At 55.6% G+C, this 137,240-nt stretch overlaps 5 protein-coding genes across 28 annotated transcripts; 2 read left to right on the forward strand and 3 right to left on the reverse strand.

The window, feature by feature from the left end:
- The first annotated feature begins 13,720 nt into the window (after window positions 1–13,720).
- Window positions 13,721–19,237, forward strand: SPHK1 (sphingosine kinase 1). Of its 9 annotated transcripts, none has more exons than XM_045888411.3 (6): window positions 13,721–13,903; window positions 16,745–16,948; window positions 17,185–17,460; window positions 17,543–17,637; window positions 17,721–17,836; window positions 18,142–19,237. In XM_045888411.3, exons 2-6 carry the CDS (start codon window positions 16,939–16,941, stop codon window positions 18,929–18,931), a joined length of 1,287 nt encoding a protein of 428 aa, XP_045744367.1. In that variant the 5' UTR covers window positions 13,721–13,903; window positions 16,745–16,938; the 3' UTR covers window positions 18,932–19,237. The 9 variants fall into 9 exon arrangements, with proteins under 9 accessions (XP_045744367.1, XP_045744365.1, XP_064438928.1 ...); XM_045888409.3 differs by lacking the exon at window positions 13,721–13,903 and adding an exon at window positions 15,057–15,192; XM_064582858.1 differs by lacking the exon at window positions 13,721–13,903 and adding an exon at window positions 15,204–15,419.
- A 965-nt stretch (window positions 19,238–20,202) lies between these two features.
- On the reverse strand, window positions 20,203–73,923 carry UBE2O (ubiquitin conjugating enzyme E2 O). Of its 4 annotated transcripts, none has more exons than XM_045888406.3 (18): window positions 73,450–73,923; window positions 34,010–34,069; window positions 33,797–33,907; window positions 31,689–31,786; window positions 31,211–31,274; window positions 30,365–30,508; window positions 29,824–29,933; window positions 29,529–29,679; window positions 28,817–29,289; window positions 28,259–28,413; window positions 27,886–27,998; window positions 27,674–27,802; window positions 26,929–27,018; window positions 25,241–25,937; window positions 24,846–24,982; window positions 22,673–22,876; window positions 22,521–22,578; window positions 20,203–22,362 (listed from the first exon to the last, which is right to left on the reverse strand). In XM_045888406.3, the coding sequence occupies exons 1-18, from the start codon at window positions 73,846–73,848 to the stop codon at window positions 21,692–21,694; spliced, it is 3,864 nt and encodes a 1,287-aa protein (XP_045744362.1). In that variant the 5' UTR covers window positions 73,849–73,923; the 3' UTR covers window positions 20,203–21,691. The 4 variants fall into 4 exon arrangements, with proteins under 4 accessions (XP_045744362.1, XP_064438926.1, XP_045744361.1 ...); XM_064582856.1 differs by lacking the exon at window positions 73,450–73,923 and adding an exon at window positions 56,853–57,668; XM_045888405.3 differs by having other exon boundaries at window positions 29,604–29,679; window positions 33,797–34,069.
- A 7,487-nt stretch (window positions 73,924–81,410) lies between these two features.
- AANAT (aralkylamine N-acetyltransferase) lies at window positions 81,411–88,470 on the forward strand. 5 transcript variants are annotated; one of them, XM_045888401.3, is made up of 9 exons: window positions 81,411–81,720; window positions 82,443–82,649; window positions 84,929–85,005; window positions 85,228–85,398; window positions 85,749–85,963; window positions 86,291–86,370; window positions 86,736–86,980; window positions 87,262–87,416; window positions 87,775–88,470. In XM_045888401.3, the coding sequence occupies exons 7-9, from the start codon at window positions 86,812–86,814 to the stop codon at window positions 88,078–88,080; spliced, it is 630 nt and encodes a 209-aa protein (XP_045744357.1). In that variant the 5' UTR covers window positions 81,411–81,720; window positions 82,443–82,649; window positions 84,929–85,005; window positions 85,228–85,398; window positions 85,749–85,963; window positions 86,291–86,370; window positions 86,736–86,811; the 3' UTR covers window positions 88,081–88,470. The 5 variants fall into 5 exon arrangements, with proteins under 5 accessions (XP_045744357.1, XP_045744354.1, XP_045744356.1 ...); XM_045888398.3 differs by lacking the exon at window positions 82,443–82,649; XM_045888400.3 differs by lacking the exon at window positions 82,443–82,649 and having other exon boundaries at window positions 85,859–85,963.
- A 336-nt stretch (window positions 88,471–88,806) lies between these two features.
- On the reverse strand, window positions 88,807–112,785 carry RHBDF2 (rhomboid 5 homolog 2). 8 transcript variants are annotated; one of them, XM_064583535.1, is made up of 20 exons: window positions 112,660–112,781; window positions 107,785–107,864; window positions 100,980–101,169; window positions 97,869–98,033; window positions 97,034–97,249; window positions 96,328–96,523; window positions 96,040–96,243; window positions 94,943–95,071; window positions 94,467–94,585; window positions 94,133–94,327; window positions 93,094–93,205; window positions 92,802–92,876; window positions 92,468–92,629; window positions 92,025–92,134; window positions 91,812–91,875; window positions 91,612–91,706; window positions 91,357–91,432; window positions 91,083–91,183; window positions 90,780–90,933; window positions 89,552–90,112 (listed from the first exon to the last, which is right to left on the reverse strand). In XM_064583535.1, the coding sequence occupies exons 4-20, from the start codon at window positions 97,991–97,993 to the stop codon at window positions 89,693–89,695; spliced, it is 2,553 nt and encodes an 850-aa protein (XP_064439605.1). In that variant the 5' UTR covers window positions 97,994–98,033; window positions 100,980–101,169; window positions 107,785–107,864; window positions 112,660–112,781; the 3' UTR covers window positions 89,552–89,692. The 8 variants fall into 8 exon arrangements, with proteins under 8 accessions (XP_064439606.1, XP_054366651.1, XP_064439603.1 ...); XM_045888395.3 differs by having other exon boundaries at window positions 97,034–97,161; window positions 112,660–112,773; XM_054510676.2 differs by lacking the exon at window positions 91,083–91,183 and having other exon boundaries at window positions 88,808–90,112; window positions 97,034–97,161.
- Window positions 112,786–123,173: 10,388 nt separating this feature from the next.
- CYGB (cytoglobin) lies at window positions 123,174–132,875 on the reverse strand. Of its 2 annotated transcripts, none has more exons than XM_045888394.3 (4): window positions 132,538–132,875; window positions 127,509–127,668; window positions 126,976–127,139; window positions 123,174–124,508 (listed from the first exon to the last, which is right to left on the reverse strand). In XM_045888394.3, the coding sequence occupies exons 1-4, from the start codon at window positions 132,678–132,680 to the stop codon at window positions 124,475–124,477; spliced, it is 501 nt and encodes a 166-aa protein (XP_045744350.1). In that variant the 5' UTR covers window positions 132,681–132,875; the 3' UTR covers window positions 123,174–124,474. The 2 variants fall into 2 exon arrangements, with proteins under 2 accessions (XP_045744350.1, XP_045744349.1); XM_045888393.3 differs by having other exon boundaries at window positions 127,437–127,668; window positions 132,538–132,866.
- Window positions 132,876–137,240: the final 4,365 nt, after the last annotated feature.

Genomic DNA, 137,240 nt, shown 5'->3' on the forward strand with positions numbered 1-137,240 from the left:
AGCTGTCCTGGGCCATAACCTGCTCAGTCACACAGGGCCCCCCCGCACACCACCACACACACACTCTTCCCTATTGCTGCTCCCTAGTTTCACTTCCCACATAAACTATTCACACATTCTTGTCACGGTGCCTGCTGCTGGGCGACCACAAGCTGAGACAAGGCTGTACCTACTAAGCTTCTGCTCATTTCATCTCCCACCAGACTTAACTCCAAAAGGCTTTTCCTTGTGTAAATTCCTAGGGGTCTACAGTGGTTCATTTGATGATCAATTTGGCTGGACCATGGTGCCCAGGTATTTGGTCAAATATCATTCTAGATAGTTCTGTGAAGGTTTTTTTTTTTTTTTAAGATTTTATTTTTAAGTAATCTTTACACCCAGCTTGGGGCTCAAACTCACAACCCTGAGATCAAGAGTCACACATCCCACCAACTGAGCCAACCAGGTGCCCCAGATGAAGGTATTTTTTGGATCAGATTAACATTTAAATTCGTGGATTTTGAGTAGATTACCTTTCATAGTGTGGGTGGGCCGCATCTATCAGTGGAAGGCCTGACTAGAACAGAGATTGACCTCCTGGAGCAAGAGGGAATTTTGCCAGCTGACTGTCTTTGGACTCAGACTGCATCTCTTCCCTGAGTCTCCAGTCTGCCAGCCTTACTCCATCAGATTTTGGATGTCCATCTACACACAATGTTGTAGGTATAATGTTTATATTACATATAATGTCAGTTCTGTTTCTCTGGAGAACTCTGATACAGGGTCTGAAATTAGGAGAAAGGGGTCCTTTTTTTTTTTTTAAGAGAGAGAGTGAGCGGGGGGGTGGGTAGGGAAGAGGGAGAATCTTTTTTTTTTCTTTTTTTTCTGAGAGAGAGAAAATCTTAAGCAGGCTCCACACCAGCATGGAGCCTGATGTGGGGCTCGATCTCACAACCCTGAGATCATGACCTGAGCCAAAATCGAGAGTCCGATGCTTAACCGACTGAGCCACCCAGGCGCCCCCCTCTGCTCACTTATATTATAGGAGAAAAATGGAGGCAAAGGAAGACATAATTATTTGCTCAAGGTCATGCAGCTGTTAAGAGTTGGCTCCCAGAGTCTGGCTCCCAAGACCACGCCCATTCTGGGCAACCTGCAGCCTCTCTCAGAGTCCCTGGGGCAGTAAGAGACTCCACCCCCCGATAATGTCCCAGTTTATTAATGGACCACAGCTATTGTTGGATATTTGTACTGTTTGGAGGTTTTCGCTGTTAAAGAGCCTAGACCCTCTCGAACCTGAAATGTGGCACACTTGAGCCAGGCACCTTGTGACTTTCTCAATTATTTGGTCCATGACTTGTTATAACCTGTGTCCTTAATGTTCATTTCCTACCTTCTCAGGCTCTTCTGCCTCTGGCCTTTTTCCTGCTTCCATGTCTTTCTCTTTGATCTCCTCTTGCCAGTGCTGCTTGGAATCTGGTGATATGGGCAAGGAATCAGCTCTTGTTTGGCAGGAGCTTCTGCAGAAGTTCTAGAAGGCACTAGAAAGCACCAGAAGGTTTCTACTTGGACCAAAGTCTTCAATGAGGTATGGATATTTGTGAGACCCTGTAATACCTCCAGAGGCCTCCAGCAAGAGTTACTAAAAACCCCGCGATAGGTGGGTTCTGTCCTACTGAGGACTCTTCACTGTCATTCCATCTCAGGTTTTCCAGTGGTCATCTCAGCAGCTGTTCCCTATCACTGTCCTTGCTGAAGTTGGGAAAGGTCACTCCCTGCGTGCTTGGCTCTGTCTGCTCGGTATTTTGCTCTTGCCCCCAGTGTGGTTTCTGGTGTCCTATAGAGAGAATCAGCTCTGAGATCCAAGTTGGTATTATTTTTAGAAATAAAGATCATTCCATCTCAGCTTGCTGAGGCCTGTTCAGAGAAAGAAAACAGAGAAAGGCTTCATATTTTTCCAAAGTTCAAGTGGGAGTGGAGCATCATGGATGCAAAACTCCTGAATCATTGCCTGAACTGTTCTCTTTTGTTCCGAAGATGACCTTGCCTTCCAAATCATTCATCCATCAGGGGCCAAGGCTGAGCAATCCTAAACACACCTCTCTTTGTCTTATTCAGACCCTTCTTGGACAATTCTTCCCGCCCAACCTGAACCTGTCCCCCCACCCCGTCTTCACGTTTTTAGAACAGAGGAGATCATGTTTCTACTGATCGTGCTGAACCGGCATTTCATTTATCAGCAGTATCATTGTTTTCTTAGACTTGAAGACCAAAATTAGGTTGAATATGGACATGTCACCTTGTGCTGAGCAGAGCGGTTTTGTTCTTGCAGGAAATGTTTAGCGGGTCTGGACCCTCAAGGATCAGACGGGTCTTACAGAGAAAGAAAAAAATTGAAACTGGTCAAGTGAAGTCTCACTTCAAACTTCCAAGAGGACATTCTTTACAAAATGAGCAGAGGGGGGCGCCTGGGTGGCTCAGTCGGTTAAGCATTGGACTCTCGACTATTATATATAATATAATATAACATAATATAATATTATATAATAATTCCTACCTAGAAGGGTTTTGTGATGGGTAAGCTTGTTAAAACATGTCAGGCAGTTAGAACAGGGTCTGGCATATATGAACTATGAAGTGAAGGGAGGTGGGAAATATTTATACATATTTATTCATCAGGAGGCAATCGGGAAAAGGAACCACATTCGTTACGTTATTTTTATTTGTTTATTTTTAAAGATTTTATTTTTTTGAGAGAGATTGAGAGAGCACAAGAAGGGGGAGCAGCAGAGGGAGAGTGAGAAGCAGACTCCCCAGTGAGCAGGGAGCCCGATGCAGGGCTGGATCCCAGGACCCTGGAATCATGACCTGAGCCGAAGGCAGATGGTTAACCAACTGAGCCACGCAAGCACCCCTAAATAAATAATCTTAAAAAAAAAAAAAGAAAGGGGACACCTGGGTGGCTCAGTCGGTTATGCGTCTGCCTTCTGCTCAGGTCATGATCTTAGGGTTCTGGGATCGAGTCCTACATCGGGCTTCTTGCTCAGCAGGGAGTCTGCTTCTCCTTCGTCCTCTGCTGCTCCCCCTGCTTATGCTCTCCCTCTCTCTCTCTCTCTTTCTCTGTCAAATAAAACCTTAAAAAAAAAAAAAAAGATAGGCCAAGGGGCATCTGGCTGGCTCAGTTGGTGGAGCATGCGCCTCTTGATCTCGGGGTTATGAGTTCGAGTCCCACGTTGGGTATAGAGATTATTTAAAAGAAATAAAATCTTTAAAAATAAAATAAAAAATGAAGGTAGACCTGAATGAAAGTGTGGCCATAGGAGGGAGAAAACAGCACAGATGGGCATAATGGACTTCAGCATGTGAGAAGCGGTGTGGTCTACCCGCAGCCCTGAGAGTGGGGGCTGAGGTCAGCTGAGGATGCAGAATGTTCTAGGCCAGAGAGAGATTGTGGCAGGGGTCCAGTTCTCAGATCCCAAGGTCCTCCACGTTCTCAGAAGGAGTGGGAGCCGAGAAGATTGTGGTTGGAGACCAGAGATGTCCCAGATGAGAAGAGGGGGAGCCCCTCCCGCCCACAGCACAGCATGAGAGCAGGGAGGGCTTTGCAGGAGGAAGACAGGTGTTTGTGGAGGCTGTGTGGGGAGCTGGTGGGATGAGGACGCTGTGCCTGTCAGGGCAGGAGTCAGGGCTCCCTGGCCCGTGAGGGGACAGCTCTGGGGTCCGATGCCCCTGCACTCAGTCCTGGTTCTGCTGGATCGCCTGGGGCACTCCCTCATCCCACACCTGTGTTTCTTCATCTATAAAACAGTGACCATGGTAACACCTGCCCAGGGTTATGAGTTGGTGCATGTATGACAAGGTGGACGGAGGTGCCCAATGGGATCTTTCCTGTTTTCCAAAAATTACCTACCAGACCCCACTACCAAGAATAAAATGCATCCCACATTTTAAGTTCAGAAGACTAGCAGCTGGTGGGCTGGCTGGGAGACCTCTCAGCGCTGACACTACAAACACTGTGTAATCAAGAACTTGGCTGGCCTTTGTCCCCGGGTCCTCAGAGGTCACCTCTAGATCCTTGGAATTTCCCGAGTGATAGGAATGTCTGCTATTCATGTTTGGGCCCCCCAAGCCCCCAGATCATTGATGATAAACCATGTTATATGAGCTCAACCTGCAGGGAACAAAGGGGGCTGGAGATTGCATTCAATTGAAGGCCAGTAATTTAATCAAGGTGCCTACACAACGAAACCCCAATAAAACTCTTAGATCCCAAAGCTCGGGTGAGCCTTGCTGGTTGGCGATGCTCTGCCTATTGTCACACAATGATGTGTAAGAATGTGTAACTCAGGGGAGCCCTTTGGGAGAGAGTGTCTTGTGGGCAGGCCTGTGGGGCCCCTGCTTGTCCACATCACGTCTACAGGGCACTGGTTCTCGACCAGGTCATTTGGCCCCCGAGGGACATTTGGCAACGCCTATACACATTTTTGGTTGCAAAGCTGGGGAGAAGCTACCAGCATCTAGTGAGCAGAGGCCAGGGATATTGCTAAATTATGTCCAGGCCAAGCCCCCACGACAAGGAATGATCCAACCCCCAAAATGTCAATAGCGCTGAGGACGGGCAACCCAGCTCTAGAGAATGAACTAGACCAGCAGTGAAGACCCAGAGCCCAGGACAACCACATCGCGGCCACTGGCCAGTCACTATAGGGAACACATCTGGTTCCCATTTCTCTCCTCTTGGCCTCAGCCTCAGAGAAGTAAGCACAGAAGAGGGGGACACAGTGATATCAAAGACATACGTGTCCCTGCTTCTTCCCGCTGGGGCCTCAGGCCTGGCCTGCGGAGGGGAAGGATGGGGGGTAATCTGAGAAAACTTTGACTTTTTTTTTTTTTTTAAGATTTTATTTATTTATTTGAGAGTAAGAGAGACAGAGAAACAGCATGAGAGGGGAGAGGATCAGAGGGAGAAGCAGGCTCCCCGCTGAGCCGGGAGCCCGATGTGGGACTCGATCCCAGGACCCCGGAATCATGACCTGAGCCGAAGGCAGTCGCTCAACCAACTGAGCCACCTAGGCGCCCATGAGAAAACTTTGACTTTTGAAAAGAACAAGTGTTGAACACCAGAGGGAGGCTGTGTTAACAACCAAAAACGGCTGGAAGGCAGACTGAGGTGCTTACTGGGGAGCTTTCTGCCCCGTGAGAATGGGGATTTTGACAGAACGCAGCTGGTGGCGGCTGTTAGGAAAAAATAAGACCTTTTGCTCACGTGCACGTCAACAAGACGCGTTTCCTTAGTGAAAGTGGCTCCTTAATGAAAGTTAGTACACACTGCCTGGCACAAATTAAGAGCTTACTAAAGGCTAACCGCTTGTGTTAAGAGGGAAGTGGAACGTCAGCAGAGCCGGCGAAAGGATAAGTGTTGTCATGCAGAGACAGCTGGTTTCAGTTAAAGCACAGAGGTCAAGGAAGCCGGGGCCTTGAGTAACAGGGCACCCGGGTTCCTGAAAATGTATCTGAAGGAGTCTATTCTTTTTTTTTTTTTAAGATTTTTATTTTTAAGTAATCTCTACACCCAATTTGGGGCTTGAACTTACAACCCCAAGATCAAGAGTCCCATGCTCCACTGAATGAGCCAGCCAGGAGCCTCTTATGGAGTCTATTCTTAAGCTACAAACCACTTTCCTTAAGGGTAAAGCAGTTCTCTAAAGTTGCACCAATTCTGGGGCGCCTGGGTGGCTCAGTCGGTGAAGCGTCTGCCTTCGGCTCAGGTCACGATCCCGGGGTCCTGGGATCGAGCCCCACGTTGGGGATCCCTGCTCAGCGGGCAGCCTGCTTTGCCCTCTCCCTCTGCCCCTCCCCCTGCTTGTGTTCGCGCTCTCTCTCTCAAAGAAATAAAATCTTAAAGAAAATAAAGTTGCACCAATTCTTACTTCCTGAGGTAGGTAACCAAGACTCTCCAAGATGGTCGCCATCAACTCCTTCTCTCTCTAAACTGATGCCTCTCCTCACGCCATAGGCAGGGGCCCTAATCCCCTCCCCTGGAATCTGAGCAGGACTCAGTGATTTGCTTGAGCAGTAGAATGTTGTACACGTGAGGTCCTGGGATTTCCAAGGCTGGGGCACGAGAAGCCTCGCAGCGTCTGCCTGGATCTCCTAGAATGACTGCTCTTGAGATATTCCCTCTTGGAACCCAGCGGCCATGTCACATGGAGAGGCCGCAGGGCGCTGCTCTGGCTGACAGCCCCAGCTGAACTCTTCGCTGACAGCCAGCCTCAACCGTCCCCGCATGAGAGAGGCATCGCAGACGTTTAGCCCACTGCCCCTGTAACCACATGAGTCCCCAAGTGCGAACCACCCATCTGAGCCTTGTCAACCCACGCTGAACCCAATAAATTATTGCTTTAAGCCACGACGTTTTTTGGGTGATTTATTACTCAGACACAGATAACTGGAACACTTCCCTAGGGAATCCGTGCTTTCAGACACATATGCTCCTTTCTTGGATGAAAAATTGTCTTTCTAGCGATTGCCCGGGAAGGCTTCACACAAGTGGGATATCCGGGCTGGTGGAAAGACGGCAAACACCAACACAAGCCCAAGTTCCAGCGTATGCATAGTACCAACTCACAAGCCGGGTAACCTTTGATGTGAGAGCATCTCAGCACCTCCCTTCCCTTCCCCACCTGACAATGTCTTCCTCCTTTCCATTCCTCCATAAATTTCAAACTGTTATTCCAAAACAGCCATTACAGAAGCATGGTCAGGGTGTTAGAAATCTGACTGATGTCAGGAAGTACCGTGCGGGGGCGCCTGGGTGGCTCAGTCGTTAAGCGTCTGCCTTCGGCTCGGGTCATGATCCCAAGGTCATGGGATTGAGCCCTGCATCCAAGGGCTTTGTGGGAAGCCTGCTTCTCCCTCTCCCACTCCCCCTGCTCGTGTTCCCTCTCGCACTGTGTCTCTCTCTGTCAAATAAATAAATAAAATCTTTAAAAAAAAAAAAAAGGAAAAAAACTACTGTGTGGACAGGTTGGGGGGGCAGCTGGGTAATTCAATCCAAGTATCCGAGGCTTAGCCGCTAGGGTGAAGTCTTAAAGTACTCCTAAGGGGAAGGCAACTTTATCTTTCATGGACACACAAGGGAGAATAGAATCTTCTGGTAATTAAATACCAATTAGACATTAAGAAAAAGTGTTTATAAAATTGTATTACCATTCAACAGGGAAATAAGATTTAATTGAGCTTTTTAATTCATGAGCGCTCCTGCTTTGACACCACCTAGTGGGAGTGACTGTAATAGCTCCAGAGACCCCAGTCCCCTTCTCATGCAGCCAGCTTTGTCACCGTCCCCACATTCCCACGCCAGCGTCTGGGAGGATGTGGGGAGAGATCGCGATAGCATGCATCATTTCCGCACTACGCCTGCCTGATTCATCCCCAAACATGAAGTGGTCGCTGGGACCAGACAGCTCATGATGCCCTTCAAGAAGTTTTCTGTGGCATTTACAGAAATCTGTGAGTTCTTTGAGCTTGCCCACCTGCTTGGGAAACAGGCTACAGATCCCCCTTTTATGCTAAGTCAGCGGTTCCCAAATTTGTCTGCCCATTAGGAGATCCCCAGGGGGGTTCCAATGTGCTGTCTCGTTTGGGAGCCTCAGTGCTAAGTGACCCTAAGTCCCCAGGTCATCAGCAGACCTGGTGCCTATTGTCTCTTGCCTCCTCTCCGCTTTCCATTAGGAATATCCCAAGGCCAAACCCAGTTAGAAACCTCTTAGCACTTACCACCTCTGCCTAGTTGGTAGAGACTTCACAGATTTAAAAAAAAAAAAAGCTGGATTTTTTTTTTTTTTTTAAGATTTTATTTATTTGACAGAGAGAGACACAGCGAGAAAGGGAACACAAGCAGGGGGAGCGGGCGAGGGAGAAGCAGGCTTCCCGCGGAGCAGGGAGCCCGATGCGGGGCTCGATCCCAGGACCCTGGGATCATGACCTGAGCCGAAGGCAGACACTTAACGACTGAGCCACCCAGGCGCCCCAAAAGGCTGGATTTAAAATTCTTCCATCTCTAGGGGCGGGCGCCTGGCTGGCTCAGTCAGTAGAGCCCCACGTTGGGTGTGGAGCCTACTTCAAACAAAAATTTCCCCCCATCTCTAATGTATTTTTACTTTGGTTAAATTTTAAGTGTTTTTTTTTTTTTCCCAAATAAAAATACATCGCGTACGTGGTTATCCTTGGGTGGTGGGCATGGCTGGAAGGGGGCACGAGGAGTTTCTAGGATGTATTTGTTTTTATTAATATCAGTGCATTGGGGCGCCTGGGTGGCTCAGTCGTGGCTGACTGAGCCACCCAGGCGCCCCCCCGACCTGCTAGTCTTTACTGAGTGCTCGCAACCTGTAAGTCTTGGTCTAGAATTAGAATTAGCGTCCCCAGCTTTCCACTCAGGGTCTCCAGCATTTCAGAAATGCCCGAGAAGGCAGGGACATGGCCCTCGGTGTCCTGGGTTTTGCTGTGGCTCCCCGCTCCCACTCAGTCTTGCCCCAGCCCGTGTGCCTCCCGCAGCGCTGAAGGCTGCAAATCGAGTAAGAGATCCACCCCTGAGGACTCAACATGCCTCTCCCCTTGGGAACATCACTCGTGCCTGCCAAGAGCTGAAGGAGGCAGACCCGATCCCATGCGAACCATAGTTTGCAGATATTGAGTGTTTTTCCTCAAGTGCTCAGAGTTCTCAGTCTGAGAACCGAGCAGTCACAGACACTTGTCACATGGCACCTGGAACTCAGCCTAAAATGGCAGGACTTTGTGCTTGTTTGCAAGTGCCAAGTTCCGATGCTATGGATTTTCCTAGGCCATCCGAGTCAGGAAGACTGAGGTACCGTTTTAACTCTGCATCGGAGCCATCTGTCCCTCCCTCCTGGGACCCGTCAGCCTGCCGTGCCCAGCGAGGAGGAGGTGGGGTGTCGGACCGTGCCCTTCCGGGCTCTCCGCATCAGCACAGCGGCCACCTGGCACCTGGGTGCGGCCCCCCCTTCTGGTCATCCTGCTGCATCTGCCAGGGGGATGCGGTTGGGAGAGGTCAGCCCGCAAGCACTTCTTGAGGACTTCTGTGTGCAGACCCGCGATGTTTGCCGTTCCAGGAAGGAGACAAGAAGACAAAAGAAAAGAGGTGTTCTGCAGCCACCTATAAGCTCCCCACAGCTCAGGAGCACTCGCCACGTCCTTTCCGTTTTTGGTTTGCTTCTAAAAAATAATGTCACTAACTAGTTAGTCTGCAAGCTTTGACAGGTGATCACTTGGTTCCCCATTCCATTTTGAAAGTGAGTTTCAGAGAAGGCTGCTAGGATCATCTGAGGATGCCTTGAAGGAGAAATGACATCTTAACTCATTCTCAAGATGCTAGTCACGTGGCCGTGGCCAGGATTTCGGGGCGGTGAGCAGAGAGAACACGGAACTCTGCTTTTGGAAATGGCTCTCCTGTCGGATCAGCAAATCACTCCCCTTGATGCACAAAGGCTTAGGGGCACACGTGTGCAATTAGGTTACAGTGTCCCTTGCCCCCAGCTCCCCTCCTCGGCCCCAGCTGTCCAGCCCATCCTGTATAGTCATTGCTTAGATTACCAGGGTTGTGTCTGGAAAAGAATCGAAGGGTTTGACCTTCAAGAGGCAAGCCTCCAGGGAAGGGAAATTTCTATTTTCAGGATGTGGATAATGAGCAGCAGGGGTAGGCAAGACGGGCTCCAGCATCCGTGTCTTTGTGTAGCTGGGCGAAGTAGGGCATCCGTGCCCCTCTTTTGCCCCCAAGCTACCACCCCCCAAACGGCATCTATGGAGGAGGACGCCTGAGCCGCTGCCCGGTGTGAATGGAAGGGGAGAGGGACGCATCCCCCAGGTGGCCACCAGGGGTCAGTGGGGTGCCTCCAGCAGGCCTTCCCAGAGGCAGCACGTGCTTCTGGGGTGAGAAGGCACTTCACCTCCCCCTGGCAGACGGGGTCCACCCTCAGGTAGGAGGGACAGGGCCAGACCACCAGTGCAAACGCCATGTCCAGCTTGGGGCTGTGTCCAGTCCACTGTTTGCTTTGGGAACAACCCAAGGACACACCTCAGCGTTTGAGGGATGTGAAAGTGGAAAACATTGCACAACAAGCCCCCGGAAAGCTGTGGACACACCCATCCCCCTGGCCCGGATGCTGCCTGCTCTGCGTTCCTGCTCCCCCACGATGGTGCCGGGGCCTTCTTCCTGATGCCCACAAGTTTTCCTTTGGGGAACTGCCTAAGGCAGTTTGGCATGGCCCTTCTTCCCTTGGGTGCCCGGGGTCTCCAAACCAGGGCAAATGAGCAAGTGGGCATAGTCGGGTGGGATGGAGGGCTGGCTGGGGCCTCAGAAAGGGACACTCTCTCCCCTCGCAAGTATCCAGGATGTAGGGTTGGGCAATAGAGACCAGGCCAGGGGCCGCGGAGCTGAGGTCAGCGACAGCCTGTGGAATGTTCCTAGCCACGATTTTCTGTGTGGCTGGTCTGGTTCAGACTTACCAGAGGAGGGACTGCCAGATCACATGATATGAGCTGAGAGGGCCACACGCTTCCTTTCGGTACCCAGGGGGCCTGCGCCCTGTGGCAAACCCTTCCTGCAAAGCTGAGTGGGGAATTCTGCCAGGCCGAAAGAGGATGGGTTGGTCTGCTTCCCAACCCTTCCTCAGGTGAAAAGCTGGGGTTTTGAAATTCTGGAATGACTATATTTAGCCAAGATGCCAATTTCTCTCTCTTGGGTAATTTTTAGAATTGGGAACCGGTTTTCTTCGTAGGGACCTCTACCCACAGAAGTCGACAGAATCACGTGTTGACGCCAGCAGGGGAAAGCAAACTTCTGGCTTGTGTTCGCTTGGCAGTGCTGGGGGACATGGGGAATGTCAGAAAGTTCTATTGCCAGGGCGCCGGGGTGGCTCGATCCGTGAAGCATCTGCCTTCAGCTGGGGTCATGATCCCGGGGTCCTGGGATCGAGTCCCACATCGGGCTCCCGGCTCAGCAGGGGAGTCTGCTTCTCCCTCTCCCTCTGCCTCACTCCCACTTGTGTGCTCTGTCTCAAATAAATAAAATCTTCAAAAAAATCAAAAAAAAAAAAAAAAGAACGTTCTGTAGCCAAGAAAGGACACAGTTCCCAGACTTCCCCTCCTCATCTGTGGTTGGCAGAATAACAGCCCCCCAAATGTCCAGGTCATAATCCTGGCACCAGTGAATATGTTACCTTATATGGCAAAAGAGACTTTGCGGATGTTTAGGAAGCCCTACATTAAGGCTCTAGAAGGGTGAGATTATCCCGGATTATGTGGGTGGGGCCAATGCAATCACAGGGTTCCTAGGAGGAAGAAGGAGGTAGGAAAGTCTGTCAGAGATGAGACAACGGAAGTAATGCAGACAGATCTGAAGTCCTGTGCCACTAGCTTTGGAATGAAGGGAGTGTCCTGAGCCGAACAATGCAGGTGGCCTCTAGAAGCTGGAACAGGCAGGGCAACGCAGCCCTGCTGATCCATCTGAAATTCTGACCTCTGGAGCGGTAAGATAATAAATCTGGGCATCAATGGGAACCCAATATGCTAACGCACAACTCAGTTTCTTCTTCCAAGGACCGGGGAACAAACGCATCTTCTCCGGGAGCCAAAGACACCATAAGTCAAGGTGTGAGGCGAGATCTGAAAGTCGAGGGAGCAGTGTGCAAGCCTGGGCGTGCAAGGATGTGTGGCAGCCTGTGCGGCAGCCTGTGCAGACATAAACAACCCCTCCCAACAGATCGCTCCCTGACAATGCAGGGAGGAGGGTAGGTCCGGCTTCCAGACACCCCTTTCCTCCAACACCCACGTGAGCGTGTCCCTTTTTCAGGACACTTCGTATGTGCACATTTTTTTACTGAAAATGTGAAACAATTAGTTCACACTAGAGTCCTAATGACTCCTTGGTTTTTCCTCCCAGAGCAATTTGCATTTGCAAAAGAACACTTCCACAGAAGATCATGCAGACCCTAAGGAACAGATTCAGCCAAATCTTTCACAGGGAGAAGGCCAAGGGCAGATGAAGGCAGAGATGCGGTGATGCATCGCCCAGCCAAGAACAGCAAAGCTTGCCAGCCAACCACCAGTGCTAGGAGACTGGCCTAGGACAGATCCTCCCCGAGAGCCCCAGAAGGAACTGACCCCGCCAACATACTGATCTCAGACTTGGGCCTCCACGTCTGTGAGACGGTAGATTTCTGGCAAGCCACCCGGTTCCTGGCACTTTGTTACAATGACCCCAAGAAACTAACAGAACGGCCTTCAGCTGCTGGGCAGGCTTCGAAAGTGAGCGGAGTGGGCATGGCCCGCAGGCTGCCACATTGAGGAGGCTCCGGAGGCTAACGACCGTGTCAGCGAGCTAGAATCGGCAGGCCTGCAGGTGAGGGTGGAAGGCAGAGCCCAGACAAGACCTGTGCTCCCAGCCCCAGCAAGGACACCCAGGAGGACGAGAAGGCCACGCAGAAGGTAGAGCGAGGCTGACCGCACCACACGCCCAGAGTCAACGAGCTACAGCAGAAACAGAAACTCTGAACACTCCCTGGGAGCAACCAAGAATCCTGCGTGACCAGTCTGCCCTCCTGGATCTCCACGTGTGGCACACCCCGCCACCCCCCCACGCCTGGCACGGTCAGCAGCGTCTAGGAAACTCTCAGAATGGAAAGCCACATCTGGGGCTGTTCTAGAACACGGGTCTGAAGAAGAGTTTGCAGGGACGGACAAACTCTTCCCTGCTCTTGCAGCCTCCGAGGCAGAAAGGACTCAAGGTCAAGGGAGGCCCGAGGCTCTGCAACTCAGCTTGGGAGCTGAAACTTCCCAGGGAGGACTGCTTCAGGGAACGGTGGGAGGGCGGGAATCCTATCCTAATAAAAGCAAGTCGTTTGCCATCGGGCGGCCTTGGCTCCAAGTTTCCGGAGAGCTGGAGCCAGGCCCAGTAAATTCCTGCTTTAGGAGCTCTCAGGTGTGTCTCCCTGGGGAGGGGGCTGTCCATAAGGAGGAAGGGGGTGGCTGGGAGGGACAGAAAGGCAGTCTCTTTCACCTGTGAGACAGGTATTATCTTCAAGGCGAGCTGGGAATCAGGTCAGATCAAGCCGGAGGCCAGGTCCACGGTGGACCTGTTGGGCAAAGGGTCTAGTTGCTTGATCAGGACATGGGGGAGGAAGCCTGGAGAGGGCTTCAGGATGTTTCCTCTTGCTCTGGGAGACCCTGCACAGCGGGGGCATGGGGGCAAGCTCTGTGGCAAGCCACCTCCCGGGTCAACGGACACTCAACCATCAGCGGGAAGTCTGGGGTGGGCTCAGTGTCTCAGGCTAGGGGCAGGACTCCTGGGCCCGCTTCTCAGCTCCGTTGAGAACTGGTTCCGCAGCTTGGGCAAGACCCTTCACCTCCCAGGGTTTCGGTTCCCCCAACTGTCCAAGGGCCACAAGCATCGTGGTCTTGCCCAATCCTGTCTCTTGAGCCTGGGATACTGATGGGTGAATTGCTGAAAAATAGATACGGTTCTTTAGAGAGAGGCTGGAGGTCAGTGCGGGCCTGAAGAGACGGAGCCTGGGAACCAGGAGGTGAATGACAAGAATGAGTGGGGCAGAGCAGAGACCGTGGAGGTGAGGGGGGCAGGGGAAGAGGCGGCAGGGAGGACAGAGGAGCCATTGTGCAGACTGGAACCGGGGCCAGAGGGCTTTGCCCTTCACCTCCCTCCCACTGGGCCCCCGGCGGCCGGATAAAGAAGCCAGCAGGCTGCCCCGCCTCCCCTCGCCCGCAGGCTTTCTGGTCAATCCCGCCCCCGCCGGGCCCTGCGACTCCCAGGGGCTCCAGCCTGGGGCGCCGGAAGGAAGAGAGGGACCCTGGAGCAGGCGAGCTTTCTCACCACGGACTCCTGCACAGCCAGGTCTTCCCTTCCCTGTGCCTCAGTTTCCCACCGGACTCCAAGGTTTAAAGCGGCGGCTCTTCATGCCTGATGGAGGTGCCCTCCCGCGCGGGGCAGAGGGGGAGGCTGCCCTGGCCTTCTCCGCAGCCACCTCCCTCCAAGGCTGGGATCTCGGGGAGCACCGCCCCGCGTCCCGCGTTTTCCAGGCGCCCAATCCAGCCTTCGACCCTAGCCTTCACTGGAGGGGAAGACGGGAGGGGAGGGGGAAGAGGGGAGGGTGGGCTGGATCTGGCCCTCTGGCTCCCGCACGGAGGCTCCCCCCCCGCCGCCGCTCGCGTCCCCGCGTCGCGTGACCACGGCACTGCGGCTGCAGCGCTGCCCTCCCCTCCCCGCGCCGGATTCCTGGGGAGTGGGGGTGGGGGGCCCGGACGTTCAAGACCGCGGCCGCGGCGCCGCGAGAGGGTGACGACGCCCCAGCTCCTTCCCCTCGTTCTTGAGTCGTACGGAGTTTCTCGGCCCTGGAGCGCGTCGCTGAGTCACCTTCCCGGAACGCGCTCGGGACGCTCAGGACCCAGCCAGGGCCGCCCGGGAGCCGCGCCAGGCGGAAGCGCGCACCCCTGCGACGCGCGCCGAGCCGCGGGGCCCCGGGCCCGCGCGTCCCAGCCCGCGCCTCCCTCCTAGCCGGGGACCTCGGGCTCCGCCCCGCAGGTGCTGGGAAACGGGGCCGGCGGCCTGCGTCCCCAGGAAGAGACCCCCGCGGAGGCGTGCCCGAGTTACGGGCGCCGCGGGCCCTGCGGCTTCTCGGTTTTCAGGGGCGTGGAGAAGAGCGAGGGGTGTAGGGGCTGGGGGCCGCCCCCGTGGGCCGGGAGCACGCAGCGGGCTGGGCCCGGACCACCTCCGCGCCCTTCAGGGGGTTAGGCCTTCTCTAACGGGGGCCCCACCTGGTCAGGTCACCTAGTCGGCTTTGGCAACGTCCTCCTCCGGGTCTCCGCAAACAACCCCCCAGGGACTTAACTCGAGTTGGTCGCGGACACGTTCAGGTCAGACCCTTGCCCGTGACACGTATATCAATCACTCACACACTGACACACGTGTCCCCGTTTGCCTCCGTCGAAGTAAAGACTCCCGGGGCGCTTGCATCCTCCCGCTGAGCCGATGGGGCCGGGCGGCGGCGGGGGCCACTCCCCCGTTGTGCGGCTCTCCAATCCCGACGGGGACCCCTAGACCTTGTTTACACCGCCAGGCTCCCCTCTGGCGGGTGAGGGGCGTGGGCCGGCATCGCCTGCTGCGGAGCAGCTTCTCTCGCCCAGGTGAGCCTCGATGGTTTCCTCTGGGGGAAAGATACGACTTTTAAGGTTCTTGAAAAGGCCCCCTCCTCCGGACCGCAGCGCCCCTCCCCCCCCCGGCGGGTCGCCTGCCTTCCCGCGGTGTGGGGGTGGGGGGCGCCTGGCTGCCGAGCTGCCGCGCCAGGAAGCCAAAAATAATCCTTCGGGGGCGAGCGGGCGCGGCAGGAGAGACGCCTCGGCACAGAGGAGGGGTACCCACACGGGTCTGGGCCTCGAATTCCGGGGGACTGGGGCGGGGCGCGCGAAGGGGGAAGACCCCGAGGCGGGAGGTCGCAGCGTCCAGGGGCAGCCTGGGGTCTGCCCCCAGCTCCGAGCCGCGCGCGCCAGGCGCCCCCCCGGGGCCGCTCCGACTCCGGGCGCCGCGGCGAGTTCGCGCGGGGCCTGCGCCGCGCGTTCCCCCTTGCGCGCCCGGGACGCTGAGCTCGGGGCGCGCCGCTCGGGGCCGGACCCGGGGCTCTGCGCCTTCTCGCCGGTCGCCCAGTCCGAGCGGCGGGCGCGCGTGACCGCGTTCCGGGACCCAGCCAAGCGTCTGCGCGTGGCCGAGCCGCGGGCGCTGACCGTGCGGCAGGCGGCGCGGCGATGCCGGGGGCGGGCAGGCCAGGCCCCGCCGGGCGCCGGTTCCACCCCCGCGAGCGCGGGGAGCGCGGGGTGTGGCCAGGCCGGGCGCAGAGGCACGGCGCACTCCCCGCACCGCGGCGCCTGGCGGCGAAGTTGAGCGAAAAGTTTGAGGCCAGAGGCGGAGAGGCCGTGCAGTCAGCAGTAGTCCGGCGCTCCGGTTGTCGCTCAGACGTGGGGCCGAGCCCGGGACGAGCTGAGTTCCGCCCTAGGCTACTGTAGGGAACGGAGGTGGCGCCTCCCCCGCAAACCGGACCGACTGGGTAGGGCCTCCCGCCCTGCCTTCTCGCCGCTCGTGGCTCCTGCGCGCCCACTCGGCGCTCCGCGGAGGGAGGCGGCGGCCGGCGGCGGGGCTCGGGCTCAGCCCTCGCGCGACCCCGGCGCTGCTCCCACGAGCGAGGCGCGCGTCCCTGCAGCGCTGCCCGGCCTTGGGAGGCGCGTGCGGCGACCCCCGCCGCTCTGGAGCTCGGGGTAGTGGACTCGGCCACCCGGCCGGCTCGGGGCGGCGATGGCTCGCGCCGAACTTCGTGCCCCGCGATGTCCGCTCAAGTTCTGGCATTTTTACGCAACTGGACCCCCCTCCCCCTGGCAGTCCCGGGGGGGCGGGTGAGGAGCTGGTGCGACCGAGAGAGCCACGGGGCACTGACTCACTGTCGGGCCGGAACCCGACGCCCCTGAGAGGAGAGCCCCCAGGAAGACACCCTTCGCCTCTGTGGGTGGGGGCTTAGTTCTAGGACCGGAGCGCCCTTGGTGGCACCAGAGCTCGGCTCTCTGGACCTCTCGGAGGACTAGGCGATGCCGGAGGGCGCGGCTCCCCGCGAGGGGTCCGAGGATCTAGCCGGACGCTCCCCACCTCAGGGGGCCGTTCCGGACTCCGCCAGCGCTGTCTCCTCTCCCTCAGATCCGGCAGCCGCAGGGGATGACGCGGGTGCCTCCAGGGCCCCGGCTCCGGGCGGGGAGGGCGAACCCCTCAGCCCGCACCGCGACGCCCGCCTGGGCAGCACCGATAAGGAGCTGAAGGCAGGAGCCGCCGCCGCGGGCAGCTCCCCGACAGCGCTGGGGACGCCCTGGCAGCGGGCGCCGCGGGTCGAGGTTATGGATCCAGGTTTGTGGGGTCCCGGTGGGGAAGGGCTGTGGCGGGGGTGGGGTGGGGTGTTTCTTCCTCCCTTGCCAGGAAGAATGGCCAGAGTCAGCTGGGCAAGAGAGAGGGGCTGGGGACAATCGAACCACTTTTCCCGACACGAGGCCAGAAGCTGGCCCGGCTCGAGCCAGGGACCGGGGTGTCAAGGGCGAGGTGCTCCCTCCTGGAGCTCCCCACTGGAGGCCGCTGCCTCCTGCCAGGCTCTGTTGGATCAATTTCCAGGAGATTGCCGTCCCCACGTTTCCACCCCAGTACCCCTGTTGTGATCCGCGGCCCCCTAGTGGCCGGTTGGGGACGCGGCCTTTTGGGGCTTGTTTTTCCAGCGGGCGGCGCCAGGAGCCAGCTGCCCCGGCCCTGCCGCGTGCTGGTCCTGCTAAACCCGCGCGGAGGCAAGGGCAAGGCGCTGCAGCTCTTCCGCAGCCACGTGCAGCCCCTGCTGGCTCAGGCCGAGATCTCCTTCACGCTGATGCTCACTGGTGAGTGCCTCCCTGAGGGGTTGCGGGGAGCGTCCCCTGCCAGGGCTCTCCAGACCCCCGTGGCCACCCTGTCTCTCCATAGAGCGACGGAACCACGCTCGGGAGCTGGTGCGGGTTGAGGAGCTGGGGCGCTGGGATGCGCTGGTGGTCATGTCTGGGGACGGGCTGATGCATGAGGTGAGGCCCGCCTGGAGGGACTGGGTGTGTGTGGGGGGCTGTGCCACCCAGGCTGAGCATCCCCCCCTCCCGTGCTCTAACAGGTGGTGAACGGGCTCATGGAGCGGCCAGACTGGGAGACCGCCATCCGGAAGCCCCTGTGTAGCCTTCCAGCTGGCTCTGGCAACGCACTGGCAGCCTCTTTGAACCATTATGCCGGGTGAGAGCCCAGGGTCAGAGTGGGCCTCGGTTTCCCCTCGGTGCCGCTCTCCTGCCAGGTTTTCTTGTCTAAGTTCCCATATACTGACGTCACTTCTATTCCTTCTTCCCTGGAGACTCCCCCGCCCCAGTTCTGGGGCCCTCTCTGGGTGACTCCAGCTGGCTGCCTCCGCCTGCCCCATCTGTCCTTCCTCCCAGTGCCCTAGGGACCCAGTGTCCCCCCGCCCGCCTCGAGTCCCCAGGCCGAGGAAGGCGAGGACGCGTGAGGCCTCCTGCCGGGCCCCATCTGACCTCTCTCCCCTGCAGCTATGAGCAGGTGACTAATGAGGACCTCTTGACCAACTGCACCTTGCTGCTGTGCCGCCGGCTGCTGGCGCCCGTGAACCTGCTGTCACTGCAGACGGCCTCGGGGCTGCGCCTCTTCTCCGTGCTGAGCCTGGCCTGGGGCTTCATTGCCGACGTGGATCTGGAGAGTGAGAAGTTCCGGCGTCTCGGGCAGATGCGCTTCACTCTGGGCACCTTCCTGCGCCTGGCGGCCCTGCGTGTCTACCAGGGCACGCTGGCCTACCTCCCGGCAGAAAGGGTGGCCTCCCAGGTGCCCGCGCCCCCCGCTGGGGAGCGGCAGGACCAGCAGGGGCCTGCGGACGCCCACCTCGTACCCCTGGAGGAGCCGGTGCCCCCGCACTGGACCGTGGTCCCGGAGCAGGACTTCGTGCTGGTGCTGGTGCTGCTGCATTCCCACCTGGGCAGTGAGATGTTTGCGGCCCCCATGGGCCGGCGTGCGGCCGGCACCATGCACCTGTTCTACGTGCGGGCCGGCGTGTCCCGGGCCATGCTGCTGCGCCTCTTCCTGGCCATGGAGAAGGGGAGGCACATGGACTATGACTGTCCCTACTTGGTGTATGTGCCTGTGCTTGCCTTCCGCCTGGAGCCCAAGGACGGGAAGGGTGTGTTTGCTGTGGATGGCGAGCTGATGGTCAGCGAGGCTGTGCAGGGCCAGGTGCACCCAGACTACGTCTGGATGGCCGGTGGCTGCATGGAGCGCCCCCCCGGCCCGCAGCCTCAGCAGGGAGCACCTCCAGGAGAGCCCTTATGACTCCGTGGGCCTTGCCGTGCCTTAGCCTACTTGGTCACCTCGGAGCTCAGGACCCTCCACAACCTCCCCCCGGGGCCTGGAGGGCCCGTCCACAGCTCATGTGGTGGGGAGGAGGACCCCTGAAGACGGTGGGAAGGTGGACGCTGTGCTTTAGAAGGACAGTCTCTGCCTACCAAAGGCCAGAATAAGGCTCTGGGCCAGGAGCCCAGCTGGTTGGGTCTCCCTGCCTGTGGAAGCCACTCCCATTTTGTTTCTGGGAGCCCAACCCCATGAATCAAATACAAATAAAGTGACATTCCCAGCCTACTGGTTTTATCCTAGGTGTTGGGGAGGGAGTGGGATCTCACTCCTGCCGGGGCACTAGAACTTCACATTAGCGATGCCCAGTAGTGGGCACTGGATGGGCCAATGTGTGGTACTAACTCGTAAGCATCATTTTGGTGGTGGGCACAGGACCAAGACTAGCCCAGGCTTTTTTTTTTTTTTGCAGGGGTTAGGGTCCTGCCCCAATGACTATACCACCTTTGGCCTGGGAGAAGCCACGGAGCTCAGCCAACTCCCTGGCCCCATGTGGAGGGCAAACTCAGAGCTAGTATGTCTTAGCCAGGGCCACACGGCCAGCTGGTCTCAGTGAAGAGGGACGAGTTCTCTGATTTCCGGGGGCATTACAGAAATTAGCAAGGAGCGGCAAGGTCACAATGGAGGCAGTTGTTCTCTCCTGAAAGGAGTCTGTTATCCCTCCAGCGAGGGCTCTGGGGCTCCCCCAGCCGCCTCTATCCTACCCTGCCCGGTCCTCAGGGGGCGGGAGTGAAGAGGAAGCAGCAGGGAGGGGCCGATACGAGGCCCCCAAACTGGTTGTAACCATTTTGGCTTAAAGGCCAGGCCAGGTGCTTCAACTCCCCCCGAGCATCTGGAAGGGCCCCGGGGACCACAGCCGCTGCCGGCAGGTAAGTGCTAAAAACCGGCTCTGGAGGAATGGGACACAAGCTGTCCCCACAAACAAGAGCGCTGCCCCAGTGAACGAGGCCCCGTCTTCCAGCCCCCGGGACGCCCGCGGCTGCAAACGCGGAAGGCACAGACGCAGACCGGCTAGGGTGGAAGGAGCTGGGGCCGCGAACCTTTCTGGCCACGGGTCTTGCCTCCCCTGGGGAGGGACGTGTGAGGTGGCCCGGAGGGGAAGAAAGGCGACAGAGCCCAGATGAATGGCAGAGGCAGGTTTAATGGTGCCATCTAGTCTGTTTTGTACATTGTAATGAGCCAAACAAAAAAAATGCAAGTAAAAAAAAAGTTTAATCACACAGCACTTTATACAGAGATCTTAAGCAGTAGGCATTCACATCTCCACATGAACAGCGAGCGCACAGCCCCACCAGTCACTCTGGATGTTTCTCCAACAAGATACCGACTCAGGGCTCCAGATGCCGCGGCCGAGGCCCGGCTCCGTCCTTCCCCGCGGCCGCCGCCTGCCGGGGCTACGGCACAGCCCAGGGGTGGAGCCAGCTTAAGGCGGACAAGACGCATCATGCTTTGGCTTCTTTTTTTTGTTTTTTGTCTTTTTTTCTAATAAGAGTTAATATCTTTGCTTTTGAGATTTATTTTCTTCCAACCTTAAATATTACATACATACACCAAAAATTACATAGCTGCAATGTGCTCAACAGCATCCTCTTAACCTGGAGCTTCACATTATCAAAAGCTTAGAAAACTTGTAAACCTCTGGGCCTGTCTCTGAGAGGGAGGAGAACCCCTGGGAGCCCCCTCCCCCCGCCCCCGGGGGGGGCGAGCCTGCAGAGTTTGTCAGCGACGGGAGGGAGTGCGGCTGGCTCCTTCCGTGTTCAGTGAGCGACGGGCCACCTCCCGGCGTTAGCATTTGATGGTGGGAGGGGCAGAGTGTGCGAGAGAGGCCCTGGCCCTGGCCTTGTCCCCACCGCCCGGGGCCCTGGGGCGCGGCTGGGGCGGAGCCGGAGCCGAGCCGGGAGGCGAGCGGGGAGCGGAGCTGCGGCGGCAGCGGCGGCGGGCCCAGGCCAGCGGGGGGAGGCCGGAGCGCCAGAGCAAGGCACCTACCGCCGTTTTTCCAGCAGCTCCCCGGTCCTCATTCCGTGTCACATGTGAGGGCTGCCACCTCTCCTGGGTGTCCCCCTGGACCCAGCCTGGTCCCAACCTCTCTTAGAGAGCAAGTTCAACAGGCCTGAGGGTTATCCTGTGGTAAATGGTCCAGAGCAGAGCCAGGAGTCGGTGACAGCAGCTGGGGGGGGACAGGGGAGTAGTGGTGGCGGTGGCAGCAGGAGGGCCTGGGACCGGGGAAGCTACAGGGGTACCGGGGAGGTTGACAGGGACTGGGGGAACTGCTGGAGCAACCCACACTTCATGCAAGGCACATCCACTCGTCCTGCTGCTGGGCCCAAAGAGGGCCCTCGTGTCAGGCCCCAGGAAGACCCACCTCCGACCCGAGATGGGGACGGCAAGGGAGTAGGTGCCAGGACACTCTGCCTGGGTGACAAGTGGAAAATCAGCAACAGGTTTCAGATTCTCTTTGCCACAGGGGACCGGCCTGCTGAAAGACTGCTTCAGGAAAGAAACGGCAGCATCTCAAGAAACTTCTTGCACTTCAGCATCAAACTCACCTTGGGGAGAGGGCAGTGAGGGGCTTTTGCACTGGGGACAAAGGAGAAAACGGGAAGACGGGCGATTCCAGGGGAGGGAGCGAGCGGGCAGCAGCTGGCCTCCCCCCACGGACGTTGCTTCCTCGAGGGCGGGCGGCTACTTGTCCTCTGTGCTCTCGGGCATGCCCGCCTCTAGCAGAGCGGCCCGGAACTGCGTCAGGACACCCCGGATGCTCTTGATGAAACCCTTAGAAAGTGGGAAGAGAGGGAAGCCGATATCAGGGTAGCCGCTCTTCTCGGGCAAGAAGCTCCGGTAGCTCTTTCTCCGCTTCTTTGGTTTGACGCTGGGTGGCACCGGGGCGTCAGGCGCTGCCTCCGAAGTCTGGTCTGTGCGGTCCCTGCTAGCCGAGGCCAGGCCCTGGGCGCCGCCCTCCGAGTCTGAGCCCTGGGAGGCCTCTCCAGGGGCCAGCCCTCCGTCCTCAGGTTCTTCTCGGCCGTAGTCGGAGAGCTCGGCCACGGCCGGCGGCTCCGGGGAGCTGCTGTCCCTGGGGATCCCGTTGGGCAGCGCCTGGGCCCTCTCCAGCAGGGCGTGGGTTTCCAGCCAGGACTCGATGCGGTTCACCAGCCGCCAGCCACCAGTATGGAAGTGCTGCCGGATCTCCTGCTCGAAGACCTCGGGGGGCCGCCGCACCAGCTGGGTCATGGACTGCACCACACGGATGAGCGCCATTTCATTGTAGCAACGACTGTTCTCGTACCCCTCCTGCAGGCCCCGGTCACTGTCGAAGCCCGCTTCGTTGTAGTACGGTTCATTCACCAGGATTAGACCTGTGGGGGCGGGGGTGGCGGGGAGCCCATTAGGGCCGGGCTGAGGACCCCCCGAGGACAGCCAGAGCTACAGACGGGAGGCGGAGAACGGAAAGGCCAGCGTCACGGTACCCTCCAGCAGCCATCCCCACCCCCCACCCCCACCCTGCCCACCGTACCTTGGATGGAGATGAGCACCTGGAGAAGGCTGGATTTGCTCGTCCACCTCTCCGTCCCCTGAAACACACACAGCCAGCACGATCACCTCTGCCCCAGACACCCGCCCCCGACCAGCTGTCCTTCCACCCGGGCTGGTCGGCACTATACTCACCTTTCCAATCCAGGTGCCCAGGAGGCTGACACACACCTTCCCATTGTCATACAGGTTGGGGTTCAGGCGGCCACTGCACTGGGAGAGGTAGCAAAAGTGGGGGGGCACGGCTGGGTAGATGTTGGGGAGCTGGATGTCAAACAAGTAGAGGCCATCCTCGTAGGGGGTGCGAGTGGGGCCCTTGATTAGGGCCGAGAAGAGGTCCTATAGGGAGGGAAGGCTGAGGTTGGTGGGGGCTTCTGCGTGGATCCGGGGGGGGCGGGGGAGGAGAGAACAGCAGCCGGGGACTCCAGACACCACCAGCTATGGAGAAGCTAAACGCAAATATCTCAGTGTGGGCCTATAAGGCATCTTTTAACTCCCAGTATAAACGGAATTATCTAAACTTGTTTTTATTTTACCAGGTGTTTTTCATTGTTTTTAAGTCATTACTTAGAAGTAGAAGATGAAAGAACATTCCAGGGTGGCAAAGCTATACTTTCTTTTAGGGAAGCAGAGGGACAAGGGGACCTGGAACTCCGGTGGAAATGTGGCAAACCACCAAAGAAACTCAGGTCATTAAGTCACCAGGGAGACTCCCTACAGCTGTTAGAAATCTGTGTATCGGGCGTGGGGGTGGCGTCAACCGCTAAGAGCCATGCATGTGACGTCGCGTCATGGGAAAGCAGCGAGGACGAGGGCCGACTGGAAGGACGGAGTCCTCTTATGCATGTTTTTACTGGCGCCACCCTGCGGGCCTCAAGATAACGCACTACTTCCCTGTCCCTCTGTGTCAGACTTGGGAAAAATGCCATTCCCTTCTTCTCTCAGCAGAGCTGCGACAGGCTGGAATTTTCAAGTTTTATTAAAACTCAAGAAAAAGCAAGTGTCCCTGGGAACCCCGAGCAGGGGGGTGGGGGGGTGGGTAACTGGATGAGGGGCGCCACGGAGGGCACGTGATGGATGAGCACTGGGTGTTACATACAACTGATGAATCCCTGACCTCTGCCTCTGAAACGAATACTACGCTCTACTAATTGAATTTAAATAAATAAAATAAAGAGGGGCACCCGGGTGGCTCAGCCGTTGAGCGTCTGCCTTCGGCTCAGGTCATGATCCCAGGGTCCTGGGATCGAGCCCCGCATCGGGCTCCCTGCTCAGCGGGAAGCCTGCTTCTCCCTCTCCCACTCCCCCTGCTTGCGTTCCCTCTCTCGCTGTGTCTCTCTCTGTCAAATAAGTAAATAAAATCTTAAAAATAAGTAAATAAATAATTAAAATAAAGGAAGAAAAAAAGAAAAAAGAACCCCGAGCTGCCCCACCCCGTGGCTTCCGGCCTGCCACAGGCAGGGCCAAGCAGTGCCTCTCTCCCGTTCTGTGGCCCCTCTGACCAGGGCTGGGCTGCAGCTGGGGCCCGGGTCAGACTCAGGTTCAGTGTCTTGCACATGCGCGGCTCCCATCGGGGGCCGGGTGGAGGTGTGGGCTGCATGAGGTGACAGATGGACCAGGCTTGCCTGTGCCTGGAACAAGGAACGGCTCACACCACGTCCGGCGTCATGACTCAACCCTGGGCCTGGGCTGCAGGGAGAGGAGTGGAGAATGCAGCGGGACAAGGCCACATGGGGGGATACTAGTCCGTAGCCAAAAGAGAATGAACTAGATCACGAGGCACCAACATCAACAGGTCTCAAAAATGACCCCACTGAGCAAAAAAAAAAGCAAACTACAGGTGACGTGTACAACGATGGGCTGTTCACATAAGACGAGTCACACAAAATCATGTTTCTGGTGATGCAGGAGAACGTGAAAATATAAAAAAAGGTCTTCTGTAGGAAGACCCACAAAACTCCTACTAAAGTCATGACGCCTAGAGGCTGGGTGAGGGCTAGTCAAAGGCAACTTCAGCTTTTTCAGTAATGCTCTAATGTTTCAAAAGAACAGTACTCAGGTAACAACTTGTGTACTTTTAAGAAGAGGGGGAAGAGAACGCCCCGTGTGGTCTAGACACGCGTGTGGGGACTCTTCCCCCCTCCCCCGACTGAGCCTGTCTCCTGCCCTGTAAGCAGCAGGGGTGGCCTCTCAGGTGCTGTTCAGTCCTGGGGCTCCAGGAGCCCAAAGCCAGCCGCCTCCGGGGCACCAAGCACCCACATGAGCACGGCTGCCCCTGCCCACACCAAGCCCACGCCCGGCTACTTGCCATTCTATCCTCGAAAGTCTTGACCATGATGCCGTCGGGCAGCGAAGTAGCCAGCAGCGCCATCTCCTTCCGTACTGTGCTGAAGAACTTCTTGGCTTCTGGAGGCTGGAACTCAATTTTCTTAAAAGAGTGATTTGCTGGAAGGGGAAAAAAGAAGGGTCAATCCCTAATGGCAAGACCTGACAGCTCTATCTGGAACGACAGCTGCCGCCCTTGGGAAGCGTGGGCCCGGAGGGAGCAGCTGCTGGGTGCGTCCCCGGACAGGTGAGTAACCCCACATGCCTCGCAGCCACTAGCTTGGCATCCACACCAGTGGCCACACCGGGGAAATGGTTTCCTCCCCTCAGGCAGCAGCTGGGTGCTGGGAGGGGACCGGCCCCACAAGGTGAACTCACAGGGCGCATACTCCAGCACTGAGAAGACCTCGCCCTTAGCACTGGTGAAGGTGACTCCAGGCTTGCCGCCACACTGCTGACAGAGTACTGGGGTCTCGCTGGGCCACTCGGCCTTCACCGGCGACTGTCCCTCGGGCTTGTCCTCCCTTCGCTCTGTGTCCGGCATTGCCTCCATCTTCTCCTCCTCTGCAATGGCCACATTGTCCAGGGTCTTCTTGAGATTTTCCTGCAGTTTCTTAATGTCATCTAGAAACTTCTTCTCCCGAGTGGGTTTCTCAGGCTCCACTGTGGGGGAGGTGGGGGAGCCCGTCAGCAGCTGCTCCACGGTCATGTTCTTGAGGCTCTCCAGGATCTTGATGGCCTCTTTCAACTCGCGGAAGCTCTTTGGGGGCCCATCCTTGCCAGCCTTCTCCATCAGCCCAGCCACGGGGGCAGCCATGGCCACAGCCCCCTGAATGGCGGCCGTGGCAGCCTCTTCGCTGATCACCACCCCCTTGTCTTCCTCTGGGGCTGCCGGCTGCTCAGCAGGTGGGATGGGGGGCTCCTCGATCTTGGGGTGCTCATCCTCCACCAGCCCGTTGTCAGTCTCCCAGCTGTCACTGTCGTCTTCCCACTCATCCGAGGACGCCCCGCTGGTGCTGCCTTCCACCGAGTCATAGTCTGACTCCTCAATCTCAGACTCAATGTTGTACAAGTGCTGGGGGCAGATGGGCACAGGCAGTTGAGAGAGGCTCTGCCGGGCTCCGGGGTGGACCCCAACCCTCAGAGCTGATGGTGACGGGGTGTGCTGAGGCCTCAGTGGGCCCCCTCCACCCTTTTCCCCCTTCCTGCTCTGGACTCTGCAGTTGGGCCTCTCCCTCAAGGTGGTCCCTGGGTCTCTGGGAGGTGCCTCTGCCTGCCCCACACCCGCCAGCCCCAGCCAGCAGCCCAGGGCTGTTCTGGCCTCCTCTGCCCCTGTGTGTCCCGGCTACTGTTAGCCCTTGGTGGCAAATCCAACCCCACCGCAGGGATTCAGGGCAGCCACCTCTGTGGGGCCGCACTGGAAGCTGAGAACGTGCAATAGGAGGGGGAGGTTTGGCAGAGCTGGCCCGTGTCACATCCTGTTCCCGTGTTCCTGGAATGGCCGCCCGGACGAAGGGGTGGGCCACTCCCTCCCCCACCCCGTGAGGGGCCAGGACAGGGGAGCTGGGAGTAAGGATCAGCTCAAACAAGGGGGCAAAGAAACGGTACCGAGAACAGCTTAGCTGGGACTGGGACTGGGGCCAGCTCTTTTCCTTTCTCTTCCTGATCTGGGGAAGTTTTCCTAGAAATGTTCCTAGAGGAAGTAACCTGGTTTCTTAGCATAGTGAGACGGGGATGCAGCAAACCCGGAAGGCTTGGGACAACCTGCACACATCTGGCAACCTGGGGAGCCTTCCAGGTGGGGCAAGACTACAGGCCAGCTACGGGCTGCCCCTCTGCTCTCCGGCCTCCCACTCACACCCCCCCACCACCCCCAGAGCGTGGCATGTAATACTCCCTTACTCTCAGGCTCTCCCTGAGGCCCAAACACCCAAAAGAAGAGACCCTCACCAGGAAGATCTGAGAGCCTGTCCTATTCCTTGAGCAGGGATGGGAGACAGGCCATGGCTCCCAGCCCAGCTGCCACAGTTGCGAGCCAACTGGTCTGGGTCTGCGCAGGGGCTCACCTGGGGCAGAATGATGGTCTTTGAGTTGTCAGCCCACACCACCTCCACCTTGCTGCTGACGTCCACACGGGCCACCTGGCCGACTGACGGCTGTGGGGCAAACAGACAGGGTCAAGGGAGTGCGCTCTGAGGCGTGAGGGCCAGAACGCTTCCAAAGGGGAGCTCCGGCAATGGGTGACAAGGGCGAGGCCATGAGAAGGGAAGGGACGTGGGTGCCAGCCAGAGGCCACACGTGGTGAGCAGCTCAAGTATGGGACCCTCTGGTTCCAACACGGGCAGTCAAGGACACAAGCCCCTACTAACTCCCTTCCTATCCTAGCGTTCTGCTCCCGCCGGACTTCCTGACACTCTCAGGATGGGGTTCCTGCCCTGGGGTTCTTGTTCCTACTCTTCTTCTGCTTGACCCCACGCCATGTTCCCATCCTCACCAAGGCCCAGCTCAGACGCCACGTCCCCAAGCCTCTCCTGTGCCCCTACAGCACTCAGGACGAGGAGCTGGACTAAATAGGAGCCACCAGGGCTCAGGGAGCAGCTATATGAAGTCTGATCCTGACCCGCAGGCAAATCCCTGGGGAGGCACTAGAGGCAGCCGTGGAGCCGAGGACTTGCAGGTCTGGTCTCCTGGAGCCACCTGGTGGCACCTCCAGGGACTGCAGACGCTGCATGGGATGCAGAGCAGGGGAGCTGGAGCAGGGAGACACCACCCGCCCTGCCCCCTGGCCCCCGGACTGGTGGGGAGGCATACCTCATCCTCCTTGTGAGGAGCTCCATCCTCAGTATTGCCAATGCGGATGACGATGTCGGTTGTGCGGAACCGGAAGTCAGGGTGGTCAGCAATGTCATAGACGCTCACATCTTCCTCTTCTCCGATCAGCTGGAGGATAGGATGGGCTGTCATGAGCCCCGGGGCCTTACAGCCAGCCCACCCCGAAGAAGCAGGGGGCCACACACACTCACCTCCACGTCATCCCCACTTGGCCGCAGCTTGAACCACTTCACCATGCAGGTTCGGCCCAAGTGGTCCCCAGACTGCACCACGCCGTAGACAGCGGGGTCCGGACAGCTCTGGACTGGGGAACCAGAGGAGGGAACGTCTAAGGAACCGTGGTGGTGCCGCCTGCAACCCCCCCGACATCTCAACCACAGCAGGGCACAGAACCCCGATGCTCTCCGGCTAGGCTGAGGGAGGCCGGGGAAGGCTGCTCCAGGCCTTGAAAAAGTGAGTCATCTTTCAAGGGGGAGTCTCCTCCCTGCCCCTAAGATCTCTGGCCCATCCTTTCCAAGCCCCGCCCAGGCCCTGAGCCGGGCGGCCTTCCGGAGGCGGCACTACCTCGCTTGTCCACCACGAAGTCTCCGGGGCAGAATTCGTTGTTGTCCAGGTGGTGCACGGGAAAGAGGTCGTTGGAGCGAATGTTGCACTCCACGGAGCCGTCCTGCCACATGACATCTGCCGAGGTCATGGTGGTCACCACCTCCACGGCCACCCTGCAGGTGCGGAGCAACCAGCCAGCCAGGCCGTGCAAAACAGGCGGGAAGGAAGACAAACAGATCCACACGTGCTCACCTGCACCTCCCGTGCCCTGCGGCCTCCTCTGAGAAAGGTTGCATTGGGGAGAGCTCAGTGAATGTGGTCCCAGAGGCCAGACTCGGGGCTGGTGCCCCCATGCCACCCACCACCCCACTCTCAGATCTCTCCTTTCCACCCAGGCCAACCCCGGGCACCTACATCGTCTCGGCTGGACATCCCTGAGCCTACAGAGGGCTTGCAGACTGTGTGCGTGTGTGAGAGTGAGTGAGTGAGTGTGTGTGTGTGTTGTGGGCAGGCGCCAAAGGGACAGCCTCAGGCTGGACACTCGGCCAGGAGGGAGAGGGCGCCCTCTGGGTTTACCTGTCCCCTGGCTTAAAGTCACGAGTGATTTTATTCTTCTTCCGCTTGTGTTTTCGCTTCAAGTTCTTGATAGACAAGGGGATGCTCTTTTTTCTACTTGTGCCGCTGCCACTCTGGGAGGAGGTGGTGGAGCTGGCAGAGGAGGTCACTGAGCTGGTATCATCCGTGTCATCAGCAGCCTCGTCATCTGCGTCCTGCTCGGCTGAGTGCAGCCTGTCGTCTCCACCTTCCTTCAGCAGGAAGGGGGGCAGCTGCTCACCTGCGTCCTGGGCCTCCTCTGAGCCCTCGTCCTGCATTTCCACCGGGCTGGTGGACCCATCAGGTGTCTCCTCGGGGCTGACGGACCCTGTTTCGCTCTTGGCTTTGGCCCCTCCTTTCTTTCCTGGGTCCTCCATGGAATGGTCTCTGGAGCACTGGGTGTCCGGGGAGCAGGACATGATCCTCACAACCTGCTTCTTCAACAGGCGCTTCACCTGTGCGGGCAGAGCAAGGACGGCGGCTGTGGAGCCGCAGGGCCACCACGGCCCCACCCCGGGCATGTGGAACACCCAGGGAGCTTGCGGGGGAGGGGCAGCTATACACACCTAGGTGGCCTGCAAGGGTGATCAGGGCTGCCCCCCAAGGCCTAAAGCACAGACTGTCCTTCCTGGCTGTGGAAATAGCTCAAGGCCAGTTCCTCAAATGCCCACCGATCCCAACCCCAAGGACATACCTTCTTGGCCATAGAGCCCTCCCCCTGGGCGCAGTGTTTTTCTGGACATTCACAGGCAATCTTGGCCGGCTCTACCTTGGCTGGGAAGACATACAGACAGCGCTCCCCAAGCTGCCGCTGAGCATGGTCAAAGCATCCGAGACGCTTCACCCTGGGAGGGAGAGAAGTGGGGACTGGGCCAAGGATGGTCTCAGCGCCCCCCACCCCCCACCCCCCGCATCTCTGACTCTGGCCCAGAGACTTGCTCAGGGCATGCTGCTGGGGCTGCTGGAGTGGGCGCGCTGGAGCCACTCACCTGCCTAGGTTTTCCTGGGTAATGACAGAGGGCGGGGGGCTGACGCTGTCCGTGCCCCCTGGACAGAAACTCTTGGTAATCCATGTGACTTTCAGCTCCACAACCTGCACCTGCAGATGGTGGGTGGGACAGGGCCTGAGTCAGCAGCTTAACTGCTCTCAGTTAAGCAGCTGCACAGAGCCCACCTGACCTCCAGAGCAGGAAGCGGGTCATCACAGCATAGCCCCAAGCATGACACCCCCAGAGGAGGCCCCACTTGTAACAACTACAGCCTCACCCCAGGGACTACCACCACGTCAGGGCCCAGCCGATCTGCCACTCGCCACCATCCCACCTTGCTCCGTCTGAGTTGGTCAGGCTAGGGGTCATCTGCCTAGCAGTCACCCCATGACCACACCCTGGCTTCCCTTTATTTAGAGCCCTTTCAGATCAACAGGGCTAAGGAGCAGGGCTTAGCCCTCGGAGCAGACAACGAAGGAGTGGGCAGAAGCTCAGCTCCAGGGCATGGAGGCTGAGGACGCAGCCCCACCCCAGCCCCTACCTCTTCCACCACCACTCGGAATTTGCTCTTGGTGCTGAGCACAGGCTTGACCCCTGACAGCCACTGGACGCTAGAGAAGATCTTGGCGGGGCCAATGAGCACCTGGCCCGGGTAGAAGCCATAGGAGTCATCAAAGAAGAGACCCTGCAGGGTTTGGGGCCAGAGGAAAAGTCCTTGTGAGTGGCGCCTCCTTGAGGGCCAGTGCTCTCTGCATCCACCCCTCCCTCACCTCACACCTGCACGCTCCCCCACCTCCCCAAGCTGAAACAGACCCTAGGGCTCCAGAGCAGCACCTCTCAAACCTGAAGTGCATATAAGTCACCCACAGAGCTTCTGAGAATGTACATTTGCCTCATTCTAACACGCTCTCAGGCCATGTCAACGTTGTTGGTCAAGGGTGACACTTCGAGGCATCTAGAGGGCAGTAGTCCCCAAACCTGTTTGATCATGTAACCTCCACCCCATACTTATTTATAAATTATGGTCATACGTGACTGTTCTAAAATACCACAGTGTAACAACATAGTGTACAGACTCTAATACCAAAGAATGGATATTTTTTAAAGGATGAGATCAAATTAACAAAATGCAAAGAAAAGTTCCAATACCTTCTGCCCACACCCAGACTTTTAGACCTTCTGGTGTGTACCTACCCTTTTGTAGGAAACCACTCTGCCTAGAAGCAGCGCTTGCTTAGCCTGGGCTAGCTCCAAGCTCTTTGCTAAGCAGTCCTCCTTCCTGTGCAGCCCAGGGGGCAAAGGAACCGTGGTGGTGCCACCTGTCCCCCCTGTCCCTGTCCCCCCAAGCCTGCCCCCCAAGAAGCCTGCCTGGGTGGGGCACACGTACAGAGTCGCTGACATGGGGGCAGACATCGTAGAGCTTGGCGCCATCTTCTGTGTTCATGGAGCACCTGCAACAGCGAGCAGGGGTTCGGTTCACTGGGCACAATGACAGAGTCTCGGGGGGGACATGGCCACTGGACACACTGTGGTGCTGACCAGTATCAAAAGGAGTTATCCAGAGGCATCGATATGCTGGCAGGCCCTAAAATGGTGTGATTCATCCTCCACCCAAAGCTCAGCCTCCGAATTCATACAAGTAACTCCCTCAAAATAGACAAGACCCTAACCCATATGGGAGTGCTCACTACCATTAAAAAGTGTCTAAAATAAAGCATCAGGACCTAACAGATACTCTAAATGAGGCCAGGGCGACAGGAGACCAGCCCAGCGTCAGGCCTGGCGTGCCTGCAGCACGTGTCATCCAGGCCCCTCCTCCCCGGGCGGCCCCTGCCCAGCGCGGCCCCATACAGTGAGCTGTGTACCTGGCACCGTTGGACAGCTTCAGGATGATCTGGTTCTTTAAGTCATAGACCTTCCCCAGCCAGCAGTCATAGGCAATGTAGTCCCCATACATGAAGGGCTGCAGACCGAGGGAACCGGGGTGTGAGAGATGGCAGGCGACACCAGTGCACAGCGCACCCATTCCTCTCTGCCCCCCGAGACACAGGAGGTGGGATCCAGATGGCTTACTGCCTGGGCCAGTCGGCCACCGGCCTAAAGAACTGGCTTCCCCCCGGAGAGCTCTGTGCTGCAGCCCAGCTCCCCTTCCCAGGGTGGAGGCGGCGGCAGTGGGGGACTGCCTTGCGGCAACCAGAGAGTCGTGTGGAGGCCTCAGGGCCTCCAAGGACACAGGACCCTTGGGTGGGAGTGGGCTGTGGAGGCGGCAGGTGGATGGTAGTTAATGGACAAACAAGTAAAGCGGTAATTAATAAACTGAGGATATCAAGAACCAAGTTCCTCACTGTTGGGGAAGGTACTCACTGATACAGAAAGGGGGAAGGAGACGAACGCACATATTCTCCTGTGTATGTAGAAAAGGTACTGACAAACGCAGATGTGCCCACATGTGTGTACACGCATGCGTTTCCCAGTGTTGTCCTGAAAGGCCCTAGTAGCAATGAGTACACCTAGCATACATCCAGATCTTGGCTTTTAAAATACCATTCTCCTCTGAGAGGAACCAAGGCTCTTTGGACAACTGATTCCAGGGCTGGATCAGGAAAGGTAGAAAGTAAGAAAGTGCTTAAAAAGGGAAAAAAAGAAAAGAAAAAAAAAAAGATGGGGGTATGTCATAAGGACAAAGATATAAGCTCGAAGGGGCTCTTACTGGCCAAATCTGGGATAATTTAAGCAACAAAACAAAAAATGGTATTCATGGATTACAACTGATTGGACAATACAGGAATCTGAGTCCACATGGATGTAAAAAACAAATGAATAAATACATGAATGAGGCTGAAGGAGCAGCTTTTCCACAGAATGCCGATTCCTAAAAATGAGGAGGAACACCGGCTTCGTACAGCCCCCCTCAGGGACTGCAGAGCGCTGGCTGCCGGGGCGGGGCGGGGGGTGGGGGTGGGGGCGGCTAACAGAGGCCAGGGCCAGCGGATCGGGGTTTCACAAGTGACAGGTTACTGGCACAATCCCGGAGCACCTCCTCACAAAGCAGAATCACTTGCAAAGGCCTGAGGGGTGAATTCGTGGGGAGGTGTGGCCGACACCAACACGATAAGGATCAGAGTGAACACCCACCCCCTCCCGGTGTGGCCACCGGGCATGCGGGGCCAGGAAGAGCTCAGGGTGTCGCTGGGCGGTCCTGCTGAGGACGCAGGTGCCTGAGTCTGGTCAGGAGGCGACATCACAGAGCTCCACGCTCAGGGTCAGCCAGTGGAATGTACCAGGGTGTGGACGACAAAGCAAGACTGGGGAGCAGTTCCAGATGAGGAATCAAAGAGCTGACAACTAAATGCAAAGTGTGTTCCTGCATGGAATCCTGGATCAGAGGGGGAGAAAGGATATTGCTGGGACAGCTGAACGGGTCTGTGGACGGGACAGTAGTACACCAGTGCTGACTTCCTAAACTGGGGGCTGAGCGCTCCTGTTTGCACGAAGTCCACAGGGCCACGGGGCCATCTATCTGTAGCCTGCTTCCCAAGGTTTCAGAGAGAAGAGCAGGGAGCGAGAAGGAAATGTGGGGAAGGGAGGAGGAAGGTGATGGGGCAAATGGGAGGGAAAGGCTCACAGCCAAGGAGCCTGATGACGCAGGGAGCACAGGAACTCACAGCTTTTCCCAAGTTTGAAATCACTTCAAAGAAATGAAGGAAGAAATTTGTTTTTAAAATGAGAGCGTTAGAGAAGAAAAGAAACGAGGTAATGAAAACCATACCAGCCAACTACGCTGGAGGCACAGGGATGTGTCCCAACCTCCAGTCCCGATGGCCTCCTCGCAAGAGGCGCCGCTCGGGTACACACAAGCGGACCTGCCACGGGGGCCTGCCCGCGGGCTGGGAGGGTGCAGCACTGGTGTGCGGCCAGAGACCACCGGAGAGTGGGGCACGTCCGAGGAGGGCGGGCAGGTGGGGCCGCTCACCCAGATGTGCTGGAGGTCCTTGCTGTTGACCGGGTAGATGATGCAGTTGGTGCCGATGAGCTTAACGGCACAGTCGATGCTGACGTCGATCACGGTGCCACACTGACTGTCCTGGGGAGGAGAAGGCATCCAGGCCCGAGCAGGCGCACAGCCCCAGCCGCCAGGGAGACCCGGCCCCGACAACCCCCAGGCCACCCCCGCACCAAGACTCACGGTGGATCGCATGTGCCGGACCACGTCCCGGGGCACCACGGAGCGGTCCTCTAGTTTCAGCTGAGAAAGAGAACACAGGGTGACACAATGGCCTCTGACGTCAGCATAAGCCGCATTTTTCTCCCAACTTCTTACCCAAGTAGTAACATGCATAGAGCCGAATGCACAAACCCCAAGGGCGGCTTCGGCAAGCGCCACACGCAGCTCTGACTGCGCCCAGACTGAGAGGCCCAACTGCAGGCACCTCCCTGCCCCCAAAGTTACCTTCAACTGCGACCATATGGAGAAGTGCGGCTAAGTGGCAGATCGCAGAAGGCCGCAGTTAAATTAAGGGGTCAGTAGCCCCTCACACAGCAAAGCACTTTGCTAGGAGTGAAATCCTTTTTCTACTTTCTCCAAGGGCCTGCCCAGCCCCTGCTGCTGAGCGTGGAGTAGAGGGCCGGAGGAGGAGTGTGCCATGGGGCTGTGCAGGTCACCCTGAGGCCCGCTATCACCCGACGCGACCTTCTAATCTGGGCTACCCTTTCTGGCCAGCCGCAGCCTGCTCCTTATCTGCTGCGCCGCAGAGGACTGCGGGCAGGCGCTGACTCTCAGGATGGCCGGCTCTGGAGCCCAGCCAAACGCACGGGGAGCACCTGACCCATCCCTCCGCAAACCCCCCGCAGCAGTGGCCTCTGAGGACAGCCGGGCCTCTCGAGAGCTGTCCCCTCCCTCTGCCAGGCACCGGGGCCCCCTCCAACGGCCCAGGCGGAAGACGGTTCTCCACCAGGCCAGCGTGTCTTCCTTGCTGGCTCCGTAAACCGGGGGCCGCAGTGCCGGGTGAGGCTCTGTGACTGCCCACCTCCTCTGGACGGGCACCCCCACCATCCCAAACCACAGGGATGCGAGAGCTGTTCTCTCAAAAGCCAACCTGAGACTCCTCAAGATCACTGCCCCCACTCCAAGGCCTGGGCCAATGGAAAGGTGGCCACCATGAAAAGAGAACGGAGACACTAAAAAGGAAGACACTGGCTCAAGGTCCCTGAAACTGTGGCAATGATGGCTAAGACAACCCTGCTATCAGGAGGATATGACTTACAAAACACTAAAGGGGAGGGGCGCCTGGTGGGCTCAATCAAGAGCATGTGACTCTTGATCTTGGGTCCTGAGTTCAAGCCCCATGCTGGGTGTAGAGGTGACTTAAATAAATAAAACCTTAAAAAAAACCCAACAAGTAAAGGGGGAAGCAATGGGCTCCTCCACCAATGACAAGCAATAGAAATTTTCCTACGTGGGAATATAAGCCCATGATCCAGAGAAGAGTGAGCCCGGGTGTTAAACTCAGGGGTCCTTGAGCCAGACACTTAGACATGTCAGCTCTGAAACCTCAGGCAAATCGCTTACATCCACATGCACAAAATGGGGTGGGAACAGCCATCTTGCAGTGGGTGAGGGGATTAAGAAGGCAATGAAAGCAAAGATGATCCCAGGGCGCCTGGCACACAGTTAGTGCTCAGCAAATGCCAGATGTGATCACTCCACCTGACTCCACTGTCCCCCAGGCCACAGGCTGGAGACCCTCTGAGTTCAGGCTCTTCTTTGCTCTGCTCAGAGATCCCAGGAGTCTGGGAGGACCCACAGGGAGCTCTGCTAAGGGCCTGCTGGGATGATGGTGGCACTTTTCTAACTCAAAAGAACTTCCCATCCCATGACCCTCTATGCCCAAAGCTCTGGTCTGGGACACGGTATTTTCAGTGCTGTCCCACCCTATCTCAAACCTCTGCTCTCAGTTTAGACTTCAGAAAGCCACAACTGCAGGTCTTTCCAAGTTGCCATAGAAATCAAAGTTGCAGTGCCAGGAAACCCAATGGGAGAGGGACCGTGCTGTGCGGGGCAGGGGGGATGCCATCCTTGGTGTGAGCAGAGATCTCAGGCACAGGCTGCCTTGCCTGCTCAGGGATCCCTGAGAAAAGCCCCGAGTTGAGTCTGCAGATCGTGGCCCCACCTGGGGGTCTGTGTCGGTCCCTGACAGAGCTGCAGGGGAGCAGCCCAGGCACAGATCCTGAACCGATGGCACACTGCCCAGACTCACAGCACCCTGGCCGTGGGACACTGCTCCTGAGTGCACAGGGGAAACTGAGGCTCCCGCTGTGAGGCCGAAGCAGGAACAACGCACTAGCAAAGGCTGGCATCACCGGAAGGCCAGAAGCAGGGTAGCAGTTCAGTGTTCTCAGGAGAGGGGGCCTGGTTAGCAAACACTCCTCTGGACTGGCTCTCTGGACCTGTGCCTGGCCTTTTGCCAGAGTCCACTCCACCATGAGGTTTGGTCTTCAGGCTCTTCTAACAACCTTCCACGACAAGGAGAGACATTTCTCCAAAACCCTGACAATGCTGGGAGCGGAGCAGAGTTAAGCAACAAGGAGAAGAAAGGGGTGTGGTGGCCACTCTTCTGACTATATTGCCCTCCCTCGGGAATTTCAGAAAATGAGGAGTGTCTAGAAGGGCTTTGAACAACTTGCAAGGCTCTCCCTTATCTTTTACCACTTTCCTGCCCAAATCCCTATGTCCCACGCACACGGGGCACTACTTCCGTCCACAGAAGCCAGTCCTCTCCCATCTGTGTGCCTCTCCACTGCACAGTTCCTTCCAAACGCCCCCTTCCTCTCCCCGTTCCCATCATGTGCTACCTGCCTCACGAAGGCTCCCCATACCCCCCTCTGGAGGGCACCGCTGTGCTCCCAGGGGCCCGGGAGCTCGGGCGTCCTCTGGCTACAGCAACTGGTGCTTATTATGTGTCAAGCAGTTTTCTCGGCACTTTGGGTGCTTTAGCCACAGTGCTATGAAGTATACTATTACTACCGTCCCCATCTTATAGACAGGTGAACGGACACGGAGAGAAGACGCGAAACTTGTTCACGGTCACACAGCTCCACACAGGTGGACCTTGACTGGAACTCAGGCGGTCTGGCTCCAGAAGCCATTCTCTTAACTATATAACAAGCTCATCCCTCCCTGGAGCTGCAGATAAGAGCGGGGTAAAACATATTCCTGGCGGGTCCACACGTTGTAAAAGACAGTGATTCTTAGGCACTCCACGCTCTACTCATGTCTGGGACGGAAGAGGTCAGGCACCCAGACGGCAGGGGCCGGAGCCAGCACGAGGGGGCGCTGAGCCCGCTCTATGAAAACGCGGGATTCGGGAGCTCACCTAGTCCCCACACAAAGCCATGTTTTTCTGTTAGGTGCACCCTGATCGCAGTGAAAAAACAAAACAAAACAAAACAGTTTCCAGGGTGGGATCTGAGGTGGGGACGGGCAGATTTCAACTGTCATTACTGGCTCTAGAACGCGGTGGTGACTATCAACAATTCTTGAGGGACAGTGTGGCTGTCAGAGGCTTCTGAGCAGGAAAAAACAAGATACCATACCAAAATGTTAACGTGTCCCTCACTGAGAAGGAACTACGGCTGGCTTTTTTTTTTTTTTTTTAAAGATTTTATTTATTTATTTGAGAGAGAGAGAATGAGAGAGAGCACATGAGAGGGGGGAGGGTCAGAGGGAGAAGCAGACTCCCTGCCGAGCAGGGAGCCCGATGTGGGACTCGATCCAGGGACTCCAGGATCATGACCTGAGCCGAAGGCAGTCGCTTAACCAACTGAGCCACCCAGGCGCCCATGGCTGGCTTTTAGAGGGGGCATGCGTTACTTCCGACAATTCTGGGACGTGACTGTGGGGCATCCTTTGCGGGGGCCCCTGCCTGCTCTGGAAACAAGCATCTGACACCACCGCTGCCCTCCGGGGCAGGGATGCTGGCACTGCTCTGGAGGAGGTGACTCATCCGAACAACGATGACTGAGCACCTCCCACTGCCAGGCGCTGGGGACACAGTGCCTGCGGCTCTCAAGAAGCTTACATTCTAGCGCAGTGGAGGAGATGCACACGCGCGCAGACACACAAACACGCACGCAAACACACGCGCACACACGCCTGCGCACAAACACGCGAGCACGTCAGGGGGTGCTAAGTGCCATTCAGAAAAACAAGGCAGTGCAAGGGCAGGGGTGAGAGACGGAATGGGAGGAAGCACGAGTGAGTTATTTTAAATAGCTGGTCAGGAAAGGCCACTCCAAGGTGACATCTGCCCAGAGATCAAAGTATAATATGGGAGTGCGCTTTCCAAGCAGAGAGAGGGCTGCCATAAAGACCCGTGCGCCCCGTGTGTTCGAAGACCAGCAAGGAGAGCAGTGGGAGATGAGGCTGGTTCACTCAGGCCTTAGAGAAAGAACCGCAGGGAGGACTTGAGGTTCCATCCTCATGGAGATGCAAGCCCCTGCAGGGCTCAGAGCAGAGAGCAGGCATGACAATAATGTTGAAAGGATCCTCTGGCTGTTGGGTGGAGAACCTGCTGTAAAGAGGGGTAGGGAGAAAAGGTGGCCTCATTCCTGGTCGGTAGCACCAGCACTGGGCTCCCAGTGTGAGGGGCGAAGTGGCAGGAAGTCCCCAACAAAAGGCAAGGGGGAGCTTATCGGTGCCTAAGCCTCTGTGTCAAGGCCAGAATCCACACACCCGACCACTGTCCTCTCCTGTCGGACTCCGGAGACGGCCAAACAGAGGAGATGTGAGTATTCTCCTTCAGTCCCACTGGAGGAAAACCAAGCTGGTCTTTCCTGGGAGTTAGTGATGTTCTCAATACCAGACCTTCAACTTACAACTGGGAACAGCTTCAAACTCAAAATGCTCAGCATCGTGCCAAGCACCCAGGAGGGCTTCATAAAGTCTCAGCTCACAAGGACCAGCTGACGGCCAGCCCCACACTGTGCCCCTGGTAAGCAAATGGAAAACTGGGGACAGCCTACAGCGGTCCGATTTGGGTCTGTATTCAGAGTGAGGTTTTACTAAACTTCGCTGGACTGAGCCAGGCCTGAGGCCTCGGGGAGACCTCTCAGAAGCCTCACGGTGCTCAGCAAGGAAACCAGAATCTTTCTTTGGAAAAGAAAAACAAGCTGCCTTGCTGCTTTGCCTGGGGAAGGGAAGGCGGGGAGAAGGGGGTAAATGGCCCAGCAGACACACGTAGGAAGGAGGCTGTTTACCTAGGCCAGGACTCAAAGAACAGAGTCCTGAAAGGAATATGAGGTCAGACCAGCACTGGAAATTTCTAAAGGCTTACTACTTCCCAAGGGGTAGGAACAACCTGCAAAACACCATCCCTCCTGCCCGCCATACGGCGGCATACTAGAGAAAGGTGAAAACGGGTCAACGGGCTTTCCACTTGTGTTGGGGACCCCAGGGCCTCCTAACCAGACCCCCGCCCCTTCAGCTGAGATCACAGACACTTCTGATGGCGTCCATCCCTGAGCTTGAGGGCCTAACCACGCTGCCCGTGGGTCCGGTCTGCCGCGAGCACCGCACCGCACAAGGAGGGGCAGCCCATCGGCAGAAGGCGGGGAGGTGGGGGGGGCGCAGGCATGCTTCTGAGCGCACATACAGATGCTCCTTCAGCTGAGAAGCCCCTCAGCCCGACTCCGTTTTGGCGGGGGTGAGAACAGAGAAAACCATTCCACAGGAACTTTGCTGAGACCTAGAATTGAGGTCAATTAGTTTTTCTTGTGCTTCCTGTAGATTCAGGGCTAGCGAAGAACATACAAATAGAAGGAGTGCACACCATCTTTAAAGAATTTACACGGACCTGGTACAGAGACCTTAACCCTTTCCCCTCCAGTGCAAATGCACCTGGGTGGGCAGAGAAGCCACTTACGCCAGACTGGAATACGCTGGCAGTGAGGAATTCTGGAAAAGCTTTGGAAATCCCAGAATGGGATGCTCCCTAGAGCAGTGTTTTTCAAACTGTGGGCTGTGACCCATTAGTGGGTTAGGGAATCAATTTAGGGGGTCACAGGCAGCACTAGGGGGGGAAAAAGGAAAGTATCTACACGCATGACACATAGAAGGCCAGGTACCGTTCAGAGAAAACCTTTCCAGCTGCAATATATAAACACACACGTGTCCTTGGTCACGATGTAAAACGTATATTGTACGGCGGGTCACTTTCAAGAAGTCTGAGAGCCCCCGCCCTACCTACCTATCTGCCCAGTCCCCATGCCCGGCTCTGCTGGTTCTCTCTCTGGCTAGGGTTCCAGCCAGTTACATCAAGGGGAAAGAGACTTCTCTTCTCAACAGAAGTTGGTCTGGAGCCAAAAATAAGCAAATAAACAAAAAATCCAGGATCTATATGTTCACATATAGACACCGTGGGGGTGGGGCACCTTGAACTCTTTCCGGCATCACTTAAAGACGTCAGTGTAGTGGCTTTCAGAACAGGAAAACTGGAGGGGGCAGGAAGTGGCACTGTGGGTGAAGCTAGGCTCCTCTTCTGGCTTCTTTCTAAGTCCAAGTTCCCAGTTCACACTAGGTCTGGGGATATGACTGGTCAGGGATTCTAGCGTATGCCGGGGTAAGGACCTTCTCAGAGCAGTTGACCGTCATGCGGCTAGCCCCTGACAACTTCTGACCAACAATCAGCAAGCTGCCCACCTGAGGACAGAAGGTTTTACCAGCAAAACACAAATGGCCAGAGGGCCTCACATGCCTGGGGAGGAGAGAGGACAGCTGGAACTGGCTGGGCAGTATGGAAGAAAAGACAAAGGTCAGTGCCCCTAACTAGAAAATTCTGTCAATCATGTGCTACAGAAACCATTCATCAGAAGTTCTGCTAAAACTATAGACTTAGGTCAGTTAATTTCATAATTTTTTAGTGTTTCCTACGGATTCAGAACGAGACAAGAATAAAAATCTGTAGGAATGTGCCTTGTATTTAAAGAACATACATTTAGATGGGGGGACAAAATGAAAACAGGTGAAAACATTTATACACAAGTACGTGTACTGCTTAGCTGGGTGGGGAGACAAAAGTTCCTGCCCCTGGATGGTGTAGGGGGAGGGTGGGAAGGGCCAGGCTGCACAGGAACTAAGGGCAAGGGATGTCCACCCCGTCCTCGGCTTCAGATGAAAATTTCCAGGCCTCTGTACTCTCCGCCCCCAGGGGGACCCCCCTCTCTGATCACACACCCCAGACCAGAAGCTGCAGTTGGGGCTGGGCAACGCAGCATGACTGCACCATTGCCCGGAAAATGCAGCTGCAGCCTCCCGGCTTGCTGGAATGGCCTGGAGGCACAGCCTGCCCCAGGGGACAGAGCCAGGGGACGGAGTCCAACGGCCGCTAAGTGAGGGGGCAGGACTGCGGAGCTGCGGCTGACGGCAGGTCAGCGGGAGCCTGGGCGGCAGAGCTGGGTCTCCGCAGATGCCGTGGTGTTTGGGGGGATGGTTCTTGTATTCTGCAGCCTCATGGAGAAAGAATCCCGCACTGTCCCCTCGTCTTGGCCCCAGGCTTGTCGACCTTTCAAAAAGACAAAACAGCCCGGGGCCTCCTGGATTGGAAGGGAGGGTACAAATGGGAAGCTTTAGTAGGAGACCTCCCTCCTCAGGAAGTACGACCAGAAGGCAGAAAACCAGACAGTAAACACGATTGCGAGCGGCTCCCGAGGCCAGGCTGCTGTCCTGCGACTGCCCGGCACCCCTGGGAGTAAGCAGGCGGCAGGCTGACTGCCCAGGCGCAGAGAGGGCTCAGGGCCTCAACACTGACTTCCAGACCTCCACCCCACTTACACCCCCGGGCGTCAGCTCAGCTCAGGGGACGATGACAGACCTTTACTGAGCTTGCGCGGAACAGGGAGGAGCCGACGTGCGCTCCCTCTGTCACACCTCTCAACCTCCGAGGGGCACCACCATTCCCCGGGCTCTCGCCCCACAGAGGAGCCCGAAGGCTCGCAGAGGTAGGGAGCTGCCCAAGGCGACCCCGGCCACGGGACTCCAGTTCTTTTTTTTTTTTTTTTTTTTTTAAGATTTTATTTATTTATTTGACAGAGAGAGACACAGCGAGAGAGGGAACACAAGCAGGGGGAGTGGGAGAGGGAGAAGCAGGCTTCCCGCTGAGCAGGGAGCCCGATGTGGGACTCGATCCCAGGACCCCAGGATCATGACCTGAGCCGAAGGCAGACGCTTAACGACTGAGCCACCCAGGCGCCCCGGGACTCCAGTTCTTGCTAGCTGGTCCTTCCTCATGGGGCGCACACGGCCTATGGCGTGGCCCTCGGGCACAGCCCTGGAGCGATGACAGCTGACACTCACAGGGGCTCCTGACGGCAGCCCCACCATCTTCCCAGAGCTCCCTGGAATGCAGACTCTCAGGCCCCACCCCAGCCCTGCTGCCTCGGAATCCACAGGGGAACAAAGTCTCCGGTCTCTGGGGACCTGTGTGCACCGTACCTTCTCTTCACTTAACAGAGGATCTTAATAGAGAGGATATCAGGATAGAGGGAGGGAGGGCCCTGTCCCCAGGAGGGCATTCCGAAAAGACGACCCCAACCCTGACTATTCTAACTGGCATCTTAAAGGCAACAAGGGAGGAGAAGTAGCTCAAAGGGACAGTCTCTGAGTCCAGTGGGGCAGGCCAGGCCCACTCAACTACGAGGGCCCCCGCGCAGAAGAAACATAACCTCCCTGAACCCACACCAACCTCTGCTTGTTTCTCCAACAGCTGCAGTTACCATTTCAAGGCAGACGAAATGAACACCTATCCTGGGGTACTTACTGCACATCACCCGGGCACCAGATGGCCTGGTAACTCTGGCACAGATGGAATGGCTCCTGGGGGCTGATGCTACCTCTCGGTTTGGTCGTTAAGTCTGAAGAATCTTGACTGCCCACCCCTCCGATGCCAATTACCCAAAGCTCACCCACAGTAGTTCATGTCAGGATAGGATGCTTCACTGAGCTGGGACTGAAAATACTTGCGAACGGAACAGGAAAATCGCCGAGACTGGGGGAAGAATCCCTCCACCCTACTGTCACAGCGAGAGAGCATGCCCCCAGCCCGTGCACTGAGGACGTCCTCTTACCTCCCTGGGCGTGAGATGCCGCATCCGGAATGACAGCCCTGGGCTGGACAAGCTCCAGGCTCTTCCGGCTTGAGCTTGTTTCCTGCAACATCTCCAGGAGCCCAGCTGCCACCACCTGCCCACAGCTGTCACTGCTGAGGGGCCACACGAGTGGCCTGTCTGGAGTGTGCATCCCCACAGACCCCCAAGTAATCAGGCTGAACGGAAAGATGTCCCTCGTCCACCCAGTCTGGGGAAGCCCCATGCCAGGCACGCCAGGGCACAGCCTAAACCAGGCTCCTGACAGTTTCTCCTCCGAGGAACTTACAGTTCAGCTGGAAAAAGCAAATACACGAAATGGTGTTTACCAAGACTGAAACAAGATGCAAAAATTAACGTAAAGGTGCATTTTGATTTAGATGCCATCACTAAAATGTCTTTTATAAATTGAAGGATTTTAGGTACATCAGGGGAGCGATTTCAAGAAAACCCACAGGAAATCGTATAGTATGCAAATAACTGTGTTCTTGTTCATACGGTGAAAATTCTCCCCTCCTCTTAATGAGTGCGGACACACCCACCCACAATGATGAAGAGATCCGTCGGAGCGTGAATCAGAGTAGGACAGAGTGCTCTCGGCTGGGTCTGCGGGGACCGCCCTAACACTGGCAGATAGTGCTACCCAGGCTCTGGCGTGCAGGGGGGAACAGCCCTGCTTGGACCAAGGGGGTCCAGCAGGCAGGTCATCTCAGGCCTGGGGGAGGGGCGGGGGGAGGGGGAGGAGGAGGAAGGCGTGTCTAGGCGTGTCACACACCTCATTCACCCCCCACTGCCGCTTCAGGGGGAAGGGCTTCTCCCCATTTCAGACAGGAAATGGCAGGGATAGTCACAGAGCTGTCCCACCTCCTGGACAGAAGAGCCTCCCCACCCCATGCTGCTCCAGGGTGCCCCTGCGGGGTCAGGAAAGGGTAACTAGCAGAGAGACACCAGCACACAGAACCTAGGTCTCCCAGTGACCCTTTCTGTACAGTCAGGCATGAAACTTCTTTCCCTCGTCTGGGCCCCTCTAGGTTCCACGTAGGAAGGACCTCTCAGTCAGAATTCATATTATCACAGACCTGAAGGAGGACACGTTTCCTGAGAGCAAAAGATCACAATTTATTTGCACTACAGGACACCCACTTTTAGACGCCAGGCCTTACAATCAGCAGCTGCAAGGTGGTGTTTGGGCTGACCACACACTACCGTGCTGGTCTTTGGAGGGCAACTGGTGGAAACCAACAAATGGCCCCATAAAAATAGAGTGGAGAAGTCTAGGTATTTAATTTGGCAGTGTTGAAACAGCGAAAGATTATGAGGAAAGAGAGGCGGCCTCAGCAGGTCTCTTAGGAGGAGGACTAAAGTTCTGAGGCAGGTGCTCATCAGAATCCTCAGCGCTTTTTATTTTTATTATTTTTTTTAAGATTTTATTTATTTTGACAGAGAGAGACACAGCGAGAGAGAGAACGCAAGCAGGGGGAGTGGGAGAGGGAGAAGCAGGCTTCCCCCTGAGCAGGGAGCCCGATGCGGGGCTCGATCCCAGGACCCTGCGATCATGACCTGAGCCGAAGGCAGACGCTTAACGACTGAGCCGCCCAGGCGCCCCTCCTCAGCACTTTTTTAAAATAGACTCTGGGGCGCCTGGGTGGTTCAGACAGTTAAGCGTCCAACTCTTGATTTTGGCTCAGGTCATGATCTTGAGGTTGTGAGATCGAGCCCTGTGTCGGGCTGTGCTGGATATGGAGCCTGCTTGGGATTCTCTCTCCATCTGCCTCTGCCCCCCTCTAAATAAAACACACACACACACACCCCACACACACCAGACTCTTTTTTTTTAAACCCAAAACCTAATGAATAAATCTCTGGGTGAAGCCAGGAACGTACTCCTTAACACTGCCTGGGTAAGTCTGATAATCAGCCTGGTTGAAACCGTGCTGCTCTAACCAGTAAGTTTCCCTTTCTTCTACAACGAAATAGAACCCCGATGACTGAGGGACATCTGTTTTTACTTAAAACAATATTTTAAACATGTAAGTCTGAGGACCAAGATTCATAAACAAGATGATTAAAATGATTAACAAAGTGAGTTCTGCCTGATTACCGCTCCTCGCCTCAGTTTTCCCTGACACACTTGTGGTTCGGCCCTTGAACAGACACACGGGCACCAGGTTATCAAGGCAACGCGGCCCCCACTTTGACCGACCTCTGCTCAGGTGGTCCAGACCCTAGTCCCGGCCAGATACCACACCGACGCCAAGAGCAGAGGCCTAGGCTCTATAACAGCGTTTAGCACGAAACCCCCACCGACCAGAGACAAGGACCTGACCCAGGCCAGCTGCTATCAGGTGGCAAAAAAGAACAGATTCTGCCAGCATGCATCCCCGGACGCCTGGAGGACACGGTTTTGCCACCTTAAAGACCTCCAGGCAGGAAGGCAGCCACTAGAACTGGACTTTGAGGACACGTTTCTGGATGGGCATGAGCCGGTACATACAAGTGGCTGTAAGTCTGAGAAAGAAGAGCCGTGGCGTGAAGGGTGCCTCACTGTCTGGCCCAAATGCTCCAAGACAGCTGCCAGGACCTCAGCTCACAGGTGCTCCTGCCCTCTTCCTTCGCCTTCCCACCGTGAGCCACAGAAACAGGACGTGATCTTCAAGATGACGTACTCTTCCGTCAACAAAGAGCTGACACCTCATTTCCACAGTGGCTTGTGACATCCAGCTTCACCTCCCCCCACAACGCCTGCATCTCCTTCGGGCCACGCTCCCAAACACTGAGAATCAGCTGCTAATCGATAGCCACACTCTGCAAAATGCACCCTACCTTCTGAAGCAGACTCAGACTGAAAGGGACCCACTCAGCACTGCTATTTTTAAAAATGCAAATATGGTAGGAAAAGGCAGTAAAAATAACACACCAGGGCCCTGATCCAAGGCCGATTCTTTGCTGAGGGGCCAGGTTCTCATTGAAGTAGGGGTGGAGTGTGTGGGGCTCAGGGTGGCCGATCTTCCCACGGAGTTTTTGTTTTTTATCATACCTGTGAGCGCAGAGCCAAGAAGACCGTACAGACTCCCCCCACCCCCACCCGGCCATCTCTCCCCAGACACACAGCTGAGCCACCCCACAGCAGGTAAGCTGAATCCATCCCGGAGGGGCGGGCAGGCTTCTCGGTCCCTCCCAGAATGACTATGCCAAACACTAATGGTTCTCCGCTTTCCTCAATTCTAAAACGACATCTTTCCAAGACAAACAGGGATGCAAACATCCCCCGCCCCCAGGGAAGCAGGAGCTTGGTAAAGGCACAGCAAGCCAAGGAGGAAGACACACAAGACCCTGGGATGGAAAGCAAGCTGGGTCTTGCATCAGTCAGCGATGGTCCTGACAGCCGGATGATCCCAAACTGCGGCCCGCCTTCCAAACTGGCCTGATCCACACCGTCCATGCCAGGGCCACAGACAGCCCCAGAGATAGGCAGACCCGGCTGCCGGGAGTCAGCAGACACAGCCTCACCACTGCAGGGCCAACCACGACAACCGAGCCTTCCTTTCCTCAGCTCCCCATGTTACCAGAATTAGGTCAGGACAGGAGCAGGTAGCCTACCTCTGAGCAAGGAGTTCTAACAAAATTGAGCACAAATACTTAGCAGCTGGGTTCTGGGCAGAATTCATCGTAATTGGCATGGCTGGGAAAGTGGGAAGGACTCACCAGCACGCACTGGAAAAAGAGGCAAGGATGAAATACCTACTGGTACTGTAGACTTCTAACATGCCCTTCGGCCCTCTACCAGGGAACGAGAACATCACAGCTACAACAAGTGCCCCACAGCTGAACCCAAGGGTCTAGACGGGCTAAAGACTTTCTGGGGCACGGCTTACAGCTTCTGTGGAATAAACATCTCAGCTCTCCTATCTCCCCTATCTGGGCTGGCTGTTTTCCCTTAATCCCTGGGTCCTGGGAGCTGGCCAACAGGCTGCGGGACTGAGAGTCTGAAGAAGAACCAGAGGCAACACCAGACTGGCATCCGAAGAACCCTTCCCTCTCTAGCAGGTTGCACCCAGGCCTTCTCAAGGACCACCAATTCTAAGTGGAGGAAGACAGGGACAGATAGATGAAGATGTCTCAAGGGCCCTGCTATAGGGCCACAGAAGCCAGAGAAGGGTGGAGGCAGGCTGGCGGCGGTGGCCTTGAGATCCCTACATGGAGTAAGCCACGGGAGGAGCCAGGACACGGGGGGCAACTAGTAAGTAATCAAAATCGATTTCCCTCTCGTGCCGCCTGCCCGTGCTTTCCCAACCGTTTCTGAGGAGTCTGAACCATCCCCAAACAGGAGACGGCATACAGGAACTGTTGATGAGCTACACAGGGAGGGGTGTGATGAGGTGTCTAACGTTAACTCACTTTCCTCAGGCTGCAGCTCCAGTCCTCTCCTCTCACAGGGGCCGGGCTGGGACAGAGCCTGCCCTGTAGAGAAGTCTGGGCTCTGGCATCGGGAGTGCTTCCTTTGAGAGTTAGGATATGCTGCTCACTTGATTGACTACAGACCAGCCAGCCAGCCACTCGGGTGACCAACGAAACACCTACGAGGAAGCCAGACGCTGTGTCTGATGCCAGTGAAACACGGAAACTAGAGAGACTCAGCCCCGGCAGAGCCAAGAGAAGGGCGGGGAGGACAGGTAGTTCCACAAGCAGCTACATACTGCGGAGTGCCAGGCTGGGGGCAGTAGGAGTTGCCACAGAGGACAAGCATGGCTTTTATGTTTATCCAGATGTCTACACTCAAGTCTTTGTTCAGATGTCACCTACCCAGAAAGGCCTTCTTTGACCACCCATCTGGACTTATTTCTCCTCATTCTCTACACAGTCTCTACACACCCCCACTTCTTCTCCACGCCACTCTCCGTTCCCTGCATCTGTTACTACCTGTTTGCTTCATTAGACTGTGAACCCCACGAGGGCAGGCACGGCTCACTACCGCATCCCCGGCACGGTGCCAGGAACCCACATGGTAGATGACAGGTGCACCTGAGGAGCCGCCGGAGAGATGGTGGAGGACGAATCTGAAGATTCAGGCCCGAGAGGGAACGCACCGGGGCAGCCTACAGCAGCACAGCGTCTACGAAGGAACGAGAGCCCAGCCACCTGCACTCCAGAGGCTCTCAGTCAGAAACCCCGCTGCCTCTGGGAGGTTGGGCTTTCCAAACAGCAAGCCCAGAATCCGTTTCCTGGGACCTCTGCTGCCCAGTGGCTCAGCTCCCAACCCCCAATACCAGCAGCCTTCTGGTCTAATGTGACAGCTCTGATGGGTGTCCACACAGAAAGAACCACTACACGGGTAACCACAATCTGAGAAGGAGCACTCGTGCTGAACAGGCAAGAGCCACATGAAAAGACGCACAACCTGGAAGGGTGAGGCAGCTTCACTGCGCCGAGTCTGTCAGCCTGTCAACAGTATTTTAACCCCAGTTTTGATTATTGCACTCACAGAACGTAGAGAATTTTGAAAAGATTCAGAGCAGCACTAGGAACAGGATCTATGAGGAAAGCGGGAAACAAATTCCAGGACAGAAAAGGGAAGCCCAGAATTATTTCTGTCTTCGAGTCTAGAACTTCCATGAGAACGCACAACGACTCCAAATGTCTGTGGAGAAGTTGAAGGAGGGATGGTTGGGCCAAAGAAAGAAACCAGGGTCAGGAGCTACCCGCCAGAATGGGCTTCTCCATCGTTCCTGGGTCAGACCTGCACTGTCCCACAGGCCAACCACTGGCCACCCTTGGATACGGAGCACCTGAAACGTGACCAAGTCTGAGAGAAGATGTGCTGGAGCACAGACAGGAGTCGTAGACGGAGTATGAAGAACGCAGATCACCTCATGAACCGGTTACATCCCTTACATGCTGAAATGATATCCTGGATCTACACTAGCTTGAATAAAACATTAAAATTAATTTCACCTGTTCCTTTTTGGATTATTCTAACATGGCCACTAAAAACAATCTAAAATTACATATGTAGGCTTATACTGTATTTCTTCTTCTTCTTTTTTTTAAGAGAAGTGGGGAAGGAGCAGAGGGAGAGGGAGAGAGAATCCCAAGCCGGCTCCACGCCCAACCCAGAGCCTGACGTGGGGCTTGATCTCATGACCCTGAGATCATGACCTGAGCTGAAATTGAGAGTCAGATGCTTAACCCACAGAGCCCCCCAGGTGCCCTGGCTTCTACTCTATTGTTATTGAACAGTGTTGGTTTAAACCAGTAAATTCTTAAAAACAACAGCAGCAGCAGCAACAACAGAGTCCCAAAGGCCTAACAACACAAAAGAGCGAGCAGCCCCGTCTCACTGTCTCAGTGGTGCGCCCGAGGCAACCACTTTCTATGTTCTGGTGGGTAGAATATTCAGCCGCATCTATAAATGGTATGCTTGCATCTCTAACTCCCACCCTGTTAACAGCAGACATTACCTGCACACTCTCTCTCCCCCTCCCTCCAACAGCCCTGGACCTCGGGCCGCCCTTCAACAGTTCTGCAGCTCTGAGACAATACAGACATGCCATCGGAGTGAACCAGAGCGCGGAGCTGACCCAAGGGGCACTCTACCAACACATACAACCCACATGGCTACCGGTGATTCTGCCAAGAACCTATCCCTAACTTTTCCAAACGTGCTCAAGTAATCCGTCAGGGGTTTTCTGGGCTGCGCCTTTCTTGGAGACCGTCCTCCTGTGGAGTTCCACGCTGCCTCTCCAACACGGACTTCCCTTTGCAGCAAGGAAACAAGGGATCTCTTGTTTCCCAGATCCCAGAAAACCCCCTTGTTTTGGTGAAGCACACCTCCCACCAGCTTCCGGAGAAAGGGTCCATGGGAAGCACATTTTTTTTTTTTCCCAGTCCTCATATGCCTGAAAAAAAAAATTCCCTGCTGGGTAATCTGCCTAGATTCGGAATTCCCTCAGAATGTTGAGGGCTTTGCTCTACTGTCCTCCGACCTATCCTAAGTGGCATGTTTACTCTGTTTATATTCACTGTGATCATGTGGATTTATTTCTGTTACCTTCAGGGCCTTCTACCTACCATATTTTTTCTTTGCTCTCTTTTTTTCTAGGGGAATGACCTAGTTTTTTTAATTCTGAGTATTTTGCCTCTATTGGTTTGAAAGCTTGCAGGCCTATTTCTACTTCTTATTTATTTTTATTTTATTTTATTTTTTAAAGATTTTATTTATTTGACACAGCGAGAGAGGGAACACAAGCAGGGGGAGTTGGAGAGGGAGAACCAGGCTCCCCGCGGAGCAGGGAGCCTGATGTGGGACTCGATCCCAGGACCCTGGGATCATGACCTGAGCTGAAGGCAGTCGCTTAACCGACTGAGCCACCCAGGCACCCTATTTCTACTTTTTAAATGGTTACCCTTAATATTTTAATACCTCTATTTGACTCAGAAAGGCTGAAGCACATCAATACCCCTCCTACTCTTCCCAAAGAGTTCAAAGATCTTAGAATGTGTCCATTAATGCTGTTTCCTAAGTTAATGTTTATTTAGATCCGCCCCTGCACTCCCCAGTGTCCTCGTACACCTTTCCTTCTTGTCCCCCTCCTTTCTCTTGCGTTTAGTTTCCTTCTTCCTGAAGTACAGTGAAGGTCTGGTAGTGAATAAACTCCGTTTTTTCTTTCTGTGAAAATGCCTTATTTTGTTCTCACTATTGAATAAAAGGGCGTTACTGAAAACTGAAATAAATAAAATCTTAAAAAAATAAATAAAAATAAAATAAATGTATCGTCTTATGCTTTCCTTCAGCCCTTCACTCATTTTAAACATTTATCTTGTAATCTCTCCTATTACCTGGGGTTTTAAAATGTTGGAAATCCTGTTTGTTGTAGCAGCTGACTCTTGCTTATAATTTTCTTTAAAATATTTTATTTATTTGGCAGAGAGACAGCAAGAGAGGGAACACAAGCAGGGGGAGTGGGAGAGAGAAAAGCAGGCTTCCCGCAGAGCAGGGAGCCCAATGTGGGGCTCGATCCCAGAACCCCGGGATCATGACCTGAGCCGAAGGCAGACGCTTAACGACTGAGCCACCCAGGCGCCCCTCTTGCTTATAATTTCTGCACATTTAGTAAATTCCTGGTATGAGCTCATCATTTGTGGAGATGGTAGGATTCCAAGTGGCCTGCATCGTGGAGGGGTCATTCAACACAAGTTCTGCTCTTCCTTCTGCAAGGAGCGCCAATGGTATCAACAGTCTGGTGCTAGCGTGGGGATTCCTAAAACGTGGGGATTATAAATATAGAATTGAAACCTGCATGTTTCAACTGCTCACGGGGAGACCTCCCCCAATACCTCAGAGTGTGAAGCAATGATAAACTTCCTTGCTGGTGCACCTGGCTGGCTTGGTTGGAAGAGCATATGACTCCTGATCTTGGGGCGTTGGGTACAGAGATTACTTAAATAAAAACTTAAAAAAAAATTAAAAATAAATAAATATACAAACAAACTTCCTTGCCCATTTCTCCAGCCCCACAGGGGGGATCTTCTTGAATTCCTCATATTCCTTCTACCAGGGAAGAGCCCTTTGGGGGGATTTCTATTTCAATTTCTATACATGATCATTAAAATCCAAACCTCTATTATTGTGAGGGTGTGTTTTAAGGTCCAATAAACACCCCCCAGAGACATCACAACTCAGCAGGCTCCTCTGCTCTGGTTTTAAATTCCCTCATTGATTTTGGTTTCTTGCTATCCCTTTTCTTTCTTCTAAGCTTAGTTCCAGATTTACAACCTTTATTATATTTGCTAAGGCATTACTAAGTGAGTGGGTAGGAGTGGTTCTACATTAGCTCCATCTACCATGTGAGATTGGAAATCCAGTCCACTGCCTTCTGGCTCCCATGACATTGAACAATCGGATGTATCTTCATTCCCCAATCTTTTGTATGTGACCTGTTTTCTCTCTTTGCAAGCTTCATCCCCAGTGTTCTGGAATTACACAATGTGCCAACCAGACCTTTTTCCATTCACCATCCTGGAACCCTGTGATCATCAATTCTGGAAACATTCCTGATTTCTTTGATACATTTCTGTCCTTCATTTTTCCTTTCTTTATAGACCTAGGTGTCAGACGTTTTCATTCTATTTCCTGCGAGTCTTTGTCAACTCTTTTCTCTCCCCTAACATCATGTTTTTAATACCAAGAACTCTTCCTTGTTCTGAGTTGTATAGCACTGTTTTATTTCATTAACAAAATACTGGCTCTTATTTCTTGGCAAATATTCACCGTGTTCTGAGGGTTTCTTCTGGGTACACCTTTCTCTTTGCTCGTTCTAGCCTCTACCCTTCATGTTGGGAGCTTTTAGAACCCATTCAGTGACCCTTAGCTGTCCACTCCTATTTGAAATGAGTCAAGAGATCTTTATGGTGAGGGAACAGTTCTGTATCTTTTTTAAAAATATTTATTTATTTATTTATTTATTTGAGAGAGAGACAGAATGAGCAGGGAGGAGAGGGAGAAGCAGGCTCCCCGCTGAGCAGGGAGCCTGATGCGGGGCTTGATCCCAGGACCCTGGGATCATGACCTGAGCCAAAGGCAGACGCTTCACCGACTGAGCCCCCCAGGCACCCCCAACAGCCTGTAGCCTGACTGCTATGGCGGCTCCATGAAACTTCAGGTGACAGAATGGCAGAGACTGCACACACGTCGTATGCGCGCCAATGTCAATTTCCTGGTTCTGACACTGTCTGTGGCTGTGTAAGATGTAACCACGGGGGGGAACTGGATGAAAGGTGCATGGGACCTCTCTGTGCTGTTTTGCAACTTCCTGTGAATCTCTAACTATCTCAAGATAAAAAGTGAAAATAAAAAAAGCTGCGTCAATAATAAGATGATGGGAGCTTTGCAAACACAAGCAAGGCTTTGGATCGTACAGATCACAGGAGCTGGGGTAGAATCTCGCTTTTGTTCCGAGGGACGGCCAAACCCTACCAATGGCAGGTCTGTCTCTGACAGGGCTAATCCTCCACTCCCAGGCCTCAGGCCTGGTTTCAGCACACAGGGAGCAGGCAGGGAACTCAGCCGACACTTCCCCTCCCAGTGTACAGACTTTCCTGAATCCACGTTTCATCTCCGAGTTATGCTGCCCTTTGCTACATCTGAGCTCTCTCAGCCCAGAGTCTCTGGTTCAACGTCTCCAGAGCACACACCTCTGCTCTCTCAGGTGGGGTCTGTATAGGTGCGGAGTCGTACCTTCCATCCCTCTGTCTCTGGGCCCAAACCTCACTTGTGCCTGGGGCAACATCAGGTGCCTCCGATTCCTGAGACATTCTGAGGGGCTGCTCCTTGGTCTCCATGGGCACCAACGTCTTAGCTTCCTCGGCTCTGCTCAGTCTTTGTCCCCCCCTTCCATCTTCTAAAACTTGAAATCTTTGTCTACTGTCTTCCCTCCCATTCTCTGTCCTTACAGTTTTACACATTTAAAAAATTCATTTACTGGGGCGCCTGGCTGGCTCAGTCGGTAGAGTTGTGCGTTCAAGGCCCACTCTGGGTGCAGAGATTACTTAAGTAAAGAAACTTAAAAACTTCATTTACGTCATTTTAGAAGGGATTCTGGAGGAAGTGGAAATAAATGAATGTGTTCAATCTACCATGTTCACCAACCAAGATTTTTTTTTTTTTAAAGATCTTATTTATTTACTTGACACAGAGAGAGACAGACAGCACAAGCAGAGGGAGCGGCAGGCAGAAGGAGAGGGAGAAGCAGGTCCCCAAGGAGCAGGGAGCCCGATGCGGGGCTCAATCCCAGGACCCCGGGAACATGACCTGAGCCGAAGGTAGTCGCTTAACCAACTGAGCCACCCAGGCGCTCCCAACCAGAGATCTTTAACCTTAATTTTTCAAAATAGCCATGGGACATAACCGAAGATAGAAAGATGATAAGGTAACAAAAATAAGAAATCACAAATTCAAAAATTAGAAATCCGGGGTGCCTGGGTGGCTCAGTCAGTTAAGCATCTGACTCTTTTGATTTCGGCTTGGGTCATGATCTCAGGGTCCTGAGATCAAGCCCCACGACGGGCTCTGTGTTCAGCGCAGAGCCTGCTTGAGATTCTCTCTCCCTCTCCCTGCCCCCCGCCCCCGCTCGGGTGCACTTGCTCTCTCCCAAAAAAATAAAATAAAAAATAATTTAAAAAAATTAGAAATCCTTAGTTCCGACATCCACCTACTTAATTTAGAGACCAGTTCATCTTTGAGGGGCTCTCCCAGTAGTGCTATTCTAAAATGCGAAATGGTAGGAAGGGAAAAGAAAGCACAACTCCATCAGAAACTCCCCCAGTCACCCCAAGGGGCCACCTATCTGCGCAGACACGTGGCTTTCTGTTGCAAATGTCACAAAAACTTTAAACTGCATAGATTGCTGGGATTCAACCACGACAGTCAGACCCAATCTGGGGCAAAGCTGGGCTCTGGGTGGAAGAGACTCATTGTCAGTGTCACCCGAGAGGCATGGGGAATAGACAGCTCACACACTTAACAAAACTAAATTAGATTCTTAAATGCTAAACTAAAAACAATCACTGAGAAAGTCACAAAACATAAATAGCAGCACATGTGCCCCTCAGACCGCCGCCCTGCTTGAGGACGGGGGATCTGTGAAGCGCCAGTAGCCAAGCTGTGCTGGGCCGGCTGCCGCCTGTGTTACCAGGCGCCGCGTGTCACACGCAGGACACCCGCTCGCACGCCTCGGCCCCACCGTGTTCGGACCTGCCACACAGCCACAGAAACAACTCGGTTACCAAGGCACGTCCGTGTCGAGCAAGGAGCACTCCATCACCTGCTGCACAAGAAATATTACAATACTTACTACGAGAGGGCCAAAAAGGAGACTAGCTGGACCAGGCTCTGCCTCTGAAAGACTTCGGTTGTGACTGGCAGTCTGTGCATAATTCATGAGACTGGTAAACGTCTGAAGGCCTGCCCCGTTGCCGAGGAAGCCCTATTTAGCAGCCCCTTTCTTATTCCTGGGGATGGTGGAGCCCCACATGTAAAACAATTAACTTAGTTCTAGAAAGATTTAGAATTAAGAGCCCTTTCAGTCTATAAGGATCGCAAATCCTCTAGAGTATGTTTAACTAGGAAAGGCAGTTAGATCCCAACATAAGGCTAGATGCCTGGCAGAGACCCCAGTGACACAGAGAGCACCTACCACAGCAAGCAGCCCACCTGCCCGACCCTGAAGGACAGAGAGCAGACCCAAAGGCACGCTCTACTAGGCCAGCCAACAAAGAAGACAATTAACAAGTGGGCAGATGCTTTTCTGGAACAGACATTTCTCCAGAGCAGATTTACAAAGGGCTACTAAGCACGTGGAAAGACTCTCCAGGTCATCAGTCGTTAGGGAAAAGCCCACCACACCACAGTGCCAATCCCACTCCACACCCACCAGGATGGCTGTAATGCGGAGGGACCGACGGCAGCGAGTGTTGCTGACGATGAGCAGCAACCGGAAGCCGCACACGCTGTAGTCGCACACATGGTTCAACAGCGAGTCACCGCACCACCCAGCGATTCCACTCCCGGGCATAATACCCAGGAGAACCGAAAATATACCCCCCACACAAACTTGTACAGAAATGCTCGCAGCAACATTATTCAAAATAGCCCCAAAGTGGAAACAACCCAAGTGCCCATCAATTGATGAACGGGTAAGTGGCCGATCCACACAGCAGTTGCCACAAAAAGGAGTACAGATCCGCACCACAGCCCGAAGGAAACCTGAAAACATGCTCTACAAGAGGAGCCAGACCCAAAGGGCCGTACATTCCACATTTTCATACAACATACACAGAATCAGCAAACCCACAAAGACAAAAACCCAAACACACCAGCATACAACGTGGTTACCAGGGGCTGAGAAGTGGGGGGAAATTCAGTGCAACAGCCAAGGGGTAGAGGCTTCATGGGTGAAGACATTGAAAATGTTCTAGTTTTGCATAGTGGGTGCACAAACCTCTGAATATACTAAAAGCCATTTGCATTGTTTAACTTAGAAGGGTGAATTTTATGGTATGTAAATTATATCCCCAAAGTGCTGGTGGTGTGTTTTTTTTTTTTTTTTAAAAGGCAAGCCCAAGGTTAAGCTGAAATTAGTGACTGCCTGGTTCCTCTCTTGAGCAGGAAGTTCTTGAGCATGTCTCCTGACTCACAGTGTAAATCCTCTAAATCCTCTGTATTACAGATTTTATTTTTTAAGTCAAATACCAGAACCTATCTCAACTGTAACTAAATCACCAGAAAACTAAAATCAGCACTGCTAACACCCTCTACTTCTACTCCTAGAAGTCAGATGGTTGTCCTCCTATGAACTTTTCTTTCCTTAAGACGGAGTGTCTTTGTCCATTTGTGGCTTCCATCAACCTTAACCTGAACCGTTCAGTTTACTGGGGCCTCAGTTCCCAGACTATAAAATAGTCAAATCAAACCCTCCCTTCTAGTACCACCACTGAGGGCCCAGACACACCCTCAAACCGAGCATACAGCCAATGTCAATCATCTCGGGGCTCCCGAAGACCCTGCCTTCACTGGGCACCTGATAACTAGAAACGCCCGTGTCCTCTGATGTCACCAGCACAGGAGAGGAGAGCTTGAGGTGTCAGGGTCTACAGGAGAGATGGAGAGGATGGAGACCCCAACATACCTTGGGCATTGCTATACAGGACACAGTCATCGTCCCACTATGAGCTGCGTCATCTGAGAAATGCCTCAGTGGAGCCACGTGAAAGAGACGGGGATTCTGAGAGTCCTTAAGAGGGCCTTCTTAGAGTCTGACCTCTACAACTGCCAGCCCGCGTCTGAGCCAGCCCTGCCCCCCCCCCCGCACCCCCGCACCCCGCCCTGGCTTACTTACCATGCCCCAGCCCAGCCCTCTGTTCGGGGAACGCAGGCCTGAGCTAAGGCACAAGAGACTGGCCTGCAGTCCTGCGGAGCTCAGGGACACCTCTGGTCACAAGAAGGGCCTGTTTCTTGGCAAGAGCAGAGTAGAGTCAGAAAAACGCCTAGTCAACTGACCTGAGTTCTAGTCTTCCAGATGCTGCCTACTAGCTGGGATTCCTGCCTCAGTCACCAAAAAATCTCACCATCATGCTGGGAAAACAGGCATTCTAAGATGGAAGTGTAAATAGGTACTACTTTTGGGGATGACAGTTTGGTAAAATGAATCCAAAGTCTTAAGAGTATATTCCTATCCCCTGACCAATAATTCTGTTTTAGGAATTTATCCTGAGAAACTTAAACAATGTAGACAAAGGTATAAAAAAGCATCCAGTATAAGATGGTAGTTCCACTATTTAAAGCTATGAAAATCTGGAAACATTTTAGTTAGTCAAAAGAGGAGACTGATCGAAGAACCTTGGGTTCATCTGTTGGAATTACGGGCATTCATTAAAAAGCATGCTACCAAAGGGGCACCTGAGTGGTGCAGTCGGTTAAGTGTCCGACTCTTGGTTTCGGGTCAGGTGGTGATCTCAGCATTTTGAGATTGAGCCCTGCGTCAGCTCCGTGCTCAGCACAGTCTGCTTAAGACTCTCTCTCCCTTGGGAAGCCAGGGCAGCTCAGATGGGGGACTCTTGATTTCGGCTCAGATCATAGTCTTAGGGTCCTGGGATCGAGCCCTGCACCTGGCTCCGTGCTCTGCAGGGAATCTGTTCCCTCGCCCTCTGTACCCTCCCCCTGCTCTTTCTCTCAAATAATTAAATAAATTAAAAAAAAAAAAAAAAAGCATGCTACCAAAATTTGAAGTGGGATGACACCGCTACGACACGGCAACATCTCCACCTGTGAACATCTGACTCAAGAACACTGCAGACAGGACCAAAGCCACGTGCCAGAAAAAGGGCAGTCCTACCTGGTCTTTCTAACACACTCAGTCTGTGCGTGTTTCACAAATGTTACACCTGAGAGGAGCAAAGGCAGTGACTCCAAATCGAAACTATTAAGGGAAGCCATCTGATTATGGAGGCCCCCAAGGTACAGACGACAAGCACAATCAAGAGATAGGAGAACACGAAGAACACGTCAACAGGGCACGGGATGAGCTGATGGACGGCAGAAAGGACCCTAAGGGCTGAGCCAGTCTCTGCGAGATGCCAGCAGGTGCTGCGCCCTGCCCGGGCTGCAGGGGCCTGGGCGCGGCCTGAATCCCGAGTCAACTGCTGCGCCGGCAGAAGGCTCAGAAGGAAGACCCTGACACCGAAGCAGGGGAGAGGGGCAAGTGAGTCTTTGTTACTGGTGTGCTCTCTCTCTTTTTAACAATTTATTCACTTATTTGAAAGAGAGTGCGCACGTGCATGAGCAGGGGGGAGAGGAAGAAAGAGAGGGAGAGAGGGAGAATCTCAAGCTCGCTCCCTGCTGAGCGTGGGGCCCGACTTGGGGCTCCATCTCACAACCTGAGGTGAAACCAAAAGTTGGACGCTCAACCGACTGAGCCACCCAGGCGCCCCTGGTGTTACCTGTTTTTTAAAATACAATCCAGGAATGATTCTTTAGGTTTGAGCCCTTGAGAATCAGGGTAACATCAAAGTGAGGGTAAATGTCAAGTAGCTCCTGAAGAGCTTCCTGGAACACCTGCAAAGTGTCAGGGGAGGGTCACCTGCACAGCAACAGATTGGATAACCTGCAATCAGGGGGGAAAAAAAAACCTATAAATCTAAGATAAATAAGAGAATAATCCATCAATTTTTCTTCAGTGTTAGATCATCAGGGACTGAACAGGCCCCTGAGCCTGTAGACTTTCCCTACTTCCCTGACCGCAGGGCCCTACACTCCCACGCTCTGCATTCACCTGTCCACCTGCTGTTCTCGCTGCCAGCCGCCATCCCTCTAGTCTGAGTACTATCCATGGTTACAGATCACGTCCAAGCTGCCTTATTTTAGAGAGCATCTTGCTTGACCTCTACTCTCTGGCATTAAAAGCTGCTAAAAAGGGCACCTGGGTGGCTCAGTCGTTAAGCATCTGCCTTCGGCTCAGGTCATGATCCCAGAGTCCTGGGATTGAGCCCTCCATCGGGCTCCTTGCTCAGCAGGGAGCCTGCTGCTCCCTCTCCCCCTGCCTGATTCTCCCCCTACTTGTGCTAATAAATAAATAAAATCTTAAAAAAAAAAAAAAAGCTGTTAACGCAATTCTCCAGAAAGATAACTCTTAGGGAAGAGGATGAACTGAGGATTAGATAAAGTGAGAGATCAATCAGAAGGGTTTTTTCCAACATTCAAAAGACAATTATGTGAAATGCAATGTAGTATCGTGAATTGGATGCTGAAACAGAAAAAGGACTTTAGTGGAAAACTAATCCAAATTAAAGTGTGCAGTATAGTTTATAGAGTAAAACCAATGTTAATTTCTTACTTTTGACAAACATACTGTGTTACATAAGATGCTAACATTAGGAAGCTGAGGCGCCTGGGGGGCTCAGTTAAGCGTCTGCCTTCGGCTCAGGTCATAATCTCAGGGTCCTGGGATCGAGCCCCATGTTGGGCTCCCTGCTTAGTGGGGAGTCTGCTTCTCCCTCTCCCCCTCTCTTCTGCTCGTGCTCTGGCTCTTTCTCAAATAAATAAATAAAATCTTTATTAAAAAAAAAACAGAGGAAGCTGGTGAAGGGTATACTAGGATTTCTGCAACTTTTCTGTAAATCTAAAACGTGTTTATTTTATTTTTATTTTTAAAAGATTTTATTTATTTATTTGACAGAGAGAGAGAGAGCACAAGTAGGCAGAGCAGCAGGCATAGGGAGAGGGAGAAGCAGGCTTCCCGCTGAGCAGGGAGCCCAATGCGGGGCCCGATCCCAGGACCCTGGGATCATGGCCTGAGCTGAAGGCAGACGCTTAACGGACTGAGCCACCCAGGTGCCCCTAAAAAGTGTTTATTTTAAAAATGTAATTATGAGGGCATGAAATAGGACAACAATAAGAATAAAAGATGGGGGACAGACTGAACACGCATTTCCGAGGTAGGCATCTCTCTTCCCATGGAAGATGCCAAGTATCTAAGACACCGTGCTTCCCAAACTGAACCTCCCTCACACTTCTCTGTCCATGCAGCTACTGGCAGACTATTACCTGGGCGTGCACTCCAGAAGCCTGAGTCTCTGCCCAGCTTCCCAACCCCACTCCCTGGATGTCAGGAGACCACATGTCTACAGTGAACCTCGGTTACTTTCCTAAAAGGTTATTGTTTAAGGGGGACAGAGCTTCAGTTTGGAAAGATGACAAAGTTCTGGAGCTGGATGGTGGGGATGGCTGCACAAGTGTGAAGGTGCTTCGTGCCACTGAACTGCACACTTCACAAAAGGGTAAATTTCATTATGTATATTTTACCACAATAAAAACCCAACATAATGGCTCCCTAACTCCCTCCTGATCATCGAGAGCCCTGGGCATGCTCACACCCACTGCTCCATCCCCGTAGGTGTTACACCTGCTTTCCCGGCCACTCACCAAATGCCCCTCACGGCTTGGGCATGCCACCCCGTCTGAGAAACCTTCCACAACCACCCCTCCATCCCTGCTCTAACTCAAAGTGCCATTATGGCTCTGATTCAATAGTCCTAACTGTACTTGGGAGTCTGGTCCCAGGGTCAAACCGAGCATCATCAGAATCATCCTTAAAAAGCCCCTTAAAGCTGTCACTAAGTCCAACACGCCAGTTCTCCCTCTGGCACGGGAACAGGTCGCCGCTCTGTCCACTGAATACTGGATGGAATTGTTGGTTCACACATAAGGCCATTTTTATTTACTTATTTGAGAGAGAGTGAGAGCGAGAGAGATCACAAAGGGAGAGGGAGAAGCAGACTCGCCGCTGAGCAGGGAGCCCGATGCGGGGCTCGATCCCAGGACCCTGGGACCATGACCTGAGCCGAAGGTAGTCACCTAACTGAGCCACCCAGGCGCCCTACGTAGGGGACATTTTGTATGAAAACACAGCACTTTCAACACTCTTGCCCCGTGTGTGTGTGGGTGTGTGTGTGTGTGGTCACACAAAGTAGATACACATTAACTCGCCTGCACTGGAAAAGCCTCCTAACTGGCCCCAGGCTTCCAGCTACCCCACCTCCTCCATTGTATGGACTGCTGCCAGATTATTCACTGCAAACTTTGAGATGGCTCCTCATGATGTGGAAAAACAACAACAGCACAAACCCAAACTCCTTTCCACCACAGAACCAGCGTGATGCGAAGTCTGAGGGGCCACAGACCACATGGCTGTGGGGTCGGCTACCTGGGTTTCGCCCAAACTCTTCACTTAGGACGTGACCTTGGGCAGCCTCATCTGTAAGACACATGAAATAGTAACACCTAGTGCACAGGGTTCTCCCAGAGAGGCCTCGAGAGCCCACCCTCGTGACATGCTTACGACACGCCGAGCGTACAGCAGGGCACGAGCACCATGGTCGCTGCCACCGCGATCAGATCCGGGCCGGCTAGCTGGCCCCGCCGTCGCCCGCCTTCTCCTCGCACCCTCCCGCCAGCTCAGGAGCCCTCGACGTGTGGTCCAGGAAGCTGAGAGCTTTCAGAAGGTCCAAAGTCAAGCTTTTCCACAGTCCTACTGGATGGTATTTGCCTTTCCCGCTCTCATCGTCTCCGGAGTCTCCACTGGAACTTCCAGAGGCTACCTGGTGTAATGCTCTGAGGGCTAGAGTGAGTGCTTGCTTATTCTTGGGTTTTAAGTTCTGTTTCAATTTCTTACCTGTAAATATTGATACATATAAATAAAAGCTCATCGGGATAGTCAATAATTTGTAAGGGTAAAGGAGTTCTAAGGCCTAAGTGAACCATTTCTCCCAAATGTCATGCAAACTTCCCGCATCTGGCTTTGCTCATGTTGATCTTCCCTCTCAGGATACCCTTCCGTCCCACCACTGTTGATCCAAATTCTTCTCACCTTTCAAGGCCTAGCTCAAAAGCTACCTGCATGAAAGCTTTTCCTAATGCTCCCCCCCCCCCACTCAGAAATGCTGTCCGTTCCCTCCAGATGGGACTCAGCACTTTCTACCTTATGAGTACCCCATTTGCTCAGCTGAACAGGGATCCCCGGGCACCAGCTCTGGGCCAGGCTCTGTTCAGGCATGGACAGCAGTGAACAGCTTGTTCTGCCCTCTTACCTTCTGGTCAGGAACACAGTAAACAAGGAAGCAATCAGATCTCAAATAATGCCTGATACTCTGAAGAAAATAAAGGTGAGGAAGGGATTGGAGGGAGGGTTTTCTCTCCCACCAGACTAAGTTTCTGAAGCAGTGCTAACGAATACGTGAGCCACTGCAGAAAGAAGACTGTAAAATATTTCATTAATAATTTTTAGGGGCTCCTGGCTGGCTCAGTCGGTAGAACATGAGACTCTTGATCTCGGGGTTGTAAGTTCAAGTCCCATATTGGGCATGGAGCCCTACTTAAAAAATAAACTAAATAAATAAAATCTTTACACATAACAATAATTTTTATACTGATCACATGTAGATATGGTACCTTGGATGTAACGGGTCGAATACAACTTACTGGATGTAACCTCACCTGCTTCTATTTACTTTTTCAAATGTGGCTCCTATCAAGTTTAAAATTACAGATGTGGCTCACATCCTATTTCTATTGGGCAGGACTCTTCCAGAGCAGAGATCGGCAAATTATGGCCTGCAGGTCAAATCCAGCCTGCTGCCTGTTTTAAATAAGATTTTACTGGAACACAGCCATGCCCGTTCATTCACTTATTGTCCCCGAATGTTTTCATGCTACAATGGCCGAGTTGACTGGTTGTGAAGGAGACAGTATGGCCTGCTAAGCCTAAAATATTTACTATCTAGCCCTTTACAGAAAGAATGCTGGCCCCCGATCTAGAGTGCAGGGCCTGTGTGGGGGTGCTCTCTGGAGGCCCACAGCACCCCATCAGGGGCAGGGGGTGGCTGTGCAGCCCGAGGAGAGAGCCTGCGCTCCAGCAGAACAGACATTAGGCTCTGCCCCTCGCCAGCCGTGTGGCTTTGGGAGAGTTACATGCATTCTCCAGGTTGTAGGCTCTCCCTCTCTAAAATGGGGACACTGGCCACTCTAGGGAAGAAGAAGATAATGCAAAGCATGTGTTACACCGCCTGGCACACAGCACGAATCCACTGATACTGGATGGATAAAAAATAGCAAATTTCAATCATTTTCCTCTTGGACCGGTTGAACTATATTCATAACAACTCTGACTTTTCGTCCTAAGAAGAAATGAAATCCAATGAAACTCTCAGCAGCAACTGTGTATTAATATTGGTCAGTAGGCAATGGGGCGGGGAGGGAGAAGCAGGTCTTTTTAACAGAACACTATGATCTGAAAGCACTACCTGGTTATTAGGGGCACTTAATGTCCCTTCCCTCCTGCTGTGCCCCTTTTGATAATTTCTGGCATTAACACTGCCACCAGAAAACTAAGGCAGAGGGGAGACAAAAACCTCAAACCAGTTACACCCAATAACATTTGGGGGGAACGGGACACACACACAAACAGAACCTACTGACATCAACGGGTTTTTAAGGACCTGTAGGTCAGTCCCAGCCGGCAGAATCAGCCTCCCAGGGAGCATGTGAGACATGCATGTTCTCAGGCCCGCGCCAGCCGGTTTCAGAAGCCTACATTAGCAAGAACCCCAGGTGATGCCACACACATTAGCCTTTCAAAGTGCTGGTCTAGACGCCATGTATCCGTGCTCTCCCCACCCTCCTGCCACCCCTGGTGAGCAGTGTCAAGTCGACGGTGCCCGATTCCTTCGGCGTAACAGGCCAGGCATGCTTATGCCCGTCGGCAGGACGCCTCCCCCAGAGCGCTGAGGCAGGCGGAGCACAAAGCCTAAACTGCGTGCCCAGCTACTGTGCAGCTGGGGCATTCCATCTCCGGCAGAGGAGCCTCACACTGAAGACTCAACCATCTCCATTCACGAACTCACACGTGTGAATGTAGGTCTGGCAAGTGTTTTCAGCGGGGTTGTTAGAGCTGCTCCTTGTGACAACCTCGAGAGATGGGCGTTATACCACTTTATAAGCTGAGAAACTGAGGCTCAGAGAGGATGGGTGCTTCCACCAAGGTCTTGAAGTTACGAGAGACGCTAGAACTCGGACGGCTTCTAAATGTTAAACGGGTGCTTTTTCCAGATTATTCAGAGCTTGCACCGAGGACTTGGAGGAAACCCAGAATGGCACCAACCAGGGAGACTTTTCACTGGCTTCACGAGACACGGCCTCAGTTCTCATCCCAGCCCAGGCTCCTAGGGAGCCTGTGGCCAGCAGAGTGTTTCAATTTCTGCTAGGTTTTAAGCCCAGACACAACTAACTGCATTTCAGCCATAGCTGACGCCGGCTCTGGCTAGCTTTATCCTCGCCTGCTGGGCTCCTACTCTGCCTGGGGAGCTTCGTGATGGAAGGTGCTGAAACAGTCCACTACCACATGGCGTACTTTGATTAATCTGCTCTTCCTAGTGTCGGGACACCCACGTGTCTCAGTCCTGTAGCAATTATTCTCTCTCAAAAGAGCCCAGGCTGGACAATAAATTACATGGTCAACTTACCTACTACCCTAAGGGGAGTGTCAGCTGCCAGGTGCCCACACAGTTCCAACACAGACCACAAAGTGTCTGGGAAAAGGCTACGAATACTCCTTGTAGGTGAATGGGAAGGATCTGGTCATTAACTCAAACGCTTCCCATGAAAATGCATGTGAGCCATTCAGAATACAAGCTTTCACTGCATATAAGGAGTCACTGTCTTGGTTTCTCAAGAAGCTTCCAAGCCAGGGAGAGGGAGCTCAAGTGTGTCATTTAAGCGCCGTGGAGCATCAGAGGCAGAGAAGAGCACATGTGAACGGGGGAAGCAGATGAGATGCAGTCTGCTGAAGGGGCAGGAGATTAAGTGTGAGCCATGGGCGAGGAGCCTTGAGTGACAAGCTAAGGCAGGTCAGGAGGCTGGGTCCTGATACAATCCAAGCAGTCTTCTGGAAGGTCAGCCTGTGGTGCTGCGGGCTGGGCTGAAGGAGGGACTAGCGACAGGGAGACCAGACGAGATCAGTCCAGGCACGGGACCATCAGAGAGCGAGCCCGAGTTGCAGCACGGAAATGCAGAGGATGCAAGAGGCATTTCGAACAAAGATTTGATGACCAATTAGAATGGAAGCCTGACCCAAAGGCACAGGCAACAAAGAAACAGACAAACTGGACTCATGACAATTAAAACATTATAATGCACTAAAAGACACTATCAACCTAGTAAAAAGGCAACCACAGAATGGGAGAAAATATCTGCAAATCATGTATCTGATAAGGGATTAAATATCCAGAATTAGAGAGAGCTCCTGCAACTCAACAACAAAAAAAGCCCCGAACAACCCCATTTAAAAATGGGAAAAGGACTTAAACATTTCTCCAAGGAAGGTACTTAAATGACCAAGAAGCACATGAAAAGATGCCCAACCTTACTAGTCATTAAGTAAACTCAAATCAAAACCACGGTGAGATACGACCTCACACCCATTAGGATGACTACTATAAAAAAATCAGAAAATAACAAATGTCGGCTAGAATGTGGAGAAACCGGGATCCTTGCACACTGCTGGTGGGAATATGGCACATGGTGCAGCTGCTGTGGAAAACAGTATGGCAGTTCTTCAAATAAAAGTAAAAATAAAATTACCATATGATCCAGCAATTCCACTTCTGGGGATATACCCAAGAGAACTGAAAGTTGGATCTCGAAGAGACGCTTGTGCACCCATGTTCATAAGCTGCGCTATTCACGACAGCTAAGCCCGGAGAGCACCTGAGTGTCCGCTGACGGCGGGATGGATAAGCCTAAAGCTGAAGATACAATGGACTTTCTATCAGTCTTTAAAACGAAGGGAATTCTGACCTATATTACAGCCTGGATGAACCTTAAGGCTATTATACTAAATGAAATAATATTTCACGTCAGAAAGCAGAATGGTGGTGGCCAGGGGCTGCCGTGGGGGGAAACAGGGTGTTGTTTAGCAGGCATCAAGGTTCAGTTTTACAAGACAACTAGAGGTCTGGAAACAGGATGGTGATGGCTGCACATTAGGAACGTATTACTACCACTTAACCGCACACTTACATTAGAATGGGGGCCCGGGCACCTGGGTGGCTCAGTCGTTAAGCGTCTGCCTTCGGCTCAGGTCATGATCTCAGGGTCCTGGGATCGAGTCCCGCATCGGGCTCCCTGCTCCTTGGGAGCCTGCTTCTCCCTCTGCCTCTCTCTCTCTCTCTCTCTCTCTGTCTGTCTCTCATGAATGAATAAATAAAATCTTAAAAAAAAAAAAAAAAGAATGGGGGCCCAAGAAGGTACATTTAAAATGATCCCAAATATTCTGGAATTTTAGAAGACATAAGCTGAAGTATTTAGAGGTGTCTGCCATCAGGTCTGCTTCTAACTTACCAAATGGCTCAGGCGAAAATGTATTTACACACATTCACACATACAGGTAAAGCACAGATGACAGAATGTTAACTGCTGACTCATGATGGTTGGTAATCAGTATTCACTGACCTAGTCTTTCAACTTCTCTGTATGTTTGAAGATTTTTCATCATCAAAAGTTGGAAAAAGCAATTTTTTTAAATGCCACAGACCTGGGGGTGGGAAGGGCAGTCACACTCATGAGACTTTACAGCCACAATGTCTGCAGTTCTAGATGACAGGAGCTGTTAGGTAAGGGGTGCGGAACGTGGCGCGGGTGTGGAAGCCACGTGAACGCAGGGACGGCTGCAGCCCTGTGGGGAACAAGAGCCCCAAAGAAAAGACAGGAAGGCGGCGAGGGGAGTAAGAACATGATGTGGGAAGAAGTCTCACAGAGAGAAGAGGAAAAAGGCTAAAGAGAAAAATTCAGTACAGTCTGGTATACGGAACCCAACGGAAGAAAGTTTCCAGTGTGAGGGCAGGACTGACCACAACCAACAAGGCTGATGGACCCAAAGGACAAGAACTAGGGCATCGTTGGTAAATGCAGTAATTGGGAATCCACTAGTCCTCTGTGACCTTCAGGAGAGCCGTTGGCATCCAGTGGTGAGAGGCCAGGGAGAGGCTAAGGGGCTCGTGGGTTGTGAGGAAATGGAGCAGACAGCCCTCGCGAGCGGCGGAGTGCTGGGGTGCCCCCAAAGCATGCTGAGCGTAGGGAGAGACGCTCTTTCTTCTATTTGAAGATGATATCATCAACGTTCAGGGCCCTCAAACTCCCTTAAGTAATTAAACAGAGCAGACAAATAAGGGGATGCTTTCAGCATGGAGTATGTCTGCTCCTGATGCTCCTGGAAGCATGTGTCTGCTCCTTCCCACCTGCACCTAGGAGGGCCAGCAAGTCGTCCTGTGGAACACGCCGGTCACAACAGTGTCACCAACCGTCACCACAGCAGCAGCTCCCGCAAAAAAGATCAAAATTAAAACAAGGTGGAAAAACCTCATCAGAGCTGCTGAGTGTGAAAGACCAGCTCTCACTTGCAGGATGCAAGTGAAGAACACTCTTTTTAAGACCGCAGGAAATCTCTCCTGCTAGCTGGGGGTTTTGGTTTTATTATTGGATAGGATTGACGACTTTTTCTTTCTTTCTTTCTTTTTCTTTTTTTTTTTTTTTTTAGCACTACTTAGTACCTTTTTTTTTTTTTTTTTTTTGGTAAAGATGTTGGATAGGCAACAGCCTTGAAAGCACAACCTTCTCAGGCTTGGCGCCCAGCCACTGGGCAGGTGGAGCCTCAGAAGGAGCTATAGTTAAAAACACCAAAATCCTAGTAAATATAAGTGAGAGCATCTTGTAAATGAAAAGGCACATTTCCCTCTTTTGATTATCCATTTAAATAAGCACCCTCCCACCCCTATGCAGAAGCAGGCTAAGCTCTGGGCAGGGAAACTCTGAAAACTTCCGTCAGTCGAACAAGAGCACAGATCATGTCCTCCCGGTTAGAACTACAGGATGGCTCTTAAAAGAGATCACCCCAAATCCAACTCTGAGGGGACCACCAGGGGCAGCTGAAACCAATCCTGGGCCCAGCACTGTTGTGATGGTGATTCAGGTCACACCACTACAACCGCACCCCTTTTGAAAGTACTGGCCCCACAGAGGTTCCACTGGACTCCATGAGGCCCTTGGGTAAAACAGTTAAAAAGCAAAATTTCTCTAGATGGAATGGGAAAATTAAAAAAAAAAAGAAAGAAAGAAAGAAAAGAAAAGCAGGAATAACAATGAAGTGGGGATGGAGGGGGTGCAAAAGGACCTTTAATGTCCTAGAACAAAAACAAGGTGGAGAGCACAAATTCGGGGCAACTAAACGGGAAGGAACTGAGTGGCACTCAGCCTCTCTCCAAGGAGTCCTTCTGAACCTGTCTCATGACTCAGCATTCCCAGCGGGAGGGTGACAACAGCAGCAAGAGAGGGGACAGGTCTCTGGGGGCAGGAGGTGCAGCTGGATTTCCTAACACCATTTCTAAGACAACACAGAAATGCCAGTTCCTCAGACTTTTGGTCGGGGGAATAAACCAGTGTTGGAATGAATCACACTTATAGACACTGCTTTCATTCAACATCTAGGGGTACTCACAGGTTCTCTAGAAATAAAATGTGCTTTCTGACAATTACTTTGAGAATGACTATGGGGTCAGGGAAGGAAAGATGCAGAACAGAAGCACACCGCAAGTGCCAATCTAGTGTCTCTCCCATTCTGCTCCCCAGCGTGATCTCCCTCTGTCTTTCCACCCATCCCAACACCCTGTTCCTTTCTCTCTCCTTACCTGTGGTTACATCCTCTCCACTAAGACTTTCAAGTGTTTACAGACTGGATGATTAATGCCAACCACAGGGTCTGTGACTCATGTTTAATCAGGGTGCTTGATGCAGTAATGATCTATGAATCCTGAACTTAAACATTCTCAGGTGAGAGCAAACTACATTTACTTCAATTTGTAGTCAGGTTCCTCCACTTATTAGCAGTGTGACATCAGACAAGTTATTTAACCTTGCCCCCTCAGTCTCCTCTGAAATACACGGGTAATAATAGTACCTAATTCACAGGGTTGTTGGGAGCACTGAGTAACACAGTAAAGCACTGGTGCCTGGCACACACTACATAATGTCTGTCCTTATTATTATTTTAAAATACAAAAGCAACACTCTACCATCCTTGTAATTCATTCTTTTGGAAATTTCCAAAAGATGTCTTCCAAATTCTGGAAAATATACACACATATACATATATAGTCATCTGACATCCCGCCCCCCCCCCCCCCCCCCCCGCCAGGAGGTTAGTGGACTTTGGCAGGTATTACTTTAAACGTGCATAAAGTTTCAGAGGAGGGAAGTTCATGAGTATTTATAGAAGTAGCTTAATCTATCCACCAGGTCATGAGCAACAATGTGATTGATTAGTAGGAATTCCATCACCACTGAAACACACCCCGCTGGGGCATCTTTTGCCTCTGGAGGCGTGGCTCTCTGTGACGCACAGAAGTGATCTCCTGAAGGGGTGGGGCTGGCTCTGTCTGATGGACCTCAGGATGGTGGCTGCTAATAGCCAAGTGGCCATACCACCCAGCTACACTTCTGGTTCAGGCTTGTTTCAGGGGCTAGAAAGACAGATCTTGTCTTTTACTGCAGTGAGAAAAATGAGGCAGTGACTAGGCCAAGGTCATTCAGAGTAGGTGACGGCTGGGAAGAGCACCCGGGGGTTTTGACTTCCAATCACAGGACACAAACACACATCCCTCATCTGGTGAAAGTGCCCTTGAGTGAAGCGGCAAGTCAGACAGAGACATAATCAAGGCACTGAGTCCCAGGAGTTAGAAAGGGGGAACCAAAGGACAAAGAATAAAGTCACAGAACAGCTGTGCCAGTCTGCAAGTGCTGTGATCCTATCTGAATAAAATGCAATTAGATGCACTCAGTCCTGCATCTTGGTTAACCTTACATAATTTCTTCCTATTACATCACTAAGAACAATTGCTTTTAATGAGTCCAGCACCTGGACAAGTGAAGCAAGCAACCTTCACATGCTATGATGCTACATCTAAATAGTTTTCCCCAGGGAAATGCTGGCCTGAGTAGAAGCCAAAAATAAACTGAAAAGCCAATTCCTAAGGGACCTGTCATGAAGGATGCTACACACACACAGAGAGCCTCAGAAAAGCAGAGTGATCACAGACACAGCTTTAACTTAAAGACATTAAATCTCAAATCAGGAGAGACTCTGGATGTTGTGGCAACTTTAAGCAAAAGACAGCACACAAGAGATGGGAAAACTAAAGCATAAACAGGAAGCCCCCAAACTTGGACTGACAAACAGCAGTCTGTTCTCTTCCTAACAGGGGCCATTCTGTCCAACCATGACAGGTGGAGACCGGAAGGACCCACCATGTCTAGCCAGCGCTCAAGAAGGCAAAGAGACTGGCGGCATTTGGCTATATTCCAAAATGTTACTCAAGGATGGCCACTGAGAGGGAAGGGGTAAGTCACATAGAAGATCTCTGGGCAAATGGGAAAAGTTACAAGTGGGTAAGTCAGATGAAGGGGACAGGAGATTGAGGAAAGGAAGGAGCACAAGGTAGGTGCTTGTTTTAAGTCCTAAAGAAGCTTGGCTTTGGCTGCTGGAAGCTTCAGGAACTGGACCATAAATTCTGCAGTTTCAAGGAAGAGCTATTCATTTCTTTTTTTTTTTTTTAAGATTTTATTTATTTATTTGACAGAGAGAGACATGGAGAGAGCACAAGCAGGGGAGAGTGGCAGAGGGAGAAGCAGGTTCCCCACTAAGCAGAGAGCCAGATTCGAGGCTCGATCCCGAACCTGGGATCATTACCTGAGCTGAAGGCAGACGCTTAACCTACTGAGCCACCCAGGCGCCCCTACTTATTTTGTTTCTGTTGATAATTTTCATTGAAGTGGCCAGGAGGGGGTAGACCTTGTTGGCCAGCCTCTTCATCTCTTTATGAACTTGTTCATTAAAACTTAAGAGACTAGTATTAAGCCTTTACTCATTGCCCAACAAATTAACCTGAAAACTACAAAAATACTCCACAGCCTACTAAACACTCCACATTAAAAGGGTACTATTAAAAAAAATTCCAATAGGTGGCAGCTTTAAAAAGAAGTACGTTTCTCAATACTGTCACCACCTTATTCTATCAGTAACCGGGTTCTCAAATCTCATAACCAAATTAGTGATGGAGTAGGAATCAGAACCTAAATGCTCAGCCTTGGTCTAACGGTCTCTCCTTTACAGCACACTGTCACCTCCACAGATTTATAAGGGGTGAGAGAGGAGAAGAAAAAAATCTTCCTACCACTTCCTAGACTGCAAGGTCCCACCCAGCACCCTAGTTGGGGTCATCTGTGCCTAGGGCTCATGGTGACCTACAGCTACCTATCAGGTATACAACCCCCCACGCCCCCAAACAAACCTGCTTTCTTAATTCCTACAAGAACCAGGTCTTGCCATCCACAAATGGACACTACACGCCACCGCTCCCTAGAGTTCCTACGCCCTTTAGCTTTTGCTAAGCTCAGAAGCTCAGACACTCCAGTGGCAAAGGAAACACCACCACTGGAGCCACAGTGGATGTCAACAACTTCAAAGCAAATCACACGAGGGCAGGTTCAAAATGCATCCAAGCTGGTGCCTTCAACTCCTCTTCTATCTAATTCCTAGATAGGTATTTTAAGTCAAACTGGGTATAATTACACACGGCGGGAGGAGGCAGACAGAACATAACTGTAAATAAAGTTAACCACCAAAGTCAAGATGAACAGAAACAATAACTGATAAACACGGCAGCTCCCGGTAGCGGAGCTTGGCCTGCCCGCTGAGTCCCCAGGGCAGGAGGCCATGACACAGTGAAATGAGTTGCATTTCAAGAGTCACCAACCTCTAGAGAAGATGGTTAGGGAAAAACATTTTTCAAAAACCCACAGGAAGACATCAGCAGCCATTCGTTAGTTAGGACAATGCAGAAACACTGTATAAAGAGCAAAAATCTTCTCTTTCCGACGTAACACCACCAGTGGTAATTTTTAACAAGCATTCCACTATAAAAAGTACAATTTTCCACACGAACTTGAAATTTCTTCCTGAGTCAGAGCAGCTAATGCCTGATCCGCATTTCTCTGAGGGGAAGCCAGGGGTCCTGTATGCGGATTTCTGTGTCTGTGGATGTGTGCACATTGGAAGGAGAAACCCCTGCTGGTACCAAGTCACTCGTGCCACTAGGAAGTGGATCACAGGCTCTTCCTGGGAGTGGGGCCTTTTCCCCTGCCAAGAGCTGTTATCACAAACCCCCTTTGTAGCGTGGCAAGCCCTATTCCTCTGTGGCCTCTTCTCCCAGTGTGTGAGAAACCCAGATTAACTTCTCAAGTGCCCTCCCCTGAAATCAGACCTGTCAACAGCCCAGGCCCGATTCCTGCTTAGAAATGTTTTCTTCAAGGGGAGGAGGAGGAGGAGACGAAGAAGGTGTGAAAGATACAGGGGTGTGTGCGTGCGTGTGTGAATCACTGATAGGAATTCACACTCGGGAAAACAAGACAGAAGAAGCCACCAAACCAACCTTGGTTCAGGGTTTCAGGTTTAAGATGACAAACCCCTTTGTCTGTAAAACTGCAATATTCACCAGCCTCACCCCAACAGCGTAAGGGAGTCTGATGTTTGCCTGACAGCCTCAGGTCAGGAAAAAACCTTGGGTTTCCAAATGGGTGGCTCTTGTCCATCCATGGTTCCATAGTATTTTTTTTTTTTCTTCAAGAAGTCCAACTGCACTTGGGAGTCATCAATCCCAGTCGCAGCTGTCACATCCCCCCCACCCCGTACTATTAATATCACGGCTCTGATTGTTAATGATTTTACTCACAAAGTTCCCCGCAGCAATTAAAACAAGGCAACAAGGTAAAAAAAAAAGGGGGGGGCGGGGGGAGGGGGTTGGGTTCCTTTACCCATCATAACGCATTCTGTCATCTAGGGAACTTCTTGGGTTTTTATGCCGTCTGAGATTTTCACCTCTGTCTTTGCTTTGGAACGCCCACAACCCTTCCCCGCACGGACCCGGCACGGCCTTCCTTCCTGGATGCACAATGCAGCATGTAGCTCCTCGGGGGTCAGCAAAACGCCGCACTGGTGTAATGCCCAGCGCGCCCCAGAGCCTGAGGAGTTGCCCACTGTAGTGGGTCCACGTACAGAATCTTGAGGCCGACACCACAGCCCCGCAAGGCTTGGAAGTCCCTTCGCGTGGGGAAGCCCGGGGCCCGGCGGCCCGGGGCTGGTGCAATGACTTTGCACCGGAGCGTCCCCTCGGCGGAGGCTCGTCCTCTCGCCTCGGCCCACCGCGGCTGCACCATTCCGGCCAGCGCCTCGCGCGCCTCCCCTCCCCGGCCTAGGGCTCGGGCAGCAACTCGGTCCCTGCGTCGGCCCCCGCCCCGGCCCCGGCCCCGGCCCCGGCCCCCGCCCCGGCCCGCCGCACCTTGGTCTCCTTCACGTGCTGCTTGACTCCCTCCGGGTACCACTGGACGCGCACGTAGCCGCGGCGCAGCGGGCTGGCCCGGCCCTCCTCGTGGCCCGCGCCCCCCGCCTCGGAGCAGCCCGAGCTCCCGCGGCCCTCCTCCTCGCCCTCCGAGTCCGAGTCCTCGCCGTGGATGAGGCGCACCAGCCCGAAGTGCACCGAGCCGCGGTAACGGCCCGACACCAGGTCGTGAGAGAACAGCAGCCGCTGCGAGCCGGCTTCGGGGCCGGAGTCCGAGGACCGCCCGGAGGCCGAGTCCGGGGCGGGCGCCAGGGCGGGGGCCGCGTCCGGGGTCGGGGCCGCGTCCGGGGCCTGGGCGGGAGCCGGAGCTGCGGGCGCGGGCGCTGCGGGATCCGCCATAACTGCTCTGCGCGAGTCTCGGGCGGCGGCGGCGCGGCGCTGGCGGTGGCGGCGGCGGCGGCGAACGCGGCACGGGGAGGCGGGGCCAGCCGGCGCGGGGGCGGGGCCACGGCGCGCTGACGTGGCCTGCGTGCCGCCGTCGTCAAGGAACCGAGATGCGGTTGCTAGGAGCTCTGGCCTCGTCGCTGGGGGACGCTGGAGATGCTGCCGGGGACGGGGGGGGGGGGGGGGAGGGTGGACTTCGCGAGGGAGGGGCGGGGCCAGAGGGGGTAAAAGTTAGGGGAGCGGGACTGGGTGGGGACCCGGGAGGAGGAAGTGCAATGGGCACCGAGGGAAGGAGGAGGGGCCGAGGTGGGGCGAAGGATGGTCCGGAGACTGTCAACAACATTTAATGAGCCTCCTTGGCGTCTCCAGCCTAGTCCTACGCACTGGGAGGGGTAAGAAAGAGCAAGATACCGTCCCTGTCCTCTAGGTGTTTACAGCCTAGTTGGAGAGACAAAACATATACGTATTAAATAGCTAAAAAGCAACTCCAAGGCAGCTTGTCAGCAAGGCTATAAAAGATACAGAGAAAGAGCGTATCTGGAGTGTATTGTATTAGGAAATCACATGCAAAGCTTGGAAGGTCATGACCCCTCAGGGATGGGTCATGGGGTTGGTGAAGGAGGTCCAGAGAAAGATCAGAAAGATAAGCATTAGTGGCCTCTATGGTTTGGCTTTAAAACCATCTAGAGGGGCTCAAAGCTCCATGAGGCTTAGTATACGTGGCAAGAGGTGGGATGGTGAGGTAGTTAGCAGTGGGAGCCATGGTTGTTGCTGCCACTTACTAATCTTATAAAGGTAGGTAAGCTGATAAACTTCTTTTCACCTTAATTTTCTCATCGGTAAAATTGGGGTGATAATACCGTTGGCATCTCAAATGGCAACTGGGAGGACTGAAGGAAACAGAACAGTGCCTGACATACATTTCCCTCCAAAAAGCTTAACCATTACTATAATATTTCAGCCCTCCCTTCCTAGACTAAAATTCTAGACAGACAGAACTGTTATACTTACGGTTTGCTCCATATTGCTATTTTAAAATATACAAAGTAATTATACTAATGTGTCCCTTAAGTAAGTTCCAAAAGGTTTAGATAACATTCTCAGAGGACAGATTCGCAATGGGTTTGTTTTTTTAAAAAGATTTTATTGATTTATTTGACACAGAGAGACATGGGAGAGAGGGAACACAAGCAGGGGGAGTGGGAGAGGGAGAAGCAGGCTTCCCGCTGAGCAGGGAGCCTGCCTAAGCAGGGCTCAATCCCAGGATCCTAGGATCATGACCAGAGCCGAAGGCAGATGCTCAACGCCTGAGCCACCCAGGCACCCCTCAAATTCGTAATGGGTTGTTAGAAGGCAATTAAGAATACTTAGGCTATGGTCCTAACCTTTCTCAGTCAAATCATTTTTTTCCACATTTTCCTGCAAGACCATCAAAGATAGATTGGTAGGATGGTTCAATATTACAGTATTTGGGTTCTTTTTAAAAGGCAGGATCCCTGTTCTTTGAGTAGTTTACAGACTGCCAAGGCTATAGAACTATACTCCTGGAAAAATCCTAAGAACATGCATGAAGCACTGACGGCAGCCCGAGTATATAATGTGTCCTGAGCCAAGCACTTCGAGAATACTGATGTAATATTGGGGTTGGGGTGGTTGTCAATGGACCCAGATCTTAGACAACTCACATACTAAGGTATAGAAAAAAAACGGTGGCTAAATGACCTGAAGGGGAATTAGGATACAATTTAGGGGCAAAGCTGGGCTCACGAACCTCGGCCTTTCCATCCCAGACCACTGTGAAGAGTGGCCATCTGGAATCACTGCTGGGAGGACTCCGTTCCCCACTCCCTCCCCCATAAAGACCTGGCAGGCTTAACAGCAATAATGTAGTGGCTTCGGTTCCCTTAGCCCTGTCTCCTTACTCCCCTGATAACCTAACATTTATTGAGCACCTATTACTGACCAGGTGCTGTGCCAGACATATTCACATGTATTATCTTGTTATCCCAATTGTGGATATAGGTGTACGTTTTTTGGTTTGTTTTTGTTTTTGAAGTAAGCTCTAGGCCCAGCCTGGGGCTTGAACTCATGACCCCAAGATCAGGAGTCACAGGCTACACCGACTGAGCCTGAGCCAGCCAGGCTCCCCTGGATATAGGAGTATGTACCCCATTTTATCAATGAGGAAACAGGGTCCAGGAATTCAGAGCCTAAGCTCACAACATAGTAATCTGCAGACCAAGTTGGAATCCAGTTTTCCTGAGTCCAAGTGCAGGGGCTTTTCTAGTCCCTGGGTCTATCAGGGGATGGGGGAGGGGGCGAGCAAGTAGGGTGAAGGGGCAGGGCAATGCGGGCCCCAAATCGTTGATGTCAAAAATCCAAGTGGGTTTTGCACTGTACTCCAGCTTATGCGTGTGTTCGTTTTAATACAAAAGGAATGTCCTTCCTCCCTGATTGTTGAGTAAAATTGGCACACTCCAGGCAGACGTGCCATGTTTATTCTGTGGCTTCTTGTAATAATGGCTAATAATAGCTACCAGTTATTGAGCTGTAACTTAATACCAGGTACTATACTAAGTGCTTTACATAGATTATCCACCCTTACATAGATTAGTCCTCTGTGAGAGAGCAAGTATGAGCCCCCCTTTTGTGAAGGTTCATGCCCACGCTGGGCTGCGCCCCTCCCCCAGGAAGCTGCTAGGTTGTAGGTAAGAGCCCTCGGTTTCAAATGCTGATCTCTCCCTTACTAACTAAACCCCTTTTGAGCGTGTGGGTCATGTCTTAGGTATGCGTGTTGCCCCAGTGCCTAGTACAGTGCCTGGTACAGACTGGCTGCTCAGTGATGTACCATACCGGGGGCGGGGGGGGTCAAAGGCCTGAGATTCCTGTCCCTCCATTTGGTCAGTTTCCCGTCCTCCCCCCTATACACCCAAGGAGCTGCCCCTGCTATCTCTCAGCCTTTTTTGTCGCCCCCAGTTTGAGCTGTATCAGAGTCCTTTTAGAAGAAGGCTCAGTACGTTCCTCCCCACCTCACTCAGACCTGAGATGCTCCAGTCAAGGTTTGACCCCTTCCCAGTCCCCGAGCCCCCAACCACAGTCTGCACACCCAAGCTGGTGAGTGGGGTGAGCTGGGATGGGAGCATTGGCTCAGTTTATAGTTTCATAATTGCTGAAAGAAAAAAAAAAAAAAAAACTTCATTCCCCAGTGGAGAAATCCCTCCTCTCGTGGCCCCAACACCCAGCCCTCCTTGGAGAATAGAGATTCTTCTCTGGGGAATTTTGCTTATTTACAGATATGCCTGCCAGAAACTGAGCCAGTCTGGCCACTCCCCTTGCTAAGGGGCTGGCAGGGTACAGGAGGCAGCAGGGCTGGCTGCTGATCTCTGGGAAGCAGGCCCTGTCTTATCCCTATCTTAAACGGCCACTGGTTTAAGAAGTGTGCTTGGGTCTCAGGGCCTCACACTGCCTCATGGGGGAGCCCCAGCCCGCTTGGCTTCTCCAAACTTCCCTGTGCGAGAGAATCCAGATGGGCCCAGAGAACTCCTTCTACCCTGAGGTGCCTGCTTGCAGGCTCTAGGGTGCCTTCAGCACCGGGGTCTTCAGCTAGGAAGGTGGAGTGGGAGGGGAGCTACCCTGGGGGGCCGTCGCTAGCCTACTTGGAGAAATGCCCCTGCCTGAGGCTCCAGCTGGTGGCTGCTCAAGAATCATGGGCTTTTGGAAATAAACGGGTCCTTCTTGCCCCTGGAGCCTTACCCCTTTTTGTGTTGATGCCCTGGGAGAACCGTGGGATTTGCCCGAGATCACCCTGCAGTACGGTCAGGATTAGGACCCAGATGGGCCGGCCCTGAGCCATTCTCACTCCTGACTCAGGAATGGTTGCAATCCACGGGACAAACTAGTTTGTGCTGGGGGCACCAGTGAAAAGGTTGAACAGTAAGTGAGAGCCCAGGTTTGGCAGGTGTACTCTGTTTCCCTCCTTCCTTCGGATACAGGGGCCAGGGACAGCACATCCCCTGGGGCCAGCTTGAAGAACAGTGGGGCTGCAGTCACTCCACCATTCCCACTCTTCACCACCAAGTCCCAGATCGCCAGGGCCTTCCCCTCAGCACCAACTCATGGATACTTCCTGGATGGCCAGCCAGATGTCACAAACCCATTTCCCCCAAACCCGTGTCTTCTCCCAGACTCCTCATCCAGGTTGATGGCAGCATCACTTACCTGGGTACCAAGCTGGCCACCTGAGGGTTAATCCTTGATCTGAAGTGCCACATGCGATCAAAGCCCAGGTCATGGCCCCTCTACCCTCTTTCCAGCCCCCTCAGGTCCAGAGCGGCTCCCCTGGGGGCCGCTCCATGGGGAGATAGGGGGGTGCCGTGGTGCTGTGGTGCTGTGGCTAGGAGTGGGGTTCCAGAATCAATGGACCTGGGTTTGAGGCCTGTGATAGATACCATTGACTCACTATGTGACCTTGGGTAAGCTATTTCACTTCCCTGAGACTCAGTTTCCTTTCTGTGAAATAGGAGTAATAACAGTACCTACTTCCTAGGGCTGTTGACAATGTAACTGGCATGGTCAATATATGGTGCTTTGTGTAGGGCCTCTTCAGGTAGTGGGGCCTGATAAACATTACCTGCTGGTATGAGTTCATCCCCATCTCTCGCGCACACCAGGGCCGTAGCCTCCTTCCCCTACCCCCACCGCCGCCTAATCCATCCACCACCTTGTTCCTGGGGACATTGAAAATGCAAACAGGATCATCCAGCTTCTTGGCTTACCATGTCTCTGGGGCTCTCCTGGTCCAGCAGAGAATGACACGGTAGCCCTTCCGGAATTGATCTTCTCTACCTACCTCTAACCCTGTGTTCCAACTCAACGCCCTGCACACATGCTCCGTGCTCCAGCCTTGGCCACTTCCTTCAGGACCCCAATTTTTGGTGCCTGGTGTCTTTTCCCTTGTTCGCCACCTGCCTCTAAGTTTTTATGCCTCGACTTCAACTCCTGTTTTTACCAAAAGAACTCCTTTTCATCTCACAAAACCCAGATCGGGCCTTCTTATCTATGATGTCCTCCAAGCACCCCGTTCCCCTGATTATTTCCCCCACTTACCTGGTAATACCTGTGGGTTGTATTTTTTCCCCTCTGTGATACCCTTCTTCATCTTCGTACCCCAGCATCCAGCACAGGTCTGACCCATAGTGCGTGCTCCAGAGATTTTTGTTGAGTGAACAAAACCAGCCGACTTCTCCCAATGGTTCGAAATGTGTCAGCAAGACTCCGGGACGCCTCTGTCTTTCCTCAAGTCCCCTGCTGTCCATGTTTCCTAGATATGGAGAGGAGTATACACATAGGCCACACGTGTGCGTGAGCACACACACACTCTAGTTCTCTCTCTGGCCTTTAGCCTCTAGATCTGGGCTACCTGTTGGGCTAACCCCTAACCACACGTAGCTCTTGAGCACTTAAAATGTGGCTCCTCTGAACTGACATGTGTTGTAAGTGTAAGATATACCCTGAATTCTGAAGACTTGCTTGCAAAAAGAAGAATCTAAAATATCTTCTTAATAATTTTATATTGATTACTTGCTGAAATGTCAGTACTTTATATGTATTAGGTTAAATAAAATATATTATTAAAATCAAGTTCACCTGTTTCTTTTGGCTCTTTTTAATGTGGTTACTATAAAACGAAAATCACATTATGGGCTCACATGACCTTTCGGACCGCAGGGCTCCTGATGCTCAGGGAGCCGTAGGTCCCTTCTTTCTCCAGGAGGTGGCGATCCCTCCCTGCCTTTGACACCTTCGTTCCAGAAAGGTCTGGAAGGTTCCTGAGGAAACAGCCTGTGTCATATGTCAGATATTGAACCCCAAATAAGGACAGGGCTCCACTCAGCCATGCAGTGAAACCAGCCTATTTACGCAAATAAGGCTTCAAAATAAATCCACAGGAAGTCAAGAAGCCAAATGCCATCCTTCTCAACAGAAGAGTCAAGACCTAGTTGATAGCTACTCTGGGGGAGGAGGGGGCACATGGCCCACTTTCAATATGGTCTCTGTTTTCCAGGCGTTTATAAAGCCTGTTTGGGAGATGGGCGTCAGCGGATACTGTATGCACAGCCTGAGTCCACGTCCCAATCCCCGGGACCCTTCCCCCAGCTGCCCGGCACTGGCTGCTGAGCTTCACAGCTTTGGTACCTTTCCAGGGATTGCCCTTGGCTGAAAGAAGGTGCCTCACCTCTCCAATGACTGTCCTTAAGGAGGAACAAAGCCTGGCCCTCTCACCTCCATTCAGGATACCTGGGAAGGGGCACCCCAGCTTCAGAGCTTCTGGGATCAGCCGAGGTCTCCACTGGAACTGGCTCTTTACAGTTTAACGTCCTCTGCCCACCTCTGCTGACCTTGCTCCCTGATGGCACTTCCAGTAAATGTCTTCATGCAGATCTGAGTCTTTAAGTCTATTTCCTGGGGAATCTGACCCATCACCATTGGTGCTAAGTGTGGTGTTAAGGAACAGACTCTAAATGGGATTCTAGAGCTGGATCACCTGCCTGTTAATGAGGATCCCCACCAGTAGCGGGAGGTGTAATATTCTGGGCCCTAGCACACTACAGTGGTGCAATCATTACAACTTTTGTGGGCAGTGAACCAGTGGAAGGAACTGCGGTAGTGGTGAATAATCTCAGGTGTATGGGAGAGCAATCATTATAAGGACCATGGGACCTCATGACTATTGTTGGGGGCGGTCACACTGGAGAAAGATAGCGAAAAGCCGCGGGTGATGGGTCACCACTCGAAGGCTCAGTATAAAAGCCAGAGGGTCTCCTTGGCAGCATGTAATGAAACTTACCTCCTGAAGTCAGGGACCAGAGAAAAATAGAGTCAGGTTCTGGACTTAATAGGGGACGCAGGGCCCTAAAAGAGGTTGAATCCCCAAACTTAGTGAGTCAGCTATGTCAAGAAGGACCCTAATTGGGAAGAGGGGGAACTCTGAGACATCCGGGGAGATCTGGGTCACTGGACTCAAAAATCTCAAAGCGCCAGGTTCTCCTTGAGCCTTCTGGACCCTCACAGCTGTGGCCCCCTCCTATGTGGCCCTCTCGTGCCTGTGACAGGTTAGTGCTTTCTCCTTGCTGGAAGACAAAACTCTTCCTTGTGAGACAAGTGCCAACCCTCCCCCTGCCCCCGCCCCAATGATCTATGCCATCTCCCCTCTTTGCCCCAGATCAACAGCTGGGTCTAAATCACAACTTAACTCGGCTGGTAGTGCATGCTGGGCCACCGAAAGGGAGAAAAAGGCTGTACCGGGAAGGGACTGCAGGTCCTGGCCAACGGTGCCGACAGGAGCTGGGAGAATGTGGGACTGGAGTCAAGGATACTGGGTCGAGAGAGGCAGAACATTAAGTTGGACGAGAGTGTTATTCTGGGAACACTCTTCCCCGCCACAGGATTTATCACCCTGGCAAGGCCCCCGGAAGTTGGTGCTAGCATTCTGCTAGGGCAGCTCTTTGCAGCTTGGCGAGAGTGATCCAGAGCACCCACCCCTTGGCTGGCAGGATTGCCCTCTGCTCAGGAAGCTGCCTCACCAAGGTCAACGCAGGGCGGAAGGGTCTGCCCCCTGCCTCAGGCTGGGTGTCTCTGAAGGGCTTCTTGGCTCCTGAGCTCTCACAAGATGGGCTGAGGCCTCTGTGGCAACCACATCCACGTGACTGCCTTCTCCCTCTGCCCAAGGCTGCTTCCCCTGCTCCCTGGTGAACCTCCTGCACGCAGTCCTCCATCTCGCTTTCTGTTTCCTGGGAAACCTGCCTGTAAGAGACGAAGGTTGAAAAGGTAAATACAATTGGGCAAAATGTGCTCAGTGCCAGGTGTATGGGGCAGACCTTAGGTCCAGGGAAGGAGTTGAGAGAAGGAAACCACCCTCAAAACCACCACAAAATGCAACTAGTCGTGCGGACGCCGTAACAGAGAGCTGCCTTCCCTGCCCGTTACGGCCTTCCAGTGGCTCTGTGTGGAAAGTTGGGGTCTCAGAAACATCATCAGAGTGTCTCTGGGCCCCGTCTCTCAGGGCGCCCACCTCTCAGTCTCCTCCAGGTGGACTCCCCTGGGCCCTGCAGTGGGAACCGAGCAGTTGTCATGCTGAGGGAAGGAGGAGAGAGAAGCAGGGGCTCCCGGAGGTCCTGGGCCCCGGGTGGATGCTCACCGCCATGCGGGGCCAGGCTCTGCAGTTTGTCAGAGTTGCTGCAGGCTGGGGGCCAGTGGTGGTGGCGGGGGAGTGGGGGAGGGAGGGAGAACATGGGGGCTGCCCCAGCCATGCCAAAGGGTCAGTGTATCTTTTTTTTTTTTTTAAAGATTTTATTTATTTATTTGAGAGAGAGAATGAGAGACAGAGAGCACGAGAGGGAAGAGGGTCAGAGGGAGAAGCAGGCCCCCCGCCGAGCAGGGAGCCCGATGTGGGACTCGATCCCGGGACTCCAGGATCATGACCTGAGCCGAAGGCAGTCGCTTAACCAACTGAGCCACCCAGGCGCCCCGAGTCAGTGTATCTTTAACAGATGACCTCTGCTCTGTCACCATGAGGCTGCTCCCCCTCCGAAGAATAGACATCCCTTAGCTTCCCTGTGGCGACATGCAGCCCCTCAGAACACTCTTCCTATACCGAGACCTCCGTTGTCTACTCGATCGTGAGGACCGCCACCTCTGTGCCCGTCATCCTTGCTGCTTCAGGTCGTTAGTGGGATAGGGGCTCGGCTGGCTCAGAGGTGAGGCTGTGCTGGGACAGGTGGGGAGTTAGGTAACACGGCCCTCTGGAGGGGATCTCTGTGTGCCTTGCACAACCTGGCTCTAAACTATCATAGAATGTTCTGGAGCCCTCAAGCAGGAGCCAAGCCACAGCCTGTGGTTTGCTTGGGACCAAAGAGCCTTGTGGGAGAGAACTGGAGCCCAGCCCACAGCTGTCATTCAGTCGTGCGTGGACCTGTCTGGTGGACTGGGAGGCCAGGATGGAGGGAGTGAGGGTAGCACCCCTAAGGGGAGTGGTGCTGGGAGAAGAAGTGTGGTATGGAGGCCAATGGGCAGAATCAGAGCTGGGGAGCAGTGGTTATTACAGGACCCTTTCCAGGGAGCTGGTGCTGGAAGGAGAAGACTGGAATAAAGAGCAAAACTGTATCAATAGGGGGCCTGACAAAAAGTACCCCTGAGCCAATGATCCCCACGCGGGACAATGGGTTACACTGACTCTCTATCAGATACACAGCCTCACCTCTGGTTCTGCTGTGGGAGCGTCTGCAATGTCCCCTGTGATGCCTCTCAGATAGATGGTACTCTTCTCTGCCCCCCTGAGCCTGGCAGAGCCTCAGAACCTGCCCATGAGGATGGTGTTCCAAGGGCCACACGGGGCACTGGTGCTCTAAGATGAGTCTGTGCCTCTGAGGGAAGTCCATTTCTCTCCAGAGGCCCCTGGTGGGACCCATATTGTTCCAACCTCATCTTGGCAGAGTCTTCATGTCATTGGCAGGAGTTCCAGCCCGGGGGGTGGGAGGTGGGAGGTGGGAGGGGGTGGGGGGAGGGGTGGGGGGAGGGGGGCTCTTGGTCTGTTTTACATGCTAGAGTTCCACCAAAGACTCCACTTGCAAAGGGGTACAAAGGTTTGAACCCCTGCTCTATGCACATGGCTAGCTGGGCACACTCTTTCCCCACAAGAAAGACAAATAGGATGCCAAATTACAGCTCAGAGAATGTGCACTTCTTTTTTTTTTTAAATAAACTCCACACCAACGTGGAACTCGAACTCATGACCCAGAGATCAAGAATCACATGCTCTACTGACTGAGCCAGCCAGATGCCCCTAAAAATTTCTCTTTTAATTTAAATAAAGTTGACATATAATGTTGCATTAGTGTGAGGTAGAAAACAGAATTTTGGATAAACAATTTTTTAGTAAAAGTATGCCCCAAATATCACATGGGACAGACTTATACTTAAAAAATTGTGGGTTGCCTGGCTGTCTCAGTCTGTGGAGCATGCAACTCTTGATCTCGGGGTGGTGAGTTTGAGCCCCACGTTGAGTGTAGAGATTACTTAAAAATAAAATCTTAAAAAAAAATTGTTTACCTGAAATTTGAATTTCACGGGGCTTCCTGCATTTTTATTTGCTAAATCTGGCAACCTCATTCACAAGGTACATCTCCTGAGGCCACTCTGTTGGTCAGATGAATTTGATGACAGCCCCTGGGGGAGGATGCCCTGGTGTCAGGACCCAGTTAGTGTTCTGAAATGCCTTAGCAGATTATCACTCAGCAAGGCTGGGACTAGAAACACATGCAGTCACTCTCGTTGTTAGTGTTTGACTTTTTTTTTTTTTTAAGATTGTATTTTTGGGGTGCCTGGGTGGCTCAATCGGTTAAACATCTGACTCTTGGTTTTGGCTCAGGTCATGATCTCAGGGTCGTGGGATCGAGCCCCACATTGGGCTCCCTGCTCATCGGGGAGTCTGCCTCTCCCTCTCCCTCTGCCTCTCCCCCTGCTCAAGCTCTCTCTGTCTCTCAAGTAAATAAATAAAATCTTTAAAAAAAAAAAAAAGAACAGAATGTTATATTACCGGCACCCCAGAAGCCCCCCTTGGACAGCCACTGCCTCCAACACATAGACAGAATCCATGGACTCAGAACCGCTCTTGTCTGGGGGCTTCTTTCATTCCCTGTGCCATGTGTCCTCATGGTCGTTTGCTCTCACAGCTGGATGATCCTCCATTTTGTGTCTATTCCATAATCCCTTACTGCCAATGGTCATTTGGGCTGTTTCCAGCTGGGGAACCTTCTAGCTCTATTGGTGTTTGAGTGGGATTGCTGGTCCCAGGGCATGAGTCCAGCTTTAGCGGGTGCTTCGAAGTCTTCCAAAGTGGCAGCCGCACCCCCTTGGGGTTATTTAAGTACCTCAGTGTAATGGCAGGTGTGGGAGACTAGGCAGGGTACCGGGGGGATGGGAGGAGGGTGTGAGTTGCTAAGGACCTCTTGCTTGTTTGGGTTGGTTTTTGCTACAGGGGACCAGCTGGTACGCAGGAGGATTTGACTCTCACTTCTGGATCTGGGGATTTTCTCCAGAGCACTCTGGAAAGAGGTATGCTTAGTTGCATCCATGGAGGAGGTAATTTATGAGGGCAGGATGTAGAGGGGTTTGTCTGGTGTTCAGGGGCTTGCCTCCGTCTACACAGCAAGGTCCGAATACTGCCTGCCTCTCCAGTCTCTCTGGCTCCAGTAGACGACACATCCTAAGAGCCAGATTTGGGCATCCCCTCCCAAGGCCGATGGGTCACTCACTGGTTCCCCCCGGCTTTGGTAGACCCTGACTTGAGGATACAGTCTGATGATTGGTAGAACTGTGAAGACGTGTCCCGGCCATTTGGAAAATCCACGGGGCCTAACAGCCCTGGTGGGAACAGCGTGATGCTTGGAGACATACATGCGGTTGCCTCTCCTGCCCCCCTACGACTTGCTGGGAGGCTCTAACCAGGTAATTCAGCCTCTCTGAGCCTCGGTGTCCTCTGTAAAATGGGGTTAATATTCACTGGGCTCTCATGTGGGTTAAAGGATATTCTTTCCTGAGGCTCAGCCCATAGCAAGGGCTGCAAATGGTAGCGCTCTTGGGCTACAGGGGCTGGAAGGACACTCCGAGCTGAGCGTGTCCAAGCGTCTGGAGCACAAAGGGTGAATGCCTGGCCCAGCCAGGCAAAGCCGGAACAGGGATTAGAGCTGGACCCCTGAGGTTTAGCCCTGTGCTCTTCCCCCGGATTCTGGGCCCTCAATCAATCACTTAATCCCCTGCGCATCCAGTGTGTCACACCGATGTTTGACCCTCCGCAGGCAGGGTCACAGCCTGCTGGTTTTGTCCTGCTGGCGTAACATGGAGGCGGGGCGGGGGTTATAAATCTGGGAGCACATCACATGTCCCCCAGCGACACCCACTGCAACAGCCACGCAGCCCAGAGTCCCAGGCTTCCCTGGCTCCCGCGCCTGCAGACGACCTCCAGCGTGAGTGGCTCTGCGGTGGGAACGTTGAGCCCCTGCTCAGAGTCCTGGTACGTGGGCCTCCCCATCCCACCCTCCCACCCCTGGCTCCCGGCCTTTAGGAACAGGAGCTACTCTGCTTGGGGCTTCTGGGCATAGGGAGAAAAAGTGGAGGAGGGAGGGCAAGGCAAATATGGAAGAATCTGCAAGAGCATCATGGGAGATACAAAGTGCCATAAGGACATAGTCAGATGCCCTCCTGGCCCGCTCCTCCCTACCTCCTCAGACTCCCCCGATCCTCCCGATGCCCTAATGTGTGCGTGGTCCAGTCTGAGGCCATCTGAGTAAACGTGAAGGCTCCCTGAGGACCCACTTTGATTAAGGGTCTTTTTCTCCAGGGCCTACAGCTGATGCTGCCTAAAAAGCTGGAGCCTTAGCATCCTACACCCAAAGAACTGGCAAGTCCCCTTCTGGGCAGGTGAGTCAGACCGACCCACCCCGCTCATCGTCGTGCTAGACGTGGTCGGTGGTCACCCCTCCCACCTCGGGCGGCAAGCCATGTTGGGGTGCCTTGGGCTCCATGGGGCCCTGCCCACCCCTCCCACTGCCTCCTGGGACCTAGATGTACCTGGAGGGCAGTGAGGCCAGGATCTGGAGGTTTGGAAGGGCCGCTCTGCGGGTACTTCTGGCTGAGAGGGAGAGATGGGGAGACGGCACCAACATTTACAGCCCCCAGAATCCGCACTGGGACTCGCTCACAAAAGAGGCAAGGTGCACCGTCACCCTGGCCTGCCCCTATTGGAGTTGAGGACCATACCCCTGACCCTCACTCCTCTCCAATAGGTGCTGGGAGGGCCCTTTTAGGCGACGAAGGCTGCTTCTGAAGTTGGGGCATCCCAAGGAGGCACCGGCAGCCGAGATGTCCACACAGAGCACTGACGACCTGGAGCCCAAGGCCTTGGACCTGCAGCCTGGGATCCCAGAGGCCCCAAACCATGAGCAGCGACGGCGCCACACGCTTCCCGCCAGTGAGTTCCGCTGCCTCACTCCGGAGGACGCTGCCAGTGTGTTTGAGATCGAGCGCGAAGGTGAGCAGGCCCCGCAGCTGCCCTGTGGGGAGGAGCCCCTGTCCTTGGTGGCTGGGTCCCCAGAGGATCAGATTGGAGGTGTATTTCTGTGTGTGCGCAGGCATGCATGTTCAGGAAAGCGGGGATGGGAACAGCCCTGAATCCCGTTTTCCTGCGGGCGAGAGCGGGTGTGGGGGGGGTGGGAGACCCCACCTGGGCTTCTGAGCAGATGCTTGGTGTGCAGTGGCCAGTGGCATGTGGCATGGTGACCACTGAGTCACCTGCCGTGCCTCCTCCTGCAGCCTTCATCTCCGTCTTGGGCATCTGCCCCTTGCATCTGGATGAAGTCAAGCACTTCCTGACCCTGTGTCCAGAGCTGTCCCTGGGCTGGTTCCAGGAGGGCTGCCTCGTGGCCTTCATCATCGGCTCACTTTGGGACCAGGAGAGACTCACTCAGGTGAGGGCAGGATGGGGCTGGGACGCTCGGCCGCTGGAAAGCCTCTGGAAGGGGGGCTGTCTCCCCCAGGCCCTGGCTTCTCCTGCTCGGGTGGAGGCAGAGGAGGCCAGGGGCTGGAGTTTCTTCCTCTGGTCCTCTCCCGGGTCAAAAGGACTCACCTCTTTGGGGCTCAAAGGCCTTCATGAAGGGTCCTCCATGGGGTGGAGGGTAGAGTTCCCAATCTGGGGCCCTCCACGGCTGGGAAGGGAGCCCCGCCTGCAGGCCCTCGGGAAACACTTGCTCTTGGCCGGGTGGGGGCAGTTTGGGGGGCAGGTATGGGCCGAGCTGGACCTGGACTCACAGCCCTGCTTGTTTCCAGGAGTCACTGACGCTGCACCGGCCCGGGGGCCACACTGTCCACCTGCACGTGCTGGCCGTGCACCGCGCTTGCCGGAGGCAGGGCAAGGGCTCCACGCTGATGCGGCGTTATCTGCAGCACGTGGGCGGTCAGCGAGCGGCGCGCCGGGCCGTGCTCATGTGTGAGGATGGGCTGGTGCCCTTCTACCAGAGGCTCGGCTTCCGCCTCACGGGCCCGTGCGCCATCACCCTGGGCTCACTCACCTTCATGGAGCTCCAGTGCTCCACGCAAGGCCACGGCTCCCTGCGCCGGAACAGCGGCTGCTGACGCCTGCCGTCCCCACGGTGCCCACAGCCACCCGGCCCCGGTGTCCCCTTCTCTCCCCAGCCCAGGCTGGATGCCCAACCGTGCCAGAGGTGGGGCTGGGTTGGTAACTGGGGACGGCAGGAGGTGTCCTGCGACCCGCCTCGGTGACCCTGTTGTTCTCAGGAACTGATGGTGGACCCTCTGGGCAGGCAGCCTCCTCGCCTCATGTGAGGTCCCTGGTGCTCAGGCCCTTATTCTCCCCAGCCTCAGGGATTTCCCTTCTCGTCCTCAGCCCCAGAATGGGGGGTAGCTGGGAGCAGGGAAGTGCAGGGGTTACCTCCCAGCTCCCCCCATGTGCCCCCCACCGCTCGCCTCGGACACCCTGGGTCCTCTTCGCTCTAATAAAATAGTTGTGCTTCATAACCTCCTGTGGCTTCTTGTGTGGGGTGAGGGTTGCGGGGGAGGCACAGTGAAGGGATAAGGTCTGTGTCTTCCCCCTGCCGCCGTCTCTGCCGGGAAAGCCAGCCCCTCACTGCCCCTGGGGTCCAAGGATTTGACCCGGCCCTCTCAAGGGACCCCCTGAGGCTTTCCATGGGACCCCAAACCTGGCTTCCGGTCCAACCAAATGCCCCACAAGTTTTCCACCGTCCCTTTGGGCCAAGGCCCTGCCCTTGAGCTCACGGCTGACCCCCCACCAACAAAAAAAAATCCCAGCTTTCCCTCTGCCAGAGCCCCTCAGGTCAAAAAATGATACTTTTAGAGAATATCATTTAATACATTCGAGACATCATCCATATAAAGTTAGCGTTACTTTTAAAAATTAGAACCATAATATAAACCAGTAAAAAATGGGCCTGGCTGAGCCTTGGGCAACCCCTGGGAGCAGGTCCTTGAGGTGGCCCAGCCCCCACCCCCACTTGGGCAGGAGTGAGGCAGAGTGGGGTAGGGCCGGCCTTCTCAGAGCCAGCCCCACAAGGCAGAACACTGACTCAGAGGGAGGGCCAGGACAGACAGAGAGGGGACAGCCTCTGTTTGCGACCATCAAGTGGAGGCTCTCAGCTTCCCAGCCTTGCTGTGTCTCCATGCTCTTTCTCTGCCCCAGGCCACGGCAAAGCCTTTCCCACACGTCTGGTCCAGGAGCATTAAGGGCAGGCTCACCAGGCCACTGCTGGATAAGGGGCACGGGCTCATAGCGCAGGGAGGGGAGGCCTCGGTGAGGCAGGGGTGGGAACCTGGTGGGAACCCTGGCCACGTCCCAGTAAGGGCACGGCCACAGTAATGGGGTGGGGGGGGGCGGGGGGGCAGGCCCCAGCTGGGGCTGAGTGGGGAGATCGGCAAAGCCGGGGACCTTGGGAAGGAGAGAAGCCCACCCCTCGGCAAGGGTCCTGCCGGCAGGGGAACAGCAGGAAGGCAGGGTCCGAGTTCCGGCGCTGGGGAGAAGCACATGCTCGGAGGGCCCCCCAGACTGAGGAAGGGGGGCCTCACTCCCCCAAGGACCTCGCCTTTGTGACTGTCACCGCGGGGTCAGTGTGGCTGGTGGGGGGAGGGCCGGGGCCCCCGGAGGCGGGTCTCTGGAGCGCGGGGCTGGGGCGCTCTGCAGACAGGCAGCCCGTCCAGGCCTGCCTGGCGGGGGTCAGTGCAGCACCTGGTCCAGCTCGTACTTCTCGCAGAAGCGGCTGGTGAAGGGGAAGCAGGTGAGGTACTCGATCCAGGGCCAGTTGATGGGGTAGACGTACAGCCAGATGACCAGAGAGGCGAAGAGGCCGGCGAAGACCAGCAGCGACACCAGGATGAGGGCCCGCTTGCGGTACTTGTCGCTGGTGCCGAAGGTGATGTAGGGCAGGAAGGCGAAGGCCAGCAGCAGGCCGCTGAGGAAGCCGAAGATGTGGGCGATGTTGTCGATCCACGGCAGGAGGCCGCAGATGAACAGGAAGAGCACGATGGCCGACAGGTTCAGGAAGGCCTTCCAGGGCCGCTCCAGCAGCTGCCAGCTCTGGAAGAGCTCCACGAAGAGGCAGGCGAGGAGGCCAAACTGCGAACCTGCCGGGCCCACCTGGGGCGGGGAGGGGAGCGGCGTCAGCCCGGGGTGCCAGGTGCGAAGCCGGGGCGCAGCTGGGTCCTCCTACGAGCGGGCTCTCCCAGGGGTGGGGAGCCGGCAGCTGAGGCTCCCGGACCAAAGTGGGGCCTGTGGCACCCACCCTTTCTGCAAACACTGAGGACCAACTACGTGCCCAGTGTTTAGTCTGTGCAGTAAGCAGGACAGACAGGCCTACGCCAGGCAGCATACGGCAGGATGGACAGACACCAAACAAGCCAAGGGCATGGGGTCGAATCAATGGAAAAACTGTCACTGTTTCTGTGGGTCATGAATGTCTGCACCCTGGAGATTTCATGCAGCTCAACCCACAGCTATGTGACTTGCAGGTAGGCACGCAAGGGTCACGGTCACGAAGAGAAATGAAGCAGAGAAGGGGAACAAAGGGAGGGACAGGGTCTGGGGAAGTCTTTCTGGAGGTGATGCCTGAGCATGACGCAGAAGCATCGCTATTTCCTTGCTCCCAGGGATTAGGGGATCAGCTAATAAGCCCACAGCTTAGCTGTCCATCTGCTGTCGAGCCTGGCCCGGGCGGGGCCACGTGTCCCTCGGGCGGCTCCGGGGGGGAAGGGGCGGGAAGCAGCAGAGCTGGCCCTCCTCCCTGCCCCGTCCCCCGAGTCCCTACCTCCGCCCGGTACGGGAGGAAGATGGCGCTGGCGAGGTTGCCGGCGATGCCACTGAGGATGAAAATGATGGAGATGCGGTGCCAGCCGGCCAGCTTCTCCAGGTCCCGAAGGATGGTCATCTGGAAGACCACGGACACGAGGCAGTGCACCACGCTGGGGAGGGGGGCACAGCAGGCGTCAGCCGTCCCATATCTGCCCCCGGCTGCCAGCCAGGAGTCCTCCTCCACAGGCCCGGGGGGGGGGGGGGGGGCAGGCAGCACAGGGGCGTGGGGGGGAGGGGCGGGCAGCGAGGGGCCTTTTACCCCGCGTGGAGGAACAGAGACAGCCAGAGCCTGTAGAACTGATCTGGGACCTCGGGGTTGAGGAAGGGCAGCAGCCCACACACCTTGTCCAAGCAGTGCACCTGAGGGCAAGCACGGGGCAGTCAGTGCCTGTGACCCAGCTGGCCCCGATGTGGCGGGGCGGGGGCGTGTGCAGAGCCAGACACCTGCTGCAGGAGGGGAGGCATGAGGCCGGCTCGAGCGCGCGGCCGTGCTCACCTGCTCACCCTCAGGGCCCCCGCAGGCCCTGCCTCACCTGGGAGCAGAGTGTTGCCTCTTCATGGAAATAGCCATGCATGAATTCACAGTACTCCCGGGTGGTGATCTCACAGCTGGGGGGACAGGGAGGCAAGGGGATACATCAGAGCCCCGAGTACCCCCGCCCACTGGCAGGAGGGGCGCCCCTCTGTGGGGACCGAGCTCTTCATCCTGCTCACACCACGGGCGACCCCAGAGTGGGGGAGGGACGACACTAGCCCGCGTGGCAGGTGGCAACAAGGAGCTGGCTTACCTGCCCTTGGTACCAATGCAACAGGGGCGGCCCTTGATCTGGCAATCCATGTGTAGGAAGCCGGTTCGGTTACTCTTGGCCTGCTCGGTGCAGATCTGCGGGGGGGACGACACGCCCACACTGGGTTGGGCCCCTGCAGCGGCAGGCACCCTCACCCTCTCCCTGCCCTTCCTAGACCATTCTCCACCCCAGACACTCACTGGCCACTTGGTGATGTCATCAGGCCAGATGTGGGCGCCGCTCGAGGCTGGCTCCTCACAGGTTCTGGAGGCAGAGGTCAGAGGGGGCAAAATGAGGAGCTGTGCGCCCCCCCAGCCTGCCACACGCACCCGCTGACATCCCCAGGGGGAAGCACAGACAGGACACTCAATCCCATCTTCTCACAGCCCAGCTGGGCCACCCTGAGACTGGACCTGGGGTCTTGGTGGCATACTGCCCCCGATGTCCGCTTCTGGCCCAGATCAGACTTGTCCATGGGGGGCCCCGTATCATCCTGCCACTTGACAAAAGTGGCCAAAGTCTCCTGGAGGATAGAGGAGGGTTGGTTGCGACGAGGATAACACCATCCCCATTAGAGTCGGCAAGGGACCCTCTGGACTGGGGCTCTTCCCCTGGTCTCCAGGGCTCAGGCTCATCTCCCAGACCTCCACCCCTGGCTGACGTTCCCAAGACCTGGGAACCTCACTTCCTTCACTTCTCCGGGGCTGCGGAGATTCGCACTCTCCCTGTATGGGGCCAGGAAGGAGGGAGGGGATGCGGTCACTGTCCTTGAGGGCCCCTCCCCTATGCTGGGGCAAGTGAAGATGGTGCACAGGACCAGAGTGGGGCTGGCAGGGGCTAGGGGGCCTGGCCCCACCGAGCAGTCCTTCCGCTGGGTCTGGATGCAGCCCGAGTGGTCGTTTTGGACACAGCAGCCCGAGTCCCGCTCTAGGTCTCGCTCGCGAAGCACCAGCTGCTCGATCTGCTGGTCCTTCCGGATACAGGGGGAGAACTTGGCTCCTAGGTGGATCAAATCAATCTGGGGGAGGGGAAAGAGCAAGCCTGGGTCCAGAGCGGCCACTCTGTTGAGTTTCCCCTGAAGGTCCCCTGATAAGAGGGGCTCCCGGGCCAGCTGACCCCTGCCCAGCTGGGGGCGACAGGGCCTCAGGGTTCCCTGCTGAGATGCTGTCCCATCCCCCTGGGCCCCTCACCGAGCTGGGGCCGATCCAGAAGTTCTCTTGCTGGATGTACTTCACGCTCTCATACACACCTTTGTTCCTCAGCACCTGGTGCAGGGGCAGAGGGTAGGGGGTTCAGGGGTTTCCCATCCCAGGGTATGGCCCCCAGAGTGGGGCTGAGAGGTAAAGCTATGGTGAGCCTGGAGCACCTCCCGCATGGGCCAGGTTGTGGCCAAGGGAGGGACTCCGTGGCCGACGATGCTGATGCCTCTCAGGAGAGGCTGGGGCCCCCAGAGGGGAGCACCCCTTCCTTAGCCTGACTCACCAGCTGGGTGGTGACGTGCTGGGCAAAGCCCGCGGGTGCGATACCATACGTGCAAATCACCAGCAGTGTGATGATGATGTGGACGAAGGTCAGCCAGTAGGTGAAGTAGGGCCTGGGGACAGAGGCCCTGGGTCAGCCCAGCTGAACCCACATCCCAACCCTCACCTGCTGAGCCCAGCCCCCATCAGCTCTCACTTGCTCTCTCCCCTCCCCTTCTATTCCCCTCCAACTCGTCCTTCACCACAGTGACTTTGTAAATGCACCCTCACAGATCTCTCTCGCAGCTTACGCCCTGAGACAGCTTCCTGCTCCCCTTGCAATAAAGTTTAATGTCACCCCCTCCTGAGGGCCTTAATGCGCCCACCCACCTTCTCTTCTTACAGCTCCTAGAACAAACCATGATCCCTGCAGCCCCAGGGCCTTTGCACACGGCATTTCCTTTGCCAGAGACGCTCTTCACATCTCTCTCTGCCCAGCTAACTCCTGCTCGTGCTGACCGCAGCCCTCCCCACCAGCCATCCACTCACTCTCTGTCCTCCTGGGACACTTGCTACGCTTGTTATTCGTTTTTTGATTTTGGGTTTGATGTCGATCGGGTCGCCGCCTGGGGCACACTGTGAGAAGTGCCCCTCCCCAGTCCTCTGGTTTCCCCCCACGGTCCCGTCACTCATAGAGCTTCTAACTGTCCCTTGGGCCCACCCTGCCCGCCCTGTCCCTCCTGTTGGAGCTGTTCCAGGGCCTGTGTGCTGGCGTTCAAGGAATGCCTGTTGACCGCTGTTGGGAGCTGGGCTAAGGACACAGGCCAAGAGAGCCGGGAGGGTGAAGAGGCAGCAAGCGCCGAGGACCCTTCCCAGGCGACACGCATGCTCGTGGGGCCACCCTGAGGACTTGTCCCCGCTCTCCTCTCCCACACGAGCTGCTCACCAAACGCCCGCACAATAAAGGGGGTGCCGCAGGAGAGGGGCCTGGGGGTCTGGCTCCCGGCCCTTCTCCCCTCTGCCTCCAGCCGAGGGGCGCCCGAGAGGCGCGGCGGCCTCACCGGTGGCCGTCGAAGCTCTCCAGCTGGCGCTGCACGGTGCTGCTGATGCTGCAGCGATAACTGCGGTTCAGCCAGGTGCCCACGACGCCCAGGCCGTAGTGCCGCTTCTGCCGGTCGAACGCGAAGTGCTTCACCTTGGAGGCGATGCGCTTGCCGCGCCGGGCCGCCGTGACCGGGGCGCGGCCGTGCTCCTTCCTGGTGGGGGACGGCCCTCAGCCCGCTGCGCACCCCCCCACGCACCCCAGGACGGGGCCCGGGACGGACCTGGCGGCCCGGGGGCCCTCCCCCGCCGTGGCGCCTCCCCGCACCCAGAGGAAGGGGGCCCAGAACTCACAGAGGGATCTGCGTCCCATCGGGGGAGACCGGGGAGGCCGAGCGCGGGATCCCCCGGAAGTAGCTGGCCGAGAGTGGGGGAGACTCAAACACGTCGTCGGGCATGGAGCTCATTTCTTCCTGGGGTGGGGTGGAGTGGGGGACACAGAAAAAGACAGTGTGAGGAGTCACTGTCCATACTGCTCCCAGCACCTCAATTCAAGGACAGAACAAAGCTAGACAGGCTCTCCGCGAGGGAAATGGAAGGCACGTGCCTGTCAGCCCTGACGGTGGCTTTCCCGGCTGGCACCCTGCCCTGCCAGGTCCCCAACAGGAAGACAGGAGCCCAGGAGTTCCACGAGGTGCCACGTCCCAGCCCACCAGTGGGCCTTTGGATCCCTCAGGGGCTCCTGGCAGAGCATGATCAGGGCCGGGTCTCCTCTCCTAAATCCCAGGCCACCCCGTACCCAGTCCCTGAGGCCCACACCCCATGCTTGCCTTACTAAAAAACGAGGAGTCAAATGTGTCTGCTCCGTCCACCACGTCCTCGTCCAGGAAGCTGGGGTAGGTGAAGCTACGTTTGACCACACGGCACCGCTGTCCCGTGGCATCCAGCACTGAGCGCCCCTGGAGAGGGCAGGGCAGGGCCCGGGCGTCAGGCCCAGGTCAGGTGCCTCTACCCCCCGCCCCCTCCAAAGGAACTGTCAAGCGCCTCCTCCTGGGGCAGCACCTCGGGAGATGGGACCCTGCCCAGAGCACGGAGCGTCTGCGGAAAAAGGCCAGAAAGCTTCCGTAGCCCCGAACCCATGGCTCTTCTCAAGATTTTCGGTTATCCTCACCCTGCTGACCTCCTGCCCTCTGGCTGGGGCAGCTAGCTCGCCACCACTCGTTCTGCACCCTTACTCCCCAAACTCGGGCCATGTCCCCCAGCCGCAGCTTCCTGGCACAGCACAGCAGGCCCCTGTCTGCCTCTTTGACCCCAATCTGCGGCTACTCCTCCTATAAGCACCCCTCACTAAAACCACATCAAACCATGTGCTCTTCCCCTGATGTGCCATGCCCCCTCTACCTCCAGGCCTTTGCAGAGGCCCTTCCCTCTGCTGAGAATACTGTTCCTTGCCTTCCTTTCCTGGGAAGCTTTTCCTTATTTTTCTGGGCTCAGCCCAAGTGCCTGTCCTGACATCAGCCCCTCTCCTGCGTGGGCCCCAGCACTCATCACACTGAGTAGTGACATCGGCCCGCCCAGGGCTGGGAGCCCTTCCAGAGCAGTGACACGGGTTCGTTTCACTCTGCAGTCCCCGGGCCCCACACAACACAGGGGCTGAGTGAACTCGGGTGAAGGGTGGTGCCTGCACGTGTCCTACTTTCCCAGCTCGTGTCAGTGCAGAAACCGGCTTCCCAAACTATGGAGAACTGGGGCTGGAAGGACGTGGGCCGGGCTCCTGAGCTGCAGGGCCCCGCTCTCTGCCAGGGAACCCGGTGCATCCACCGCCCTTGGCACAGAAGGACGCAGCTGGGTGAGCTCTCGAGGGGTGCTCTGCAGAGAGGGAGGGAGGGACGGCGCGGGCCGGGCGCAGGAGGGGAGGCATCTTTACCTTGAGGAAGGCGGCAGCAGCCTGAAAGCTCATGTGGGCCACAGACATCCTCTTGCGGCGGGGCAGGTGGGAATAGCCGGAGCGGACGCTGGTGAAGGAGGTGAGGGACAGGACCCCTGGGGTCAGGGGTGGGTGCGGGGCGTGGGGCCTGTCCACCTCATCCGGGTGGCGGAACGCCCGTCCGCGGGCCAGGGGATCCACAATCTGGAGGGAGGGAAGGCGGGGTGAGCAGAGCCGACCGGGCAGGGGCTAAGTCACCTGCCGCCCCCCTGCCCCGGGGGAGCCCACCTTGGGCATCTTGCAGGGTTTCGGAGACTCGGTGCCCTGGAAGGAAGGCACCTCCTGGCTGGGGAGCTCCAGGTCGCGCTGGCATGAGGCCTTGAGGGGGCCGTAGCGCACGCTGCAGTGATGCAAAGTCCTGCGCTGCCAGTGCTGTCGCTTCAGCTCCCAGTCGCCGCTGACCCCGAACCACTGGGCCGTGCCCCTGCGGAGCGCACACAGAGCCGTGGCCACGCGCCCACCGCCAGGGCGGCGGGACAGGGAGCGCGCTCGGGCGAGGGCGACGGGAGGTGTGTGCAGGGGAGGGCACGCGGGGGCGACGGGAGGTGTGTGCAGGGGAGGGGACGGGAGGTTACAGCGCATGCGTGCACCCAGAGCAAGGGGCAGATCGGCTCCCCCTTTTGCCCCCGGGTCGGTACCCAATGACCAGACCAGAGGGGAGGAACAGAGTCTGGGGCCGAAGCTGGGCTGGCCAGTGCCTCCTCCGCAGCCCCCGCTCCTTGACCTTGAACCCCCCAGCCTCCACACTGTGACTTTCTACAAGGCACACGTCCCCCTTGGGCCTCAAATCCCACCCCCCGGAACATGCATGTTCCAGCCCTGCGGGGAGTGCTGCTCACGAAGGCCTGCCTACTCCTAGGAAGGGCACACAGGGCCAGGCCCAGCGGAAGTCCCCAGGGCTGCTGGGGGGGGCGGGGGCGGGAAGGGCGCTCACTTGCGAATGCTCTGGGACAGGGAGGCCTGGCGGCGGAAGCCAAGGCGCTTCTCCGAGCTGCCCTCCTGCCACCGTCCCCGTGGCTCCTGGAGGCTGACGCTCTTCACATAGGCTGGGTTCCTGGGCCTCTGCGGGAGGCAGGGCGGGAGGATGGGCTGGGACTTGGTGGAGCCCAGATCCCGGGCTCGCTCTTCCTTGGCTCCCTGCGCCAGAACCCTGAGAATACACCTCACCCCTAATGTACACGCCTGAGCTGCTTTCCTTCCGGCTGTAAAGTCACCATCCTTCACACTTTTCAATGAACCCTAGCATGATTTCCCAGCTCCCGACACAGTGCTCCTCCCCCCCCCCGCCCTCTGTACGTAAAACAGCCCCCGGAGTGAGTAGGTAGCACCAACACAGGACCCCTTTTATGCCCCAGGACACTCTCAATGAGCTCTTTATGGAGCGCTGGTCCAGCCTGTCTTCATTCCCATTCTCCAGTGCTGTCGCTTCACTCAGATCAAGGGGTCAGGCTGCCGATGCCCAGCACGTGGGGTCTCTTCCCCCAAGTCTGACAGCCCCTCGGGGGGCCCCGGGCGGGAAATGCAAACAGCCGGTCCTGGTGGAACCGGGGAGCCTCTCTCGAGGACTGTGCTTCTGGTCTCCCCGTCCACCGACCACCGGGAGACGCGGCTCCTGCGCTCAGGGCCCACTCCCTGTGACATCTGGGGCCGGGGAAGAGGGGGTGCAGGCCCAAGTGAGGGGTGACACAGGCAGTGGGGGCCTCCCCTGCCCAAACGGTGTTGTGTGCACAGCTGTCGCTCCCCAGCGAGCCTCCAGGCTGCCCCCTTACCTGGGGCAGCATGCTGGTCTGCTCGCCAGGGGCCGGGGTCTCGGGTGGCGGGATGGTGATGGACAGGTTGGGCGGCTTCCGGCTCTGCAAGCGGCTGCTGGACACAGAGGAGACGTTCTCGCCATTCTTGTCAGCGGAGGCCATGGTGGGCCAGAGGCAGGGCGGCTGGAATGGGAACGGGGAGAGGGGGCATGAGTGTGTCGACAGGTGGCAAGACAGGAAGGGGCCTGGGGGCCCTGGTGCCAGGGCGGGCGGCCCAGGCTGAGAACAACCTGCAGGAAGTCAGTCAAGCCTAACGCTGGGTTCCAAACCACTAGGCAGAGACTGAATCTGAACTGGGTGGGGTAAGGCAAGTAGGTCTAGTTCTGTCCTTCGTTTGCAATCCAGGCCCACAGGGGCCTGGGGAATACCCACCTTTCCACCTCCTTCCATTGGTGGTCTCTCAGCTTCAGGCAAGGACCACACCCAGAGAGGAGCCGGAGGGCAAAGGACAGAGCTGCAGTGACCTTGGCCGCCTTGTCAGCCTGGTCAAGGTAGGCCAGGGTCAGAGGGCAGCTTCTTTGACCTTGGGGCAGGGCTTGGGGGAGGACAAGGCGGCTCCAGGGTAACCCAGTGCCCTAGCCGCAAACAAGAGGTCCACAGTCATGCAGGCAGCAGGTGATGCTCCTAGTAGCCGTCCCTGGGTTTCTAGGGAGGAAGCGGTTGGTGGCTCAGCCTCATTACCAGACAGATGGGAAAGCCACCATGCTGGTTCCTGTCCCCTGGGCTGCCTGGTTCCTTTTTCAAAGGTAACTGAAACGGCCACCTGTTTGGTACTTTTTTCTTTTCATGGACGAAAAATGTTAATCCCAATGATAAAAGTGGCATATACTCATTGTAAAAACACAAAAAAGACTCCAGTGATTATAAAGCAGAGAGTGAACTCAAAGTCTGCCTGTCACCCTGTCTTCCAGGTAAGAGCCTCTTTGCACCTGGAAAAGGATACACGTACTTAAAATGTTACACGCTCACACCATACCTTTTCATCCGTAGGGTGCACATCAATGCATACAGACAGATCTACCTTATCTTTTTTTATTTTAAGTAGGCTCCACATCCAGCGTGGAGCCCAACGTGGGGCCTGAACTCACGACCCTGACTGAGATCAAGACCTGAGCCGAGATCAAGAGGCGGATGCCCAACCGACTAAGCCGCCCAGGCACCCCTACCTTATCTTTCTTGATGACTGCAAAGATTTCCTTGAGTGGAATGCACCAAGATTTAATTAATGCCAGACTGATGGCTGTTTAGGGTGTTTTCAGGGACTCCTGTCCAGTGTTAACTGACACCCTTGCCTAGACCATGTGCACGTCCCAGCGCTATCCCAAGACAAACTTCTAGAAGTGGAACTGCTGGGTTGAAGGGTAAGTACATCTTGGATTTCAGTGGATCCGGTGAAATGGCCCTGCCAAGAGGAAGTGGCAATTTACCCCCCCTCCCCGCCCCTGCCCAAATCTGGGGCTTGTCCACACTTGCTCGGCGCCCCCCCCACCGACTCCCACTTCCCCTCTGATTCCACCAGAATCAACACTCTGCCTGTTCTATTCTCCTCCCTTCCTCACTCACTCTGCTCTTTCTCTGCCTAAAATCCTCTCCCTACTTCCCAAAGCTGCTGGAGCGAGTTCGGTTTCTCTTCCCCTAGCATAAGGCCAGGGACTCCGCATCTGTCTGCTGACACGGTGCTGACCCCGGGTGTGCGTAGACCTGTGACGAGTCACACGGGAGCCCTCCAGGTAAGGGCGCGTGGGACCAACATGGGATGGTCCCCTCCACCCCGGCCCCCGGGAGCCACCTCTCTCACCTGAGGGATCATAGCGGCCTCCTGACCACTCCACCTGCTGCGCCTCGAGCCCCCACCCTCGTGACCATCTGCCACGCAGCAAAGACATCACCTTTTAAAAGCACCAATCGCACCACGTCACTCTCTGCTCAACACTGTCCCAGGATTTCCCATTCTCACTTAATGTCCACGCTTCTCACTGGGGCCTCTGGGCCCCGAGTGGCTTTGTGTCCTCCTTGCCCCTGACTCGGCCACTCTAGGCCCCTCATTGTCTAGCACCTGCTAAGCTCTGCTAGGAGGTGCTGAGGGGTCATGGTCAAAAGCACACTGCAGCTGGGTGGTCTGGCCTTGACCTGCACTTGACCACGAGTCACCCACATCCTCACCTTGTAACGGGGGAAAGACCTCCCCCAAGAGAGGTGCCCTGAGCATTAAATGAGAGCATGCGTGATGCACACTCGGGCAGTGTGTGCACACAGAAACTTGTTCTAGAATGTTCACAGTAGCATGTTCGTGAGAACCAAAAGGTGGCAACAACCCAAAGGCCCATCAACAGACCAACGGAGAAGCAAAATGTGTTCCATCCACATGATGGGATGACGAGGCAGCCACAAACAGGAGTGAAACACTGACGTGGGGTCCAGCGTGGCTGAACCTTAAGGATGTTATGCGAAGCGAAAGAAGCCAGACACAAAAGACCACATGTTCTAGGAGTCCATTCATACGGAAGTCTGAGACAGGCAGGGGGTTGGGGGGACAGCAGCTAAAGGGTGGGTCTCATTCTGAAGTGATGGAAACGTTCTGAAGCTGCCCGTGCTGACGGTTGCACAGACCTGTGCATATACCAAAAACCACTGAATTGTACGCTTTAAATGGATATAGTTTATGTGGATTAAATGTGAATTATAGCTCCATGAAGCTGTTAAAAAAGTCTCAGGCAGGTGCTCCATAAACATCAGGCCTCTGCCTGTGTTCGTCTCTCCATCCCCGTATCAGATCATCACACGGTGGAGCAGGTAGCTCCTTCCTATCATTCTGGTTCCAGCTTGGGTGCCACCTCCTCCAAGGAGCCCTCCCTGACTGCCCGAAGCAGCTTCCCTGCTCCTGCTACAAGTTTCTCCATCGCTTTACCCTGGTCATCTTCCTCTCTCTGCCTTAGTCACTGCTGCATCTCCACCTCCAGCAGAGTACTGGCCCACAGGTAGTATCAGTACATACTGGATGAAAAACAAGCAAGCAAGCAAAGCGGCTTGTGCCTTGGGTCCAGCCCACCCGGCTACCTGGCGTCCTACCTTCCGAGTTTGGACTGAGCTCACTGCTTCCTGGGTCTTGTGGCAGAGGTCTTCAGAGCATGTTCTATTCCTTCCCTCACTCCACACAGATGCTCTGGGGTCGGTCAAGCTTCAGCTCCGCGTAGAGGTGGACAGATGCCAAGATAGAGGCTTCTAGGCCAAACAGGGCTGCTCCCTTGGTGCGCACAGCCTATAGAGAAGGAAGGGCAGGCTCAAGCAGGCGTGTTGGCAACAATGCCCCTTTCAATCTTCCTGACCTCAGTCTCTGCATCTACAAAATGGGGATAATTCCACTGGCTCCATGGGTGAGGGATTAAGAGATCTGTTCTCCCCACCCGGAGTAAGGACCCCTTGTTGACAGGCTGGGCACTCAGACTGCCAGGCAGCCAGGGGCTCTAGCCTCAGAGCATTTACCTAAAAAACCACCTGCAGACCCCCACTCTGGGCTGGGAACTCCAAATCAGGACGGTCTCTACTTTTTTTTTTTCTGTGTTAACCTAACTTCATGAGAAACATTTAACTTAAAAACAGAGTGTTGGCTGTCTTCTGATTAAGATTTCCTTTCGAATAGAGTAAGGCAGATATTTAAGGCAGCATTCAAATGATTTAGAAGTGTTTCTTTGTTGTTGTATTAGCTCTTTAAATAATTTATTGAGGTCAAATCCACACAACATAAAGGTAAGCATTTAAGAGTGAATAACTGTGGCATTCCTCCTTAGGAAGTCCTGCACAGAGGAACCCTGCAGCAGACCCTCCTCGAGCAGAACCTGGGGCAGGGCAGGTCACATCTCCAGGTGCGCCAGGCCTGGCCCTTCACGTGCATTATCCTACTTTGTCCTCAAAACACCTTTCACAGTAGACATCTACCATTGCTTTCATTTTGTGGATGGGAATGGAGGGAGGCTCAGGGGGTTAAGGAACTTGCCCACGCTCACACAGCTCGGAAGGGGAGCAGATGGATCTCGTCAGGAAACGGGAGCCACCCCTCCCCCCCCACCAAAGCTAGGGGGCACACTGGGGGCTGGACAGCCCCCTATCAGGGTGACACAGTAGAGTCCAGTCCGGAGGGAAACTTAGTTTTACTCAAGAGCACTTTGCAAACTCTGTTCCTCAGAGGCCTGGGGTTACGCAGAGGGGTCTGGGGGGCTGCTGTGGGGCAGGTCTGTGCCCTCCCTCTGATTTCTTTTTTTTTTTTTTTAAAGATTTTATTTATTTATTTGAGAGAGAGAATGAGATAGAGAGAGCATGAGAGTGGGGAGGGTCAGAGGTAGAAGCAGACTCCCTGCTGAGCAGGGAGCCTGACGCGGGATTCGATCCCAGGACTCCAGGATCATGACCTGAGCCGAAGGCAGTCGCTTAACCAACTGAGCCACCCAGGCGCCCCCTCCCTCTGATTTCACAGGGGTGGCAAAGTCCTCCAGCCACAGGAGAGAGGAACTCCGGCTGGGGAGGAGGCGCCCGAGGGGGGATCTGAGGCAGAGCTGGGGGCCCAGGACGCTTTCTGCTTCAGGGTTTGCCCAACAGACTCGGGCATCCTTCCTTCTATCCCAAAGTGCTGGGAGTCCTGACCTCACACCTCAGGGCAGACCAGCAGTGGGTGACAAGGCCCCTCAGAGATCACGGGCAGATGGGCCTGCCTCTACTCTAGGGACAGCTTCAACACAACAGCCTCCCCTGGGGCCCCTGGATGGAAAGTTCTCCAGTATGGTCTCCTTTGGGACCAGGGTGCAGTGAGAGGGCACCAGGCAGGTGCTGTCCTGCACCAAGAAGGGAAGGAGGCAGGCGGTGGAGGAAGGCTGGGAGGGTAGAGCTGCCGCGTCCGAGCTTGGGTGAGGTCACCAAGCACGCAGGCTCCTTCTGGAACTCCGCGCTGATTACACTTTCCCACAGGAAGCACCCAGTGCCCTTCAGAACCTGACTCCACCCCCAGCAGACACACATGCCCTGCAGGTCCCCTGGCCCCCACTTCCTCATTGGAGGCCTTGCACCTGGCACACTAGCCTCCACCTCATCCGCCTGGGCAACGGCAGGTGAAATGTCACCTCCTCCAGGAAGTCTGCCCTGTCACCACCAGACAGAATCAACCGCTTTCTCACCTGCCTCCTCTAGCATAGTGCAGACACCTGCCTGTGTGTAGGGGTCCCCTACCCGAGCAGCACCCAGTCTGGCACAGATAGCTCCCACTAATGGCTAACAGGATGGGAGGCAGGTGGGGGGGGGGCATATGCATGGTTGCAGACGGGCAGTCCACATGGACCCTGGACTAAAACTATCCCCCCAATCCTACATTCAGCCCAGGAAGGGAGTGGCCCACTCTGGAAGGCTCCACGAAGTGCCCTCTGCCCTGCTGCGGCCCGAGGATGGCAGATGCAATCCCGAGGATGAGCCCCCACTGGACCTCCTGTTCCCCTCTCCCCACAGCACAGCCCGGACCCCCGGCCTGCCCTTCCATCCCAAAGCCATAGCACCCGGGCTGGGCCCCCCAGCCCAGAGCCCCCCATTGTGTTGCTGCCATCTGTGCCAACATCCTGACACTGGGGAGACTGGAGCGGCCCCAGGGCACTTCTGGGGGCCACAGGGAGAAGTGGCTGGGCCCTGGAGAGCAGAGGCACGGCTGGGGGCACACCTTCCTGGGGAGGAGCGTGGTATCCAAGAGAGCTATTTTCACCATCTTCGTGGGCAATGCTGGCCTGTAGCTAGCTTTACCCCCTGGCCTCAGTTTCCTTCTCTGCTAAGCAAGGGAGTTGGACAAGGTGATGGCCCAGCTCTGACACCCACGAGGCCCACAGTTCAGCACAAAACACCACTTTCCCACAGCCCCTCTCCACCAAGGAGGGGACAGCCTGCTCCTGAGACTGCCCCCAACTGTACAGAAATGGTGGACAGGTGTACCAGAAGCCCAGTTCCTTCCTTGGGGTGGTGGGGGGCAGAGGGTAGGGTTGGCAGTACGGGGGGGCACTGAACCCAAGTCTAGGGCATGGAGGAACCCAGTTGGAAAAAAGTACTGGAGCTTTGGGAGCACCCCGCCCAACACATATCTCCCACGCCCCAGAAATGCTTGCTCATTGCAGAGGAAATTGTGACATCCTGGGACAAGGCTTCCTCCTTGCCCACAGTCACATCCGCTGCTCTCTCTAAGACCCCAGGGCTGCCGCAGCACCCAACCTGTGGGCTGGGGAGGGGTGGGGGGCTTGTGTGGAAGGTCTGAGAGGCTGCCCCACCCAGCAAGGCCAATGCCACCTGCCCAAGGCCTCCGTGGGGCCTTCCGGCCCAGCCCAGAGGAGCTGGGCCTGGGTAAAGGAAGGGGACTTAGGGTGAGGTCCATCATGGGGTGTGGGTGGGGCAGATTCAAAGAAAAAGTGAAGTGCAGAGTTCAAATCATCCTACGGGTTGACATTTCTGTACCCGCACCCCCAGTGGTGTAACCTGGCTGACAGCAGCCTGGATCAGGCACATATGACAGAAAGGCAGACTCGGAAAGCACTCACTGATGCCGCCAGAGAATCTGGTTTCCCCACAAAGGGTGGGGCCGGGCACTGCCAGCTAAGCCCTATCCCGACAGACAAAGCCACGGCAAGCAAGGCCTCGGCCAGAGAGGTCCCCTGACGGAGCTCTACCTGGGCGTGCCCAGGCAGGGTGCTGGGGGAGCACCCCTCCCCTCAAGCCTGCATGGGCCGGCTGTCCCCTCCCCACCTGCCCCCAGGGGTCTGGCTCCAGTCCCTTAATCTCAGGCTTCTGAAGGCTTCCCTGGTCTTGCTAGTGGTGATGGGGTCTCCGCAATCCCCAGGCTCTGAGGACTCTCATGAACCAGGGCAGGGAGTGAGCAGCAGGTGCAGCTCCAGACGGAAACAGGAGGCTACTGACATCAGGGCCAGAACTGGGGACAAAAGGAAGGAAGGGACCCTTGGACAAGGGGTAACAAGCATCCCCTCCAGCAGAGGAAAGAGGCAGACCACTCCCAACCACTAGATTCCCTCGGGAAGTTAACGGGACCTCCCGGGGTGGGGGGTGGGGGGTGGGGGGTGGGGGAGCGCACAGGTCCCCTGGACCGAGGAAATAAACCGCCCCCTGGCCTGGGCTTGGAGCTGTGGGTGAGTGGGCAGCGCAGAGGGAAGGAAGATGGCCCGGGGCTGCTGGGAACCTGTCTGTCCCCTGATGAATCACAGGATGACGGGGTGACAGCCAGGGGCAAGGAAGTGGCCTCTCTCCCCTGCTTCCCTGCCACAGAAACTGAAACTGGCTGGTCCCTCCCCACAGCCTTCTGGGAACTGGGGCGTTTTTAGAAAGCTGCAGAGAGGAAGCTGGCCCTCGCCCACTGTGCAAACCCCAGCAAAGCCCCGAGTTCTGCTGACCTCGCGGAAGTTGCTCCAGCTCCCCTCGAGACCTGGAAGGGGCAGCTTATGCAAAGGCTGTCCTCTAACCTGGTCTCCCGATGGCCCGTGACTCACCCCAACACCTCCCTGCTCTGCCAAGAGCGGGGCCGGAGCAAAGGGCTGGGAAGTGCCCAGCAGACACCGAGGGTGTGGGGACAGGACTTAGGAAGAGAGAATGCAGAGACAGAAGGGGAAGGGGACACGGTGTCCCCTTCGGAGGCTACGAGCTCTAACTCGCTTGCTGGTCAGGGTTAGAGAAGCCAGCGGGTCGCCCCGTCCCTCTCCTTCCCTCCCAGCGAGTGCCCACTTCCCCAGAGATGCCAGTCCACGGACACGGCTGCACTGTTGTGCTGGGAGGCTGCGCTTCAGCCCAGCTGGCCCCGACGGAGAGAAAAGCTGAAAGCACCTGTGGGTTTGCGGCCCTCCCACGGGGGGAGCCCCTATTTCTCCACCCCCGACACCTTAAAAGGCTTTGCGCAAACTCAGTTCAGAAGATAAAGAACGGGGAGAGGGGAGCAGGTTCAGGGGCTTGATGACCCACTGGCTTTTCCCCACCAGACCCCAGGTTCTGGACTCCCTGTGACCCAGTTACGGTGGCTTGGGTGGCACGCCGACCACAGACACGGGAAGTGGGTGCTGGGCTCCAGGCCCAGGGTAGGAGCTTGTGGGAGTGGGGGTGGGGGGGTGGGAGGTGCCAAGTTCTTAGAGTGGTGCAGACCCCAACACCACTTTGTCCCACCCATCAGGCTTTCTTGGGACCACACGCCAGTGGGGCAGGCAGAGACGTGAATGCCCCATCCTCTGAGGGGGCCCTTGGTCCGGGAAGCTGACTGAGCTGGGATGCAGGGGCAAGCAGCACTAAATGCCACCAGGTGTTCCCAGCTGGGCACAGTGCTGGATCCTGCCCTCCTAGGTGCCCTCCCCAAGGGCTCTCTGGAACTTTCTGGACTCCAGAAACTGCCCGTAGAAGCACACAAGGGGATAGCGGCTGAGCAGGGATGCAGGTGCCCTCCCACACCCCAGGAAAGCAGCAGCTCCCAGAGCCTGGGGGCCAACTGCAGCTTGGGGACAAGAGAGGGAATGGAGCACAGGGGCTGGTCCCAGGGGGCCCTGCCCAACAGCCCAGCCTCCTCTGGGAAGGAGACATGTTCTGTCCCAGTTCTGCTGCTCCCTGAGCATTGCTGTGAAGGGGAGGAGTCAGGGGCGGCACTGGGGGTCCAGAAGGCCCTGGTCCTTTCTGGGTCTGATACCAGGGCACAGGAGGGCTCCTGGAGAGGGAGAATGCGCCATTGGACACCATGTCGACCTGAGCTTGACGCCAGGGGCTTTGCTCCAAACATGCAAGAGGATTTGCCTTTCAAGATCTTGAGGTACTGGGAATTGTTTGTTGTTTTTTTTCCCCCAAGTTTATTTATTTTTTTTGGTAATCTCTGCACCCAATGTGGGGCTGGAACTTACAACCCTGAGATTAAGAGCCACATGCTCTTCCAACTGAGCCAGCCCCTGGGAACTGGGTTTTTTCACTGGCCCTTGGCGATGGCAGAGGCCTAGCACATGCTCGGTGGTTAGGGAAAGGATGGGGTACAACATGGGTTGGGGAGCAGGGGAGGCCCACTTCACTCCTGCTGGAAGCTCCCTGACACCGAGGGGTGACAGGCTGTTTCCAGACATGACCACTCTCAGTACACACAGCAGGGCTCTGTCTCGGGCTTGCAAGGATGGGGTCCACCTAATATCCACCCGGCCCCTTGTGGCCTGGCTCCAGACAGTGAAAACACTGTCCAGCTGAGGGAACCGGGTCTGGGGCCCAACCCTAAAAGCTGTGAACTCTTAGGCAAGCCACTTAACATCTCTGACCCTAGTCTGTTTATGCTAAAGGATGCTAAGTAGCCCCCCAGGAGTCTAAAATCTGGGTGGCTTTGTCACCATTAGCTGGGGCTCACCCTGGGTGCACACGCAGCTGAGGGACAAAGCCTTACCATAGCTTATGGAGAGGTAAGCACCTGGTCAGGGTCACTCAGCCAGAAGTCAGGCCCTGGGCTGCCCTGAGTCCCTCTTCTTGATCCACTCAGGCTGGGGCTCTGGGTGCCCCTCACTTCTGGAGGCCCAGGCTGGCCCCACAGCTAGGAGGGATCATGCCAGGCAAACAATTTTCAGCTTGTAAACAGTCATTAAGGAGCTAATAAACCTGACTTCCCAGAACCTTGCCCCGGAGCTTGCTGCTTCCTCAGAAGAGGCTGACCCCGGCGCCAATGACGACTGGGCTTCAGGGCACTTGGACATGGGCCCATCCGGGCCATTAAGACTGGGGGTGTAGGGCTTTGTAAATCCCTACTCACCACAGCCCCCTGCCTCATTTTGGGGCAGCACGGACTCTCTCGTTGAGGAATAAGGAGGGCTGCGAGGACTCAAACCCTGGCTTGGCCACTTACCTGCTGGGAGACTTTGGGCAAGTTACCACTTCGGAGCCTCGGTTTCCTCTGCTGTGAAATGGGGTGATGTCCCCCCAAACCTGCCGATCCAGCAGAGATGACATGAGATTATGAATGTACAGGGCCTGGCGCATAATCAACGGCTACTAATTGGTGGCTTCTTTTATTCCTGGTTGACCACTGTGCACTTAGTCTATCTGAGCCAAGAGCCCCAGAGATACAGATCTCTATTTGACAGGTGGGAAAATTGAGGCTCAGACACGTCAAAAGTCACCTGTCCCAGGTCTCATTGTTGGGGGGGGTGCCTTCTGCCACCCCGTAACTGGAGAGGCAAAGCGGCCAAAATATGGGCCTGGGGTGGTGACCGAGGCGCTGGGGGTGAGTTTAGGTGTGGGCCTCTGAGACTCGTGAGCTCCTCCCAGTCCCCTAGGCAAAAATGACATCACCTGGCACTTAGGTAGTCCTTCTCAGCTTATCAAAGGGCTTTCTCAAACATTCTCTCACGCTGTCTGTCCAGATCTATCACCAGTGGCTGCCAAGGCGCAAGCAAGGGCTCAGGCCATATTTCAATGCCAAGTCCTGCTCCTGCCCCATCCCACAGTGGGGCCCCCACCTCCTGTTCCGGGCCTTCTGCAGCCCACCCTGCAGGCCTGACCTGGGGAGGGCCATCTGGAGAGGGAAGAGAGGCTTCTGGCTGGATCAGGGGCAGGACCACCTGATGACGCCCAACGCTCTGAAAGGCTTACCCTGTTCCTGGCCCTGTGAGCCCGGCCAGAGGGAGCAGAGCTGAGGGTCACCGCCTCCATGACCCCCTCACCCCCTCATCATGACCCACATGCAGGCAGACAGGGAGAAACCCTGGCTGGGAGGAGCCAGCACGTCCTGGCCTGAGGCTCCCCTCCCATGTCCAAGCCCACCCTCCGTCCCCCCAGCCTCCGCGGAGTGGGGCTCCCCACCCCAGACTGGGCCACTTCTGTGAAGTAGTTATAGCACTGCTATTCTCCGACATGCCCTTAGCTAGCCCTCCCAACAGCCACGAGGCAAGGCTCCTGTCATCGTCACAAGCCTGCGCCCAGGGAACACAGACACGCTCCTAACACCAGGCCCGACGGCTCCTACCTCAGACTCCCGGCCCAAGACGTCCGATGCATCACCCCTAGAACCCTCACAGCAGCCAGTCCTGGTGGACTGCACTACCCCACAGTATAGCTGAGGAGACTGAAGCCCGGACCACAGGTGACCCTCATCCCACTGACCACTACCTCACGGGCCACCGTGGCTGCCAGCTTCTGGACCTCGCTCCTTGGCTCCCCACGCTGGGCATCAGCTTCCTACCGCCCTCCCACCCTCCTGGCCAGCATCCCTGCCTGGCACTGACCACTTAGCTCCAACCACTCTCCTGGCACCCCACCCCCACAACATGCCCCTGGCAGCTTTTGAACTGCAAACAAATGACTTGTGTCTGGGTCCCTGGATAAGTTTACACAATGACGGAATGTGAACACCATGGCTCTCGTGCTTCCCCGAAGATGAGAGGATGCATTTTTCTTTACACTCAGATCTCACTCCCATAGGGAAGAACAGTAACTTTATGGGCTACGGGGGAAAAGCCCTTGTTTTCCCCCAGTGATGGGGCAGGTGGGGCAACTCCCCCTGGCCTTTATCCCGAGAGCTGGCCTGGCCTGGGCACCTCCCCAACCTAGCCACCATGCGCGAGGCGAGCCTGCACACTCCCAGCGGGCACTGATGACCCCGCCAGTCCTCCCCCAGCCTGGCTCAGCTAGATAGGAAACTGGGAGCAATTGTGTGAGCTCACTCTGGAAATCCCCAGGGGTGGCCAGGACAACACTGAAGACTGCTCCACAGTGGGTGGTTCAGACCCGAGGGGACGTGTGGAGCTGGGGGAGGCAGCCCAGAGAGTTCATCTCCCCAGATGCTGCACCATGGGGCAGGCAGGAGGCTGGGGCCACCCCAATCCTGCCACCACTCATTCTGAACCAAACAGAAGTGCCAGGTGGCTCATTCAAGTCACCTGTTTTTGTTTCAGGATTTTTTTTTTTTTTTTAAGTCTTATTTAAGTAATCTGTATACCCAATATGGGGCTCAAACTTATGACCCCAAGATCGAGTCACATGCCCTCCTGATCCAGCCAGGCACCCTCATTCAAGTCACCTGGACTCGAACAGGTACGTGCATGCACGGACACACCCCCTTGACTTCTTCCTGCCCTTATCTGCTCTCTCATCTAGCATGGTTTATTGCAAGTTGACAGGAACGCTGTGAAGAGTCTGGCCACCAGTAAAAACACTACCACTGAGGAAGAGCCAGACCCAGACCCCAGGGGCCTCCATGATGTATTTGTGGTGTGACTAATCCCTCCTGCGAGAGGAACAGAAGTCCCCTCCTGGGCTGTGTGTGTGTGTGTGTGTGTGTGTATCTTACACCACGTATAGCTGTAGCTCGCACATGAGTGAGCCAGAGAGGAGTCAGCCGGTGGCTCAGCAGCAGGTAGGCACGAGGCTTTGGGGACGGGCCCGGGAGTGACAGCCCAGGTTCAGTATCAGCCTCTGCTGTTCTGTGCTATGACAGACACACTGAAGACGGGCCACTATTACAGTTTTCTGTTCGACAAAAAGACGGGAGTGTCACTCCAGCCCTTTAAAGTTAAAAGCAAACAAAAACAAAACCAGAAAAACCAACCAGAAACTACCACCTGCTCTCCTTCTGTCCTGCTATCGTTCCCAGGCCAGGAGGCCAGGGTCCAGAAGTGAACAGGATGTGAGCATAGGACACTGTCAGAAAACAGGAAGGGAGGGCAGCGGGTGGCCTGGGCTCCTGGGGATGGACAGCTGCTTCACTCCATCCCACCTCTCTAGAACAGCCCCCTCACCCCCATCCCCCGAGAGCTGGGCCAACGTTCCTGAGCCCAACTCAAACCGGAGTTGTCCCTACCGGGGTCCCCCTGGCCTGGCACTTGGCTAACACCAGGAGCACGGGGTGCCTCACACTGCCAGCAGCGGGGCCCACCCTGGGGCCTCTTGTCTAACCCAGGTTCCCACAGCCACAGAGGACCTTTCTTTCTTTCTTTCTCTCTCTCTCTTCTTTCTTTCTTTCTTTCTTTCTTTCTCTTTCTTTCTTTCTCTCTCTCTCTCTCTCTTTCTTTCTCTCTCTCTTTCTTTCTTTCGTTCTTTCTTTCTTGCAGGAGGGAAGCAGATTGGGGGAGCCACAGGGAATTAGAAGCCTGTTAGTCCTTGGATGTTATTTTCCTGGTGTACATAACTGGAAGAGTTAGGTGTCAGTTTAGAAGGGAACATTCCAGCAGGTCACATGGCGCCAGGCATCCATGCCTGTCTCAGCAATCCAGCTTTGGGAAAATCTATGAGAACAGAGCTCCCCCCTTCCTCCCCCGCCCAGGGGGATATTTGAGCTCCAGGGCTGCCCTGGCTCACCCTGCATGGGAGGCTGCCTTAGGGGTGAGGCACTCTAGGACTGAGCTGTGAGAGGGCCCTGTTCCCAGCCCCTGGGACTCAGCTCCTCCCCCACAGCACCCAGACCCGCTTTCTGCAGAGACTGTGGTTTGAGCAAAGAGGCAGGTTTATGGCACCAAAGGAAGCCTGTTGCTAGGGGAATAACTGTCCTCACACCTCTTATCTCATTTAAGCTTATTTTGTTCCTCCCCTAACTCCTGGGGAAACTGAGGCAAGCAGGGGAAGTCAATGAGAAGTAACTTGATGGAGCAGATGCGGGACCAGGGTCTTTGAACCTCAGCACAGCACCGACATTTTGAGCCGCGTAGTTCTTTCTGGTGGGAAGCTGTCCTGTGCGCTGTAAGATGTTTTAGCAGCATCCCTGGCCTGGACCCACTAGATGCCAATAACAACAGCACTCCCCTCCTTCTCCTGAGTTGTGACAACCAAAATGTCTCCATTGTCAAATATCTCCTGGCACCAAAACTCAGTGCCCTGCTTGAGAACCTCCTACTGCTCTAAAACAAGCTTCACTCTCCACTCTTCCCTCCGCCCTACCTAAAGAGTGAACAGGAACACAGATGCTGGGCTCAGCCTTTTTAACAGCCCATGTCACCAACAACGGGGCCCTAAATCTAGCCACTTGGGAGCCAGCAGCCAGTGCACATGTGGGGTCTTGGGCAAGCCTTCCCCCACTCAGACACACCCTCTCAGGAGCTCCAGCCCTTCGGCTCTCTCCGCTTAGACTCACCCGGTTAGGCAGGGGCTGAGACCTCGGCTTCCCCTCTGCCCTGGGATGGGAGGGTGCGTCTAGCAGACACAACCCTTTCTAACCCTAACCTGACCCAAGGCCCCGGAGGAACATCAGAGGGGGCCAACCCTCCCAAGCCCCTCACAGTCCAGAAGTCAGGACTTCTGGGTCCAATCTCTGAGCTTCGATCTAGCCTTGCTGTGACTCCACTCCCTCGCACCGGTTTCCACCCCGGCGAGGCTGAAAGCACCAACTTCGCTTCGGAGTTGAAAGGGGAGGGAAGGGTCTGCGTTCCAGGCGTTTCTGGGAGGAAGGCGGGACCGCGCGGTCCTGTCCCCTGCCAGTCCCCTCTCTTCCTCCCGGGGCCTTAAACTTCTGCCCAATCGTCGTGCCCTAACCACATCTGGTGACCCGTGGCCAGGGGACCCCTTCGGCGTCTTGTCCCAGCCGCGCCCCAGGGACCGGCAGACCCGGTGCAGCCCCGACCTCTGGCCTCCGGCGCGCCCCACGTGGGGCCCGAGCGCTCCGGGAGGGCGGGCACCCTCGCGGGCCGCGCACCGCCGCCCCGGGCGAGGCTCGAGCCCGACCCCGCGGACCCCTACGGCGCCTGCGGCCCGGCCGCCGCGTGCCGGGCTCCGCCCTTTGCCCCGCGCTCACCTCCCTGCGGCCCCACGTCCCCTGGACGCAGCTCCGAGCGGCGCGGGCCAGCGACTGGGCGGTGGCTCCTGGGGGCGGGGTCCCGGCGCTCCGCCTCTTCCCTACCTGCGCGCGGGCCGAGGGGGCGGGGCCGGGGGCAGAGCCGGGGGCGGGGCCGGTCGAGGGGCGGGGCCGGTCGAGGGGCGGGGCCAGGGCTCAGGTTGGTGCGGGACGCTGCGGCCAGCCCCGCGGCGCCCTGGACTTGCGCGGGTTGCTGGGTGCTCCGCCCCTGGGGAGGGGGGGGTCCCCGTCTGGGCAGAACCCTCTTTTCCGCCTGAGCTGGTCTCTTCCGGGCGCCGTCCTCTCCTTCCCGGACAAAGCGCATGATCTAGGTCTGCGCTGCCATCACGTCACCCCCCACCCCGCGAGAAAAGTCACTCCAACGACGACCACCTCCCCTCCGCTCCCGCCAGCTCCCTCGTCCTAAGGCCAAGTGGGCCTGTTCCTCGAGCCTTTAGCCCTTTACCTTTTCGTTGTAAAGCATTTGGAACATCTCAGTTACTCCAAATCCCGCTGCAGCTCCCGCCTCGGGGAAGCCTCTGATCTCGGCCCTCCTAATTCTCCTGGGGGCGGAGGCGCCCTCCTAGGCCGGGTCTTGCTCCATTTCCCCCGCTCCCATCCGCCCGCCGCCAGGGGCAGGAGTGCTAGTCCCTGGGAGAAGCCCGCGCTGGGTGCCTGCGTGGGTGGCCGGGGTCTCTGGAGGAGCCACAGCAATCTCCTTTAGGGCCACCCAGTGAAAACTCACGTTGTCTCTGGCCCGGCGACACACAACCTTCCTGATGGGGCAGAACCTTGGCTCACGCGGGCACCTGCAGCAGGGCAGGAAAGCGCTCAGGATCTGGAGATTAGGTGGGCCCAGCCTCGAGGACAGGGTGGCTTCGGCCCAGGCCCTAGCCCCTCTGACCCTGTTCTTAATTTGCGAAGTTGCAAAGCCTTCCTGGCCTCCCCCCTCCTAAAGGCATTGACAGGACCCGCCCAACTCCCTCCAGGGTGGGGTGCGGGCTGGGTGGGTGCTGGGTGTGGTGCTCGCTAAACCCTGCGAGCACTGGGCCTCTCTGTCCTTCTACCCTCCTGGCCCCTTGGCCGGAGTCTGGCTTCCCCCATGGACGCTTCTTCCTCCTCAGCAGGAAGAGGACTTGGCCTAGCCTCCTCCTTCGGCCTAGACAAAACTGTGGCTGGGGGAGCTGGGAGGAACTCCAAGGTCTGCAGGCCCCTTTCTCAGCCCTGGAGGCGCTTATCTTGCCCTACCAGCTTTGCCTGGAGGAGCAGAGTTTGAAGGGAGACTCTGCTGGGGGGGAAGGGGTCTGGACCTGTGGGACCAGAATGGGGCAGTCCTGTTGGTCTCAGGGGACAGCCTGGCCCCTTACAGAGCTCCTAAGTGGGATGGGGGTGGGAGGTTAAGAAGTGAAAAGAGGAGGAGGGGCTCCTGACTGCTGGGGATTATCCGGAGGAAGGCATCCTTCCTCGTCCCTATCCACCAAGCCTTGGGGGTGGGGAAAGGGCCAAAGCTGGAGGGTTGATCTCCGGTAGCAAATGCATGGGCGGATTATTGTGCACCCACCACATGCCTGGGGGCCGTGGGCACAGAGAGGAACAAGACCAGGGCCTGTGTGCGAAGAGCTGGGGCTCGGTAGCACGGAGGTGGAAATACACAGGGGCTATAAGAGGAAGGATGAGGGCAGCCTGATCGAAGGGCTGTAATGTGTTATCTCAACTCCTGTGACAAGTCAGAAGTAGTACCACTGTGATCCTCTCCATTTTAGGGATGAGAAGACTGAGGCAGAGGGAGATGAAGTGGAGAAGCTGGGGTTTGAGCCAAGTCTCACAATCTGACTTCAGACTCTAGCAAATGCTCCAGATACCTGAGCCATGGGGTCAGCCCAGGAACGCCAGGAAAACTGTAGGAGCCCCCAGGGGGAGAGGGACTCATGGTGCTGATAGCTGTCAGGGATCTGTCCCCTAGAAACAGAGCACCCCACCCAGCGATGTAGGTGCAGGGACGCTGAGCGGGGCCTTGGCTGCAACTCCAGACACCTGTGCAGCCGGAGGGCGGAAGGGCGTCAAATAGACCAGGGGTGTAGTTTGCGGTCATGTTACACAGCTGTTAAGAGCAGTTAGGCAACTCTGTGTGCTGATGAGGAATACATCCAGGATACATGAAGCGAAAAAGAGCAAGGTGCATGTTTAACGTAACTCCATTTACCTACGTTTAAAGAGAACATCCATGTATTTGCCGGTGGATCCACAAACACATTCTGGAAGTGCATGTGTGGGGTGACCCTGCGTGGGAGGGTAGTGGAGAGAAGTGGGACAGACACTTGCTTTTCATCGCATACCATGTGCGTGTATTACTTTTACTGCTTACAGAAAACACAGTCTAAACTTTTTCTAAAATTAGCCTAAAGGGGGGTGCCTGGGTGGTTCAGTCAGGTGAAGCATCTGCCTTCAGCTCAGGTCGTGATCCCAGGGTCCTGGGATCGAGTCCCACATCGGGCTCCCTGCTCAGTGAGGAGTCTGCTTCTCCCTCTGCACCCTCCCGCCTTGTGCTCTCTCTTCCTCTCTCTCTCAAATAAATAAAATCTTTAAACAAAATTAGCCTAAAGGTGACAGGAGGATCTTGACAGGGAAGGATGAGGAAAGGAATTGCTGGTGGGAAGAACAAGAACAAAGACACAGGAGCGAGGGGCCCCTGGTTATAGCTGGGGGGGGGGGGGTCTGGCATCCCAGGACGTGCCGGGAGGCTGACAGGCAACAAGTGTGGGGAGGCAGGAGGTATATGCTGGAAGCTCTGCTAGGTCAGGAGAGGTGCTTTTATTTCTCTGTAAGCAGTGGGGAGTTTTTAAATTGGAACATTGCATCTAATATTTTACTCTTTGAAAATTGCTTTCATAGACATGGTTACATTTTTAATCTTGACAGCAATCCTGCAGGGTAGGCAAACCAAGCGTTACAGATGAGGAAACAGGCTTTGTGGAATAAAGACCACACACTCAAGAGTTTTAAAATGAGAACACTTTGTCCCTTGTAAGCACTGATTTGCGGGAAGGCTGGGGAAGGGAGCAAACAGCCACCAGCTCCCCGACACATGAGAATAATATAGGCTTTCTTTCGTGTCTGAGCAATCCTGAGACCCCCTCGTGACATTCAGATCAAGAAGGTGAGACATTGTGACCCCCAGACGAAAAGGGCAAGGGGACCCTGAAGTCATAAGTTGGCGAACTCGGAAAGGTTCTGATGATACACCTTTGAAGGAAGTCCCTGTGTTTGTCCAGGGGAGTAAAATACTAGGGGTCTCTTTGTTAGCTGAGATTCAAAGAAATGTAGAACACGTAATGAAGCTCTATTGAATGACGAGATGCTGACTTTCTTGTCAAGGTTCAGAGAGGTTTAGGGCTGTGCCCAGGGCCACACAGCCGGTAGAGAGCCGAGCTGTGTACGGTGCCAAGGCCCATGTTCTTTCCAGCCACCCTGGACCATACCTGTATTTCAGAAGGGTCATTCTGGCTGTGCTTAGGGCAGACAGGTTTGGCAAAGGTAGCAAGGCTAGTGAAGAGGCTACTGCAAAGGTCCAGGTCAGGGTGCCTGGGTGGCTCAGTCGTTAAGCATCTGCCTTCGGTTCAGGTCATGATCCCAGGGTCCTGGGATCGAGTCCCACATCGGGCTCCCTGCTCGGCAGGAAACCTGCTTCTCCTTCTCCCACTCCCCCTGCTCTCGCTATCTCTCTCTGTGTCAAATAAATAAATAAAATCTTAAAAAAAAAAAAAAAAGGTCCAGGTCAAAGGGATGGGGAAAGAGGCTGGGGGACCTGAGCGGAGAAGAGGATCAGAAAGGCATTCCCTCTACCCAGAATTTGGCTAACCCAGGACCTCAGATGTCCTCTCCATTTACGTTCTGGGCTTATCTCCCCACCCACGGGCTCTAGGGGGGCAAAGTCAAGAAAGAGAGCTTGGGCGGGGTGAAGTTGAGGGATTTTTCCGAGAAGGGAGCCAGTATCTCGCGGGGCCCTGGCCGTTAGTATTGATGGTGCAAAGTCGCCACCTAGTGGCGATAAGGGGTACTGCACCAAGGAGCCCCACGTGGTCTAGGGAACCTGGAGAAGGCATGATTCATCTTTACTCCCTCCACCTGCTTTCTCACCAGAAAACCTGGCAGCCCCACCTAAATACAGACAGGCATTAAGGCCACAGGCTCGCTCTTCAGAGGGCTTATCGGCGTTAGTAAGCTGCAAAAGCCTATGTAACTTCTCTCTGCCATCCTGCCCTCCTTTCAGAAGGTCATGCCCAGGAAGGGGCACCAGTGACCCTCTTTCTATTCGGGTGCACCAGGTACTTTAAGAGCTGCCTGCCACCCAGGTGAAACGCTGGGGCGTCCAGTGTCCAGAGGCTGATGTGCTCAGACTCCTGGGGCCCCGAGATGCTTTTCAGCTCTGTCTCTTCGGGGTGCTGTCTCCTCCCCCCTGGTGACCTTGAAATCTCTGCCTCTCTCCCAGCAGTCTGGTCCTTGCACGTGCTGTTCTCAATCCTTTATCAGCCCTCCTCTGAGGCATCCTAGTCTCATCCCAGACTTGGTCATTTTGACTGGCCTTTGGGAACGGACTTTGAATGTTATTCCAGAGCCCACATTACCTTCCATATCCTGGCTGGGCTCATCCTGCAGACCCCAGATCGCTGCTGCATCTTCCCTCCCTCACCTTGGAAGCTGCAGTCACCCTGGGAGGGCCGTGGGGTGGGGGGACACTGGCTTTGGTGACAGATACTCCAGTATACCCACTAACTAGCTGTTTGATGACTTACATTAGGCAATTTAGCTAACCTTGAGGAGCTGAGGCCCCCCTAGGAAGACTCCCCCCCCTTAGGAGCCCCACCCAGAAGCCATAAACAAAAAGATTGACGGATCTGATGATATAAAAGCTGTAGACTTCTGTGCCATAACAGACGCCCTTGATAAAGTGAGAAGCCACGCAATGGGAGAAAGTACTTCCGATGGTTGTAACTGATAAAGGATCAATATCTAGAAACTAAAAAAGAGGTCCTACACATCAATTTTAAAATTACAAATAAGAGGGGCACCTGGCTGGCTCAGTCAGGGGAGCGAGCGACTCTTGATCTCAGGTTATGAGTTCGAGCCCCATATTTGGTGTAGAGATTACTTAAAAAAAAAAATTTTTTTTTTTTTTTTTAAGATCCGAGGACCCTGGGATCATGACCTGAGCCAAAGGCAGATGCTTAACGGACTGAGCCACCAGGCGCCCCTAAAAATAAAATCTTTTTAAAAATTACAACATAAGAGGAATATTGGATAAAGAATAAGAACAGGTAATTCAAAGAATAAGTGAAAATTGTCAGTGAATATACCCGATGCCCAAGCCCACTAATAATTGGGGGGAAAGGCAAATTATAAGTATGATGACCCCTAGCGTCCAGATCTCAGTGTCTAAATAGAAGGCACCACCAAAGGAATCAGGGCTCCCCTGAGAAACGGCGGGCTGAGGGTCTGGGGCAGGAGAAAGTGCCTGGGGAGCCTGAGATATCTTGTTTGTGGCAGAGAGCAAGGAAGCCTTCAAAGATTAATGGCATCATGCAAGAAGGACCCAGGAACCAGCTGGAAGGGACTCCCACTGGCCAAACTGAAACAATCTGAGCATCAAAAAGAAAAATGATTGTAGGGGTGCCTGGGTGGTTGGGCATCCGACTCTTGATTTTGGCTAAGGTCATGATCTTGGGGTTGTGGGATTGAGCCCCGAGTCTGACTCCAAGCTTAGTGGGGAGTCTGCTGGAAATTCTCTCTCCCTCTCCCTCTGCCACCCCGGACCATATCTGTATTTCAGAAGGGTCATTCTGGCTGTGCTTAGGGCAGACAGGTTTGGCAAAGGTAGCAAGGCTAGTGAAGAGGCTACTGCAAAGGTCCAGGTCAGGGCGCCTGGGTGGCTCAGTCGTTAAGCATCTGCCTTCGGTTCAGGTCATGATCCCAGAGCATCCTTCCTCTGCTCATGCTCTCTCTCTCTCTCAACTAAAAAAAATCTTTAAAAAGAAAAGAAAAACGATCGTAGATGATTGAAATACACGGGAATCATGAAAAGTTGTGTGTTCCTAAGAAACTTCAGCAGAAGAAATCAGAGAAACTCTTGGGACCCCCCAGTGGGGCATTTATTAAACCAATATCTTACTTTGAAAACTGGTGTTGGGGCGCCTGACTGGCTCAGTCTATAGAACGTGTGACTCTTGGTCTCGGGGTTGTGAGTTCAAGCACCACGCTGGGTGGAGAGATGACTTTAAAAAAAAAGTGAATCAAGGGAAAATCTCAAGCATCTATCCATCTATCTTTTCAGTAGCAACAGTGTTTCAAAGTAACCAAATAGCCCCACTTTGGGGGAAGGAAAGCTCTGCTTTACAGAAAAGTATCAGCTGCCCTAGCAAGTCCCCCCAGCCTTAGCTGCTTAAAACAACACACACTATTATCTCACAGTTTCTGTGGCTCAGGAGCCCAGGTGTGGCTCAGCTGGGTTCTTTGGCTCAGGGTATCTTGTGAGGCTATCATCCAGGTGTTAGCGGGGCCTGTGGGCATCTCAAGCCTGGCTAGGGGATGATCCACTTCCAAGCTCATTGGTGGGTTCGGTCCCCCAGTGGCTATTGTCCAGAGGCTGTTGTCCAGAGGCAGGGCCAGCTTCATGGGCACGTGACCTGGACAGCAGCAGAGAGCCCTGTGCTCAGAAGGGCTCTTTTTATTTTGTTTATTTTATTTTTTAATTTTTTTTTAAAGATTTTATTTATTTATTTGAGAGACAGAGAGAGAGAGAGAGAACAAGCGGGGAGGGAGGGAGAGGGAGAAGCAGACTCCCCTGCTGAGCAGGGAGCCCGATGTGGGACTTGATCCCAGGACCCTGGGATCATGACCTGAGCCGAAGGCAGTCGCTTAACGACTGAGCCACCCAGGCGCCCCCAGCAAGAGTCTCCTGATGCGAGTCTGAAATGGTGGCCCCTCCCTCTGTTTTGAGAAATGCAAAAGCTGTTGTTTTTCTTTTCTTTTCTTTTTAAAATTTTGTTTATTTATATGGGAGAGAGCACGATCAGATCATCGAGGGGCAGAAGGAGAAGGAGAAGCAGGCTTCCCACCTAGCAGGGAGCCTGACTTGGGGCTCAGTCCCAGGACCCTGGGATCATGGCCTGAACCAAAGGCAGACGCTTAACCGACTGAGACACCCAGGTGCCCCACAAAAGCTCTTCGGAGGAGCTTTGCTCCCTCAGGCTCCCAAAGTCTTTTCCATGACCCAAGGGGATGTAGAAGTAAATGCACAGTCTGGATCCTGCCGCTCCTCCCGAGCTTGGAACACCTGGGCCCCCACCATCAGCCCAGATCTTGGTTCAGGAATGAGAAACAGAACATTAGGTCTGTGGACACATTGTCTCTCTGAAGCTCTGTGGGGCCGTCCCACCTCTCCCAACAGTCTCAGATCCCAGATCCCTTCTTGACTTCATTAACCTCCCCTGTTATTAGCTACTCCTTTTATAGGGCCTTCTAGACCCCAGAGGGCTATCTGGGACCTGGCAGCCGTTGGAAGGTCTGCACTGGGGCCGACAAGACTGGAGAAAGCATTGCCTGGTGCTGGGTGGAGACAGACTATGAAAGCAGGAGAGTGGCTAGGAGGCCAGGCCAGGGGTGATGGGTTTTTTTTTTCTGCTCTGGGTGCTTCACTCTGCATCTCTCTGCTAATGATGGGAGTTGGGGTGGGGGGGCGGTGCTCAGACTTTGGGGTCAGCCTGGGGTTCCTGCTTTGCCCTGTGACTGTGGGCGAGTTGTTAACTGCATCCAGTTATAAAATGGGTCATGAAATGAGGTTATGAGGTGCATTTCTGAGGGTGTTGGAGGAAAATAGGTGAGGCCTTTCTAGAGGAGCTCCCTCCTGCCCCCAAGACTCTGTCCTCACTGGTCTGAAATTACCCCACTGTTCACACATTCATTACCAAGTTCTTCCTCCCCGCCAGGATGGACAATTCCTGGAGCAGGGCCTGGCCAGACCTGCAGGGCCCCGCAAGTGTCTGGCTTATAGGAGGAGGAGCAGGTGGGTCCCTGCTTGTTCCCTTGCTCTTTCCTCCCCTTACGGGTGTAGCGGGCTAAGTGGAGGCCTCCAGATTCATGGAGCCTGGGAACCTGCCTTATTGGAGAAACGGCCTTTGCAGATGTTAAAGATCTCGAGATGAGATCATCTTGGGTTTAGGCCGACACACAGAAGGCCGTGTGGCCACAAGCTGAGGGATAACCAGAGCCACCAGAAATGAGTGAGTTTGTAGGTGTTGACAAAGAAGAGCCAACAATCTGGGCACCTGGGGTGTTTTATCTCTCGTCTGTTTTTTAATAGAGCATTTATTAACTTTTTCCACCTGGCTCAGAATATGGGAGGATATCTGCATAAATAGGTATGGGGGTTCACATTTTTCCTTTGTGCCTCAGGATACGTCTTTTAAAGCGAGGGAGGAAGGTGGGCCCACAGGTAAGGGAAGGAGGAAGGGAAGGTCGCGGCCTCCCAGTGAGGGTCCCGCCCAGCGGCCAGCAGGGGGCGCTGTGGGGCTGCGTGGCCAGGACCGCTTGGTGGGGAAGGAGATGCAGCCTGGGCAACCCCCCTTCCTGTCACCCCATCACTCACAGCCCGAGCAAGCCAGGGGGAGCTGGCCCAGTTGCTTAGCTCTTAAGCGACAAGGCTATCCCTGAGTGTAGAGCACAAAAGCCCAGACCTGGCTCCCCTACCCAGGGGACAGCCTACTGGGGACACCTGGGCCCTGCCCAGCTGGCCATGGTTGGACTTGTCCCTCCCCCACCCCACCCCTACGCAGCAGCATCTCTAGCCCAGGTCTAGGGTGAGTCGCTAATTGCCCGTGTCCCATGTCAAGTGGGTGGGGAGAGGAGATAAACTTTCTCAAGGGCCACATTCCTGAATGATTCCAGTTTTGCCTGGTTCAGAGGCTCCTTCCCACTTACGCCAACTGAAGTGAAGGAGGGGAGTCTTTCTTCCCAGAGGCTCTTCCCCACCCTGCGCAGAGAGGCCCCCTTTCCTCTCACAGCTCCTGCAGTCCCCAGCCCTCTGGCTCCGGTTCAGCCTGAGCTCACCAGGGGCCATCAAGCCCAGGATCTCCCTGTCCTTTGCTCTGCTTCCTGCGATTTCCCTCTTTTATTCACTGCCTTCCCCTTTCCTCTCAAGACTGGTCTTGGCCAGCCCACCCTCTCTCCTCCTTCCATTTGCTGCTTCCGATGGTCTGATAGTCAAGTCACCCTGTCCTGAGCATGCCCACGTCCCCAGTACTGTGGCTGGTTTACATCCTCCTCCTCCAGGTACCTGCCTTGTGCACTCCTATTTTATTTTATTTTATTTTATTTTATTTTATTTTATTTTATTTTATTTTATTTTTCACTCCTATTTTAAATCAGAGGTGACCACGCAGCTCAGAAAGGCTAAGTGACTTGCCCAAAGTCACACAGCATTAGGAGGCAGTCTGGCTCCAGAGTGCAGCACCCTGCCCGGCAGCACCGCCTCCCTGGAAAGGCCTTGCCCATTGCTGCCCTCTCCACCCCACACTTCTGCCTCATTCACACAGCTCACTCTTGGCCCCATGCACTGGTCTTGCTTTCTATGAGTGGTATTCATTTATTCTTTGGACTTCTATTGAGCACCTCTGCTGTGCCAGGCCCAGAAGATGAAGGTGTAGCCTGCATTCGAGGAGTTCACGGTCTGGGAGACAAGACTTCCTGAACGTCAGCTGAATCTTCACTTGATCTTAGCCAAAAGGCCGAGAAGTGATACATCAGCTGAATCTTCCCAGGCAGCCAGGAGCCCTCCCAAGGGTGGCTGGAGGCTGCTTCCTGCTTCTCCTGCAGCCCACCCAGGGGCGGTGACCTCTTGGTCCCTCCTTGGGGAGTTGCTGCTCTGGCGGTTGCCTCCATCATGCGTGGGGCGGGACAGGCCGGCCTGAGGCTGTGGGGTGTGGGATCCAGGGCTTGGGAAGGGGGTCTGGGAGCTGAGAGCTCAGAGAAGGTGCTAGAGGTTTCCAATGGTATAAGCAGAGTTCCTTTCTCAAACACCCTCGGCCGGCACTTCTGGGAACTTTGTTCCCTGCACACACACACCCCCCCCCCCCCGTGGGATGCGCAGTGCTCACCTCGGGCAGGTGGGGGCCCAATCCTTGGCTCTCTCCCAGGGAGGAGATTTCCAGAACAAAAGATTAAAAGCCCCTCGACTTTTTAAAAACAAGCACAGACACCCTTCCTGGCCCTCCACAGCCCCGCTTCCAGTCTCCAGCCCGTGCTTCTGATTACACGGTTCGGGGCGTCCACCCCGGGTGTGAGCCCCAACTCCGCAGACCCACGGCTGAGGCACAGGGGAGGGGGCCCTTGGGTGGTTCTCAAGAAAAGGCCCGAGCCCCGAGCTGAGGAGCGGAGGCAGAGGCGAGTGGCAGTGGGCAGGAAAAGACAGAATGAGCGGCGCAGACGCGGGAAGAGGGAGTCTGTTTAATGACACGGCTGGGTCTGGTTACAAACATCAGAAACTACAAAAGGACAGGCAGTTACACGCATGGCTGCATGAGGATGGGACAGGAGGGGACACGGCACAGAAGCCACAGTAACCAGACATCCTTGCGGATGGCACACGTGACCGAGGGGCACACACGGGGGGGTTCCCCAGCAACTCTGACCCCGATGGGTGGACAGGACCGACCGGCAGCCAGCAGCCAGGGGGCAGGGAGGGAAGGCCCTCGGCCCGCAGAGCTGCAGGATGGGACGGAGGCATCTGGCCTGTCATCACCGACAGCAGCGTGGAGCCCCACTCCCGCTGGGCTCCTAGCAGCAAAGGCAGATGGGGCTGGCATTCGAGGTTTCTGCACCAGGGCCCCTCCCCCGGTGGGGGGTCCTCCTGTCCCATACTGCTGGCCCCTCGGTCTGCCCTTGCCCATGCTGGAGCAAGTCAGGGAGCCACATCCTTTCTGGGGCGGGGGGAGAGGGGGAAAGCCAAATCCTTTTTACCTAGAAGTGGAAAGCAGGAATGTGCGGAGCTGGTTGGAGAAAGGGCTGGACTCTGCTGGCCAGCTGGGTCACCCCCGCCCTGCCCACCCAGGCCCTTGAGTCACTCCCACCCTGCCCACAGGCGTAGATTCTCTCTGTGCTGAGATGGGACCCCTGTCTCTGCCAGAACACTCTGTCCTCTGCCCAGAAGCATGACCAGGACTCCTCCCTGCCCCACACGCAGATGGGCAAAACCAAGGCTTCACATGTGCCTCTGGGCCCCGTAGATACACAGTATAGATATGTATGTATATATATATATTTTATATAGAGATTGTATATAGAATATATCTGTATATATGGTAGATGAGTGTGCATGATGCTCTAGATAGGTGATGTGGGGACCTGCATGCTGGTCGGGCAGATAGAAACGGGGCTGCCTTATTCCCGGAGAGACTCAGACCTGCCCCGGACCCCTGTCAGCTGCTCAGCTAGGTCTCTGACAGAAAGTAGAAAAGCTAAGAAGAGTGGGCCCAGCTCTTCAAGGAGGAAGCGTTCCCCCACCCCCACAGGCCGCTGAGCTGGGGTCCGCATCCCCACAGCCAGCGCCACCTCCCGGCGGCTCCAGTGGGGACTGTGGCCACAACAGAGGCTGCCTCTTTCCGGGAAGATGAGTCAGGGATTCCTCCAGCTTCCTTGGCACCCAGGAATGGAGGGTCAAGGAGGGTCTTCAGAACTCGGCCTTCTGCTCAAGGTGCTGCCTGGGAGGGGGAGGGAAGAGGGGGTCCTATGGCCCCGAAGAGGGCAGCGTGGCCGGTGGGCTGTGGACGAGATAGGAGATGGAGATAAGAGGTTACAGGGGGCACGGAGGGGGGCCAGGGAACAAGGGGGTCAGGGGAGAGGGGTCAGGGGACGACGGCAAGGCAGGACACGATCTGCCGGGACAGCCAGCCTGCTGCAGCCCGAAGCAACCCACCAGACCCAAGTTCTGGCCCCCTTTGGCCAGAAACTTGCTGCGTGACCTCAGACAAATCAGGTGGCCCACCTGAACCCCAGATCTTTCTCTCCAACATGTGAATAACGTCTGCCGTGCTTACCTCTATGAGAACGGAGTAACATCAACTGTGTGAACACATTTCACAAACCACAAAGAACCTTTCAAACATCAGCTCTTCTCCTGTTAATTCTGAGACCCGTGTCCTCTCTGGTTGGCCTGTCTGGGTACCTTTCTTGCGACCCATAGGCATTTTCTGCACACGCAGCCCCTTTACACTCACCACCATGCCCCCCAACCTCCTGACTCCCCCACCCACCACAAAAAATGCACACACACCCTTAAGCAGAGACAGTTCAATAAACAGTGGCATCTGGCCCACCACTGCTTCCCTGATAAGAGAAGCTGGACCGAGGCCTTCTAGAACTCTGCTCTGTAACTCCCTCCCACCATCTGAACCCATTTGGACCTTAGCAGTAGGTTGGGTCTGTAGGCCCCACGCCCAAGGAGACACGCCTTCTCGGGGCCCATACCCGTGCCCTCAGGAGACCGGGGTGGGGGGGTGAAAGTGCAAAGGGACGAGGGGACAATCCCCACGACTTCACGGCTGGTGGGTGTGGGGGGAGACCCAAATTTGAGGTGCCCAGGCCCAGATGGATGCAGGGCTCCAGCCAGTCCCCACAATAGCCCATCCATTCACTCCATGAGGAGCAGAAATGGGCAGACTGAGATTCTGGTGGTTTCTTAATGTTTGGGATTTGGTGAGATGTAAGTCCCACGGGTCTAGCTGGGGCAAGACAGGGGAGGGGACAGGGCTTCGTGTCGGGAAACGCCGTCCATGTGTTTCTGATTCACTGGGACTCACACTGGCCAGCTCTCTCCTTCTCCCTCTCCAGTCCCTCTAGGCCCCTGTAAAAAAGCCCTTTTCTCTAGAAGCAGGAAGTCTTGTCTCCTGGCTGTAAACAAACTCATCTCTGGCAGCCGGAGCTGAGCCGGCCTGGGGAGAGGCGTGGGAGGGCAAGCCCCTTCCCCCCACAGACCCTCCCTGGCCCCTCTGTCTGCTTCCGGCCGCTCTCCGGGCTCTACCAGCCCCTCCTCTGGCAGGTAAAGATCTTCTGCCGGCTTCCCGTCCCACCCCCCCCACCCCCCGCCCCCAGGGATCTGGGGCAGGCCAGGGCCCAGCTGTGCACATCTGGAGTCGCTGCCTGGCTGTAGCCAGAAGTTCCTGAGGTTTCTACTCTCCTGGGGTGGTGCCGCCGTGGGGGAAGGGAGCCGGAGCAAGCTGGGGCCGGTGTGGTCAGCAGCAGGAAGGTCAGGAGGCCTGGCCTCCCAAGGTCGCTCTCAGGGGACCTCCTCCAGAGCTGGGCCTGGAGGCCTTGCGAGCAGGAGGTCCCGGCAGGCTCCGTGGGCCAGCTTGGAGCCCAGGGAGGAGACGCGCCTTTTCCATGGGAAACTGCTGGGAATGTTTCTCTACAACGCGTGTCCTGGGCCGCTGGCTGACCCCTGCTTCCCATTCCCGCCTACGCTCCTCTCCCTCCTTCCTACTCCAGCTCTGCCTCCGCCCCACCATTGAGCTCCCAGAGCTGCCTGCCCCTTGGGGGCCCAGGCAGGCCGGAGTGTTCCCAGCCACCATGTCTGGGGGCCAGCCCTCCCCTCCTGCCCCGAGTCAGCTGGAGTCACTGAGGCTGGCCACCCTCCTCAAGCCCATCTCCCCGGCCCTCACCCCAGAACTGGGAACCTGGCCTCCAGGGTCAGCCTAGAAGTAAACACCGCTGACGGTGTGCATGGTGGGGATACCCACGCAGGCCCCTCGTGGGCTTGGGCACGTGCGTCTGTGGGCACACATCCTCGTGATTCTCCTGGCTCCAGCCCTATCGAGGCAGAGGCAGGACGGAGCACTGGTCAGCATGAGCTGAAAAACAGCCCCATGTGATTGGTACCCAGGGAGGAAGTGGTCGGACTTAGCCTGGCCTGCCTCTGGGCCCGATGAGCTAGCCTTCCCGCCGGGAACCTTTTAGAGCTGCCCTGGGCGGCCTTGGTCTTGGGGGTCTCTGAGTGCTCTCTTGTCCTAGAGAAGGAGAATTTGTTCAGGGCTCACTGCTCCGACCAGCCCGTAGTAGGGGCCGAGCCCTTTCCCATCATGCCTGTTCTTAAATGTGTCAGACCCCAGACCCAGCGTCCCGGAAGTGTTCCTGCCCCAGCAGTCAGCTCCTGTGCCCAGGAGAGATGGGAGATCAGGGGGCAGGGGAGGACACGGCAGGGAGGCTGCCCGGCCCACCCTCAACCCTCCTCACGTGGTGGCGTTGGGGACCTGCTGTACCCAGCCCACTTCCTTGTAGGCAGCGGTCACGTGGCTGTAGATGAGGCCACGCAGCTTGGCCCAGGCTCTCTGCGTCTCCGGTGGGAAGTCATTGGCAAATTCCTCGGCGATCACCTCCAGAATCACTCCAGAGAGGATCTGGGAGCAAAGGGAGGAGGAGAAAGTAAATGCCTGGGTGCCCTGCACCCCCCCCAAGCCCCCAGGAACCCCAGCACCCCTTCTATCCAGAGTTTGGCCAAGGGGATCATTGACGACATGACAGCCTGGCAGCTTGGGAGCCAGGCACCTTTGAGACCCGATCCTGCCACCCCTCCCTGTCACAGCCACGCTGGGGGAAGAGGCTGGGCTGTCCAGTGGTCACCGGCTGTTGCCCCAGGAGCTCCCAGAGCAGAGCAGGTGGGGTGGTGCACTGGCCACGCCCACCCAGCCACGTACCTTGAAGTACATGGGCTCCACCTTGTGCTTGAGGGCGTGGGCTTTGCCCACAAGGGCGAGCACAGAGGATACCTTCTCAGGGTCATGCAGGTTTTCCACCACGGTGTTGAGGGCCCCCATGACCCGGCAGGCGTGTTTCCGCAGCTGGGGGCTCTTCTCCATCTCCAGGGGCTCGGTCATGTGCTTGAACTGGCTGAAGTACTGCTTGGCCGACGGGAAGTTCACAAAGAACCTGGCGGGAGGGGGGGTGAGCGCTGAAGTAGGGGCTGCCATGGCCCCACCCCGAGGTGGCCAGGATGATGGGCGTGCGGGGTAGGAGGGGCAGGACCCGAAAGTGTTTTCACCACCTTGTGCAGCTGTCCCTCAGATGCAGACCCTCCCTCTGGCCGAGCTGGTGTACGTGCACCTCCCCCAACCCCCCCTCCCCCAGGTCCTGGCCATTTCCATCCGCCAGACTTGCATACTGTCAGCTCTGTCCCCCAAGCCTCTGTCTTTCTTGCTCTGGCCTCCTTTCCAAACCCGACACACCCTTCAAGGCTGGCTCCAGTCCCAGCAGAGAGGGTAAGAGTTCTAGTTCTGGAATCTCGGGCCAGCGTGACCTTGGGCAAGTGACTTTACTTTTCCGAGGCTCAGTGTCCTCCTCCATGCAATGGGCATCGTTGTTCCTGGTTTGCTATGAGGATGAACTGAGAAACCACGGGTGGAGTCCTCAGCACAGTGTGAACGCGGGGTGCTCAGTAAATGCCAGCCTTTATTGAGATCAAGTTAGAGCTCTCTTTGCAGACAAAGTAAAGCCCGAGTGACCTAGCTCAGGTCACCCAGTCCACGGAGGGAAGAAATGCGACTCAGTCCTCCTGCCAGCTCGTCTGTTCCCTCCTCACGACCTGCTTTCCTCCTCAGCCTGTAGCACATATTGATTGGCTAATTTAATTAGAGCTACGGACTAGTCTTACCCTCCTAGTGTGGTTCCGTCATTACTTTACATCTGCACATCATGCTTCTCCAAGAAGCCTTGGCACATCCTGTGGCAGATCCCACGTCTTTTTAGCTCTCTCCCTGCCTCTCCAGTTTACCTGAGATTGTCTAATTCCCCCCCGCCCCAAATATCACTTTTGTTAGGTCACTCTTGTGCTCAAGAACATTCAGTGAAAAAAAAACAAAAACAAAAACAAAAACAAAAAAACACTCAGTGCCTCCCCATTGCCTACCGGACAAAGTCAAAATCCTTAACCTGGGATTCCAGGCTTCCGACAAACTGTCCCAACTCAGCCACCTTCCTCCAGCCCCCTCCAGCTGCTGGTAAAGCACTCCTTGGGCCGGCCAGCCTTTCCACACCGTAGGTGGGATGTCTTCCTCACTCTTTCTCACATTGGACTGGCCTCCCCCAAGTGCCCAGGCTTGCCCGGGGTGACTGTTTTCCCCTTAAGGCCATTAGGGTTTCTCCCGACACCTTCTACAGCTTCTTCCCTTTCTGCCTGTTGGACTGGGTCCCACAACCCAAGGGCAGGGCCTGTGGCTCTCACACACCCTCTGACCCATCACCTCAGTCGAGGGCCCTGTGGTCTGCAGGATGACGCTGACGACCTCTGCATCCCCTCTCCCAGCCAGAGCTGGACGTTGGGGGAGGTACACGCGGAGACTCGATCGGAACTTCTGAACGTGTATGGAATGTCTTGGGACAACCTGTTTTGTCCGGTGGTGTCACAACTCTGAAGTGTCCCCTTTTGTGATCAGAGAAAGCTGATAATCTGCCAAATCAGCCCTTTGGCCAGAGAGCTGGAACAGATGCAGAAAGAGCATCTGGCTGGGGCCATCCCTTCAGGGGACAAAGCTGCTTGCTGGCAGGGGGAGTGACCAGGACACGGTCCATGTGGAGACCAAGGGTGACCTTGGGCAAACCACTTCACAACCTCTTTTCTGCACAAGTGTGAGAGGAGTTCCTCCCACCCGATACTTCACAGATATACTGGTGAGGACAAATGAGGCAATGAGTCTGAAAAGACAGTGGATTTTTCTGGAGAGGCACAGCATGAAGGACAAATGTGAAGAACCCAATCTGGACTTAAATGAGTATCTTAGGCTTTGGGCATTTCACATTGCCCTAAAAATAATGATCGCTGTTTGCCTGGTGCGTTGTCACGTGCAAAACATCTCCACCTGTTCTTTAATTTAATTGCCACCACCAAGCAGGCATTATATTCATTTTACTGATGAGGAGCTAACAGGGAAGACTTACTGAGCACTTACTAGATTGTTTCATTAATCCTGCAATAGCCTCCTGACGTTGGCACTGTTTTTATCCCCATGTTCTGCTGTAGGAATCGATGCCCCAGGTTGCCCAGCAAAGTGGGTGGCAGGGTCAGGAAGGAGAGACTCTACCCACCCCATCCTGCCTCGGAGAGACTGCTATGCCAGGGAGACAGGGGCCTGGGACCCAGTGAGCCTCCTGCCCCAACACCCCGGGGCCAGGTGATGGCCCTGAGGAGTGACGGTCCCAGGGAGCCCCACTGCTGCACCAGGGGAGTCTGGGGCCGCATGCTCTGCTCCTTCATCCTGGCCTCTATCCCCGGCCCCTCCGCAGGCACTCTCTCGACCCTCCCAGTCCAGGCCTGTGCTGTCTGCCGGGGAGAAACCTCAGCAGCCAGCCTTGGGGAGTTTCTCAGCTCCCAGAGGCATCTGGGCTTCCAGCAGAGCCTGAAATAGGCTCGTCTGAGTGCAAGGAGGGGAAGGCGGCAGAGTTACAACCGGGAGGGGAGGCTTCCCAGAGCATGGGTGTTCCCTCTCAGTTGGAGTGCAGGTGTGGGGTCTGGCTCAGACCCAAAGACAGCTTCTCCACCACCGCCACCACCTTCCTGGCTGCGAACTCCTGGGGGGGGGGTGGGGAGTAGAGCACGGGGGTGCGGCTGGCTTTAGTCCAGCAGGGAGGGAGGACCCGAGAGCAATGGGCCAGAGGACTAGTGTCTCAGGCTCTCACTGGGGCCTGTCCCTGTGGATATGTGTGAAATTGGGGAGGGGGGTGTGACAGAACTGAGGTGCACGGGATCTGGGGAGGGGCCTTTGGGACACCCGACAAGCTTATTGATCTTGCCCTTTCCTCCCTTTAACCAAGCCTCCCCCACCTGGCAGGTCAGGGGGCAGGGAGCAGGAAGAGACCCAGGAGGGGCAGGCTGGTGGGGCCTGGGTCTGGCAGGGAGTTGCTGAGCCAGCGTTGGGCTCCCATCAACACAGAGGTGGGTCAGGTGGAGTGTGGCCTGGGCTGACCAGCAGGCTAGATCTAACTGCTATCTCAGGCCTTCTCAGATTAATTGTGGACCTTCACTGAGCACTGAGCACATTGGTAAATGCCCCCCCACCTCGCCCCACCCACCCAAACCCAGCCTCCCTAAGATTCAGGAATGGGGAATTGCAGGGGCACAGAGAGAAAGATCTTGTCAGAATATTAGACTCTCAAGAAAGAGCCCTGGCCATAGTGTTCAGTTCCTTCCTCTGCACCCCCATTCCCCGGGGAGGCTGGGTGGTACCCCAGGAGCTGCACCTTGGACACGTCCCCTCCACGTCCTCCCTGGCAAATGGCAGGGTGTCGGGACAGCCAATCTCCAAGGCCCTAAGGACTCCACCTCCTTTCCTCTTGGTGACCCATGTGCACACTGGGGTGCATCCTAAGGCCTGGTGGGCTCGCGTGTGGCGACACACACAGCGAAGAGCCGCCCTCCGGGGCAGCGGTCTGGCACATCTGTGATTCCACTACCCACCGTGTGCTTGTGTGGGTGCTCCCACGTGTAGGTCTGTGTCTCAGAATGTCTGATGGCTTTGGGATCTGAAACCCCCTTGTAGCCTCCCCACCATCGCCCCCCCCCCCGTTTCTGGGTCTCAGGGCTGCCCAAAGAGCTGCCTTCCTCAGGAATTCTCCTCCAACTCAAGAGTGCCTCTTGCTCTTCTTCCTCCAAAATTTGTTTCCAAGTTGGAATCAGGGCATATCAATATGGAGCTGGGTAGGTCCCAGGCTTAGGGGAGGCAGAAGGCAGAGAGAGTCAGGGAGACAGAGGAGCCAGGACTGGGAGACAGGCATGCATTTCAACTCTCCCTTCCACAAACAAGGGCTTACCCCATCTCCAAAGAATAAGGCTGCCCTGCTCTGTCCCAGATCTGGCCGTTTCCCTCTGCCTCGGACAGAGGGTTGAGCGTGAATGTGGGTCTGGGGCCCCAGGGACCAGCATGTGTGGGAAGAGAGCATCATTCCGTGGCTGTAGTCTGTTACTAGCTTGTGTGGGGTGGGGACATTAACTATAGAGCAACGGTATGTGTCCACCAGTGTGTGGTGTGCAAATAAGTGTTACTTTGGGGGCTTGTGGTACCTGAGTAACCCCTGAGCCCAAGACACATGCCCTTTCCTCCTCAAGTGGTCATTCCAGGGTGGGGTCCTGACTCCTGACACTTCTTCCTTTCCCTCCTCAGCTCAGCAGGCACGGTACCCTAGGGACCCTTCACTTCTCCACTCACCTGTGCCTCACCTGGGAGCTCCCTGTCCGCCCACCCCCTAGGAGCAGGAAGGGGCCAGCTGGGAAAGCCGGACCCTAGTGTCCTACTCCTTCTGACCTCTATTCTCTGGCTCTTTGCTCTGTCCTTCCAAGAGGCTTTGAACACAGAAAGGGGCTGAGCTGGAGAGGGGTCTGCTCCTCTTTGTCCCTCCCTCTTCTTGGCTGAGCCTCAGTCTTCCTGCCTCTAAAATGGGGAGTCCCCAGCTGAACCACACAAATCGAAATGTGTGTCTGTGGGAGCTGGGTTGGGTGGTTGGGGTCACTGGTGAAGAAGGCATGCCTGGCCCAGCCAGGAGTTCTGAGGCCCGGGAGAGGAGAGGGACCGAGGTGTCCTCCTTCTGCGTCTGGCTCTTAGTTCCTAGCCCCACGCCCAGAGCCAGGACCGGCTCAGCCAGGGCTTCGCCCGCCCCAAGGCGCCCCACACTGCCTGCACCGGGCAGGCCCGGCCCCAATTTCAGCTGGAGAGGTGGCGCCGGAGCTCGGACCCGGGCCGATCCCGCCCCTGCCCGGAGCCGCTGCCGCCCTCCCTCCCCCGGCCTCGGCCGGGCCGGAGTGACACCTACCTCACCAGGATGGCCACCCCCACGTCCTCGCAGTTGGCATAGAGCCGGGCCCACGTAGCCTGCACCGCCTTCCTCTCCGCCTCGGACAGCTCCTCGCTCCGCTCCCTGCGCTCAATCTCCATCTCGCCCGGCACTTTCTCCATGAGCAGCTCCAAGCCCAGCCCGGCTTCGCTCGGCGGCGGCGGGGCGCGGGGCGCGGGGCGCGGGGCGCGGGGAGCCGGGGCCGGCTGCGTGCGCGGCGGGCGGGCTGGCGAGTGAGGGGTAGAGCGCGCCGGAGGGAGGGAGCGTGTCTGTGCGCGCCGGGTGTGTGTGTGTCTGTGTGTGTGTGTGTGTGTGCAGGGTATATGTGCGGGGGGCGGGGGACCGCGAGCGGGGGGCGGGGATGTGGTCTGCTGGAAAAATGTTTAAAAAAATAAAGCCGCCCCAAACCCCCAACCCCGCGTCGGTGAGCCAATTCCGGCAAGGTGAAGGCTGGGCGGGGCGGGGGGGTGGGGGGGGCGACGCGGCTGGCGCCCGCGAGGCCACCACGGACCTGGACCGCCGGGCGGGGCTGGGGCGTAGGTGTGGTGGGAGTGCTGGGGGGGCTTCGGGGGGAGGGGACGGTCACGCGGCGCCGGGCTGTGCCGGCCGCGCAGGAGTGCGCCCCGGGCGGGCGCGGGTCGGGGGGCACGGTGTCCCGGCTCACGCTGCGGGCGGTGTCGGGCGGTGCGCGTGTGTGCACCCTTCACGCGGCGGGGAACTGAGTCAAAGTCAAACACTCCCAGGCGTTTGCGGCGTGGCCGCCCGCCCGAGGGGGCGGACGCAGCCCCTCCGGCGGCGCGGGGGTCCCAGCGGAGCTCACGCTCACCCCGGGCTTCTCCCTAGCCAGCCACTGGGGGCCGCGGCGCCACTCCCAGAGCTCCCGACCCCAGGCTCCGGAGGGTTTAGGACTGGGGTCGCTTCCCTGCTCCAATTCCGTATTGGAATCCCCCGCTGCGGGGATGGGGGACGGCTGTCGAACTTCAGCGCGGGAGGCCTGCGGTCCCCTTTCCTTCCGGCCAGCAACCCCCCCCCCCCGTACGTGCACATGGCCTCGGGGAAAAAAAAGTCCCTGGGTGGCTTATTAATGACACACGCAAGCAAAAAACAGGCGCTACCCCGAATTCCGGCCCTGGTGGAGGAAAGTCCACAAGAAAGGCAGCCGGCCGGGCAAGGAGGTACTGGGGGGAAGGTTCAAGAAATCTTGGGGAGGCCCAGGCCCTGGAGACATCTCAGCTGCCAAGGCTGAGACTAGGCAGCGGTTTTGCGAATGGAGGAGACAAATCCTTGTCCTGGTGGTCCTGCTCTGTGAGGTGTAAGCGCCACAGGACCGGAGGTGGGGGCTGGACCTCAGAGCCAGAGGGTCCCCACCCTGCAAGTAACTGTTCAGACCTGGGATGGCCGGGTCCCACCTCTGACTCCCAGCCCCAGCCCGAGTTCCCCCTAAAGCGCGCTCCCTGGTGACCCCACCCTTCTCAAGACTTTGGGTCCCACTGTGAGTATTAGAAGAGGTTGGCTCTCCTCTTCAGCTTTGGTTTAGGTATGTTGAAAATCATATTTCAAAGTAGAGAGCCCAGCTGGAGCCCCAGCTCTGGCCCTCCTTGGAGCTCAGGGTTCAGGTACCTCCCTGGAATCCTGGGCAGGAGCCTCTTTGACGTTGCCTCCATCTCCTTTGAGGGAAGGAAAATCTAGTGCCTTCTTCTGGGGATTTTGGAAAGGGACGGAAGAGGGTGGATGCTCAGACCCATGTCTGCTCCACAGGCTGCCTAGGCCAGGACAGAGCACTCTGCACCTGGCCACCTCCCTGAAGCCCTCTGATAGGACACCCAATGCCAGTGTGGTGCCCTTCCAGGCAGCTGCCCAGGAGGTTTCCACTGGGAAAGCGAGCAGGAGAAATCTTATTTCTATTTAGTTTCATCTCATCCTTTACAAGTCTTATGTGTGTTCGTGGTGCAGGACTGTGTTTGCCCAGTAGTATAGTATATAATGTCTAAGTGGATACATATACCTATTTCACAATGCATACTTAAATTCCGTCTTTTAAAGAAGGGGGTGTGTCATCAGTAACATTTGGAGAGGATTGTCCAGAGGGGAGAACTGAACCGCTTAACCAGCCCTTCACTCCCTGGCCTCCCTTGTCTTTCTGGCTTCATCATCTAATATTCTTCTCCCTTCCTCCCCTCCCGATGCCTCCCCATGACATCATTGTTCTGCTGACACTCAACTTCCAGTTGCTGGAACATGCCCTGTGCTTTCATGTCTGCAGCCCCCAGCAGAATCTTCCAGCCGGGGGCCCAACCTTCCTTGAGAGCCTGCAAATTCTGACGCCCCCAGCTCCTCTTCCAGTTGGGCATTCCCTGAAGCTCTGCAGGTGCCTTCCATCACCTACGTCTCTCTATTGTGGTCATTTATGTAACTGGCCAGGGCATGTGTCTAGACTAGAAGCCCCTTGAGGGTTGGGCCCAGGTCTCAGTCACATCGACATCCAGAACGGACAGCTTGCTTTACCCTGCCACTGCGGCAGACAACCTGGGCCGAGCGAGGTTAATCAGTCTGCACAAGGTCGGATCTGCTGACTCCAATAATCAGCTTGAGCTTCCTAATCCAGTGTAGGCAGGAACCTCAGGACGGACAGCAGTGGCTTGTGAGAGCGGGCAGGGCCATTTTGGCCTTCTTCTACAGACCTTGTCTGGGAGGGGATGGGGCTGCTGAGCCATGTGCACCACCCTCTTACTGCTCAGCACCTTGGCCATGCTCTGGCGCCGCCGATTCGCCAACCGGGTCCAACCGTGAGAAACTGACTGGGCCGCGGGCTTGGGTGGGGAGCGGGGGGGACAAACTACTGTGCGCGGCCAGAGCCAAGTTGAAGGTGGGCCCGAGCTACCTGGACCTCCTGGGAGGCTTTGGGGTGGGGGGTGGATTTGCAGGGAGTCCCTGAGAGGCTTCCCCTCAGAGCAGGGAGAGTTTGCACCTCTTCAAAGACTCTGGCTGAAGCTCCCAGCCCCGCAGCCCACCATGGCTAGGTCCTGCAGGAGAGGGGGGGTCTGGGCCTGGGCGCTGCCCACAGCTCTTCCTGCCTGTTCCTCCTGCCCACAGAGAGCCCAGAGGAGTAGACGGGGCCGTTATGGGCAGCAGATTGGAAACAGACCTCCGGTCCGCAGGCAGGTAAGGCAGAAGAGAGTCGGGGGTGGAGGAGGGAGGGTGCGTCCAAGAAAGCTGCCGCTTTCCCTATCCCTGTCCGTGCTTGGGGAGGTGTAGGAGTGTGTGCGTGCACGCTGGAGACTGGCCCCTCGCCCCAGCCACCCTGTTCCCTGTGTGCCCGGTGGGCAGGCTGAATGTTTTCTCTAGGTGGCAGTGGGAGCCCCCAGCCTCTCCTCTGGACCAAAGCTGCTCTGCCTTGTTTGTCCGACTGTGGGGTGGTCCCCAGGGTCCTATCGGAAGGCGCAGGGGGACTGGAGAGAGGGATGGGGCAGAAGCAGCTCTGGCGGTCGGCTCGCCTTCCCCTCCCCCTCCCCCTCCCCGGCTGCCCCCGCTCAGCCTCAGCGGCTCCTCTGCCCAAGCCGCGAGCTGGATTGGCTGTCCAGTCCCCAATAGGAGGCGCAGGAGGAGCATGACATCATCAGCACGGAGTGCCATTGGCTGGGCAGCTCCTGCGGGCTGGACGCTGTCTCCAGTGGCCAGAAAGTTAACTCTTCCCTAGGCTGAAACCATGTGGCCTTTACGAGGGGTGAAGTTTTGAGAACTTATGGATTTTTCCTTCCCTGGGTGTCCAGGGTCCTTAGATGATAGGGGCTCCTGTGCCCAACAAAATCCGGAAAAATCGACAAATATTTATTAAGAACATAGTGTTTTGCATGTTCTTTCGTGCCTGTGGGCCCACCTAGTGTGGGAGTCCTGTGTGGAGTGACATTCTCTCCGGCAAAAGATCTACGAGCCTTCTCCCACTCCTAGTGAAACAAAGAACAGGATGCCCTTGGGCTCCAGGGCCCCTGGCTGGAGGGAGTCTCCCCATAGGGCTCAGATGGCTGAGCAGTCAGCGTGCCTGCCTGCCGGGGCACCCCAGTGTCTCCTTCTTTTGGGGTGTGGGACCCACCTGCAGTGCCCCTCAGTCACAAGAATGGGAGTCTCTGTCTGTGTGTGGCCCCTAATTCCTCCTCGGTGCTGGGATCCCTCCAGGCTCTGTCAGAAGGCCCACTGGGCAGCCCTGGGGACGTGCCGGAAACAGGCATTTCTGTGATGCCCTTCCTTGGCATCTAGGCTAGCTGAGATGGTCACGAAAGTGCCCAAGTAGCCCTACTGGTGAAATGGGCTGACCTAGGTGAAATGGTGAGCCCCGGGCCTCACACAGAGCAGGCCCTCAGATGACTGGTCCTCCAGGTTGAGTTTGGGTCTGGAGGTGTATAGCCAGAGTCCACATCCTGACTCCCTGCTTACTGATTGAGAGACTCAGGGAAAGTTACGTGACCTTTTTATTTATATACAAACTGGGATTAATAACAGAATGGTGTGGGGGTGTTTGTGAGGTTCAAACTGAGATCATGGTAAAGCACTTGGCATGAAGTAGCTGGCTATTCTCCTGCTGTTACCTGGCTCTTGATCAGGGTTTTAGTCTTCCCCTGAGGTCTCATATATTAACTCACTTGGAGGTTGTAACAGTCCCAGAGGGTTGGCAAGACAAGCGTTTC

This window comes from Mirounga angustirostris, unplaced genomic scaffold (genome assembly GCF_029215605.1).
Source record: "Mirounga angustirostris isolate CCGP_5_RB_7025 unplaced genomic scaffold, mMirAng1.0.hap1 SCAF_17, whole genome shotgun sequence".
Taxonomy (NCBI): domain Eukaryota; kingdom Metazoa; phylum Chordata; class Mammalia; order Carnivora; family Phocidae; genus Mirounga; species Mirounga angustirostris.

What these genes read in the sequence shown, in the direction of transcription:
- SPHK1 (XM_045888407.3), top strand. Translation starts at nt 16,639, where the DNA reads ATGCCGGAGGGCGCGGCTCCCCGCGAGGGGTCCGAGGATCTAGCCGGA. An exon ending in CTTCACGCTGATGCTCACTG is followed by an intron (nt 17,461 to 17,542) that starts GTGAGTGCCTCC and finishes GTCTCTCCATAG; the next exon opens with AGCGACGGAACCACGCTCGG. An exon ending in GGGACGGGCTGATGCATGAG is followed by an intron (nt 17,638 to 17,720) that starts GTGAGGCCCGCC and finishes GTGCTCTAACAG; the next exon opens with GTGGTGAACGGGCTCATGGA.
- UBE2O (XM_045888403.3), bottom strand. Translation starts at nt 73,848, where the DNA reads ATGGCGGATCCCGCAGCGCCCGCGCCCGCAGCTCCGGCTCCCGCCCAG. An exon ending in GCCCCCATGTCAGCGACTCT is followed by an intron (nt 30,509 to 31,210) that starts GTACGTGTGCCC and finishes CAAACCCTGCAG; the next exon opens with GGTCTCTTCTTTGATGACTC. An exon ending in TCCGAGTGGTGGTGGAAGAG is followed by an intron (nt 29,934 to 30,364) that starts GTAGGGGCTGGG and finishes CACCATCTGCAG; the next exon opens with GTGCAGGTTGTGGAGCTGAA.
- AANAT (XM_045888401.3), top strand. Translation starts at nt 86,812, where the DNA reads ATGTCCACACAGAGCACTGACGACCTGGAGCCCAAGGCCTTGGACCTG. An exon ending in GTTTGAGATCGAGCGCGAAG is followed by an intron (nt 86,981 to 87,261) that starts GTGAGCAGGCCC and finishes CTCCTCCTGCAG; the next exon opens with CCTTCATCTCCGTCTTGGGC. An exon ending in ACCAGGAGAGACTCACTCAG is followed by an intron (nt 87,417 to 87,774) that starts GTGAGGGCAGGA and finishes GCTTGTTTCCAG; the next exon opens with GAGTCACTGACGCTGCACCG.
- RHBDF2 (XM_064583534.1), bottom strand. Translation starts at nt 97,993, where the DNA reads ATGGCGAGAACGTCTCCTCTGTGTCCAGCAGCCGCTTGCAGAGCCGGA. An exon ending in AACCCTGCAAGATGCCCAAG is followed by an intron (nt 96,244 to 96,327) that starts GTGGGCTCCCCC and finishes CCCTCCCTCCAG; the next exon opens with ATTGTGGATCCCCTGGCCCG. An exon ending in TCTGGATCGGCCCCAGCTCG is followed by an intron (nt 92,630 to 92,801) that starts GTGAGGGGCCCA and finishes CCCCTCCCCCAG; the next exon opens with ATTGATTTGATCCACCTAGG.
- CYGB (XM_045888393.3), bottom strand. Translation starts at nt 132,680, where the DNA reads ATGGAGAAAGTGCCGGGCGAGATGGAGATTGAGCGCAGGGAGCGGAGC. An exon ending in GGGGTGGCCATCCTGGTGAG is followed by an intron (nt 127,669 to 132,537) that starts GTAGGTGTCACT and finishes CCCTCCCGCCAG; the next exon opens with GTTCTTTGTGAACTTCCCGT. An exon ending in CAGGTCCCCAACGCCACCAC is followed by an intron (nt 124,509 to 126,975) that starts GTGAGGAGGGTT and finishes TCTCGTCCACAG; the next exon opens with CCCACCGGCCACGCTGCCCT.